Consider the following 144,179-nt stretch of genomic DNA (forward strand, 5'->3'; position numbering starts at 1 on the left):
ACCACACAGCCTCTCTGCCCCTCCTGCCAAGCATGGCTTAGCTCACTGTCCAGGTAACACACTTCAAAGGCTTGGGGGTGAGATGGAGTGGGCTGGACCAGCCTCCTAGGAAGCGAGTAGATTCCCCTCCCAGACCAAACACTTCTCGTCAATTTTCTTGAATGTCTTCCCTTCCTCTCATATCCCTGATACTTTGAATGACCCCTGAAAGTTAGAAGTGGAAAACCCGATTTTTCACCAGGGCTTTATTGTCATTCTCTTTTGCACTGCCAGCCTGTGTGGCTTTAGTGTTGTGGGGTTGACCAGATGTCAGCCAATGCCAAAGAACAGCCTGACAATAATAGAGTCTGTTCATCCCTGGAGTCGGTTATGATCTCCATGGCAATCAGAAACAAAAGGAGGTACTTAAGTGACCAGAGGGCTTCCCAGGTGGCACTAGTGGTGAAGAACCTGGCTGCCAGTGCAGGAGATGTGAGAAATGCAGGTTTGATCCCTGGGTCAGGAAGATCCCCTAGAGGAGGGCATAGCAACACATTCCAGTCTTCTTGCCTGGAGAATGCCACGGACAGAGGAGCCTGATGGGCAAGCTCCACAGGGTCGCAAAGAGTCAGATACAACTGAAGCAACTTAGCATACATGCACGCAAGTGACCAGAAGCCATAGGACATCAACTGAAGTAGGTGTATTATCGGGATACTCCCGAGTGTGGGTCTTATGGCCCCCAGGCTGCCTACGTCTCTTAAGGTATTTCCTTTAGACTACTGTGTACTAACTACATATGTCCAATTTCTTATAGAAAACTGTAAAGACCTAGGCACTCAAACACGCTCATCTTTGTGTCTCTGGTAACACAAAGTGAAAGACAGTGCCTGGGGTAAAGCACTCTCATTCAACATCTGCTAACTTCATTTGCTGGTATCTTCCCCTGACTTTTTTGAAACACTACAGAACTTGAGAAACCTAAAAATAACTTAATATTTCTTCCTCTCTTAAGTCTTTTCTCTGCTGACAGTTAGATCTATGCATGAGATTTAGTACTGTCCCAAGGACTCAAAGTCCTATTATTGTACCGCTGGGGAATCTGAGGACAAAAATGGCATTGACCTGTCAAACACTGGGGTAGGCAGTATTCCAAAATGACCCCCAATGACCCATATACTCTTCTCTAATCCCCTCCCCTTGAGTGTTGGTGGGACATGTAACTTGCTTCTGACCACTAGAATATGGCAATAGAATGTCAGCTCCTGTAATTATGTCACCTTATACGGCAAAGGTAAAGGGACTTTGTAGATTCAATTAATTTGCAGTTGACTTTGAGTGAATCAAAAGGTAGATTATCCTGGGTGGGCCTGCCCTAATCAGTTCAGTTCAGTCACTCAGTTGTGTCCAACTCTGCGACCCCATGGACTACAGCTTGCCAGGCCTTCCTGTCCATCACCAACTCCCAGAGTTTACTCAAACTCATTTCCATCAAATCAGTGGTGCCATCCACCCATCTTATCCTCTGTTGTCCCCTTCCCCTCCTGCCTTCAATCTTTCCCAGGATCAGGCTCTTTTCCAATAAGTCAGTTCTTTGCATCAGGTATTGGAGTTTCTGCTTCAGCAGAATGAATATTCAGGGTTGATTTCCTTTAAGATTGACTGATTTAATCTCCTTGCTGTCCAAGGGACTCTCAGAAGTCTTCTCCAGCACCACATTCAAAAGCATCACTTCCTCAGCACCCAGCCTTCTTTATGGTCCAACTCTCACATCCATATATGACTACTGGAAAAACCATAGCTTTGATTAGATGGACCTTTGTCAGCAAAGTGATGTCTCTGCTTTTTAATATGCTGTTTGGGTTGATCATAACTTTTCTTCCAAGGAGTAAATGTCTTTTAATTTCATGGCTGCAGTCACCATCTGCAGCGATTTTGGAGCCCAAGAAAATAAAGTCTGTCATTGTTTCCATTGTTTCCCCATCTACTTGCCATGAAGTGATGGAACCAGATGCCATGATCTTAGTTTTTTGAATGTTCAGTTTTAAGCCAGCTTTTCCACCCTCCTCTTTCGCTTTCATCAAGCAGCTCTTCAGTTCCTCTTCACTTTCTGTCACAAGGGTAGTGTCATCTGCATATCTGAGATTATAGATATACCCTAATGAGGTGAACTATTAAAAGGGGCTCTAAATGTTCCTTGAAGTTAGAAAGTCAAACCAGCATAGGTTATCCTTCTCCTCCTTCTTTTCTTCTCCTTCTCTCTCTCCTAGAACAGATAATTTTTGATGTGGGTACAGAGGTTTGCCATCTGTGGAGTCAGGGAATCACTTCTGCCTCTGAGCTGAGTTTCCTGGGACTCCTCTCTCCTGCCCAGTCCATCCCAGCTGTTTCAAAGGTTCATTTCTCTCCACATGCCCCAATTTCTTCCTACCTTGACATGATGACCAGATCTTGACTTCTTTCACCAAGTTCAAATCAAACAAGGGTCCTCCATCACTTCTTCCTCCCAGTTCCACCTTGCTGCCTTCCTGGGAAACTGAGCAATAACCAGGTTCCAGGCAATAACTTGGATTCTCCTCCTAAGCTCAGAACGGGGTGCTCTTCTCTGCATACCGCTCTCCGTCTGGGCATTCCTGCTCACACTGCTACGATTCTGTGACAGTCCTTAGATCTCTCCCAACATCCCTGCTGTCATCTCTATGCTCAGGGCAACTTCAGCGGATGTACCCTGTTTGCCACCTTCTCTCCATCTTTTTTCAGTGTTTCCTCTGTCTGGATCATCTGTCTCCCACTCCATCCTCTCAGATGTCCAGACTCGGAAACTTCAAAGTCACTTATCCTCCACTAACCCACTTTCCTCAAATATTCTTTTATTGATCGCCAATTTCCTCCTCCATAACACAGAAGGAAAGCATCTCCCTATTTATTAGGTAGAAATGTTTGGGTGGATTTTCAGCATGCAAGAAGAAAGAAGCTCCATAAATATAACCGTGTACCTGAAGCTGAAGCATTATGTTTTCATTTTGTTTTAAAAGTTCAGTCAAAGGGAATGGAAGAAGTGAAGAGAGCTGTGTATATGGGTCAGGACAGCCAAGGAATGGGCTTCCCTTAGTGGCTCAGCGATAAAGACTCCACCTGCAATGCAGGAGACGCATTCAACCCCTGGATCATGAAGATCCCCTAGAGAAGGAAATGGCAACCCACTCCAGTACAGGCTACATAATACAGGGTTGCAAAGAGCTAGACACAACTGAGCAACTAAGTGCAGTGGTGGAGCTATGCAATAATGGTTGTTTCCAGCTGAAGAATGGACTCGTGGGGATTTATTATACTATTCTCTCTACTTTTATGTATACTTGACAGTCTCCATGATAAAAATAAGATGTGTTTTGTAATAAAATTTTTAAAAAACCTCACCTTATCGCTCAGTCGTATCCGACTCTTTGCGACCCCATGGACTGTAGCCTATCAGGCTTCTCCGTCCATGGGATTCTCCAGGCAAGAATACTGGAGTGGGTTACCATTTCCTTCTCCAGGGGATCCTCCTGACCCAGGGATCAAACCCAGGTCTCCCACGTTGGAGGCAGATGCTTTAACCTCTGAGCCAACAGGGAAGCCCAATAAAATTAAATACCCAATTAAATCTTTTTTAAACACAAAAACATTTCGCGTTGGGGTAGAGCTGATTAACAATGTTGTGGTAGTTTCAGGTGGAGAGCTGAGGGTCTCAGCCATATGTATACATGTATCCATTCTCCCCCAGACCACCCTGCCACCCAGTAAATTTTTTAAAAAAAGAAAGTCAGAGTAGGGTGGGGCAATGCTGCTTTCATAATCTCAAAGGATAATGATAGTCTGAAAGTGCATTGTAACAGCACCTCTCGAACCCAAGTTTCTCCCCAGCCCCCAACCAGCCTGCATCCTGTGACTTGCCAGGGGCTATGAGCATTTGTGACATCTGTTCTACAGCTGTGAGAAAACAGCTACGTAGATGGATAGCTATATATACACATAGGTGGTGACAATCAGTAAATTATTAGTGTGTTTTCAGTTTTCAGTCACTTGTTTTTAGACCATGACAACTCACCTCTGGGTCTCTAAAATACAGAGCATTGTCTTCTCAAACTATCACAACTGACACGCCAGTTCCTGCATAAGTCCAAGATTTATATGGAATTCCTGGTTTTCAGACCAGGGCACCATAAGACACAGGTGGTCACATCTTCGGGAACTGAACTGGTGGTTTGTGGAGCAGTCATTGCACCAGACAAAGTGGGTATGCATCTTTCTGAAGACTAAATAAAAACCCTGTACCTTTCCAGCCTGTGGCTCCTGATGTGGCTTTTGAGTCTTCTTTGGAGAATTCCATAGACAGAGGAGCCTGGCGAGCTACAATCTGTGGGGTTGAAAAAAGTTGGACACAACTGAGCGACTAACCCACACAAACACACACATTTCCAGCCTGTGGCTCCTGATGTAGATTTTGACTCTCAACTGCTAGAGCCAATATTGACCTCGTGGGTTTCTTCCCAGACTCCCAGGGTAGAGTTGGGTGCCCTTCATTCCCAAGTCCTCGTCCTGGCCAACATCAAGTCCCAGGAAGTGCTCCAAGTAGGCTCCAGCTGGCTCTAACACAGCCCCCCCTCCCCCACCAACACCCCCACTGCCCATTGCCATCTGGCCAGGTTTCTAACTGGCTGCAGAGAGTAAGTGATTGAGGAGGATTTAATAACTATCAACAGAGGAAATTAAAATTTGTTTGATTTCATTTCTTTCCCCTTTAATACTTGGCAGTCAAGAAAAGATAACTAGAGAAAGAGGCTGGCTAACTGAGAAATCAATCCAAAGGGGGTGGGGGTGGGGGGGTTGGCAGGAATGGGAAGGAAGAAAGAGGAAAGAAACAGACTTTGTTCACTTATCCGCAAAACTTCAGAGTGTCTGCGGTGTGCCCATCGCTGTTCTAAGCATCTAACAACACGATGGTGAACACAGCTGTCCAATCGCCTGCTCTTGGGGCACTTTCTAGACATAAATAGGCCAGGAAAGACAATGAGAATAAAGAAGATCTGAAAATTCCAACTATAAAACTACCCCATGGGAACGGGACTGAAGAACGCATTGTGAATAACTACCACAGGGGTGTTAACTGCATGTTGTAGACGGAATTGTGTTCCCGCGAAATTCATATATTGAAATCCTCACTCCCAGAATGTGCCCTCATTTGGAAATAGGGTCTTGGCAGATGTAACTGGTTAAGATGCAGTCACACTGGAGTGGGACGGGCCACCAATCCACAATGGCCAGTGTCCTTATAAAAGGGGGAGTTTGGACACGGACACACTCAGGGAAACAGCGTGTGACGATTGGAGTTATGCTGCCATAAACCGAGGAGCTACCAGAAGCTAAGAGACAGGCCTGGAACAGATCCTTCCCTAGAGCTTTCCAAGATAGTGTGGCCTTGCCAGCACCTTGATCTCAGACTTCTGGACTGAGACATAAACCATGAGACATAAAATTTCTGTTGTTTAAGCCTCTCAAGTTGTGGTCCTTTGTTACAGCAGCCCTAGCAAATTAATCCACAATGCAATGGGTGCTGTGCTAAACAAGTTACACAATTATCTCATGTGACCCTCACAACAACCACTGACAAGGACCATAACCCATTTTACAGGATAAATTGAACCAGACGAAGGTTAAGTAATTTGTCCAAGGTTGAGCTGCTTTAACTTAAAATGACGGAAGTATTCAAAGCTTGGGGCTCAGGGAACGCTGCCCTCCACACTCAGTCGACTCTAATTCAATAAACCCCACCTTGCTCTCCACTTAGTCTTTGGAGCTTTGCTCCAAACACACAGTCTCTTCTGTTGGTTTATGGTTAAGATGCTCCTACTTCCTATTTGGTAGTCAGATTGGTGCCTCTACCTGTTCTAAGTCTGTACAAGCAGGATGGCCTAGTGAGTCATGAGGGCATGCTGAATGTGGCACTCACTCACCAACAAACAAGTGGCCAACCACCCTGGCTTCATGACCTCTCTGTGTGCAACCTCCAATATCCCCCCCAAACACACACACATACACACACACACACACACACACACACATACACACACCAGCCATAACAGTACAGGCTATTCATGTTATTTACTTGGAGCTTTTTCTCCAAAGCTCACCACCCAGTTGTGTGCAAGTTCCTTACCTCAGCCTTGTGTCCAGCTATAGAAGACATCTTTCATTTTTCAAAGGTGTAGAAGTCATTTAACTTCATTGTGATTCTCATGTGCTAATGGGCCAAAGAGTAGGTATGGATTTGATCCTGAGACAACCCATAGGAGCTGAGCAAAGGCTGGGTATGCTGAGACCGTTATAAAAGTAAAGGTTTTGCAGTATTGTTTTGTTTTTCAAATGATTTAAGGGGTTTTCCTGGGAAATTTTGCTTATACTCAGTTTTTGTATGTCAAGCTGACTTTAACCACTATCTAAGCCATGACTCCACTATGGCTTAAAAAAAAAAAAATAGTGGGAGACTTAAATTATCAGACAGGACATCAAACATGTGCATGCCAAGCTCAAAAACTCTGCACCATAACAGTTAAACCATAATCACAACATGAACAGTGATTTATTTCCAGCAAAACATCAACCAAACATCAACCAACACACTAAACTAATGTTGTCATTTTGGGTTTTGTTGGGTTTATAGTTTTGATTGAGTTTATTTACATATTTGTTGGAGTTTACAATGAGATAAGTGTATGGAGCCCATACCTTAATATGTTTCGACATGTTCAGGTTACACTACAATTAACATAGTTTAAGCCCAACAATAGGAGTATATTGGAATTTATTATAATTTTTAAAGAGTTCATAAATTACTCACATTTGAAACACAAAGGTTGACCAAATCAGTATATAAAGTTACAAAGTAGAAATACATCAACATGAATTTTAAAACAGCCAGAATGATAAAGAGATAAAGCTCATTTAGGAAGATGTTGGGATAATTAGGGGGTAGTAAATGTTTTTCATTCAAAAATAATTTATGAAGTGCTCCCTGCTCCAGGAACCGTACTAGGAACTCACAGCCAAGAGGCAGGGAAAGAAGAAGTGGAAATATGATATCAGGATGAGTAAGACCTTGGGTCCTTCAAAACATTTAGTCTAATGGGAAGATAAGGGTACAACAGGTAATCTTAAGTGCTAATGAGGTTCATATGCATGCTAAGTCACTACAGTCGTGTCCGACTCTTTGTAACCCTATGGACTATAGTCTGCCAGGCTCCTCTGTCCATGGGATTCTCCAGGCAAGAATAATGCAGTAGGTTTCCATGCCCTCCTCCAGGGGATCTTCCCAACTCACGGATCGAACTAGAGTCTCTTTTGTCTCATGCAATGGAAGGCAAGTTCTTTCCCACTAGCTCCACTTGGTTCATGTAGATAGCCTCATTCAAGGCCCACAACAACCCTAAGGGGTAGGCAATATTATTCCCCCATTTTATTGATGAGGACACAGAGGACCACATGGGATAAACACTGCTACTCAGCTAGGTGCTCTTGGAAAATCACACACGGGAGTCAGAGAAACCTTCCAACGTAGACATGGTTTCATATGAGTCTTTCATGATGATTAGTATTTCACCAGGCAGCACAGAGAGGGAAAGGCATTCTTGTCAGAAGGGACAGTTGTGCAAAGCCATGGGGGCACAGAAACACATGGTTTCTCTGAGAAATGGCACAAAGGTGTAGTGGCCCAGCTGAATCAGCTGCCTTGAAGGGGTTCTCGCCCACCCCTCAACCCTAGGAAGGGATCAAGCCAAGTCATGTCGCTGGACCCATCCTTCCCACACTAGTAGAAGAGCAGTGCTTCCTGATGGTTTGGAAACCAGGCTCAACTCTTCCAAATTGGACCATCACATACAGCTATACAGACTGTGCGCTGCACAATAAGAGCCCCACCTAAGGGGCATGTATCACACAGCAGACAGCGTAGATACATACATTCATCATGACACTTTACTGGAAGGGAAGGAGAGTTGATTTTCCCTAACAAAATGGGTATGTTATAACACTTTTCTGACAAATAGAAGTAAGGTACTAACATCTTGGGGAAGGGCATCTTTTCCTAATTCACACAAATGTGCCCTATGGGCTACTTGGTGGTAAACTAGCTCTTACCGATTCTCCTTCTTGCACTGTGATGAAACCTATTCCAATCACACACTGTTACTTTATTTGACCTTTTCACGATGCAAAAGCATTACATCAAACCTGCTTCAAGCAGGTAACACTTTCACTTGCCTCCTATCCCATGTCATTCCATCTTCCCTAATCAGTCCATCTGTATCCCTCTGAGACGTGGGTCTATCCACACTGTCTGCTGACTCAAAGGATCACGTTTCCTGTTCAGTCACTAAGTCCGGTCCAAGACCCCATGGACTACAGTACACCAGGCTACCCTGTACTTCACCATCTCCCAGAGCTTGCTCAAGCTAATGTCCATTGAGTCGATGTTGCCATCCAACCATCTCATCCTCTGTTGTCCCCTTCTCCTCCTGCCTTCAATCTTCCCCAGAATCAGGATCTTTCCCAATGAGTTGGCTGTTTGCATCAGGTGGCCAAAGTATTGGAGCTTCAGCTTCAGCATCAGTCCTTCCAATGAATATTCAGGTTTGATTTCCTTTAGGATTGACTGGTTTGATTTTCTTGCTGTCCAAGGAACTCTTAAGAGTCTTCTCCAGCACCACAGCTCGAAAGCATCAATTCTTCTGTGCTCAACCTTCTTTATGTTCCAACTCTCTCACTCTTCCTGGTTAATCTCCTTTTCCCAAAACTCACACACAGCCCTGGCCCTGCATGTTGTCAGGACATACCAGGTCCCATGAGCCAAGAAGACAAGAGCCCTCCAACCAGAAACATGAAACCCTCTCTATTCTGCGTATCTTTCTGGTTCCATATGCATTATTATCTGGGTGGGGGGGAGAGGGGGCTGCCCACTCAGCTTCCCGAGGGCCTGTGGCCCCTGCAGTGGAAGTGCAGAGCCCTAACCACTGGACCGCCAGGGAATTCCCAACATAAATTCTTCAAACGATTAACTTATATATTGCTTGCATAGAAATATAAATCATTCTGCGCTGAGGTTGGCTCCAACTTCTTCAAAAGACAGCCTGAAGTCTGTTTAGCCTCTAGCTCAATGGCCGCCACAGCAAGCCCGGATACAAAATGAGCTCAAAAGAAGTCCGTGGGTTTGCCCTCAAAATTGTTCTAAGAAACTTCATAAAACCTAGAAAAACACTGTGCAGAAAGGATATGGAACTATTTCAGGAGGAGGGCTATCTCTGCAGAGGGAAAAGTGGCATGGGCTGCTGCCCGGGGTGAGCTGTTCTCTGTAACATTGTATTTCTTTAAAAATAAAACAATAAATAAATAACCTTTAACAAGATGGCGGCAAAATCTTAAGGTGGTAAATGTGCGTAGTGACTAGGGGATATCTACTCTACTGTATTATCCCCTGCTTTTTGAAACCTGGAAATACACCATAATTAACATTTTAAAATGTGAAACAAAAGGACATTTCTCTGCACTTTGGCTGAAGACTATTTTCTAATTATTCACCAGAGAAGCTTTAGGGCATCCTTTGATGAACCCCAAGTAATCAAGTTCTGACCTGGCCCGTCCTCGGCTCAGAGGAAAAGTGATTGTGAATACAGCTGCCGGGGGAACTTGGAAGATCTCCTCGCTCCAGGTGGATTGGTGCTATCACAGCAAAGTGTGGTGCCAAGGCTGGGGTGGTGGACAGTGCACCCCAGGGTCGTTGATACGACTGTCCATCCGTGCTGTTGCTTCCCCTGCCCCCATTCCTATTGTCAGACTTCCACCAGGGTCAGCTTCTTTTCCTTCTCCTAAGGAGGCGTGTTTTAAATGATGTATCCATTCTGCCACCTAGCCTTCAGCCCCATCACTACAACAAAGCTGCCTTAACTAGCTCTTCTGCACAGATCTCAATCTTGCTGAATTTCCCTAATCTTGGGGAGTGGGAACGCACAGGACCTGGGTGACTGGGGAGACTTTATTTCTTAAGGGTCACTGTACCTTAGATTTGGACCAGGATGAAGCAGCAGCATTGAAACGCCCACTGTGAAAAGGCATTTTCCTTTGGGAAAGGGACCAGTCAATCCCATAGGACCTTTAAAAAGGAATAATAACTCACAGTTTAGGCAAATCTGTCGAGGACAGAGGGGAGAGCAATGACTAGGAGTGAATAAAGACAAAATCCTTAGCTAACATTTTTCTTCTCTAATCAGAGGAATCCATGATGTTTTATGTCCCATTAAAAGCCTTGCTTCCCCAAGTCATCAGACATCACCCTGGACTCAAAAATCACCTAGAAACTCATTAAAAATGACCACAGGAAAGGACTCAAACTTTATAGAACACAAATGCTATGTACCCTTGAAAAAGTTGTCCATACAGAAGCACAAATCTTTTACTGGGTTGCATTTCTTAAGATATTTGGTTAATCATTTAAAGGAATGGGAAAAGGTGATCTCTGGGGAACTGGACACAAGTGAATGATATTTAACTTCTTACTTTTCCAAGAAAGATGTAGTTGAAAGGCATCAATACTGCCTGGAAAGCAGGATTGGGAAGCTCTTGACAGAGAAGGAGGAAAGGGACCCCAGCTTTTTAATATTTGAATCTGGCAGGCATAAATGTGCCACCCCTCCTCCCCACCACAAAACTAAATTCATTGATGCAAACTTTTTTTTCCCCAAAAGCAATCCTCTAAAGGTGCTTGTGACAGGTCTAAGGCTTCAGAACTCAGGGGAGGGGAAAATGGAATCAAGAAAGGCTCCAAGGCATCTCCCATAATCCAGTATCCTGGAACAGACCTTCCAGTCCACTGTCAGATGTTAATCACCAGCTCTTAGGGGCAAAGCCATCCGGCCAGGAGCCCATCTTTGAGCCAAATTGCCATAGACTAGCCCAGGCTACCGAGAAAGTTCTCTCTTAAGCCCTCCCAGGGAGCCTGCCTACCTGAGGGTCCCTTGGATGGCAGATTCTGTCCCATCAGCAAACTGTCAACCTCTCACGACATAAGCCTGTTTCTCCATGGAGAGACAGTACCCCTCTCACTCTCCCTGGCCCCCTGCCGCCCTACCCCACAGACCAGCTCTGGCTTCCTTTCCCTCTACCCTTTTCATCTTCTCTGTGAATCATCCCCTCTCCCTTTTACCTGTCTTCACACATTTTATTTTCCAGCCACTGGAAGTCGGCTAGACAAAAAGACGTGTCACTGAGGCCGTCTCTCTCAGAATAGAGGGTGGCTGGAACTAGGCAACTCATGTTTCTCTGGAAGCAGCACCACAATCTCCCCATTCATCTGAAATGCTACCAGTGTGCCCAGAGCCGGCTTTGCCGCGGAGTCGGTGCAGAAATAGGAGCAGGGGCCGGGACACACACAACACCCTGTCCGAACCTGACACAAAGGGGAAAATAATACGTGATCTCCCTCACTCCTCAAATATTCCAACCAGAGTTGGGAATATTACTTTTCCTCCTACCTGACCGAGCCCCTAGACACAGAGGAGAAGCAATACTAACGAGCCTTGCTTGCTTTTGCTTTTTTTTTTAATCATTACACACAGCTCCTCCTCCCTCTCCCAGCCAACACTTAAAGCCCCTCTGGCAATACAAACAAAAGAAAACTTAAAATTTTTGCCTTGATTTTAAAATGTGCCTTTCAGCAAGTAGGTAAGTAGGAAGAGAGATCAGGATCTGGGGGTGTTAACAGCATAGAGTGAGATGCTTCTGAACCCAACCAGGAAGACAATTATTTTCTACCAGCAGAAGAATTCTTATCGTAGAGGAGGGTGCAGTCTAGTGGCAAACTTCATGAAATGCAACCCCTTCTCCAAAGGGAAGTTAGAGCCCTTCCAGAGCAACGAAGAGAAATGCAAAAGGGCTGACAGTGCTGACCCAAGTTCCCCCAAACAGGACAGCCACAGCTGCTCAGCCCTCAGATGGGGCTCCGAAGGCCACACCCCCATGCCAAGTGCAGGGAAACACTAAAACCCCCACCTTCCTTCTTTGAAGGCATTCACTTTCTTTCCTTTCACTAAGGAAAGAAGGGTTCCTAGGATCCCCAGAGATCCTCTGAGGTTTCTAAAGGGATCACGGTGTTTCCCGTCGGGATCTGCTGGTCTTGTGGTATGCCAGCAGCTCCAATTCCTGGGCTATGCCTGCTCCCAGGAGGGTCCCTCATAACCTGGGGTCCCTCTGGTTGGTTACCTATGCCCTCCAGGACTGTGGCCCCATAGAAACACTCCTTTCAAAGAACCTGGAGGGGGAGGATCACTCCACTCTGCCTTCCTTGCCTCTGACAACCCCACAGCAGGGCAGGACGCAGGGGGCCTCCGGGCACGATTTTCAGAACCAGCATTTCCTCCCAAGTGCCAGTCTCTGTAGCTCAGTGCTGCCTATGATGCTGCTGCTATGAATGCCCCTTGGTGCAAGTACACACAGTATGCACACACCACACACACACACACACACACACACACAGAGCTTCGCTGGGCCAACAGTGTAGCTAAAGAAAAACGGCCCCTTCCCCCTACAACCAAAGACAGTCACTTCACCAGCAACAGAAACACTAGATTAAATCCCCTTCCCCAGATTTTTAGGGGGGAATTTAGTTTCTCTTTTCTATTTCCCCTCACCACCCATCGCTGGCCATCTTACACTAACACCCATTCCAACACACACACACACACACACACACACACACCCTTACTTGGTCATTCAGACACCAGCAGACAGCCATTTCCCAAAGCTAAGGTAGCATTTCTTGGGCACTCTATATATCCAGTTGGCTAATAAGAAAATTCTTCTCCCTCCAGCCTGAGCCTTGGCTAGCTAAGGGGTGGGAGGGACAGGAGATGAGTTGCTCCTTATTGTATCCACCGCGCTGCAAGAATTCTCCCCCTCGACCCCCACCTCCTCTCCCTCTCTGGGCAGCTCCAGCCCTGTTCCCCGAGCCCCCCTCCCCCGTCCCCTCATCACTTTCTTCCATTCTAGGGAGAGGAGGGAGCTGTTCAGGCAGAGAAGGGGAGCCCCCGTGTGTCTAGAAGGCCTCTCCCCACCCCCACCCCGTGTGAGTTTGTACTCCTTGGCATCCTTGCCTGGGTTGGGTGTTGGGGAGCTCAAATTGCAGCTACAAACTGGCTGGCAGCCAGGGGCCGTCTATTTAAAAGCGCCGGCTCAACCGGAGCCCGTAGTCTCTTTGGAAACTTCTGCCGGGGAAAAAAGAGCTAGGAAAGAGCTGCAAAGCGGTGTGGGTTTTTTCCTTTTTTTTTCCTTTTTTCCCCCTCTTCTTTACTACCCTCTCCTCCGTTTGCACCTTTCTTCGGGCTTCAAGCAGAACCTGCGAATTTCGAAAAGGTGCTAGCAGAGTGGGAGAAAAGAGGTGTTAGGGGGTTTGGTGTGTTTTTTTTTTTTTTTTTTTTTAATTTCTTGATTTCCACATTTTTCCTCCGCCTTCGCGGCTGCAGCCGCCGCCTCTTACCTGTTCCGCAGCAGCCGCGCGCCGCTGGCAGCTGAGGGTTAGAAAGGAGCAGGGTGTACTTTGAGATTTTAAACAAAAATTTTGAAGAAGAAATCTATTTTTCTCCCGCCCCCCCCCAACTGCCTCTCTCACAGCCTCCGAGCTCTTTTTTTCCGGTGGTTGTTGGGGGGTGAACCATTTTTGGCTCCCCCGCCGCAATTCTGACCAGGTCAGACTCGTGGGGAAGGGGATTTGTTTCTCCAGCCTCCGATTCCTCTGCGTGCACCTGGCGCTGCTGCCTTTCCCCCTACCTGTTGCAAGTCTGTAATCTTTGCAATTGAGACTTGCTTGCAGGCACTCCAGCCCTCCATCGCTCCCTACATTTTGCAGTTGTCCGGGGGAGGGCACCTGCTCTACCTTCCAGAAATTTTTTCAAAAAAGAACATTGCTCCGCGCTCCCTCCTGGCCCCTCTCTCCCTGCACTCTCGCGCTCCTGCCCCGCCCCAGGTAAAGGGGGAGACTCGGAAAAGATGGTGCTCACCGCGCTCCTCCTGCTTCTGGCCGCCTGTGCGGGGCCGGCCCAGGGTCTGGGCTCCTTCGTGCACTGCGAGCCCTGCGACGAGAAAGCCCTCTCCATGTGCCCCCCCAGCCCCCTGGGCTGCGAGCTGGTCAAGGAGCCGGGCTGCGGCTGCTGCATGACCTGCGCCCTGGCCGAGGGGCAGTCGTGCGGCGTCTACACTGAGCGCTGCGCCCAGGGGCTGCGTTGCCTCCCCCGGCAGGACGAGGAGAAGCCGCTGCACGCCCTGCTGCACGGCCGCGGGGTTTGCCTGAACGAAAAGAGCTACCGCGAGCAAGCCAAGATCGGTGAGCGCGCTCCGTGTGCCAGGCAGCTACACGGCGCACGGGCGGGGGCGGGGGGGGGGTGGTTGTGGGGGGGCACGGGACAGGCTGGCCCCGCGCGCTCTGCCCAGCAAGTGGCTTAGAGCCGGGGTGCTGGCCGAGAGGAGGGCGGGGAGGGTCCCTGCACTTCGGAATCGGAGCCCCAGCCGATCCTGCTACCCCAGGAGTCGGTCTAGCCGAGCCTCTCCGGGTTTTCGCTCCTTCTCCTCGTCCCTACCCCCACCTTCTTCACCCCACCCCTCCCCCCTCGACTAAACGGTGACTCTGAGCTCCTATTTCTTCTCTAGATGCAAATCCTCAGGTACTCAATCTCCAGTCCGAAAGTGTGCATCTTACATGATCAACTCCCTCTCCACCACCCCCAATATGTTGTGGGTTTTGGTTTTTTTCTGAACTTGAAAAAAAAATGCCTTTTGTTAAAATATTGCTTCAACTGGGGACCTGGAGAGAGAGGCGTTACCGGTTTTCGGCGCTAATTCTACCTTTGTCCCTCCCAGCCCCCCACCCCCCTACCAGTCCCTCCTTGACGTTTCTATTCTCCTACCCGGCCCCCCCCCCGACACGGGCGCACACGCACACTCACGTGCACACATAACACACGCACGCACGCACCCTTGGTAGCTCTTGCCTCTGGGGCGGGGGCTTTGATGCCCCTCCCACGTGCACACTCATTGCTCTTGACTTGATACGATTGACTGGTCGTATGTAAAAGATACTGAAATGCAAAATATCTCTTTTTCCTCCCAGGAAAGGAAAGGTGACTTTGGGCAAGCTCAGAGGCGGCGGGGAGGTGGAGCAAGTCGGGGGCGGGGGGTGGGGTGGGGGGGTGGGGCGGGGTAGTGAGGGAAAGGAATGGGAAAGGTGGGCTTGATGTTCCAGGGCTGGCTGTTCCTGAATCGAACTCCTTTCCCCTGCTCCTATTCAGATTTTACCTAGGAAGAAAGGTAGATATAGGGCTGGGAAACAAGAAGAGATGTGAAATTCAGACACCGCGCTTCCCCGCCAGTGCTAATCCCCCACGCTGTCGCGTCGCCCCTCGAGCTCTCAAGCCAGATCACAAGTGGGTGTGGTGTAAATGGAAGAGGGGCCCTGGAAATGCAGAATGCAAAATCAAGGGGGCGGAGACGGAAAAGCCACGCACCAGGCGCCTCCCCTCCACCTCCAAGTAGCCCCGCCCCCAGGCTGCCCCGCCTCCAAATTCTCAGTTCTGGAGTTTAAAAGGTTGACAGAGCTGCTTGTTCAATTGAAACAGTTCTGCTTCCTCTTGGAAAGTTACTTGATTTTTTTTTTTAAGTTTAATGAACTATACACAAAAGTCTGGGTTCTGAGCATTGGTCCTCCCCCTAAGGGGTTAAGACTTGGCTAAATTGCATTTATTCTGTAAGGTATTTTCTTACTGGGACAATGCCTTTCCCTCCTATCTCCATCCATTACGAGCACCCCAACACAAGTTGTCTCAACTGTAAACTACAGACACTCTCATGTAGGAAAGGAGTGTGTCTGCGGTTGAGAAGAGAGGCACGAGAGCCTTCCTGGGCTCGACGTGGATTCCCGCAAACCCTGCAGGTTTTGTCTGTCCAGCTTTGCAAGAGGTAGCGTTTCTCCAGCTTACGGCCAGCAAAAAAGGGAGAGGGCAATGTGCAGGTCCCGGAGGCCCCTGAGGACGGTTGGTGAAGTTATTTTTATTAAGAGCCAATTTTCAAAGGCGGTCCCGCCCCACCTCCCTTCATCTTGTGAGATGTGTGGAAAAGCTTAGCACCGGCACCGAGGGGGGGAAAGGCATGAATCGATTTCCTGGCTTGGGAGAGAGAGCTCTGGGTAACAATCCGGTCACAGCGAAAGTATGCAAGGTATCGCTTGGCCGCATTCTGGCCCCACTTTTATTTGCCCAGCCGTGTGGTTGGTGTGATGTGGTTGGTGTAGGAGGGTGAGCGCGCGCAATTGCTGGGAGAGCAAACTGGCGCATCCAACTTTCCAGTTCAATCCCAACCCCTCCCCACCCCCAACACACACACAAGGGCTTTTGTTCCAAGCAAGATGAGATGCCCTTTAGACTTCTCTGCAGCCCCTTCCTCAGCCCCCACCTTCAAAGTGCCTTGAAGCACGGAGCGGCCTTCTCCTCCTCCCCCCACCCATCCCAACCCCTCTGAAAGACTCCACCTCGCCTAAAGCAGGTGCCTGATCCGCTCCGGTTGCTGGATGGGTGCCCTTGACCGGTAGCTGGAACTGACGCCTTCCTCCCGGACAGATGGGATGGGAGTGGGCCCTCCTGGCTGGAGTTTTTCAGCTTGGGTGGGTCTCCCAAAAGTCGGAGATGGTGCAGCGACTGTACTTAAAGAGAGGAAAACGAACAGAGAAGAGGGAGGAGAGTGTCGGCTCCTTTGGCCAAAATTGCTGACCCCCGACATCCAACCGCCACGCCTCTCTACCAATATCGAGCAGTGTGAACTGGGATTTGCCCCTTCCGATGTAAATTTAGAAACAGACATAGATGATGTATGTACATATACACATATAACCAAAAATATGTGTATAGAGAGATAGCTATAGGGTTTTTTCAACAACAACAACAAAAAAAAGTGCATTTCTAGAATCAGAAATGGGGAGCAAAGGAGAGAGAGATGGCTAGCCGCCAAAGCTTGTGGGAGGAAGAGAGCAGGGCCGGCGGGGACTGGTGTTTTGCTAGGCGCGTTGCTGGGCAACGGGAGAGGGAGTGCGCCTTCGAGCCGGGTCCTGGGAGCGCTCCGGGCCCTGCATTTTATTTTGGCCAGTTCAGGGGCAGAGATAGATATAGAAACAGAGGGCAGTGTGTATGAGGGCTGGAGCTATTTATTGGACCAAGCTCAATAAATATGGGTGAGCTGGGTCGAGTCTGGGGAAGGACCGAGCTTTGCTCTGGCATTCTTTGGAGAAAGAGCCTTGTGGCTTTACTGGCCCACATACTTTACCCGTGTCTGGAAGATCTCTCTTGTGCTTGTGAGACATTAAGTTTGGGATACAGGGAGATGTGGGTGCTGGGTTTCAGTTCTGTCACTGAGAAATAAGAGGGGAAGAGCAGAAAATATGCTTCTCGGAAAGAAAGAAAAATTACCTAAATAAAAATGCATTCAGCCTTTGCCTCTTTGAGGGATTTGGCCCTCCATCACCCTGGCTTCCATTCCCAGCCTAGTCCAAATGCCCTGTTGAAATCAAGTTCCAGGGTTAGGTTTATTGGCCAAATTTGTGTCTGGATTGAACAAGATGATGGAAAACTGAAGGAGCCAGATTCCTTTCCCACCCCATCCCCTCCCTTTGAAACAAGTCTTTGAGAGGCTGGTTGTGCCCTGAGCCAACCAAAATGGGAACTAGGAAGACAAGAAGAGGGCGCTTTTAACTTGACTTTTCTTGCCTCCCCACTCCTTTCCCTTCTTCCTCTTTCTGCTGTGTCAGCTCAGACTGGAAGAGCACGCACAGTTGGCCACAGTGAGAGTTCATTTTCTTTCCATTTCTCTTTTTCTCCCCCCTCCTTTCTTATCCCTCCCTCCCATCCCACCGCCTTTTCTATCCCACCCCCTTTTCCATCCCCCAACTCCAAGACATCCCCAGGGGGCTTGGCTTTTCAATCAGAGCAGCTGTGCTAGTCCTGGGGCTCAGGGTCGGATTTGAGCAGGCAGGTGGGCTTGCAGCTGCAGAGGGAGGACCGGGCTGACCTAGGAGCCAGGGGTCACCAGAAGGTTACAACAACGAGCATGGGAGCAGGAATCCCCACGGAATCCCCTCGGTCCCCTTAAGGCGGGGGAGGAGGGAGGAGCTAGCAGGAAAGGAAGGTGATTTTTGTCTAAAGCTTTTACTTTGTACTTGAGCGATGTATTTAAAACTCTGGGTTATTTAATGTTTGGAAAATAAAATTTTGGAGAAGGGACCACCACACTCCAGGCCCACTGCCTCCAGAAACCGGAAGAACATCGTAAACAGATCAGGTACCTATGAGATCCCACCGGAAGCGGAAGTGAAAAGCAGAGAATGACTGCCATGACGTGGATCCTATCTGGTGGGGTTTTGTTTGCATGTCTGTTTTGCATTTTTACTATGGTAGGTCGAGAAGTTACCATCCCCAGAGACCATCCTTCAATTGTAACCTGGCAATATGTTTTCCAAAACAGTAAGATTTATTACATATCTGCAAAAATAAGTAAGCAAATAAACAAACAAAAATAGTTCTAAGCTTCCACTCCCCTCTCCCTCTACCCACAGAATTCCCCATTCTAGTTTCCAGCTCCAATTCTTTCCATGATTTCTGTTATGATGTCTTTTTCTTGTTTAATATAAATCCAAAGAAGTGACTGGGAATCTGTATCAGAGGTGAAGTAGCCCTTCCTGCCTGGCCACTCAGCTTAGCTAGGTTTGAGTGTCTCTCCAGGAATTGTCTGGGTATTGGCCAAAGAATGCTACAGCTGGAAGGGACCTACCATGATCGCAGCACCTTGGCAGTCAGGCCCTCATTTTACAGATAAGGACACTGAAGCCCAAAGTACAAGTCGCAAGCCTAGAATTAGGTGCTGGGTTAGAGGCAGAGCCAGGGCTAGAGCTCAGTCTTAGAATCTGGTTGAGCCTAGTCCTGCTAGTCCTAGTTCTGCTCTTCCTGGCTTTCTACTTAAGTCCCTGGGGCTCTGGCCTGGACCAGGTCTAACCTGCAATGAGGCCTTTGGCAAATATTACCCAGTGCTGTCATCTCATTGCAGGAGGGGCAGAGGGGGCATGTTGTGAAGATGAAATAAGAGCTCAGAACTGGGAGCGCTCCGTTTGAGGAGAAGCAAAGTGGCCCCAAAGTGGAGAAAGCAGTACCCCTTTATTTTCTGTCTTGTTCTGTTCCATCCCCTTTTCTGCACGGTCTTGCAGGCAAGGCTGGCTTAGGCGAGTGATTTGGTGCGGGATGGGGGCTGCGGCGGGGCAAGGAGGGTGGAAAGGGGTGTGTTCAGCCCAGACTTCAGGCCCCATGTGCCAAACCTCATTTTCTGAATGATAGGGAGCTGTCCTGATGTGGGCAAGCAGGCAGGCCCTCGCTGCCCCTTGGCTGAGCAGCAATCCACAGTCTCTAAGGAGCCGGCTTCCTGTGGTAACCAGCCTCCTCCAGCACGAGCTTCCACAAAGCGGGGCAGCAGGATGTTGAGATCCGAGCTGGGGTAGGGTGAGGTGGGATGAGGGAGTGATTGGGGGATTTTCACATCGGAAACAGAGAGAGAAAACCACATGCCACAAAAGTTGATAAGAAAGAGAGAGAGAGAGGATCGCCAGGTTTTTTTTAACACAGTCAGAGCTCTTTTTGAAGAAGAGGCAAGGAAGGCCTCCAGATTATAGCTGGACGCCTCCAGTTGACCTGAGGAGTTGTTGAGCGCCATCCTCACACGCCTTGGAGGCTGTGGCAGCTGCTCCCTTGGGGGAGTCCCAAGAAGGAGGCAGATAAGATAAAACTCTCTTCCCAATGGGTTAGACCACCAAGGAAGTCCTGGAGGGGGTTCTAAAATAAATGTGCACGCTCAGCCGTGTCGGACCCTGTGACCCAATGGACAGAGTAGCCCCGCGGGCTACAGTCCATGGGATTTCCCAGGCAAGAATACTGGAGTGGTTTCACACTTCCTTCTCCAGGGGATCTTCCCCACCCAAGGATCGAACCTGAATCTCTTGCATCAGCAGGTGGATTTATTTACCACGGACTCACCTGAAGCCCCTTAAATAGGTAGTCTCATTTTTTTTTTCCTTTTTGGTGGGATTTTCCAGGACCAGGGATCAAACCTGTGTCTCCTGTATTAACAGGCAGGCTCTTTACCACTGAGGCACCAGGGAAGCCCCTAGGTTATCTCATTTTTGATCCCCATCCTAAACCATCAGAGACCAGCCCTTCTCTTGCCAAATCCTGAAGCAAGATCCAAATTGAATTGGCACTCAGAATCCAGCCCCGTGTGACCTATTCTGACTTGCAGTGATGTTCTATGTGGGTCCTCGTCATCCTGAACTGTGTAGATTGTACCAGTAAAGCTGTACTGAGCATGCTCCCCAGTCTCCCTGTCCCTCAGGGAAGATGCCTCTCATTCCAGACCCTTCAGAGCAGCACTGTCCAACTGAAGTACAATATAAGCCACATACAGATGTCATTTCAAGCTTTCTAACAGCCACATTTTTAAAACAGGTAAAAAGAAATAGGTGAAATGAAATTTAATTGTATATCTTTTCAGTATATCCACAATAATATTCATATAGATTCAAAATAAGCCATTCTAATGTGCTATTTTAATAAACCATTTAATAAGCCATTCTAATGAACCACCTGACGTGGGGAACGAACTCATTTGAAAAAACCCTGATGCTGGGTAAGATTGAAGGCAGGAGGAGAAGGGGACGACAGGATGAGATGGTTGGGTGGCATCACCGACTCAACAGACATGAGTCTGAGTAAACTCTGGGAGTTGGTGATGGACAGGGAGGCCTGGCGTGCTGCAGTCCATGGGGTCACAAAGAGTCAGACGCAACTGAGCGACTGAACTGAACTGAATGAGCTATTTTACATTCTGTCTTTCATATTAAGTCTTTGAAATCTGAGGTGTATTTTACATTTACAGCACATCACAGTTCAAACACTGAATTTTCATTGGGAAGAGTTGATCTGTATTTTTAGGTTTCATAAGATTTACAGTTGAAGAAGTTGATTCATATATCTGAGCTGTCCCAAACATATTCACAACTTTTCCGATAACCAAAGGTATTGGTTGTTTAAATTAACTTAAATAAAATAAATCTTAAATATCAGTCCCACTGGCCACACAAGTGAAGTGAAGTGAAGTGTTAGTCACTGAGTTGTGTCTCACTCTGTTTGATCCCATGGACTGTAGCCTGCCAGACTCCTCTGTCCGCGGAATTCTCCATGCAAGAATGCTGTAGTGGGTAGCCATTCCCTTCTCCAGGGAATCTCCCCAACCCAGGGATCAAACATGAGTCTCCCACACTGCAGGCAGATTCTTTACTGTCTGAGCTACCGGGGAAGCCCTAGCGTCAAAAACCGCACTGGCTAGTGGGCACCTAACCAGACAGGGCAGAGGCCGCCAGCAAGCCCCTCCCACACCTGTGAAGGGAACCTGTCTCCACTCTCTGCTCCTGCTCCAACAGAGTGAAACAGGAAAAGAGTCTGAGCTTTAATTGCCAAAAAGGACATTGTTTGACCCCTAGCAAGTCTCTCTTAGGAGGACCTGGCCTGGGGGCCGGGCGGGGCGGTGGGGTCGTCGACCAGAGTCCAAACAATCTGCTCCCTGCCGCCCCCTTCTGGTCATGCAGGGCTTTCCAGGGAATTTGGCAAAATTGTGCTGTTCTGAATGGGCTGTGATGAGTTGCCAGTGGGAGTGTGGCCGGGCCAGAGAAATGGCCCCTCACTTCCTCCTCCTCATTATCTCCCCTAACCCCATTGAAAGGCTGCTCCCCACTCACTGCTCCATTACCTTCTGGTTTGGGGGGGTGCATTGTTGCTGTTCAGTGGCTGTCCTCTCTGACTCTTTGCGACCCCATGGACTGCAGCATGCCAGGCTTCCCCGGGGGTGCCTATCGGGAACAGACACAGACATTTTTACTGAGCATGCTCCACCTTCCCCAAGTCTAGAGACCTGGTTGGAGATACTCATGCTGGGTGTTGTGCATAAGTATGTATTTCTCATGTGTAAATTTATCACCAGCTGCTGCCCAGGGGTGAAGAAATGTATACCAGAGTCACGGCCCCGCATCCTAGTTCGTCCTCAGGGAGAAAAAGTGAGGAGGATCCTTTCTTTTACCTAGAGGATGTGTGAGTGGGACCCCATTCTTTCATTCTAGGGAAGGGTCACCAACCTGACACTTGCCACATCTACACTGTGAAAGGTAGTAGGTCACCTTTTCTCTCTCCATTCTTAGGGAAGGAGGCCTAGTGCCTTAATGCAGCATGAAGGAATGAGGTTACACAAGGGACAAACTTCCAGGCAGTGTTCTCTAACTGGAAACTGCTTCTCAGAAGCACTTGGGTAAAGTTCCTCTCACTTGGGGCTGGCAACCTAGACTCCCCGGGGACGAGGGTAGAGCCATTGCTTCCCAGCAGACCTTTCTGCAGTCCAAGGCGCCTGAGACCTCGTGATCTACAAGCAGACACCTGTCAGCCACGTATCACAGCAACCAGATTTTTAGTTGATGATGGAAACAGGGGAAGTAGGAGGCAACAGAGTCCTTACAACGGCAGAGACCTGTACTGAGAGTTCACTAGCACGTAACAACTCATGGAATCCTCATAACCCTATGAAGAGAGGGCTGTTGTCATCCTCCCCATAAGTCAGATGAGAAAACTAAAGCAAGGAGAGGGGAGGAAGCAACTAAGAGAGGGCAAAATACACCTGTACCAGGATTTAGTGAAGCAGTGCTAGCAGCCCCATCTTCCACTCAAGAAGGGAGACTGACAGTCAAGGGCTGGTAGTCCAACTCCTGATTCTGTTTATCTGCTTTGCTGTAGGTGTCTTGATTTCCCTGCTCAGGATAGAGATGTTGGTTTTCCTGGCCTGAAATGGAGAGGGGGCTGTAAAGGAGCTAAGGGCTGGACAAGCCTATTGCTCTCAAGGTCCAGTCACTGGCTCTCTGAATCTGCTCCCCACCTTTGCCACGTACCCCAAATCAGCAAGACTCCCTCCGCATGTCTATCTGCAGCTCCTCCCTACCTGCAACTGTTCCTTTGGATGACAGTTGTGTGGATTTCTTTTCCTCTTGCAAAGTCCGTGCTCCTTCCCTTTTCAGCCCATAATTCAGGTGAAGAAAGAGCCCAGAATATGCATGTCTGTTACTGACCACAAAGAAAAAGAAAACAATTTTCCAGGAAAGACTGGGGCAAGGCAGGCCCTGGTCAGGGATGTCATGGGCAGGGCTGGGGATACTGCAGCTCCCCTAGGAGGCTTCACAGCCCTCCCTACGGTCCCTGTCCCTTTTTTTTATACAGAGACACACAATGTAATTCAGTCTCTTAGCATCTGCAGCTGGGAAACGGTCAGACTTCAGGAGGCTAAGACATGTTTCACATTTTTTTCAACAGTGAACAGTTGATCCATCATTTTCCCAGAAGCCTCAGGTTGTAGCAAAGAGCAGGAAGCTGCAGGTTGGCTAGGAAACAGGGCAAAGTGGGGAGGAAGCACGGAACATCCAGCCATCCCCAGGCATGGATCAGGGCCCTCCGACGAGCTGCCCAGTGGAATTTTCTGCAGGGAAGGAAGTGTTCTCAATCATTGCTGTCCAATGTGGGAGCCACCAGCCATGTGTGGCTATCGAGCAATTGAAATGTGCCTCAAACAACTGAGAAGCTGAATTTGTAATCTGATTTAATATTTATTCTTTTCAATAGACACATGTGGCTGCTGGCTATCGTACTCAATAGCACAGTCTTAGATCAAAGAAGCCCAGTAAATGTAGGGGACCCTACTTCTTCCCACTCCTGAGGCCCACCTCTCTGCCCCTTGTTCCCTCTGTAGTACATTCCTGTGTTTAAAGGCAGGTCTGTGTGTGACATGACCCCCCAGGGCATCCACTTAGCTCCAACATGCCGCAGCTAGCCTTGCAGAACTGCACTTTGTCCCATGAGCCGATTCACACATCTCTCCATTTCAAGATTCTTTACTGAAGACTATGTGCTGGAGAGGCTAAGATAAATGACAAAGTTCTGCCCTTAAGACGTTGACTGTCTGAATCCCACAGGGGGAGCTAGAATGAGAGCTGGTGGAAACCCAGCTCCCCTTTTCATTTCTGGCAGAGAAATTCTGGGCGAATCCCTCTTGCCTTCTGGCAAGAAAAAGAGACTCTTCCTCTCCCAGGTCCAGGTGGCCTGGCAAAGCCCTACATCCTTCCTGCACTGCGAGTTCCAAGTACGCTGCAGCTTCTTCAATTTCTGTAAGCAAAGTTGCAATATCTGATCCATCCGTTCTTCTCTAGTTTTGACTGTTAAGTCAAGATAGCATGGGAAACAACGACCAGACTGGGCCCAGGCTGTTAATGGTGCCAGGGTAGGACTAAGAGCCCCAGGGTAGAAAGTTCGATCGTAGTTTCAATCATAGCAGCAGGTCTCCGTGGCGGGCTTGGGGAGGCAAGATGCATTGGCACTTGTGCTGTGAGGAGTAGTGCCCCCCCCCCAACTGGGGATGCACCTGAGTCTGCAGCAGCTGGGCCTGCCCCCAGACACCCTCAACAGGTGGTCCAGTGGTTAGGACTCAGCGTTTTTACCGCCAGGGCCTGGGTTCAATCCCTGGTTGGGGAACCAAGATTCCACAAGCTGCACAGCAAAAAAAAAAAGTTCACTGGGACACGAGGATGACACAGTCCTTAAGCAGCTTTTCGGGTTGCCAATGGTGGTGCCTCAGTGGATGTTGTTGTATCAGTATGAATGGGCAGCATCTTAGGAATGAAGCAGAAACTGAGTTGGCTGCCCGAACACGGCAGGGCTGGTACCATCAGAGAGCCAGCTGGCAAGACTAGGGGCAGAACAGAGCAGAGAATCAGAACTCAGCCTAAAGACAACTATCAGGACGCTGCGAGAGCCCTTGCTTTCTTAAGACACTGAATTAAAGGGTCCTGCCTCCACAGCTTCCCAGAGAACGGGACAAGAGTGAACACTCACTCACTGCAGAATCCTTTCAAAAGGACAGCTAGAGATAGGAAGGCAGGTCCTAGACCTGCTTACCTTCTTTCCCTCATCATTATGCTTGCATTGTTGACTAAAGAAACAGCCAGGGTTTACACACTGATGGCCTTGTCCCCTCTCTGCCATCCTTCGCTTCACGTAAGTCCTTCCCAGTCTATGCACGTCCATCTTCCTGACTCTAAATGCATGCTAAGAGTGGAAGGCTGGGGTGGTGGTCAGAGAAGTAAGAGAAGGAAACCACAAAACGTTCCAGATTTTAAAACTGCTTACAATTCCTACAAGGAAGCCTGCAGCCATCGGTCTCCTCCGCCACCTACTGGCCATATGCAGGTACTGACCTGCCAGTTGACTAAGTTCCAGAACCTACTGCATTGTTAAGTACCTGAGAGACTGCTATTCACGTGCAGCGCAACTTCACCAGGAAGTCCTAAATCCTTTTGCAACCCTGACCCATTTTCATTTGATGAAACGGCTCGGGAACTGCCAGTCTCCTTTGCCTTCTTGAGTTATCTAAAATCTAAACCCTTCCAAAATTGCAAGCCTATTTATGACTCGGCCCCAAAGCAGCTGAGTAGGCCTAGCTGGCTCTGGCATCCCAGCTCCAGTCTTACTTTCCAGCCCTTTAATATTCCAGGCTCCTGCCCTGGCTCCAATCCAACTTTCCGCTGTCTCTCTGGAACCTACAGGTGACCGCAAGACCCTGATTAGTATCTGATACTTGACTCCCCCGCTGCCTAAGTAATAGGTCCCATGGGGTTAAGTGGCACCAAAACCTGGGAAGCACATCAAAACTTTAAGCCTGCCCTTCAGAAGCAGCCCAAGAGTCTGCACACTGGGGAGGGAACCCTGCCTTGGTGAAGCCAGGGGAAGGACAGAGGGTTTGCAAAAGTGTCTGGAGTTCCTTGGAGAATGGCAACCCACTCCAGTATTCTTGCCTGGAGAATCCCCATGGACAGAAAAGCCTGGTGAGCCACAGTCCACCGGATCAAAAAGAGTCAGACATGACTGAGCGACTAACACAGAGAAGGTACAAGAATCTACATTTTGTTCCCCGGTATTGTCCTTGCTTAGTCTCAAGGCTAACACCTTCACAGGAAAGACTGAGAGAGGTCTAAATAAATTGCCCTAAAGTTTCTTGAACCGTTGTAAACAGCCCATCCTCCTCCCAGGAAAGGTGACTCCAGGTTCAGGGCAGCCCACAGCACTTCTTGAAGATCCTAACATATGAAGGGTCTTGAGAAGAGCTGCCGATGGTGGGGTGGGGGGTGGGGGCCATTAGCCAATGCACTTGCACGACCCCCAAAGCCAGAGCCAGAAGCTCCATGAGAGAAGGTGCAGCAGCATCTGGAGGATGACACCCTCTGACCAAAGGGAGACAACAGGTGGCCGAGGGCAACGAGTGGCACCCTCCCCCCAGATGTCTCTAAGAACTAGAAAGAGCGCCACTGGGATGGAAGCATGTTCTTGTGGCCCCAGGGGAAAGCTCACCCTTCTTCCACTCACTGGTCAGCACCCAGCTGTCTGGCCCCACTCCCCCTCCCTTCAGCTGGCTACAATCTTAGCTGGGAAAGGGGGTGGCCATGCACCCCCACAATGCTCCCAACCTTTCAATGGCAACCACCTCTTGCCGTCTCCCCTACCGCACCACTCAGGTGACAGTCAGGATGCTTGGTGATGTCCAGGGAGGCTGAGTGACGTGTCAGGTCACTCAGTAAGAGGGGACCAGCCCATGGTCAGCTTTTCCTCTCCTCACCTACTTCTTCCAGATCGGAGCCTCAGGTGTGGGCCTGAGTTACTGGATAACAGAGCCCTAATCTTTCACTTTGTACCGAGTCCCCCAAATCAGCTTGTTCTACCCTGCCTCCTACTCCCATCGCAGCTCATCCCACAACCAAGAAAAGCTGGTTTAGGCCACAACCTCACTCTGTCAGCTAATCCCCCGAGGGCTCCACTCTACCGGCCCAGTGCATCACCATGTTGGCTCATCATCCCAGCGGGTTTTGATAAAATAGAGGCAGAGCCCAGGGCAGGACATGGTGGGAGAAGGGAGTGAAAGGCCAGAAGGGGACAGAAATCCTAGTGCTGGGCTCTCTCCAGGGAGAGCCTGCCCACTCTTTTGCTGTGTGTCTCCTCCCACCTTCTTCTCCAGAAACTACGTCCCTTCTTCTCCTGTGGATAAATACCCAGATCAGCTAACCACCCAGAACACGCACACCTCTGGAGGCTTCTTAAGGGCGGGGAGCTTCCCTAAAGGGGCTTAAATCTGCTGGACATCCATTCAATTAAATCTGACAAACCCTGAGCCTAGAGACAAACGGGTGCTCGGGTGCTTTCTGCCACCTGCCATCCTGACCAGACGAGGCCCGGTCTCCAAATGCCTCCCTCAACACACACCTGGAACTTCCCCTGGGCTGAGAACTCCTGCCCTGGGGATATGCAACTCCTCTCACCAAACTGCTCCCTCTGCACACCTCTTCTCGCCTCCTGGGGAGCCCAGTGAGAAGAGGATTTCCCTTCATCCCTGGTGGCTCAAATGGTAAAGAACCTGCCTCCAATGCAGGAGACTGGGGTTCCATCCCTGGGTCAGGAAGATCCCCTGGAGAAGGGAATGGCTGCCGACTCCAGTATCCTTGCCTGGAGAATCCCATGGACAGAGGCGCCTGGCGGGCTACAGTCCATGGGGTCACAAAGAGTAACTAACATTTCCACTTTCTGGGGCCACCCCAAAGCCCTATTTTCTTTTTCCAGAATTGAAAACGAACAGAAAGCAGGGAAGACAGGGCTCCCTGCCCCTGCCCATCCTGCCCTGCACCTGCTCTGGCCCTGGGCATCCTGGCCATGCCCTGCCCACCTGGGAAGAGCAATCTGGGTCTGGTGGGGTCAGGGAGCTGAGAGGAGGGACCCAGGGGAGGGTGCCTGTGAGAGGAGAATTCCATGGAAATCTGTGGACCAAGAACAGGCCAAAGGCTGGGGGGTGGGGGGTGGAATTAAAAGATCGACAAATAAATGAACAAAGTCCTGGTTCTTTAAAGGTCATAAGTCAGCTAAGTATAGACTGTCACCAAGTCACTGCTATATATAGCCACTCCAGCCTCAGCCAGCTGTCTGCCGCTCTTGGCTGGGAGCTGTTATGTCCCAGGTCACAGAGCTCAGGGCCAGCTCTGAGCAGGGAGCAAGGCCTCAGGCCCCGTGCCCCCTACCCCCACCGCCTGCACTAATCCCCTCCAGATCCCATATTCTGGCTCTCCGGAGTCCCTTCCTCCTATTCTCCCTATGATTTCCTCCCCCACCCTGCTAGCCCAGACACCCCAGGGCCCTCCTGCCCTCAGCTCCCCAAATGCAGATGTATTTCAACTCCAGCAGTTCCAAAAGCAGGAAGATCTCGCTAGAGGATGGATTTGGCCTCTTGTCCATGCCCTGGCAATCCCTTTTCCTCTGAGAGCTTCGACCTCCGGTGTTCTTACACCTCAGCCCCCCCTCCAGCCACTTCCCCATCTATTTAGCCAGCTCCACCCCCACCACCACCAGACAGGGCCTTCCCCGGTGGCTCAGGTGGTAAAGAACCTGCCCACAAGGCAAGACACTTGGGTTCAATCCCTAGGTTGGAAAGATCCCCTGGACAAGGGAATGGCTAACACGCTCCAGTATTCTTGTCTGGAGAATTCCATGAACAGAGGAACCCGGCAGGTTACAATCCCTAGGGTCATGAAGACAGGACAGGACTGAACACTTCCATTTCCACTTCCCAGCAAACGAGTCCCTTCCCTGCCCCCAGACTGCCCTCTTCCTCCTGTGTCACTCCCCTGCTTGTATCAGCTTGACTTTCCCAGCACTCTCCTACTCCACGAAGTCACCCTTGCTTTGCTCTACTGGACTTTCTGCCACTCACAGGCGTGTGGGCTCGTGTCCTGATTCTCATTCCCCTTTCCGCAGTTTGGGCAGCCCCATGAGGGTGCAAAGAGCCTGTCTCCTCTCTCCAAAGCTTGGAGCTCTGGGCTCCACAGGGTTGGCTCTCAGCCGGCAGACGTTAATCCTCCACCCGCTTCTCCCAGCAGAGAGAGACTCCCGTGAGCATGAGGAGCCCACCACCTCCGAGATGGCAGAGGAGACCTACTCGCCCAAGATCTTCCGGCCCAAGCACACCCGCATCTCCGAGCTGAAGGCCGAGGCTGTGAAGAAGGATCGCAGAAAGAAGCTGACCCAGTCCAAGTTCGTGGGGGGAGCTGAGAACACCGCCCACCCCCGGGTCATCTCAGCGCCCGAGCTGAGACAGGAATCCGAGCAGGTGAGGCCCAAGGACCCTCTCTCCATCTCCCTCTATATCCGCACCCTCAGTCTCTGCCACCTACAGCTTTTAACCTGGCCCCCAGCTGTCTAAATGAGCATATGTGGAAGCACTTTATACACCCGGGGTCATGGCAGGGGAGGCAGAGGAAGACCTTGGGTAGCACCTAATCCCGACAAAAGGTGGTGACTTGCCGTGCAGACCCTTGACCCACACACCTCGGCCACTGCATTCTGCACGTCTAGGTGACTCCCTGGGGTCTGGCCACGCCTCTCACGCCTCCGATCCGCACACAGGGGCCCTGCCGCAGGCACATGGAGGCATCCCTGCAGGAGCTCAAAGCCAGCCCGCGCATGGTGCCCCGCGCTGTGTACCTGCCCAACTGTGACCGCAAAGGGTTCTACAAGAGAAAGCAGGTACGTATGTGAAGCTCCTTCTCTACAAGGGAAAGCAGGCCCATCCAGTGCCCCCAGCTCCACTTACTGAAGAGACTGGACACCTGAAACTAACACAGCTCTGTAGATCAACTCGACTCCAGTAAAACCTGGGGAAAAAAAGAAAGCCGGCATGCCCCGTCCCATATCCCATGTTCAGGGCATGCATGCTAAGTCGCTTCAGTCGTGTCCCACTCTGTGCAACCCTGTGGACCCCATGCCCGCCAGGGTCCTCAGTCCATGGGATTCTCCAGGCAAGAACACCGGAGTGGGTTGCCGTGCCCTCCTCCACGATGGAACCTGAGTCTCATGTCTCCTGCATCGGCCGGTGTGTCCTTTACCACTGACGCCACCAAATCTCCACCTCTAAATGCCTGGATTTCTGTATTAACAACACTATGTCCCCAAACACCAGTCTCCTTTCTCCCACCACAATCATGACTGACCCCATTCCCGCCTACACTGTCATCTGCTCATGTTTTAATGATTCACCATAGGTACCTGAGTTCATCTAAAAGGAAACTTTCTGTCACTGTGTCACAGCCCATGTTGTCTGTGTTATTTTCTGATACACTTACATAAACATATGGGGCTTCCCAGGTCGCGCTAGTGGCAAAGAACCCACCTGCCAATACAGGAGACCCAAGAGACGTGGGTTGGATCCCCGGGTCAGGAAGACCCCCTGGAGGAGAGTACGGCAACCCATTACAGTATTCTCGCTTGGGAAATCCCATGAACAGCATAGCCTTATGGGGTACAGTCCATGGGGCCACAAAGAGTCGGACATGACTTAGTGACTAAACCACAACATCTAAGTTAGAGCTCAAGAGCCAGACAGCTTTGGGTGAATCCTTGGGTGTCCTGCCTACTAGCTGTATCTTCTTACTCCAGGCCCTTTGGCTCTAGTTTATTGTGTAAAATGGAGAATAACTGTACCTATTGTTCTCACGTGATTATGAGGAATAATGGAGTCATCTTTGTAAAGCACTTAGAACAGTATCTACAGCATAGTTAAGTGTTAAGTGGTGTCTTGTATATGGTACAGCTATACAAGTGGTGCCTTTTATTATTATTACTGTCATTTAATGGGTTCCCCTCATAACTCAGTCAGTAAAGAATCTGCCTGCAATGCAGGAGACCTGGGTTCGATTCCTAGGTTGGGAAGATTCCTTGGAGAAGGAAATGGCAACCCACTCCAGTATTCTAGCCTGGAGAATCCAATGGATAGAGGAGCAAGAGTTGGACACGACTTAGTGACTCAACCACCACCACATTATCTAATAATTTAATTTACCATCATTGTCGCCGTCATGATCATGATCAAGTTATGTCGCTCTCTGGAGAATACCAAGTTGGAGGTAAAAACCAACTTGTTTTGGGTGACATAAGACAAAGTTGTAAGAGCTAGCCAAGGACAGGCTGCCTAAATGAGCACCTTTCACTGGGTTGTCCCATGCAATGTGGACACCAGAACCCCAAGGGTTGGGTGTTGATGTTGTTCAGTTGCCAAGTCGTGTCCGACTCTTTGTGACCCCATGGACTGCAGCACACCAGGCTCCCTGTCCTTCACCATCTCCCAGAGTCTGCTCAAGTTCACGTCCAATTGAGTCGGTGATACAGTGCCCTTAGCTTTTTGGGGAAGAGAGTCTGTCTTGGGGCAGGGAAGGCAAAGGGTCAGGGAGGAGCAGAGCCTCAGGATACAGCCATGCTCACGGCCTGTCCATCTCCCCACCCCAGTGCAAACCTTCCCGTGGCCGCAAGCGTGGCATCTGCTGGTGCGTGGACAAGTATGGGATGAAGCTGCCAGGCATGGAGTACGTGGACGGGGACTTTCAGTGCCACACCTTTGACAGCAGCAATGTTGAGTGATGCGTCCCCTCCCCATCTTTCCCTCACCCCATCCCACCCCCGGCCCCGACTCCAGCCAGCGCCTCCCTCCACCCCAGGACGCCACTCATTTCATCTCATGTAAGGGAAAAAAAAAATACATATATCTATCTATTTGAGGAAACTGAGGACCTCGGAATCTCTGGCAAGGTCGCAACTTTGAAAACGGCAACAACAGAGATGTGAAAAGCTAAGGAGACCCCCACCCCTTTTAAAAAAAGGTTTTCTTTTTGAGGCAGTTTGAATGAACAAGGAGGGCAAGAGAGGAAGAACAAGAGAAAGAGAAGGGAGGAAAGCAGACCTGTGTAAGAGAGGGGAGGATGAGAGTCACGAGGAGGAGAAACAGAGCTTGGGCCAGAAGCATCCATCTTTACGTCCGGCCCTGGCCCGAGTGGGGAAGCCATCTGGGCGGGAGCAAGTGCGGCCCTAGGTATGGCCTTTGATGCCACGCTTGGAATTTGCCCAGCTTCGATGGGTCGCAGGGGAAGAGAGAAGCAAACAGGTGCTAGTGCCTCTCCTGGGTCAGTCTCCTGCAGCCAGCAGCTCGCACGGCTCAAGCCCTGTCCTTCCTCTCCTCCCACCTCGGCACTGTTCTCTCTCCCTCCAATTTACAAAGGAAAAATGCATTCCATCCTTCTCAACACAAGGCCGATTCATAACTGAGTGATACTAGATGGTAGGTGTTCCTAAAGCGGATCCATGAATATGAAGAATATGTGCGGATTTCACTCCCCATGCAGACCCTGAGAAATCAATCCACACTCCGATAGTGGGAAGACATGTGCTTCCAGGGTGGCTGAAACTCAGCGCCGAATGAAGCCTGTGGTTTCAGCCCTTCATTGCATCCAATTCACAGCTAGTACAGCCTTCGTGGGGGAGGATAGGCTGAAACAAAAGTGGGCTTGTATTTATCTACAAGGCTCCATATAGTCATATATAGGCATATAAGTCTATTTTCTTTCTTTTTTTTTTTTACCCCTTCCTTCCTTTCTGTCAAAGGTTTGCATTAACTTTTCCAAGTAGTTCCTCTGGGGGCTGAAGAGCATCCTTATTCTGGGGAAACCAAGAAAACCCATGTTTTTCTAACACAATCCATAAAACCAGTTTTGCCTGCCTCCCATGAGCAGCAGCAAACTCAGCCCTCTGTGGGACACTGTGTTGATTTTTTTTTTTCCATGATTTCCCATGTGCACGTGTGCTCATGTGCCACCAAGCTAGGTCGCTGAGCACACCCAACAGTGCGCCCACCAAGCTCCCCAGGATGTCACATTCACCTTTAGGCCCTTGGGAAGCTACTGTCTCTGGACCCTACACCCAGAGAACCCAATCAGTCCAAGCTCAACCCCCTGGTCCTGCCCAGCGTTTTCATTTCATCTGGACAGAGCCTGCATTTGGAAAGCCTCCCTCAGCCTTCATGCTGGCAGAGCAGGAGAGAGACTGAAATGAGAGATGGCCAAGAGGGAGACGGAGGTGAAAAGTGTGAATATGGGGAAACAATAAAAGTGATTGTTCAGGCCAGAGTAGATGGAGAGAAGAGCAGACAGCTGGAGAGACAGAGGGCTAACTGCCCTGTCCTAGCTTTGGAGCAAAGCAAAAAGAAGAGGGGACAAAGCCAAGAGACACTTCCCTGGGTCCCCAGCTGATAAGCCCTCTGGGATTTAAGAAGAAGGAGAGAGGTTTAAGAAGAAGAAAAGGAAACAGGTTGTAAGAGAGGAATGAGTTTAACCCAGCCCTGTGAGCCAGAGAAGGTGAGAAACTTTCGGTGGGTTCTAGACTGTAGGAGCTGGACAGGAACAAAGATAAGCAGATACCAGCCATGGTTTGGAAGGGACGAGTCTACGAGCTCACCTGCCCACCTTCACCCTGCAGTAAGGGACGGAGGCTGGAGAGGCTTTCAAGCTCTTGGTCCACCCTGGCCCCTTCCAGCTTCCTTCCTGGGGTGGGAGATGGCAGAAAAGCACAGAACAAGGAGTGAATGGATACTTTGGGGGAGCCAAGATTCTGAACCAAGAAAACTCCCATCCTCTGCTGACTCCCCCCACCCCTGCAACAAATGGGCAGCCCTGATGGAGAACTCTGGCCAGGAGACGGGGCTTGGACGCAGCAAAGGAGACCCTCTCTCGCTGTGAACACAGCTCACTCCACTCTTCTCCAACGCCATGACACCGTGGAGACTACTCCAGCATCGAACTCGGGGACAGTGAAGAGGGACAGCTAAGGAGCAGAAACGCTTTAGCTGGTGGCAAGCCTGCAGCTCTGGGATTCGGTAGGGGAGTGTCCCCTGCTCCCCCGGAGTGGACAGTCGGCTGGGATGGCAGAGGCATCGATCTTCACTGGACAAAGGGCCTGATGGGATGGCAGCTGTGAGGACTTCCTTGACCTGCTGTGTGTCCACGTGGCCCCTTCCTGCGCCACTGTCCCCAAACCCCCGACCCACACTTCAATGTCTTAGGCCAGTATTGTCAGCCTCTCTTCTCTCCACCCATTCTTTCTCTGGATCTTCAGCAGTCATCTAAACTGGGACTGCCACGTGGATACTGGGGTGCCATTCCCCCTAAGACTGAGCCAGGAATTTGCAGACCCCACCCCACCACCTCCCATCAAGGCCTGGACCCAGTTCCTGGTTCCTGAGAGGGGGCCGTCTTTTCCTCCCACTGTTTACTGGACTTTGAAGGGGCCTCGGCTCCTTCCATGGGCTCTTTGCAGTCAGCCACAAGGTGGGGGGTTAGGGCCTGCTTTAACGCCACCCTTGTCTTCAGATGTCCAGAGCTCATGCTGACAACCCCAAATCTATGAGTCTCTGCTTACAGAGGGGGTGGGGAGACTCTGGTCCTCTGGCCACTCCCTAGAGGATGCTGGACCTTCAGACAGAGCCCAGGGTGGGAGTCCAGGGGGAGGGAATCATTGAGGAAAGTGAGGCCTCTCTGGGCAGGGTGGTGAGCAGGCAGGTGTGGTGAGCTGCCAGCTCTGAAGTTCCAAGCAGGGACCTTCTTGACCCCAGGCTGCCTGTTGGCCACTGTCTGCTCATCCAGAGGCCTCAGGCTCCAGGTTTTCCGTGGCCTCAAATCTAAACATTGGCCCACAGAGCCAAGAGGAGGTCTCTTCCCATCTCCCATTGACTCAGGCCTCACTCCAGCAGAGGAGACCTGTCTCCACCACTGCCGCCAGGTGACTGAGGGGGTCCCAGCCAGGACTGACCCCCCGCCCCGCCTCAACCCGGGGAAAGCAGGCGGTCTAGGACAGAAGCGACTTGGAAATTTCTCAGACAGCCAGGCCTAGAGAGACAGGCCTGGAGACATTCAGCCCCAACTCGGAGAATGACGGGAGGCCCTGCGCAGTCCCTCCTCCTGTCTCCTCACCATTTTCCCATCACCACCTCTGTGGTCTCCATGGTAACCCAGTGGGGCCAACCTCCCCTGGGGAAGCGGGCCTGAACCACCACTCTCCCACTGCCCAGTTCGTCAGCAGCCACAGGGCTACCATGCGGCCACCAAGCCCCCCCTCCACGTGGGGCAGTGCCCCACCTCCACCCCACAGGGCTCCAGCTCAGATGGGATTGCAGAGAGGAGTGGGCCGAGGAGAAGCAACGCCCCGGTCTTGGAGAAGACACAGTTGGCCTCCAAGATTGAGGAGGCTGTGTTTCGAGAGATGGTTGTACTGGGCGTTGTACTGTCTTTGTTTTTAAAACCACTAAAGTGCAAGCCTTGTTTTGCACTTTTCTCTACTTTTTTTTTCTTGTAGGTTTTTGGTGTCTTTTTTTAAGCATCCTTTCTTGGTTCCCTAATGGAGTATATAGTTTAGCTATTTCCACAGACTCTGGCCTCCTCTCTTTAACTTGTTTTGGATGGAGGAAAGGGGAGGTGGGGGGTGGGCAGCCACTCTGCACCCATTCACCCCACCTCTCTGGTCCCCGGCCACCAGCCCGAGTCCCGGACCGTCCACCACCATCATCACACAGTAGCCCACATGGATAGACAGTTGTCAGACAAGATTCCTTCAGATTCCGAGTTGCCTACTGGTTTGTTTCTTTGTTTTAGACAGCAATAATCACAGCACGTATTACTGTAGTTCTTTATAGTTTGACATACATACCATAGTGCTCTTCTCTCTTTTTTTTGTTTTTGACTTTCCTGTTTTTAAATAAATGCTCATAATCTTTACTGGTGAAAAGGATGAAAAAAAAAAATTAACCAGCAAACAAAACCTGTTTGTGGAAAAAAAAAAAAAAAAACGAAAAAGCGGGGGAAAAAAAAAATCACCTGAATGTGGAAGAGCTCGCCTCCTGTTTAGTGTTTTGTACCTAAGGAAATAAAACAAAACAAAAAACCCCTGAGGATCTCACGTTTTATTAAAAGAAGTGAAGATTGCTGTATACTATTTATTCAACTTATAATTTATGTTACTCCTTGATCTTTGTCTTTTATCGTGACAAAGCATTTATTTAATAAAGTTATGCATTCAGTTAGCCTGCCTCAGCTTCCTCCTCTGGCCCAGGGAAGGTAGGCGAAGGGAGAGAGGACAAGGGGAAGAAGAAGGGACCAGTGGAGGTAGGACTAGGGCCTGCGCCCTCCAGAGGGGCCCCCCCGGACCCGCCTTCCCACCTGGCACTCTGGTGCCCCCTTCTCTAGCTCTTCAAAACCTTTTCAGTGAGTACACGTAGCACTTAAGAGGGCCAGTGGTCCTGCGGAGTCAGCTGCTATTACCACTAGGACTATTACCATTATTACCATTTAAGCTTAGCTCCTGCTGCCAAAGAAAGTCATCTTATTATTTATTTATTGGCTTTGCTGGGTGTTTGTTACAGCGCAAAGGCTTTCTCAAGGTTTCTCTAGAGGCGGCACATGGGTTTAGTTGCCTCTGGCATATGGGATCTTAGTTTCCGGACCAAGGATCAAACCCCAGACCCTTGCATCGAAAGACAGATTTTTAACCAGTGGACCACCAGGGAAGTCCCTAAAGAAAAGTGATCTTAATTGACTCTTCAGCAAGTGATGGGTCTCTTCTCCTCAGGTAGGACTTTAAGGAAGGCATTGCTAGAATGTACCTCACAAGATCTTAACTCCTGGGGACCTCTGGTCGAGGTGAATCCTACCTCCTGCTTCTGCCCAGCTCTCCGCTGCCATTTCCACCCGGCGAAGAGGAACATTATGAAATGGCTAACCCTCCATCGACGTAAAGGGCCGGCTCCTACCGTCCACCCTTCCTTCCTCTGGCCCCTTCTCTCAGGCTCTTCTCCCCATCTGCATGTCCCCTCTTCATCCTCGAGTCCACAGTAGGCACCGCCCCCAACAAGGGTCTCCATCTGTGGGCACAGTGGAGGAATGAAGCCGGGGGCATCTCCACTCAGCCCAGCCTGGACCTGGTGCCCTGCCCCGTCCGAGTCACGTGGCAAGCAGAGTCACTGGTAGTGTCCCTGCCTGGCGAGGGGCTGGCCTGTGGCTGGGCACACGGGCTCCTGAAGCTCTCTCCCCTGAGACCGCTCAAGCCCGTGCACAACCTTGCAGACGTACCGCCGTTCAGCCAGTACCCAGCAGGGACGGGAGAGTTGGAGGGTGGGACAGCAGTGCTGGGAGGGGTGCTGCAGGGGTGCTGATGGGGGTGGGGGTGCAGAAAGCAGCGCGCAGGAAGGCCATGCTGGCCCAAGTGCGGCCACAGGGCACCACCAGCCCCGGCACTGTCTCCTGGCCCCTCCACTGGCAGCTGCTCACCCACATACTGCCTTGGGGTGGGGGGCAGTGACCTAGGATTTTTGGCCCCTTTGTTCCTCCTTCAAGGCTTGTCCCACCCCCCAGACCCACTCTTCCATGCCCCCTACCCCTACAACCCTCACCAACCAACACCCTGTTCACCTCCCCACGTCATTAGGAGATCTGACTCCAGGCTGCTCTGCCCTTCAACCTGCTCCTCCTGGCACAGCTCATCATCGAGACCCACAGCGCCTTGCTGACCATTCATTCCTCTGGAGGCCTTGTGACCTGGACCCGGCAGGGGCCTGGGGTCTGCTCTATCCCATATTCACCCTTAGGTGTGGGGGCTGATCGGAGACCGCACTCTGTTAGCCAAAGTGAAAGTGGTCGTCCCTCCGTTGTGTCCAGCTCTTTAAAACCCCATGGACTGTAGCCCGCCAGGCTCCTCTGTCCACGAAATTTTCCAGGCAAGACTACTGGAGTTGGGTTTCCATTCCCTTCTTCAGGGGATCTTCCCGACCCAAGGATCAAACCTGGGTCTCTTGCATTGCAGGCGGTTTCTTTACCGTCTGAGGCATCAGAGAAGCCACACTCTATCCACACTCTATTAGAAATGTTCTCAACTCCAAGGTCCTCCATCCACTGCAGCCACTCTCTGAGCCTGGGTTCTCTCAGGGGTTCCACACAGAAAATCTGAAGATGCTACTTTCCCATTCCAAGCCCAGCTAGCTCTTTCAGTGAGAGGAATGCAATGAGAGGGCTGCGGTGTCAACGTTTTACTCAGTGGAGAACGAGAGCCTGTGGCCTCCCACATTCTGTTTCTCGATTATCAACACTTCCCTGGCTCGGCTTCCTTCCCCCAGGAGCCTGGAGCCCACGGCGCATCTACTCGTCTGGTGTCGCCTGCCCTGCAGCCCCTCGGCCCAGGGAAACCTCCCCTTGTCACTCCTGCACAGCCCCACTGAGCCCTGCTGGAGAAAGTCCCAGAGTCACGGGAGCTGACACCACCAAGGGGTCACCAAGCTCCAAAGCCTGCCTGGGGAGTCCCCCACCTCCCCCTCCCATCTACTACACAACTTCGGGCTCTGCCTCACATTGTCATCTGGCTACCAGGGAAAACCAAGACCCACCTTTGAGTACCTCCTGCCTCCCCTTCCCAACCCAAATGGAGTCAGCCACTAAACCAACGTCATGTGCCACCCTTGACATCACTCTGCCTCTGTTTCCAAGGGATGGTCCCCTTCCTTTTCTCTCCCTACCCATCCCCTCCATCAGCCATCCCCTCTCCTGCTGTACTGGTGACAGAGGAGATGCAGAGAAGGGGACGGACAGGCTGATGGGACTTGCTCATGAACCAGATATTACGATGAGAATGACGGGAGGGTCAAGGATATTTTCTCCACCCAAAGTCCCCCAGACAATTCAAGTTCAAAGCGCCCTAAACTGAACTCGTATCATAAGCTCATGTACTTTGCCCGTCTGATTTTATACCTTAGAAGCACAAAGTTCAAAACCACAAACAAAATTTGGACTCGCCATCCCCACTCTTGAACTGTTCTCTCTTCATCTCCTTTCTTCTCCTCCTCCCCGTCTCTCTTTGCTCTCAGAGAATGGAATCACCATCCACCCAGCTGCCTCGGCCTGACTCTCCTTAACCTCTGACACCTGATAAGGTCCCAAACCCCAGGAATAAGCCACCTCGTTGACAGCTCTCCGTTGACAGTCTGACTGTTCTCGTCACCTCCCCCGCCCGCTTCAGACCATGCTCTCTTCTCACCTGGGTCATTGCAGTTCCTTCCTGCTGGGACCTTCCATCCCCACTCGCGTCCTCCACGCTGGACACTGCAGTCAGAACTCACTTTCTAATGCACAGATCATGACAAACCTACACAGGATATTAAAAAGGACATCTGCCCTTTTAAGATCTGTCTAGTCAAAGCTATGGTTATTCCAGCAGTCATGTACGGATGTGAGAGTTGGACCATAAAGAAAGCTAAGCACCAAAGAATTGATGCTTTTGAACTGTGGTGTTGGAGAAAACTGTCAAGAGTCCCTTTGACTGCAAGGAGATCAAACCAGTCAATCCTAATGGAAATCAACCTTGAGTGTTCACTAAAAAAACTGATGTTGAAGCTGAAGCTCCAATACTTTGGCCACCTGATGCAGAGAGCACTCACTGGAAAAGACCCTGATGCTGGAAAAGATTGAGGGCAGGAGGAGAAGGGGATAACAGAGGATGAGATGGCTGGATGGCATCATTGACTACATGGACATGAGTTTGAGCAAATTCCAGGAGATAGTGAAGAACAGGGAAGCCTGGTGTGCTACAATCAATGGGGTCACAGAGTCGGACACAATTCAGCAGCTGAACAACAACTAGTCACATTATCCTCTGCCTAAATTCCTTGACTCTTGAGAGCTTTCAGTCCAAAGCCCTTTAGGAAGAGACCCAGGTCCTTCGTGGTGGGCCCTCCTCACCTTAAACCTCCCATTCCACAGGCAGCCTCAACTCCAGGCAGGTCTCCACAATCACTGTGCAGCTCATGCTGGTCCCTCTGTGTGAACCCCACCATACACACATGCACACTCACATACACACACTACTCCTTTCTCCAAATGCCCACTTCCTCCTTACGCCTCTGCTTTTGCGTCTCCCAAGACACAGATGTCCCTCTTAATTTCACCGGGCACGCTTCTGTCAGTGGCTGGTTCCCTCCACTAGAATGTCAGCCCCTTCAGGTCAGGGACCATAATCTTTTCCTTCTTTATATTGTAAAACCCTAACACTGAACCCAGGATGCAGTACAACGGCATGTGTGTGTGTCAGTCGCTCAGTTGTGTCCAACTCTTTGCAACCCCGTGGTCTGTCCGTGGGATTCTCCAGGCAAGAATACTGGAGTGAATTACCATTGCCTCCTCTAGGGGGTTTTCCTGATCCAGGGACTGAACCTGAGTCTCCTACATTGCAGGCAGATTCTTTAACATCTGAGCTACCAGGGACGCCTACAACTGCATGTAGCTAGCACTTATTATATGACAGAAATGATTTTATATTCTCAAAGCAATTCTTTGAGAGAAATTATCTCAATATTTAAAGATGAAACAAATGAGGTTCAGAAGTTAGAAATGTGTCCAAAGTCACCTAAGTCAAGGAATTCCCTGGCAGTCCAGTGGTCAGGACTGCACTTTTATTGCCAAAGGCCGAGGTTCAATCCCTGCTCAGGAAACTAGATCCCACAAGTTACATGGCACAGCAAAAAAAAAAAGTTCACATACACTTAAGTAGGTACAGCCCAAATTCCAAGACTGCCTTATCTCCAAACTCATGCTCTCAACTACCCCATCACACAGAGCTAGTATTCCAGACACACCTGACAGATAGATGAGGTCACTACAGCAGTGATTCTCCAAATTCAGAGGGCACGGGAACAGGCAGTCCAGGATAGATTCCACGGATCGCAAGTTTAACAAGCATCCCCAGCTGACTCAGCCTGGACTCCTGGGACCAACCCTTATGCAAATAACTCTTTGCTGCTGCTGCTGCTGCTGCTGCTGCTGCTGCTGCTGCTGCTGCTGCTGCTGCTGCTGCTAAGTCGCTTCAGTCGTGTCTGACTCTCTGCGACCCCATAGACGGCAGCCCACCAGGCTCCCCCGTCCCTGGGATTCTCCAGGCAAGAGTACAGGAGTGGGGTGCCACTGTCTTCTCCCAAATGACTTTGAGACCATGCAAACTCAGATGCAGTTCCCTATATTGCCACACGGTGGCAGTATAGCCACAGTGTTCATCAACTTCCCGTCTTAAAACTAAAATTGGAAGAGGCAGTTAATCCCAGGTGAGCCATGAGCTTGACATCTCTGATCAGCAGAGATCGCTGCCCAGCCAACCATCTTCCCGCGTGGGTGCAATTAAGCTTTCCCTCTGAAAAGGTTCTAGGTCACACTGTACATCAGTCAGTGTGTTTCCTGTAGCAAGAGTCACAGCAGAAGGGTGCTTACGCACCTGTAAAAATCCACCTCTTCAGAGGGTTTAGGGTACAAGGAAGCTGTGGGCAAGTGACATGAAAATGGGCAAAGGGACTGGCATCCTCAGGAGAACTCTGCAAAAAACATTGCAGAAAGGATCCAAGCAAGTTAGCAACCTTGGGGCACGTGAGCTATTGTGGGGGCTGGTGGGGGCTGGCGTGAGCACTGACCCCAGCAATGGCCCCATCCTAACCCCTGTCATTTGGTACTCATATAGCTTTCGGAGCACAACCACATCTGTTGTCTCACATTGATACCACGCTGTTGTCAACTGGGTGACATTAGGTATCAACCCTGTTGAGGCTGAAATCATCCCCATTAGACATCCCCATTAGGTGAGGAAAACTGAGGCTCATCCCCATTAGGTGAGAAAACTGAGGCTCAGAGAAGGTGAGTAATGTTCAGTTCAGCTCAGTTCAGTCACTCAGTCATGTCCGACTCTTTGCAACCCCATGAATTGCAGCACACCAGGCCTCCCTGTCCATCACCAATTCCTGGAGTTAACCCAAACTCTTGTTCATCGAGTCAGTGATGCCATCCAACCATCTCATCCTCTGTCGTCCCCTTCTCTTCTTGCCCCCAATCCCTCCCAGCATCAGAGTCTTTTCCAATGAGTCAACTCTTCGCATGAGGTGGCCAAAGTATTGGAGTTTCAGCTTTAGCATCAGTCCTTCCAAAGAACACCCAGGACTGATCTCCTTTAGAATGGATTGTTTGGATCTTCCTGCAGTCCAAGGGACTCTCAAGAGTCTTCTCCAACACCACAGTTCAAAAGCATCAATTCTTCAGCAGAGGAACCAGAGATCAAATTGCCAACATCTGCTGGATCATTGAAAAAGCAAGAGAGTTCCAGAAAAACATCTATTTCTGCTTTATTGACTATGTCAAAGCCTTTGACTGTGTGGATCACAATAAACTGTGGAAAATTCTGAGAGATGGGAATACCAGACCACCTGACCTGCCTCTTGAGAAACCTATATGCAGGTCAGGAAGCAACAGTTAGAACTGGACATGGAACAACAGACTGGTTCCAAATAGGAAAAGGAGTATGTCAAGGCTGTATATTGTCACCCTGCTTATTTAACTTACATGCAGAGTACATCATGAGAAATGCTGGGCTGGAAGAAACACACACTGGAATCAAGATTGCCGGGAGAAATATCAATAACCTCAGATATGCAGATGACACCACCCTTATGGCAGAAAGTGAAGAGGAACTGAAAAGCCTCTTGATCAAAGTGAAAGACGAGAGTGAAAAAGTTGGCTTAAAGCTCAACATTCAGAAAACGAAGATCATGGCATCCGGTCCCATCACTTCATGGGAAACAGATGGGGAAACAGTGGAAACAGTGTCAGACTTTCTTTTTGCGGGCTCCAAAATCACTGCAGATGGTGACTGCAGCCATGAAATTAAAAGACGCTTACTCCTTGGAGGGAAAGTTATGACCAACCTAGATAGCATATTGAAAAGCAGAGACATTACTTTGCCAACAAAAGTCCGTCTAGTCAAGGCCATGGTTTTTCCAGTGGTGATGTATGGATGTGAAAGTTGGACTGTGAAGAAAGCTGAGCGCCAAAGAATTGATGCTTTTGAACTGTGGTTGAGTAATGTAGCTCTGGGCAAACGAATAGTAAGTGGTGGGACAGAATTCAAACCCAGGTGTCTCAATTTCGGCTGGAATTAAGGCTAGAACCTTAATTACATTAATTAATTAAAACACCTTGCCTGTTTTTTGATGGCAGGGCACAGCCCCAGGATGAGAAATTTTTTAGTGCCTCAGTTGATTCAAATATTAGTCAAGCTGAAAACTGCCAGGGTAGCAGCCACCGGCTGCCGACGACAGCTGAGGGGATCAGAGGATGGGGGCGCACCCCTTGGGGAGGGGCTGGTGACCCACAGGGCACAGATCCAACCAGTGCCCAAAGCCCTCTAGACTCTCCAGGAGAACCTCCCTGCGTCCGCCCACAGAGGGCAGTATAACTCAGGGCTGAGCAGCAAACCCACCTAGGAGTCAGGGGACCCGGTCCCAGGCAGTGCAGGTTAGGCATCATCTGTGAAGTGAAGCTAACAATAGCACCTTATTTGTGGATTCCTGAGGACTAACTGAGCTTTAATGTACTTCCGGGGCAGTCAGCCATTCGCTGGTACAGCCCAGAGGCTCTGGCTGGGGATCTGCCTGCTTTGGGGGACCTGCTTTTTTTCTTCTCCAAGTGAAGCTCGTCTCACCCCCAGGCCTGGCCCCAGGTGTCCTTCTGCCTCTCCTTCCTGAGTTGCCAGGTGGCTGATCGGGAGGGTGGTGGCCCAGGCATGGCTGCCGCTGGTCCCCTCCTCCACATGGGAAGGGGTACGATGTCACAGAAGGGCGCTGCGGAAAGTAAGGCCGTGTGAACAGTGGGCCTGAAAGCACCGAGCACCACTTCCCCGCGGCCTCCTGCAAAGTGAAGTTGTTGTTTAGCCACTAAGTTGTGCCCAACTCTTTGAGATCCCATGGACTGCAGCCCGCCAGCCTCTTTGAGATCCCATGGACTGCAGCCCGCCAGGCTCCTCTGTCCATGGGATTCTCCAAGGCAAGAGCACTGGAGTGGGTTGCCGCTTCCTTTTCCAAGGGTTCTTCCCAACCCAGGGATCGAACCTGCATCACCTGCATTGGCAGGCAGTCTTTACCACTGAGCCACCAGGGAAGCCAGCCAAGTGGGGAGCCCCCTGGAATTGGCCGGGGCTGGAGACACCAACAGAACCAAGCGGGCAGAATTCTTCTTCAGAAACAGGGTCTGTGTCTGTGCCCTTTCCCTGGTCCCTCGGCTTCCGCCAAGAGATGCTTGCTATTCTGGAGCCAGACAGCTCCTTGGGCCCCTCAGCAAGCAGGTCTGAGACTCCAAGTCACAACAGACCCACTAACTTCCCTTCAGGGTGATTACATGTCTCTCGTGGGGTAACAGAGCTCTCCTTAATTTGGGGGGCCAGAGGACCCCAATTCCAATTTCTGGGATCCCTTTCTTCCTCTGCAGTGTCATCTCAATGTGAGATGGAAGAAGAGACACTGGGGTCCACCCCTCCTCCCCCAGAGCCCACCCAGGGGCAGGGGAGGTTGGCTAGACTCCTAGGGCTGTGCTGGGGGGCTCCACCTGGATTCATGACTTCCTCCGCCCCATCCATCTCCTTTCTGTTATGAACCTAAGGCTGGCCTGCCCAGCTTGCCCACGCAGTCAGGGCAAAGCTGGAGGGAAGGAAGCTGGCAAGCCTCAGAACCTCGTTTGGACCGGGGGCGGGGGAGCAAAGACTCAGGCAAAAGACACACAAGCTTTATTTTTCCTTCCTTTAATCTTAAGCAAAAGAGACACAGGGGTTCAAAAATAAAATTTCTTTTTTTCCCTCTCCCAAACATTTACCCCAGCTCCGCCACTGCAACCATCCCCTTCCTGCCCAGCAGGGCCTCGAGCAGGGAGGGTGCAGGCATCTCCAGCTGGGGAGGGGGAAGGTGGGGGTGGGGTGGGGTGTGCCGAGCTCGGTGCCGGTCTCTTTCCAAATATAAATACACATGTCAGAACTCCTGGAAGCTCCGCCCCGCCAGCCATCACGCATGCGCTCTGCATGCTGGGCCCGCTCCGGAGAGGGGTGGAGGTGGGGGGTGCCGGGCACCGGCTGGCTGTGGCTTACTGCATCCGCTGGGTGTGCACCCCTCGAGCCCCCTGCTGCTCGTTGTAGAAGAGATGACACTCGGGGTCCCCCCGGATGGTGGGGGCTCCCTGGATCAGCTTCCCGGTGTTGGGGTTCACACACCAGCACTCCCCACGCTGCCCGTTCAGAGACATCTTGCACTGAGGAGAGAGGAGGACATAAAGGACACCCCGATAAAAACGAGGGGGTCTCACTGACATGCAGACTCCTGTTCCAAGGTCTGGGTGTGCCTGCCAATTCCACACGGTCATTCAAGCTCCAGTGTGGCGCGTGATGCTGGCCCAGGAACTGCGCTCTGGTTATTAGCAAGGCTGCTGGGGGGGGGGCTTCAATAGAATGGCTTGGCCCCCACACGTGCGGAGGTCCCATCCAGCAGACGACCCAGTGTACGGGATGGATGGATGTACACTTGTAACGGGAGGTCAGGAATGCACTTAAGGGTAAAAGGTCCCGCTCTATGCTGGGCGTGGTGTAAGCAATCTCTATGCTGCTTGCTTACAGTTCCTATCTAACATACATTCATTTAATCCCCACAATCACCTTGCAGATTAGGTACCAATGTTTTACCACTTTATAGATGGCCAGAAGGCCAGTGTCACAGAGCTAGTGAGAGCCACAGCTGAACACCAACCCAGGCATTTCCCTTCCAGGGTGCCTGCTCTTACCCATCAGCCAATTCGTCTCGAAAATCCCATTTATCCATAAGATTCGGAAGAAAAGGTTGCTATTGCTTCTTTGGTGCTCCAAAGTAGCTGGCTTACATTTAGAGGGCAGGTGTGCGAACTAATAGCTTTTAACGGCAGACTGATATTTCAAGGGACAAGATGCCTCGGCTAAGAGGATGGGGAAGTGAGATCCCCTAGGGGGTCAGCAGAGCCCCATACCCCATCTTCTGGCTCCACACACCCACCTTTCCCTTCAGTGTTTTTATTTGGTTGTGCCAGGTCTCAGGTGCAGCCTGTGGGATCTAGTTCGCTGATCAGGGATTGAACCGGGACCCCCTGCACTGGGAGCACAGTATTAGCCACTGAACCACCAGGCGAGTTCCCACATAGCCGGCTTTTAAGTCAGCTCCAATACCCACTAGGATCCCCAGGGGAGCCTCTGAAAAGCCAGTGCCCAGAAAGCACCCCAAACTCACAGAATATGGATGTCTGGGGGTGGGGCCCAGGCATTCATACTGTTTAAAGCTCCCTAGAGAAGCCCGTTGTGCACTTGGGCTCAGATCCTCCACTGGAAAACAGAATGGCTGGTGGAGCCCCACACTCTCTCAATCCTGCCTTACGTGAAATGCACACGGCCCTTTTCTCCCTACACAAGGGATGAGCTTGAGGAAGTGGGCAGTGGGGTAGGTTAAAAGGACAACCCACCAAGATTAAACAACTGGTAACAATCACCACTATAAACTCTATGTGGTTAGGCCAATACACATAGATCATTAAAAGGCATATGAACAGAGTGGAAGCGGGGAGGAAAAAGAGTTCTTTTCTTTTAAAAACTTAAACTTTCTTAATTTTCTCTACTGTACTCATGTTGTTGTTAACTGTTTAGTCGCTAAGTCATGTCTGACCCTTTTGACCCCATAGGGCTCTACACCATCAGGCTTCTCTGTCCATGGGATTTCCCAGGCAAGAATACCGGAGTGGGTTGCCATTTCCTTCTCCCGGGGACTTTCCCAACCCAGGAATCGAACCCGAGTGTCCTGCGCTAGCAGGCAGATTCTTCACTGCTGAGCCTCTGATGGAAACCCTCTCCTATTACCTGTTTTAGTACTATTTCAAGTGGTGTTTCTCCATTCCTTGAGATACTGGAAAACCAGAGAGGCTACCTGGTTTTGAATGGTTCAAGTCAGTGATTCTGGAAGTGAGGTCCAGGGACCATCAGCATCCCTGAGAGCTGGTTAGACATGCAAACTCTCGGACCCCACTTAACCTTCTGAATGGCAATCTCTTACAGCCGGGTCCCCAGAATCACCAGCACGTGATTCTAATGCTCAGTAAAAGTCAAGAGGCACGGTTATGAGGCCCTATCTCTTCTCTAAGAGGCTCCCTCTCATGCTAACCGCTGCTAGCAGGTAGCGGGGGAATCGAAGTCAGCCTTGGAAGGGACTGAAGCCAACAAGCCCCGCCCCACCCTCCCTGGCCTGGCAGCTGGCATCCCCATCCCCCTCGGCTGGCATCCCTGCCCTCCTCCTCGCAGAAGACTGGTCTTGGACTCAGCGCTGAGACCTCAGGGGCTTACTGGCGGCTGCGGGGCAGCAAGGCACACGCAGGCCAGGGACACCCTCACTCACCTGTTTGAGGTTGTACAGGCCATGCTTGTCACAGTTGGGGATGTGTAGGGAATAGAGGTGCTCCAGGGGACCCCGCTCATCCGGAAGGCGCATGGTGGAGATCCGTTCCAGGACCTGGTCCAGTTCCTGCTGGCAGGGGGTCTGCAGGCATAGGCACACGGAGAGGACACTTAGAGAACGGGTTCATGCAACACCAGCCCCGGCACAGCTTCAGAAAGAAGCGCGTGTGCAAAATGCCACTTTCCCACGGCCACACAGCAAGCTGGTGGAACCAGGAACTTCCGACACCCAGCCCAGCAAGCTCATTGCCTTACCACCAGGCCCCGCCCCACTCCAAGAGAAAGTCACCCTGCAGGTGAGTCTTCCCTCCTCTCCTCCATTCCTTTCAGGGATCAAAATGGGATCTACTTGCAAACACTGAATTCAAGTATCTCTACCCCATCCAGTGGCCCCAACCATCATTCCCTTTCATAAACCCATCCAAGGGCCAAGACAGCAGAGCTGAGCTGGAAAGAGGAAGAGGGGTGGCTCAGTGAGGGTAGTGTATTGCAACAAGAGTGGGCAAGTTCAAGCGGTAGTGGTGGTGATGTAGTTGCTAAGTTGTGTCTGACTCTTTCGATTCCATGGACTGTAGCCTTTTCGGGGGGGGGGGGCGCTTATATCTCAAAGCCAGGCAGTGCTTCCGCAGTAGCTCAGCAGTAAAGAATCTGCCTGCCAATGCAGGAGATGCAGGTCACTTCCTGGTCAGGGACGATCCCCTGGAGGAGGAAATGGCAACCCACTCCAGTGTTCTTGCCTGGAGAACCCCATGGACAGAGCAGCGTGGCGGGCTACAGTCCACGGGGTCACAAAAGAGTCAGACACATCTTAGCAACTAAACAACAGCAATGAAGCCGAGCAGAAATGCGGAGGCTTTAGAAGGGAGGGACCTCAAGAGTCCATATGTCCAGCCCATTTCACAACCAAGATGCTGAGGCCCTCGAAAAAATACTGATGTGCTTGAAAAAACACTGAATGTTAGCGACGGAATCAGAAAGTACTTTGCCTGCAGGCACACAGGACATGGATCTCACAGCAGTGCTCCTGACCCCTCCTGCTGGGACACTCCCTTTGACCGTCCTCCCACCCCTCCAGCCAGACCCGACCCTCTCTGACCCTGGCAGGTGGCGGCCGCAGCTTCTTGGGTTCCTCCAGGCCAAGGTGATGTTTGCCACCCTTGCCCATCTGCCGGTGCTGCTCCGTGACCTTCTCCCGGAACACGGCCAGCTCCTTCATGCCGGACTTGAGGGGCTTCCGACCGGCACCACCTCCACCTCCCATCAAGTTCACGTTCCCGTCCACGTGGTTCTCGACCAGGCCTCCCTCAGAGTGCTCCTCGCCATTGTCTGCAGAGAGAGAGGACGAGACTGAGGGCTGCAGGTCTGGTTTCCCCAGATGCGGGCCCTCCAGGGACTGGCTGAACCCCTGACAGTGACAAGAAAGGGGATGACCAACGTCTAAGTAACAGCGCTAAGCAAGATGCGTGGATGATCAATTTCAGTTTCACAGCCACTAGGAGTACCAACATCCCCCAGCTTCTACAGACGGAGAAGCTGAGGCTCATGGAGGTCAGCTTCTTGATCAAGATCACAATCCAGGATGTGAACGCAGCCTCTGACTCCAGAAAGGAGCCTGGGCCACCTACTCTGCTCTGTCCATATCCCAGGAGGCCAGGCAGGGTTGGAGAATTGAGTGGGCAAGGCCCTCACAGGGAACGGGATTAAAGCCATCAACTCTTCCCTAGAAACACCTCTCAGATTCACCCACCACTAACCTCCCCTGTTTAAAGTCTTCATCATTTATGGTCTGAAAAGGCGTGGATTGGATGAGTTTTTGAAATTCAAGCCACAGAGAGCACCGGGCTGTGCAGTGTCTGGTGGTTAGTGCAATGGAGAGTCAGGTCACCAGCAGAACTCAGCGTCCAACGCCGCCTCCGCCGTCATTCTTCATCAGCCCGCCTGCCCCCCTCTGTGCTGCCCGCACAGACACTCCGCTCCTTCAGAGCGACCCAGAGTCCCTGACTTGTCTCCCGGTCTGTCTATGCCTGCTGGCCCGCTCCCCCCAACAGGGCTTCCCTGGTGGCTCAGATGGTAAAGAATCTGGCTGCAATGCAGGGGACCCGGGGTTCAATCCCTGGGTGGGGAAGATCCCCTGGAAAAGGAAATGGCAGTATTCTTGCCTGGAGAAGCCCATGGACAGAGGAGCTTGACAGGCTATAGTCCATGGGGTCACAAAGGGTCGGACACAACTGAGCGACTACCACTTTAACCCATGACATCGAGAACTCCCAGACAGGAACAAGGACCACGCTGTAGTTTCATCTTATTGCAGGGCGTGTAGCCTCATATCCAAATGACTCTCCAAGGTCTACCCATTAAGTTTTTGAACTTTCTTAGACCCCCAGCCAGTCAGCCACAGGGAACAGCTCCTACCACGTGCACAGCTCACGTGGCATGCCCCAAACCCCCGCCGTCTCACGTAGGCTTAGGTGTGTCCAGCCAGGGAACAGTGAATGGTCTGGAAGGGTCCTGACCAGGAGACCATTTCCGGAGAGCTCTAGGCAGGCCAGGTTGCACACAGCCCCTAACAGACAGAGCAGGAGCCTCAGGGCCTCCGACAGCACTGCAGCCCCCTGCAGGCCCAGGGAGCACTCAGGGCTATCTCCAAACAAACCGTGCACACTCTCTCTTCCCCTTTAGTGCACCTCCAAAAACCTACAGTCTGGATAACAAACCCAAATGTCTTTTACGATAAATACTTCTACGCAAGAATTTCAAGCAAGGCGCTTAGTACGCAGTTAACTCAGGCACAGCGTAGTGGGCCAAGGGTCGCTGTCCCAGGTAGTGCTGTATGGAGGAAGAAGCTGACCCTTACCTGTAAAAGGAGGGCTGCGATAACCTCTCTGGGTTGTTGTGAGCTTTGGTGTTCACTCCCTCGTCAGCTAAGGGGTGGGACCCTCCTCCGTGCCTTGGGGAGCCAGTACCTACATCCTCAGAGCATCTCCTTCCAGCAGACTCCAGGGGACCAGACACCAGCAGGGTCCCCACAAACAGAGGAGTTCAACAAAGGTTGGGTTCCATCCTTTCCCTTCACACTGGACCTGTTGCCTGTGTGTCAGGTCTCACTAGCCAGAGGAGAGGATTCCTTTAGAACCTGATACATTATTTCCAGACTGGTGAGCACTGGTTAGGAGAGCAGACTCGGGCTAAATCCCAGCTCTACCATTTTTTATACCAGCCTGTATTTCTTCTGCATATATACTCACTCTGTGCCTCTGTTTCCTTAACTGCAAATTGTTGGAAAATAATAGTTCCTACTTCACAGAACAGTTGAGTGTATGTTAAAGGGAAAGCTGTTGAGATACAGGCGGGCGCAGAAACTACGTCCTGTTGGTGATGATTACTTTGATGATGACGAAAATGGTAATAGTGATGATGGGATGCTGATGACATCTGCCTCAGTGATCCGCTACGCTGGCCATGCAGAACTTGACCCAGAAAGAGGAAGCAGAGGAATATAAGTTTCACAAGCCTCAGAACAGCGGTCACCACGTCCGAGCATTGTAAAGCTGTGATGCTTTCCCAACAAGACAGGGAAAGTCAATACATGAAGAACCCTGATGGTTCACAGGAGCACTGCTCGAGTCAGCCTGGTTTCTGCATGTTTGGTTTCCAAGGCCAGCACAGAATAAAATCAACAAAATTAAAAGGAACAAGAAGGCAGGCATGTTGTCGGTACAAGAAGTACCAAATGGCAGAGAGGATAGAAGACAGTTAAAAAAAACAGACAGAAGAACTCTGGGGATGTTCAGTGCCCCACAAACAACTCCACAGCCATTGATGACCCCTGAAAACGTCCACATTGTGTGGCCCAAAATAAGACTCATGTTGATAATATGACCTTGAGTGTGTTTTAGTTGCTCAGTCGAGTCTGCCTCTCTGTGACCCCATGGACTGTAGCCTGCCAGACTCCTCTGTCCGTGGAGTTCTCCAGGCAAGAATACTGGAGCAGGTTGCCATGCCCTCGGGGCATGCAAAAAGGGAAGGCGTAAACATGTCAAGTGTTCAGTATTTTTTTTTTTTAAAGTTCTATTCAAAATTGTTAAATTTAGGAAAATAAAAATTGAAGTCTTTAAATAAGGAAGCCTTCTGAAACCCAGAAAATGTTTCTCCAGAATGGCTATTTCCCCAGAGGCTCCGGGTAGCCCAAATTTTATCATAAATAGCCAAATGCAGGTGACTTCCTATTCCAGAAACCCCAGCACCACCCGCAAAGGAACTCGGGCCTGAAGCATCTGACACCAAGTCAGGTGGGAGTCCAGATCCACCATGGTCTACATCAACCTGCCCCAGATGCTCCTCACCCTGCGCCCCTCCCCTTTCTGTCCTTGAAGCCCAAACAGCAGAAACCCAGAGGCCCTAAGAGAAGGCGCTCCTGGTTCCCCAGCTCAGCTACTGGCCACGTCCCCCTGAATGGGGGGCTGGCTACAGCTTTCCTCTGGGAGTGTTCAGGCAGCTGAGGCCAACCACAAAGAAGATAAGATTCCCCCCCTCCCTCCTCAGATATCAGAGGTGGAGGGCAGCAGGTTACAGGGAAAGCTTGGGAGAGTCTGAGATAAACCCAGCAAAAAAACAGGATGGTCTGACTCAGGTAACCCTCCATCTCCTTCACGTTAACCTCGACGCATGCAGCAGATGTTGGCACAATTGGAGGAGAAGACTCAACCCCAGCCTCACCGCCAGTTCTGCCATTTCCGTTTCTACAGGCTTCTTTGCCCCTGGACCTGTGGGGCAATTTCAGGCTCTCTGCCTCCATCCCTGCTGGCACAGCCCAGGGAACACAGGAGGAAAACAGCAAGATGATTACAAAAGTCCTGCTTCCATGCAGGAACCACGCAGGACCCCATGGGAAAGACAATACAGGAACCTGCGGATTGCCCTCGCCTAGCCCCGTTCACCCTGGGCACAACCCTGACCTCACCATGCCCTGCCCAGCCAGCTTCCTGCCCCAGCGTGGCAGAATTTCTGGAGACCTCAACACCACTTCCAGCATTCCAGACCATGCATTCCGCTGACCAGGGAACTGGACAAGGGCTCTGGGAATCTCCCACCATTTCTGGACCCATCCGCTCTGCTGTCTGAAGCTGTGACTCTCAGAAGCTCACTTGGCTCCTCTCTTTTCATGGGAAGCCACCCCAAGGCTTAGACGAACACAGCCTGTCTCCCCTGTGGCCGTAACCACACCGCCTTGGGTTGGAAGAGGGCAGGTCAGCTTGCGTGTGTAGTCCTCTCGAGGAGCTTCTGGAAAGGGCCTACTCACAGGAAACCATGTCTGGAACATTCTTGAGGTCGGGGTCTCCTGACCCCAGCACTACTGGCCTTGGCACCAGAAGATTCTTTGTTGGGAGCTGTCCTGTGTGAAGCGCCCAGCACCATCCCAGACTTCCACTCACCAAATGCCAGCAGCACCCGCCCCAAGTTGTAATAATCAAAAATGCCTTTGAACATTACCCAATGGCCCCTGGGAGGCGAAAATGCCCCCAGGTGAATGCCACTGTTCGGGAGTTAGGCTTTATCCAGAGGCCTGATGCTCTCCGTGGCTCAGTGCTCAAGACCCACAGGCCCTCACAAAGCAGATCTGAGCTACACTGTACCCCCTCCCCGCCTCAGCTACGACCCCCTCCACCAGGGCTCCATCCCCAGGCACGCCTCTGGTCTCCGAGCCCACCTTCTTGGCAATGGTGGTGGGGACCTCACACAACTGGCAGCCTGCTGACCCCTCTTCCCCAGCTCTCCCGGGCACTCGTACCACTGTGCCTAGAGGTGAGCCCACAGTTGACGCTCAGAACCAGGCCCTCGGAAAGCTCTGGAAACGCTGGGCGGAGGCGAAGGGTACAGAGAATGCTGGGTCAGGGCCTCCAGCTCCTGGCAGGGCTGGCCTGCTCATCACGCACCGCAGTGGGCACGGTACCCAGAGCCCTGGGAAATGTTTTCATTTCTTTTTAAAATGAGAAGAAAAAAACAATAAACTTTTAGGTCACAGCAGACATCGTCATATAACACTGATCCGTGTGCAGTTATAAAAATAATGACTTTAAGACATTTTTGTGGGGGAAGTGCCCCATGGAGGCAAACATGTCTAGGGGCCCCAAGTCATATACAATAGCCCTACACTGGGTTCTGGAGGACAGGGCTCCAGGGAGCAGTCTTATCCCAGGGGGACAGAGGCGGTTTCCTGTCCTGAGATGTCCCTGACCGGTCTGAGCTGAAGGTCAGTTTGTCTACCCTCACGGAGGCCGCCTGGGTTCCAGGGTATGTTCCTGGAACCCACTCCTTTATTGATTTTATCATTGCCGATGAAAGCGCTAATAAGATGAGGAAATCCACGGGCCTGGTTCGCTGACGCAGGTGCTGACCGCCCCCCACCGCCCCCCACCCCCACCTTGAAGTGGAAGCCCAGAGCCAGGGAAATGCAATCGTTTCCCGGGATGGAGATGAGAAAGGCCGGTAGGCTGAGAAGAGCCTTGATTCCTTGACTGCTCCTATTACCAGCCAAAGAGGTTCAAGCACTCAGCCTGCAGAGCCTAATCGCTTGGCTGAATCCCAGCTTCACCACCAAGCTGTGCAGCCCTGGACAAGTTACCTAAACCTGCTGTGCCTTCACTGCTCATCTGTAAAATGGGCACAAACAGGATCCACCTCCCATGGGCGGCAGGCAGGATCCCAAGGGCTGCGTGTGTACACAGTGCCGAGCACACGGGGCTGGCCCTCCCTCGGGGACGAACCCGCATGGCACCTCCACCTCTGCAGGACAAGGACACCATCACATGTCACCAAGCTTTGCCCATCTGTTCTCTTATAGGTGACAGGGCAGTCCGCAGGAAAACATTCCACAGGAAGAACTCCAGCTAGAGATGGAATTTGCCCTCAGGAACAAAAATACCAAGTTGGAATTTTTTTTTTTTCCTGCCTAGGAGTTTGGTTCAGAATAATATTTATTAAGCAACCACTTATGTATGCAGCTCCATGGGCTGCAGCGCAAAGGTCACTCTAAGAAACGGTTCTTAGCAACCCGAATCACTGAACTGGAAAAGCCTGAAGGCTTGGAGATGACTGACAGGGAACTCCAAGACCCCTGATGAGATACTGCCTAAGGATTAGCAAGCAGCAACTGTTCTCCTCTGCCTAGTGACCCAGGAAATGGGTCAATGCTGTAGCAGGCAGTTTCCTAATGATATATAGAAGGTCAAGCTTTTCCAAGTGGGGAAGTGGGGAAGATGATCGGAGTAGAGTGCACCTATGGGAGACTTGTAGGGCAGGGAGAAGGCTGGTCACGCAGTAGGGACACGGTCCCAACTTCACCCCTTACATACCTGGAGGAAAGCTGAGTGAGAAAGGCAGAAGAGAGGAAATGGATGAGGTGTCCCATTTTACAGACAGCAAACTAGAGGCCCCAAAGAACCAGTACCTGGGTCTCCAGGAGCACACACAACCTCTCTGCTATTGTCAGAAGTGTTCCATAACTGGCCTCCACACTGCTCTGGGCCCCAGCCTTCCTAACCTACCCAAGGAGGGTGACATTCCAGCTGCCTACTTCTATGCATAAATACTAAAACTTAATTTTGGGCACAGCCCTTTCCCCTCAGTGTCTTCTTATCTGATTGCAGCACTAACAACCTTATTTAACAAAGACCTTTGTGTCCAACAGACCTTTCCTCTCATGAAATGTTACTTTCTCATACTGGGATGCTCTGACTTCTGCTCCATTTGACAGTTGGCAGATTTGATTTTCTTGGGCTCCAGAATCACTGTGGACAGTGACTGCAGCCATGCAATTAAAAGACGCTTGCTCCTTTTTGGAAGAAACGCTATGACAAACCTAGACAGCGTATTAAAAAGCAGAGACATCATGTCTGTATAGTCAAAGCTATGGTTTTTCCAGTAGTCACGTATAGATGTGAGAGTCCGACCCAAAAAGCGGCTGGGTGCTGAAGAATTGATGCTTTTGAACTGTGATGTTGGAGAAGACTCCTGAGAGTCCCTTGGACAGCAAGGAGATTAAATCAATCAATCTTAAAGGAAATCAACCCTGAATATTCATTGGAAGGACTGATGTTGAAACTAAAGCTCCAATACTTTGGCCACCTGATGTGAAGAACCAGCTCATTGGAAAAGACCTTGATGCCGGGAAAGATTGAGAGCAGAAGGGGAAGGGGGCAATAGAGGACAAGATGGTTGGATGTCATCATCAACTCAATGGACATGAGTTTGAGCAAACTGCAGGAAATAGTGAAGGACAGGCAAGCCTAACATGCTGCAGTCCATGAGCTCACAAAGAGTTGGACATGACTTCGAGACTGAACAACAATTTCTGATTTAGAAAAAAATCTTAGTACACTCTGAGGAAAACAAGCCTTAAGACTCTAACAGCAACCCCTTACCCCTTCCTGCTTATGCAGGACAGATGAGAAAAGAAGACCTTTTCCAGAAACCATCACACATCTTCATCATAGGTCAATACATCTCCTTTTTGATTCTAAAGAAATCCTAGCCATTTTCCAACCTTCTGTCACACAGTTATTTGGAAATCTGAGGGCTGAGGGCACCATAGAGATGATCTAACCCAACCCTAAATCCATCACTCACTCTCTCGGTGAACTCACTTCCTTCAACAGGTACTAGCATCCCCAGGCCCTTTAAGACTACACTGCAAGTAACAGGCCAGGGGAATGTTGGCTCCTTCCCGGGTTCCATTCCGCTGGGTACAGAAGTCACATGGCTCTTTGTTGATTTTCCCCAAAATGCACTTAACCTTGACATATATGTTGGGCAAAAAACTAAATACTAACTACAATCTTTCTCCTCCCTCCCAGATAACTTCTCCACTAATATCCATGGCTGCACACAATTCATTCACAAACTCGAATGGGCAGGAGTCAAGAGCCCTGAATTCCAGTTCTGGCTTTGCCACTGACAGGTCACCTGTGATTTGGGCCAAACCCTTTAACCTTTCTGAGCTCTAATTTCTCAAGGCTGGAAAAAAAAAAAAAAAGAATAATCATTATACTCAAGTGAAGGCTGACGCTGAAGCTCCAATACTTTGGCCACTTGATGTGAAGAGTCGACTCACTGGAAAAGACTCTAATGTTGGGAAAGACTGAAGGCAAAAGAACAGGGTGGCAGAGTATGAGATGGTTAGATGGCATCACCGGCTCAATGGATGTGAATTTGAGCAGACTCTGGGAGACGGTGGAGGACAGAGGAGCCTGGTGTGCTGCAGTCCATGGGGTCACAGAGTCAGATATAATTTAGCAACTTAACAACAACAAAAGTGAAGGCTGCTACTTAAAACAGTCTACAGCATTAGTAGACTCCCAGCGTGGGCAACCAGGCCTTGGAAGAAATATGCGCATCATCTGGTTCCGGAATGAGTCAATGAAAGGTGCATTTGTCAGGCAGAGGGGAATGGTGGGTGATATCTGGTCTGCAGAATGGCCAAATGCATGGAATTGGGGGTGGGGGTGGGGTGGGGACTAGCGAAAAGAGTCTTGTGCAAATCCATCTATTCAAATATTTCTTCTGAAGCGATTCTGTTGATAATGTATATATTACGTTGCAAACATCAAGGCTCTCTGCCATCTGATGAAATCCTTGGGCAAGGGTGGATTTGCCGAAATTACTTTAACTCTGCTTACAGAAACTAAGGGAAGGAAGGATGGGAGGATGAGGGGAAGAAAGAAGGCAGAAAGGGAGAGAGGAAACACAAGAGTCTCATGCCTGCCGTGGATGCTCCCAGGTAAACTTGCCAACAAGCTTTCCGCGTTTGTTGGTGAGAATCTGAAGCCAGTCCCTCCCTTTGTATGGCTGACTGTGCTCACCAGACACGTCTAGCCTGTGGCCACTGTGTTCAGCAACACATGCCGCCCAGAGGCTGGGGTGGGTAATTCAAGCCACGCTGGGAGGTGGGGGAGCTGGGGGCAGAAGTTAGAAATGAGTGGGGTAGAAAGGGGCTTCCCTGGTGGCTCAGATGGTAAAGAATCTATCGTCAATGCAGAAGACCTGGGTTCAATCCCTGAGTGGGGAAGATCCCCTCGAGAAGGACATGGCAACCCACTCTAGTATTCTTGCCTGGAGAATCCCATGGACAGAGGAGCCTGGCGGGCTACATACAGTTCATGGGGTCACATAAGAGTCAGACACAACTGAGCAACTAACACACACACAGGGTACAAAGGGGGCCTATTTGTTAGTCTTCGGCTCAAGTTAAACCTGAGGTCCACAGTCTCTCTGGGTGAGAGACATCACATGTCATCCTCTACTTTTTTTTAGATGGTCACGGGCGGCTGGCAACAGTGACCTCTCACATGGGAATCCTGAGTAGTGCACGCATGCATGGATGTCAGCAGTGGCGACATTCCAGCTCAGTTAATGACTCCTGATCAGGCCATCTACCCCCTGCTCATACCCAGATTCAATGCAAACACCCTTCCCGTTCTTTCTCCCACTCTGAGCCCCTGCTCCCCACAAGGGCGACCGCTAAGCAATCTGACATCTGTCAGCTGCCACCAGACCAGTAGCTCCTCTGCATGGTTTGCAAACAAAGCAAGTTGCAAACAAAAGAGGTTTCTGACCACCCTCTACGTAAGGAAATGGCTGCAAATAAGCAGCCTTTTCTGATGTTCTAGACTCACAGAAGGGAGGGAAAGCTAGCAGGGCTGTTGACCATTTGATATCAATTTCTCTGGCTCTTCGAGGACAGCCTGGCTCACAGAGCCCCAGAGAACCGTGCTGAACTCGACCCAGGTGGTCACATCATACTGGTGCAGGTACTGCCCTTTCTCACCTGAGGACTGTGGCCCTGCACCCCCACAGCTACCAGGACCCGCCACCCAGCTAAGGGCTATGGAGCTGGGTGAAGTCTGTGGAGGGGGATGGCCAGGGAGCACCCAGTCCCATCCTCAGGCTGGGAAGGAACCACTACCGGAGACAGCGACCGTGGACAACAGGAGGACAGAGGGCAACCACCTGCCAAGCCTTTCTGAGCCCTTTTAGGATTTCCTTTGGAACAAGGGCTCTTGGGCTCAAAGCCTTGGCTAACCGGTTCCAGTGTGGTGGGAAGGGCAGTGCTGGCTGGGAAGTTAAAGTCCCCAGGTTCTAATCCTGACATGACCTCCAGGCCTGGGATTCTGGCTGATGCCAGCTGGGTGTCTCAGATGTGCAGGCCCCTGTGTGCTCAGCTGTAAATTCAGGGAGTGAGACCAGGCGAATGGTTCCTAATCATAGCTGTTCATCAGATAGCATCTGAAGAGCTTGTGGAAAACCGGAGCCCTACACTCCAGCCTCAGGGGTCCCCCGGGGGCTCAGTGGTGAAGAACCTGCCTGCCAACACAGGACACACAGGTCCAATCCCTGGGTCAGGAAGACTCCCTAGGGAAAGAGATGGCAGCCCACTCCAGCATTATTGTCTGGAAAATCCCATGGACAGAGGAGCTTGGCGGGCGACAGCCCATGGAGTCACAAAAGAGTCAGACATGGCAACTAAACAGCAACACTCCAGCCCCAGAGCTTCAGCTCAGCTCAGCTCAGGCGTTCAGTCATGTCCGACTCTGCGACCCCATGAATCGCAGCACGCCAGGCCTCCCTGTCCATCACCAACTCCTGGAGTTCACTCAGACTCACGTCCATCGAGTCCGTGATGCCATCCAGCCATCTCATCCTCTGTCGTCCCCTTCTCCTCCTGCCCCCAATCCCTCCCAGCATCAGAGTCTTTTCCAATGAGTCAACTCTTCGCATGAGGTGGCCAAAGTACTGGAGTTTCAGCTTTAGCATCAGTCCTTCCAAAGAAATCCCCAGGGTTGATCTCCTTCAGAATGGACTGGTTGGATCTCCTTGCAGTCCAAGGGACTCTCAAGAGTCTTCTCCAACACCACAGTTCAAAAACATCAATTCTTTGGCGCTCAGCCTTCTTCACAGTCCAACTCTCACATCCACATGACCACAGGAAAAACTACAGCCTTGACTAGACGGACCTTAGTCGGCAAAGTAATATCTCTGCTTTTGAATATACTATCTAGGTTGGTCATAACTTTTCCTCCAAGGAGTAAGCGTCTTTTAATTTCATGGCTGCAGTCGGGAGACAGCAAGACCTGGGTGGGCGTCAGAGACTCTATACTTTTAATAACCCCGTTCTAGTCCAGGGCCCCATTCCTGCCTCGGTCTCCTGAAGAACTTCTTGGTGGTGGGAGAAAAGACTTCTGCTCAAGAGATACGGCTTCACGTGTACACCTTGCAAAGACAAAGACTCATAAGTTCTTTGCACCTGCTGGCAGGCGGGTTCGTAAACAGACACGTGTCTACACTTGGATGCACACAGAGGGGCCGTCCTTGGCCAGGCACCATGGAGGTTTCTAGAGCAGCTCTCATCTCACCCCCTCCCCGCCAACCTGAGTGAGCAGAAACACAGCACAGGGCCTCTCTGCCTCTGCGATCTCCAAAGGGCTGCTTCATAAACACCAGGGTCATTCCTGGAATCGCCAAGGCCTGGGGAGGGTCAGGGCGGAGGCAGACAGTTTGAGAAAACAAAAACACGCTGAAATTCAACACGGTCCTCTGGGGCTCTGCAAGCCAGGCTGTCCTTGAAGAGCCAGAGAAATTGATATCAAGAGTGTCAACAGCCCTACCAGCTTTCCCTCTTTTCCGGGGGTCCCAAGCGTTTCTCATCTGGTTCAACGCAAGTCATCTGAGAACCTGGCCAGGGGACCCACCTGCTGAAGGCCCAGGTGAGCAGAGAATGTGCTTTGGAGCAAACCTGGACCAGAGGCTAATAGGAAAGAGAAGAATGTGCCTGACCCAGTAATTCTGCTTCTCTCTGATTTGTGCACAAAAACTTTCATTACAGCATCAATGTACTTGTGAAAAACTATTTAGCAACTGGATCCAAAAGCCTTTCAACAGATGAATGGATAGATAAATCAATAAAGTAATACAATGAAATAATCAGAGCAGTTAAAAAGAATAGCTCTGACCTGTGTCTATCAACATGGGTAGATCTCAAAAACCTAACGTGGATGGGAGGAAAAGTTGCCGAAAGAAACCTTTTATGTACGTTTTCCCGTTTATTCTCAGAGAACAACTCTGAAACGTTGGTCATCCAACTAGCAAATCTGTTTAGTTAAGGAAGAGACGCAGTGAATAACGCTAAGTGGTTGTCTAGAGAGCAGGGACAGAGAACGGGGGTGGCTGGTAGAGAGGGGAAGCTTTTTAAAAAAAAGAAAAGACTTGAAGTAAATATCCCAACAAATATCAACCATTCCCAGCTATGGGTGGTAGACTGGCATTATTATGTCGTTTTTAGTACTTCTCTGAATTTTTAAAGTTTTCTTTTAAAAGAAACTCACTCCATCCACTCCTCACCCTCCTTGTCAGGCAGGGGCATCAGTAATTACAAGGTGCTCCGTGAACTCCAATGGCTGAAAGAGGACAGCACCAGTGGCGTGGCCAACTTCACCTACACTCTCAGAGGGCAGTGTCACCAGAGCTACCTGGTGCCAGCAGGGGCGAGACTGACGCCGGGCTCCTGGCGAGGTCTCTGCAGCATGAAGAACTGGGAAATGAATCAGGAAAGGCTTGAAGAGAGCAGAAGAGGGCCACAGGGTCAAGGAGGGGAAGATGCAGGAATCGCCACTCAAGGGCCACTCACGCCCAGTGAAGGGAGATGACTGTTCTGGCTTCTTAAGAAGCAGAGAGGTAGCAGCCTTAACCTGAAACGGGAGAGATCCAGCTTAGAAGCCACCCAACAGTTTCACGGGAAGAATGAAAACCAGCAACAAACTGCAGGCGGAAAAAAATTACACATCTTCTGTCATGAAGTTACACATCATCATTCAGGAGGAAGGACAATGCCCTCCAAGTATCCAACAGAAACTTGACTCAGTGGATGACGCGCATTCCTGGGCCAAGCACCCTTGTAATTGGACTCAGCTTCCTGCACAGCCCCGGAGCCTGAGCGTACTGGCACAAAGCCATGGGTCCATGCTTTTCCTTCCTCCCCCAAAGGAGGGAGCTTCTTGAAGACAAAAACTTGGACCTGGCTTCCATAGAGCCTTTTTTGTCTAAAAAAAAAAAAAAAAAAAGTACTTATCGTGAAAAGGGAGCAGGAAGGAAGACATATTGTGCGCTCAATTTTTTGGAAGAAAAAGGTTGTCCTTTCTTTCGTAAGACTGGAGATACCCTTCCTTCTGAGACTTCATCCACCAGAAAAGAGCCCCATTATTTCACGAAAGATTTTCTCAAGAGCCTTGGTCAAAAGGCTAAAAGAGCCACTTGTATGACATTTAAATACATCTCTACTGACTTGATTTCCTCTTGGATAATAATCAACTTTTTCAAATGCCTGTCTTGCTCCCCTTTAGGAATCAAAAAGCAAGTGTTGTTGGGGAGGGATAGATTGGGAGTTTGGGACTGACATGTACACACTGCTATATTTAAAAATAGATAATCAACAAGCACCTACTGTATAGCACAGGGAACTCTTCTCAATACTCTGGTGGGGGTGGTGGTTTAGTCGCTAAGTCGTGTCCGACTCTTGTGACCCCATGGACTATAGCCCACAATACTCTATAGTAACCTAAATGGGAAAAGAACTTGAAAAAGAACAGATACATATATATGTATAAGCAGGGCTTCCCTGGTGGTTTGGCGGTAAAGAATCTGCCTGCAATGCAGGAGACATGGGCTCAGTCCCTGGGTTGGGAAGATCGCCTGGAGGGAATGGCAACCCACTCCAGTAATCTTGCCTGGAGAATCCCATGGACACAGGAGCCTGGCGGGATCCAGTCCATAGGGTAGCAAAGAGTCACACATGACTGAAGCGACTGAGCATGCACACACATATGTATAACTGAATCACTTGGCGGTCCACCTGAAACTAACACAACATTGTTAACCAGCTATACTCCACCATAAACAATTTCAGAAAGCATGTGCTATATAGGTGGTATGACTGTATCTGCAGAGTCAGTCTCATAGCTTGTACACGTGTTTAATCAGTGTTTAAACGTTAGGAAAACGGACTGTCTGAAACACATCCCACCACTCTGGCCTAGAGCATCCTATTATATTACTTCTTCTTCTCACCTTTCTGGTCTCTCCCTCACCATCTAAGCCCCAGAGTAGCGAGAGTGGTTAGAAGAGAAAGGCAGTGAGCAAAGTAAAGCATGAGCTGGAGAGAGAAGTCACTTCCCTCAACTGAGACCCACATTCAAACAGCTGTCCCTACACTCAGCTCTGATGCCACCACACAGATCACCTCCCAGGGAGCCACAAACACTGGCTTCCACCCACTTCTCTCCTCCCACCCTCCCCTTCTGACACCTCTTCTCCATCCCCAGGCCACTCCCAGATACCCCAGGCCTGACAAACTGAACCCACGGGATGCAAAAAGAAACTCAAAACCTGCAGAGATGTCCAGGATTGCCGGCCACACTCTCAAACCAGCACAAGAAGCGTCTTGAATATAAATAAGTGTCTTTAAATAGGTCACCATGCTTTCTCTTCCTTCAACTAAAAGTTCACTAATTTTGTCTGATATAATCCTGTAGCACATCAGTTGTCTTTCTAGGTTACGCTCTCTTGGTTTAGAGGCAACAAAGGAACCAGAGATAACCAGCAGGGCCTCAGGTAAGAACCCTCCCTTCTGGGGAATGAAGGTGCCCTGGTAGAAACACACACCATAACAATGGCACCAGAGGCTGCGACTGCCCTCTGGAACATCGCCCACAACTGACTCCATTCTGGACTTTCCAAAGCAAAGGGCGGCGGTCCGGGTGAGCCACACCCTGTGGAAGTTAACTGTGCAACTCAGACTGAGACCTGAACCCACAGGCCGGGACTTGAACCCACGGACTTTCAACTTGAGATCACACACCTGGTCTCAGGACTTGATGAAGCTCAGGTTCTTGATGTCTCATCACAGAAAGAATTCAGTGAGAGACAAAGTGATAGGTAAGAAGCAGGTTTATTTAGAGAGAAACATACTCCACAGAGTGTGGTCCATCTCAGAAGGCAAGAGTGGCCTTGAAATACGGCATGCTTAGTTTTTATGGCCTGGTAATTTCAGGGGCTGGGCTTCCCTGGTGGCTCAGACGGTAAAGAATCCCCCTGCAATGGGGGAGACCTGGGTTCAATCCCTGGGTTGGGAAGATCCCCTGGAGAAGGGAATGGCTACTTCAGCATTCTTGCCTGGAGAATTCCATGGACAGAGGAGCCTGGGAGGCTACAGCCCGTGGGGGTCACAAAAAGTCAGACTGAGCAACTTTCACTTTCTTTCAATGAGTGGGAGGATTATTCCAACTATTTTGGGGAAAGGATGGGGATTTTCCAGGAATTGGACCACTGCCCACTTTTTGGCCTTTGATGATCGGCCTCAGAACTATCATGGCACTGTTGGGTGTGTCATTTAGCATGCTGATGTATTAAGATATGCTGAGGCTCAAGGTCTAATAGAAGCCAACTCATCCACCATCTTGGACTTATTTGATTATAATCAGTTTATGTCATGTCCTCGGGTTATGTCATTCTTTTAAAGTTTGTGCCCTTCCCTCCTTTCAGAAGCAGAAACACTTCCCTGAGATTCTCAAGTGCTTCTTCTGAGTTTCCAACCTGTGCTCAGTAGTTTGTGCATAGAACTTTGTTTTATCATCAAGCAATCACATGAGATTGATAATTTGTCTTCTCTCACAGGATGTGGGGCCAATGGCACAAAATCAGATAGCAACGGCAGAGCCAAAACCAGAGCCCAGGAGGTTTACCTCCACAGCTCTTAACCAACCAGAATGGCCCTCGCTCATTGGCAAGGGACCATGTAACCTCAGGGCTTGACAGAGACCATGTAACCTCAGGGCTTCCTTTCTGTTCCCTATCACTTTGTCCCTTCCCACCTCCAAAGGATCCTCTCTTGTCTTCCCAGAGAAGGAAGCCATCAGTCATAAGTGGCCCCCTACCCAACCTCAAAAACATTTAGGATCCAGTAAACCAGTCCCTCCTAAAGAACACTTGGCTCAGATGGTAACAAATGTGCCTGCAAGCAATGCAGGAGAGCCAGGTTCCATCCCTTGGTGGAGAAGATCCCCTGGAGAAGGGAATGGCAACCAACTAACAGACATGCACACATCCCTCCCCACCTTCCTTTATCTTGCCTGACACACCTCTTGCCATTGTTGCCATAGAAACCACCCAGTGCTATCAGGCAAACGCAAGGGCAGGGCCCAGGGGAATTGCCATTTTCGGTTTATCATGGCCTCAGGCGCTTTAGAAAGTAAGTTCTCCATCCACAGGCATCTTGGCACCTCTATCCAGAAGCCAAGACAATAGACCTAAAAGAAACTCCCTGGGGAGGTGCATAAAGAACATTTTTGAGAAGTTATGCCTTAATTACTACCTCCCAGGGAAAAGGAGCTTTTCCGAGCAGCAGTATATAATTCACTGCTTCTCTGCATGTGTGAGTCTGATGGGATGGAGCTCTGGAATGAGAAGCTGGAGCCCCAGACTCCATCCTGGTCTGTACTTTCCTTGGCTTTGAACCTGAATGCAGCCTTGATTTCTTCACCCGTCAAGTGGGGAGAATCCTGAGGCTAAAACAGTTGGGGGGGGGCGGTGGGGGGAACCCTACTGGCATTTAGGTGGCAGTGAACAAAGTCTAGAAAAAAAAGCAATTATGATTATTTTGCCATTTACCCTGTGAGGTAGACCCTTCGCTCTCTGCAGTCCTACAACTTGGATTACTCCCACTAGAAAGCACCGATCTCCCCAACCCCTATCAGGAGGGAACCCCTGAGCCTTCCCCCGCTCCCCGCCCCCCTCTCTTCCTGGGCTCAGTGCCCCTCCTCGAAGGGCTTCCTCGCTCCCAGAGCTCAATTCCTTGAATGAACACAGGCTGACACACCTATACCCCATTCACTAATTAGAAGCCTCCCCAGGCTCCGCTCGGGGCCAACTTAAGCAGAGCCTGTGGGCCAATTCCCCAGCCTGGCAGCTGGAGGTCTGCCAGCCCCTGCCCCCCTTTCTCCCCAACCTTCACTCCTGCCCTGCCTCCCTACAGCCAGGAAGAGACATGGGGCTGGCAGCCAGAAGGGGCCCCAAGGGCTGCCAAATGCCCCCCTCCTCCCTGCAAAAAAAAAGGGGGGACGGGGGGAAGGAAACAATTCTTGACTACAGTCGACTCTGTATTTCTTTCCGGGGGAGCCGGCTTTCTGAGCAAGGTCTCCCTCTGCGTCCTGACTGACACTCAGGAGCTGAGCCAGCCCAGATCTTCCCTGGCTTTGTTAAGGAACAGGAGTGGCCCAGGAGGGGGAGGGGAGGGGAGGGCTCAGGAGCCAAGTGGGGGAGGGGCAGACAGAGATGGTCCATTTTCCAGTAGGCGAAAAAAAAATTTCCTATGGCCCATCCACTCTATTCACAGTGGGGGTGAGGGTGAGGGAGGGGGCAGTTACTCTGGAATCTGAAAGCCAACACATTTCACTTCCCTAGACCTACCACCCCATCTGTAAGGAGAGCTTATCCTCTCCTCCCCTCCCCCACCACCAACACCAAGATGTCTAAGAAGAGCCTCCACCCCAGATTCCCTGAGAGAAATGCTGTGCTTTGTTCCTACTGGCGTGGGTTTCACCACAAGTACCTGTTGAGCCCTGAAGACTCAAGCACCCAGCTTTCTTGGCTTCCTGGGGTCTCAGCTCCATCCGAGGCTTGACACTGAATCGCTGTGTCGTGTCACTAGCCACTCAGGCCATTCAGAGGGTTTTCCGGGACCACAGTGGAATCGGACATTAGGAAGAACCCCAGCGCCCAGAAAACACGCCCCCACATTTACTGAGAACCCTTCAGTCCCCACTCCACTCAGGAGTGAGGTCAATGCTGGAGACAGCGGAGTAAGGAAACATCACTTTTTTGGACAGAACATCCGGTTTCTTTGCCAGGATCATGTTCAATGTTCTGGCACCCGAGGCTCAGACATGGGCTCTGAAAACCCATGTTCCTGGAGCGGGGAAATGGCGCCATGGAGTCTTCAATGGCTGCGTGGACAACACAACGGCTCATCCTGCACACACCCTATGTACCAAGCATGTTAGCACACGCCGCTTCTGATCCTCGTCTGCTGAAGCTGGGTCCTGGCAGGTGTCCTGTGGAGGCCATTCGTGGAGAACAGTGCTGCCCAGCCCCGAAACGTAGCCTCAAGGACTCCCCAGTCCTCTGAACGCCAGCAACTGGAGGGCTGGGTCCTAGAGTTCGGCTGGCAGATGAAGGCAGGACTCTGCTTCTGGGAACTGGGCTAAGTTCTTAATAATGTCCGACTATACCCATCCCTTTTCTGAGCAGCACCAAGTGTCCAGGGTCAAACTCTGGGGCCCCCTATGCCTCCACAGCCCCTCTACCCACATTCTGAGCACTACAGTCTCATTAGAAAAGACCCTGATGCTGGCCAAGAATGAAGGCAGGAGGAGAAGGGAACAACGGAGAATGAGATGGTGGGATGGCATCACCCACTCAAGAGACATGAGTTTGAGCAAACTCCAGGAGATGGTGAAGGACAGGGAAGCCTGGCGTGCTATAGTCCATGGAGTCTCAGAGAGTTGGACACAACTGAGCAACTGAACAACCACAAGAGTGAAGCTGCCAGAGGATGAAGGGTCAGCCCCAGACTGTAGTGCACAAGCCCTAAAGAGCACGCTTAATTCATCCATGGGCCTCCCTGATAGCTCAGTTGGTAAAGAATCCGCGTGCAATGCAGGAGACCTGGGTTCAATCCCTGGCTTGGGAAGATCCCCTGGAGAAGGGAAAGGCTACCCACCCTAGTATTCTGGCCTGGAGAATTCCATGGACTGTATAGTCCCTGGGGTTGGAAACAGCTGGACACGACTGAGCGATTTTCACTAACTCATCCATGAAACATGTAAGTCTTGGACCTCAGTCATCTGTTTACTGTCAACTGGGTTTATGCCACATGGAAAGCACAGTTTCATTACCTTTTCTCCAAACAGCCCCACTACAGTCTGCAAAAGTGTATCCGATGTGGATGCTTCCAGTGTATAGACAGAAAGGTGGAAATCAAGTGAATCATTCCAAAAAGAAACTACACCCAAGTGCTTAGGCTTTATATGTATTTTATCTTTACACACTTATATACACACATGCAGACCTAATCCTACGCAGTTGATGCTATCAATTCCTCTACGCGGTTGATGCTGTCAATTCCTCCTTTACAGATAAGGAAACGGAGGCTCAGAGAAAATATATCTCTTGCCTTGGGTGGCAAGTATGTGGTAGAAAACTGGGGTTTGAACCAAAGCCATTTCATACCAGGATGAGGCCCCGCAACGCCGGGTACAACCTGCAGAGACAAGTGGCCTGTCTGACACAGCCAGTTTGGCCTCTGTTTTAAAGGCTGGCTGACTAAGCATCAGAGAGGAGACGTTGCTTGCCAAGATTAAGGCAGCCAGGAGAACCTACTATGTGCCAGGCATTCTGCATTATCACAGCTGACCTCACACACACCCCATTTGAGAAATACAATCATCCTCATTTCATCAAAGGACAAGACTCGCATCACTCAGGTTCTCAGAGACAGGCTTGCATCGGAATGCAGGTCAATCCTCTAGCCAAGGCCAGGCTGCTTCCACCATCATCCCCTGCCCACCAGCTCCTCTCCAGAGGCCTTTGCTGGGATCCTTCTGTGACTCCTGGCTGCTGCACGCAGGCCACTTCCATTTCTGAAATCCCCAAGCTCAAGTTGTGCCCCTCAAAAGAGCTGAGGGAATGCAAATTACTGACAGTGGCCCAAGCATCACCTGCATGTGGCAGGTGTCTAGGAACAAACCTGGTTGATGGGGTCACAGGCCTTTGCTGCCAAAGGCCCCCACTCCCCTGCTTGGCCATGGAGGCAGAGGGGTTCAGAAGAAAGGAAGCCAGCTTAGTTTCTCACCTCACTACTTACCTGCTAAGGTGGCCCCTCCACTGAGCCTCCGAGTCCACACCTGTGAAATGGAGGTAAAAGGCCTCCCTCACAGGGTTGCTGTTAAGACAGGAGATGAAGCAGGCAAAGAAGTTGGTTGCAACCAGGACGGAGACAGATGGGAGGCTGCCTGCCATCTCAGTGAACTAGCCAGAGATTGCAAGGAGAAGCAGAGGGGCTCTGAACATCTGCCAACCACACCACCAGCGTCCTGGGGCATTAGAAGTATAACCTCACTGTGTCTTGGCGGTGGCAGAAGCAGCCCGAGCAGGAACCCCCTGGGAGGATAAGGCTTCCCCCCTCTACCCCCAGCCAAGCCCAGTTCCTGCACCGCCAGCTAACCGCCCTTCTCATTTAAGAATCAGGTTTGGTTCAAACATGCCAATCCCCAATTATCTATGTGGTCTCCATCTACTTCTGGATCTCTGAGGATGGCTGAGCCAATCTATTTCCCACGTCATTTTTTTTCAAGCTATGTTCTCCTGCTCAGCATCCAGCAAGGTGTTCTAGAGCCACAGGAGGAGAAGCACGGGAGAAGAGAACAGTTCACAGGCTGGAGAAAGCAGAGGTGGACAGAGAGGAGAAAGACCAAAACTAAATGCAGTCCCTGGATATGCAGTCTCCTTAAAAACAATAATAATGATGACCAAACTTTTTTTTTTTTCCGGTAGTTTTGTAGTATGTGAGGAGGACCAACAACAAAACCAAACGTGGGCCCAAGCCTGTTCATTTTCTGCTTCTCCCTCATTCCCTTTAGCACTTCCTGCCCTGCCTTGCCCTCCCCTCCTGCCCACTACCACCACCACTCCCCCTCCACCCCCCCAGCCCCCCACAATCCTGCATTTCATTAAACCAAGAATTTTTGGAACTTGCTCGTATCAAAACTAGCAATTGTGTGTCCCATATTCTATGGCAGTGAATAGCTAATCTGAGAAGCTAACCTCATCAATGGGCTAGAGAACAGAGATGCTCTCAAAGTCACCCTCAGTGTCTAACAGCTGATGACTCTAGCTGAGTAACAGCTACCCTGCAGGCATTTCTATAGGAATAATTTCCCCCAAAGAAACTATGTGCATGAAAACTTATTTTAAAGCTGAGTGCTAAGGTAAGCTAACACTGAGAAAATCTACACCTCCCTTTTCCCTGTGCCTGCCAGGAAACTCAATGATCCAATCAGTGGTTGGAAAGATCCAACTGTAAGTCTTCCACTGCATAGGAAGACACTAATGTCCACAACAGACAAGTTCTTTCCCCCTAGACTTCACCACCTATCCTAATTCAGAGGCTCCTTACCTCTGGTTTTGTTTCTCTAAGTTCTCTGACACTGTTATATAGGACTTTTTTTTTCCCTCAAAGCTCACTCGAATACCCCATCAAAGGAATAGATGGGGTCATTGTTTTTGTTTAGTCACTCAGTCATACCCAATTCTTTACAACCCCATGGACCGCAGCACGCCAGGCTTCCCTGTCCTTCGCCATCTCCCAGAATTTGCTCAAACTCACGTCCACTGAGTCAGTGATGCTATCCAATCATAGGTCATTATTTCTGCACAAAGGAAACAAGCTCAGTGAACTCTAGGCAGGAGTGGAAGGTGAGCAGGGAGCCTGCAGGCAAAGACTCCCAACACAGCCTGCCTCTGCCAGGCTGGTTCAGAACCTGGGGAATCACACCCTCCAGAGGAGCCCTGCCTCCAAGGCCATAGCGCCCAGAGCCACACCCAGCTTGATCCTGTAGTCCAGGAACTATAAGTCTCCGGTCTCCCCAGAAGAACCCAGGAGCAGCAGCCTTCTAGTCCCCCATCTTTCCTTCCAACATACTCAGGCAGAGCAGCTTAGCAGAGCTAGTTCTGGGTGTTCTGTCCAGAAGGGGGTGGGGGTGGGGGGGGCCGGAAGGTAGTGATGCTAGCAATCAGTGACAGTGGGTCCCACTCATTCCCCGAGACTATTTTACAAGTTTGAACTCAGTATGCAAATTTATGCAAGACAAGATGCAAAGCAGTGCTCTGAGCCAGAAGTCCCGTTGCTTTTCTCCCCCTTCTTTGAAGCTGCACTGAACCACTGTAAATCAGCCCTCGCCTCTGCCCCCCTTTATGCTGCCCCAGCAACTGCAGATGCAAAGCCTCCCCTGGCCCGCCCGCCGGCCCGCCGGCCCGCCTGCCCTGGGACTTTGAATGACTGCACATTTCTATAGCACCTTTATAAGTGCAGCGGGCCAGACGGCCACTTGGGCGGCTCCGCCCTTCGGCATAATCCCCGGCATTGTACGCGGCGGGGAAGGAGGCTGGGGAGATGCTGGAGGGAGCCAGTCCGGCCCGGCCGAGGACCTGAATTCTGAAAGGGCCCGGACCGGCCCAGGCCTGCTTCCTTTTCTTTCCTTAACATTTCTAGGCACTTCTGCACACTCCGCTACCGAACACACCCACACATTTCTCAGGTCCAGACTTCAGGCAGGTCTCAGGGTCCCCCTGATATTTTTCTTCCAGGCCCACCTACTCCACCCCCCCCCAACCTCCGCACCAGCCCCCCGCCTCGCCTCCGTGTGACTTCTGGGTTTCTTTGAAACCAATTGGTCCCAGCCCATCACCCCCATGGGATGCAAGCTCAGCACCCGCTGATGTGCCCAGCCCCACCCCCAGCATCCCAGCCATCCCCAGGAAGCCAGCAGCACAGCCCCTGAGTCCTGGGAACAAAGACAAAAGAGCTAACAGCAAAGCCGGAACTGCTGGGGTTTGCTGCCTCGAAATAAGGGTGTGTTTAAAATTCTCAAAAAGCAACCTGCTCACAGAGGAAGGCAGGCTGGGATGGTGGGGGGCGTTATTCTTCAGAGTGGGGGAGAAGAGATGGGTGATGGAGTGGAGGCAGTGGCGTTCAGTGCTAAGGTCTCATCTGGGCCACCCCACCCAACTCGGACCTCCGCATTCTTCACTCAGCATCCCAATTCCTGCCCCAGCCCAGGACCCTCTCCTCACAGGAGCCTCCAAACTCCCCCTCTCTCTTCCCTGCACCCCCAGCCCACCCAGCCTCCCCCCTACCCCTGCAAGCCCAGGCTTCTCCCAGCAGTGTCCCCTTCCCCCCAGCCCTCCTCACACTGCAGACACCCTGCTTTTGGCACTTCTTTCCAGGGCACCCACTCAGCTTCCACCCCACATTCCCCGCCCCCCCAACCCTTGTGTCCCCTCTTCCCAATGTGCAGCACAAGAGAAAAATGCGGAAGGCGGCTGTCTGGCCACTGGGAGCAGGCAGAGGAGGCAGCTGGGGCTAGCTGGCGGAAAGGAGTCCCACAACCAGGCAGAAAATCCTGTGACATTCTTCCCGTGAACTCAATCCATTGTCCCCGAGTTCCCCTGACGACTGCAGGGAGGAGTGCATGGGAGAATTCCCCGCATCTGGTCCCTTCCGAAGAACCCTAACCTGCCTCGGGGGTTGGGAGGCAGGAGAGTTGGTTTTTCAGGCAGAAAGTAAGAAGAAGAACGGAAAAAAAATACTAAAACGTTTAGGGAGGACGTGTACAACGGCACTTGGTTACAACAGTCAAAATCCAAAGGATTCTATGAACTTGGAGGCCTTTTGAACAAAAGTTCACCCTGCTGGGGGAGATGTTTAGTTTGTCAGAGTTCAGTTCAGAAAACCACAGTACCTCCCGGTGGACCACGGGGTGCTAGCGGGCGATGGAGGAGGGCCGCGGACGCAAGGCTGGGGGATGGGCGCCCGCGGTGAAAGGACTTCGCAGAGTCTTTTCCCTGGCATCAGCGCTTTCTAAGAGAAGCTGCAGGCAAGGGTTAACCTCCAGGCAGGCTGGGGAGGGAGGCAAGCCCCAGCCAGAAGAAAGGGACCGAGGGGTTCCTCTGGAGGAAGCCCTAACTTGCTGTGCACTCAAGGTCAAAATGCGACCGAAAAAAGATTTCAACTCTGACCCCTACTTGTCTTCTCAAGGAGAACAGGCAAAAAATAACAGCAGGCTGAAGGAACGGGGTGGGGGGTGCGCAGGGGGGAGGGGGTCAAGACCACAGAAGCTAAGAAGGGAGCAAGAATTTTTCCCTTTTTCTTTCCTTCCTTTTCTTTTTGTAAATGTCTCTTAAGTTTGAGAAACTTGGTCAGACTCGCTTGCTTTTTAAACAAGGGCAGCAGGCAGTGAACACATTTCACCACTGTCTCCAAGAGGAAAGAAAATAATTACAGCTTCCTCCAGACCACTGAAGCAGGAGGCTTTTGTAATTAAAAAAAATATATATATATATATATATCACGCAACAACAATAACAAAAAAACATGTGAGATATAGTCTGGTTGTGTCCAAAAAAAAAAAAAAAAACACAAAAACTTGTGGGCGGGGGGCGGGGGCCTAGAGCTCCTTACAAAGGATCTCGGAGTCCCCATTCTATGGGACAGGAAGAGCTCCGTCAATTAGGATGGGACGGCGGGGGGCGACACCTCGCTCCGGTAAGGGTAGTTGCGTCCCGGCTGGGGCATCCTCCCGCCCGGACGCCCGGGGGCCCAGATGCTAAAATGAGCGGCAAGACTGCTCGCGCCCCAGACTGCATGCAGCCGGCGACCTGGCTTGAGTTTCAGTGACTCAACGATTGGGGTCTCCTTTTCGCCTCCCAAATGCTCCTCTTTTATCATTCCACCCAACACAAAAGCGAGCGCCTTCTTCGTCCTCTGTAAAATAGCAGCGTTCCGTTTTTTTATTAAACTCCTAAGCAGCCCACCCTACAAAAAGTATGCACAAGTCTTTTCTTCTCACCTCACAATCCCAGAAGGAAGGGACCTCAATGCGCCCCCTTCTCACTAGAGGTCCCTGGTGTCACCGGTACCCGCCAGCCTCCGCCCCCGCATCCCCCACCCCCACCCTGGGCAGCGTCCTCCACCAGGACCTCTCCGGGAACCTTCGGCCGGCGACCACCAGCTCAAGTGGTGCCCCATATAAGCCTCAAGCTCCTACCCCCACCGATCTGACCAGCACCCTCCTCCCGGGCAAATCCCCCCTCCAAAACATAAGTCGAGTACCTTCCATCAGGAAAGCCTCTGGTAATAGGGATGCCTTCTCTCTCCGTATTATTCCCCACTGAATTAGCAGCCGGGGATCTCCAACTCCAGTCCCTCTCCCCGGACCTGACTTTCGGGTCTGCCGCCCTCCCAACAACCCCCCAACCCCCACCCAGAGCCGGCCCAGGACCCTGCTCTTCATCCGTTAAAACGGTCTCTGAGGTCCCGCCGCACACTCCTTCCCTCCAGAAGGGCCGCTAGCCGGGCTCCCCCCTGCCCACTAAGTTTCTCCCAACTAGTTGTCCCAGCCCCGCGTTACCTGCAACCTGCTCGGGGCTGGCGCTGTACTCGGCATCGCCGTGCTTCTCGCAAGTGCCCTCGCCGTGGACCAGCGCCCTCAGGGGCAGCTCGGAGCCCGGGTTGGGATAGCAGCGCAGCCCCTGGCCGCAGCGCGGGGTGTACACGCCGCACCGCTCGCCCTCCAGCCGGGCGCACACGGAGCAGCAGCCGCAGCCCGGCTCGCGGACCAGCTCGCAGGGCACGCGGGCGTCGCCGGCCGGCCCGGCCGCGGCGCCGGGCGGGGGCTTGCAGGCGGCCAGGCTCTCGGGCGTGCAGGGCGGGCAGCGGAACAGCACCTCGGCGCGCGCCCCGCAGTCGCCGCCGCCCGCGCCCAGCAGCAGCAGCAGCAGCAGCGGCGGCAGCAGCAGCAGCGCGGGGCCGCCCAGTCTCGGCTGCATGTTGGCGGCGGTGAGCGCGACGGCGGCGAGCGAGCGGGCAGGTGGCACGGCCCTGCGAGCGCGGGAGCCGCCTCCTCCGCTTCTTTCTCCACCCCCGCCGCCGCAGCCGGGTCCTAAAGGGCCCTGCTTCTCCCCGCCCCCTTGCCTTCTCCCCTCCTCCTTTTGGAGACCACCCCCTTCCCCCCGACACTCCCGCGCGCGGGCCTCTGCGTGCGCGCACGCCCACTCGCCCATCCCCACCTCCTCACAGGCAACGTGGGTCCTCTATACCCTCTGGCCTCCGTCCCTTCACGCACTTCCACCCCGGGCTCCCTGACTCCAGGAAAAAGAATAACTTGGGGGTTTGGGTTAAGATCGATGCGGGAGTGGGCAGGAGTGGGTGCTTTTGTCTCCTGTTTTCAGTTTAATTCGGAAGGACTTTGTGCGCTTCCCATGTGGCCGGCGCTGGGCTCACTGCTGGAGGGAATGCAGAGGACGTCAGGCATGACCTTCAAGTAGATTTCGGTCTACTCCCAGCAGTTCCCTCCATCCTCGAGGTTTCCCCCACTGCTGACGTGCTGCTTGGGACAGTGACTTAGGAGTCAGGAGTCTGTTCACGTCCTCTAGATCAGCCTACCCCCCCGAACTGCCCCTCTTAGGGACCATTGCAATTTCCCAACCCTGCAGGCATCTGGTAACGTGTAAGTACCTGAAATGCAATTTCTGGACACTAAGGAATCTCCCCTCTTCCGGGCTTACTCGGCTCCACACCCCCTCCCTCCGCAAAGAATCCCTTGGGTACCTGCCCCACCGCACCCACTCCAGGTCTGGAGGCATTTGCCGCAGGACAGAACACCTTGCTTCAGGGGTCTTAGGTCAGATCAGTTTTCTAGGTGTGGGAGAATGCCCTGCGGTAAGGTCATTTAGAGCTCACTCGAATAAATGCAGGTGAACAATGGCCTCCCTTCATCTTTCAGCTTGATTTACTGATTCATCCATCCAAGCTGTCCCCAACTCAGAAATTCCAGACTGGACCCCACTTTAATTATCACACATCTCTTGTGACCCTAACAAAGATTCTTGTCAGATTCTCTTGGTAGGGATAGGACCATTGAACTGCCTCCAGCCTGGGTCTAATTTCTCAATACCTCCATGCCACCCACCTGGCCTTGAAAGTTAGCACCATGCCCCAGGAAGGCAAGTGCTTGATCTTAAGGAACCAACAATGTTATGGGGGTGAGTTTGGTGAGATGAACAAATAACTGGTTGTCAGAGGCTTTGAGGAGGAGAAATGTTTAAATGGCAAGGTGATGGGGATTGCAGGGGTGGATCAGAATTTAAATTGAAGCTTGGAATTCTACCAGGGGACATACAGGCATAGCAAGGGCATCTTGAGCAGTGGGACCAGCTAAAGCAAGGACCTGGAAATAGGAAAGCAAGGATGGAGAAAGGAAGGCTTGGAGGCAGGGGGAGGACTGGCAGGAAATCCAGTTGGCTTGGGTGGAGGTTTGGCTTCATATAATGGGCAGGGAGGTGCAGCATCCGTGTTTGGGCAGAGGAGTGAAAGAGACAGAGCTGGACTTCTGGAAATCACAGTGCAGATCTGATGGAACTCAGAAGAGACAGGCATGGGAAGCTGCTGGTCACTCTTTGGTGTGCCCTGGCGTCCTGTGCCAACCTTGTAGCATTTGTTTCTATTGGTCTCAACCATTAGAGTCTGAGCATCTTCAGAGTAGACACACTCTGGCATGATGCTGTCCAATAAAAATCTATTGTAAACCACAAACGTGAACCACATGTGCAATTTTCAATTTTCTAGTAGTCATGTTAAAATATAGTAAAAAGAAATAGATGAAACCCATTTTAGTATATACTTTATTAGTTTCTTCAAAATATCATTTCAAGGTGTAGTCTATATTAAAAATTATTAGAGATTTAACACTTCTTTTTTCATACTAAATCCTCAAACCCTGAGGTGTATCTTATGCTTATGTGTCTGTGTGTGCTCAATTGTGTCCGACTCTTGGCAACCCAAGACTGTATACTTGGGCTACAGCTACGAGGACTGCAGCCTGCCAGGCTCCCCTGTCCGTGGGATTTCCCAGGCAAGAATACTTGAATGGATTGCCATTCCCTTCTCTAGGGGATCTTCTCGGGTTGAGGGATCGAATCCACATCTCTTGCATTGCAGGCAGATTCATTACCACTAAGCCACCTGGGAAGTGCCAGTTTTATGCTTATAGCACATTTCAATTTGAACTAGCCAAAATTCAATACTTTCTAGCCATATGTGGCAAGTAGCTGCCAGATTGGACAGGAAACAGGTCTAAAATATCGTGCCTGGCACTTTGTAGGCACTCAGTAAATGTACTGACTGAATGAAAAGTGTGGTTTCTGGAAATACTCCTCTCAGGGCCTTGATAATCAGTTGCCATTGCAGTGACCAGTAGCTAGAGATGAAAGGTAAGGCTCAGTCATGATGCTGTTGAGAGGATAGGAGAGACATTAATTCATTCATTCAGCTCCTCACTTATCTTTTGAGACGCATTCTTCTTCCATCTCCTTTAAAGTTCTTGCTCTCTTAGCCGAGAACCGTGGAGATGAGCGGGCAATGTAAGGCTAATTTGACACATGCCAAGTGCTCAGCAAAAGTTTTCTTTCTGATGAGTCTGAAGATCCTCCACCGGTTCCCTTTGTTCCCTGATTAAGGGTAATCCTCCTCTCTGTGTATGCACATTCACTCGCTACCAGCAGCCCCATCTTTTTGAAGTCCTTTCCTAACCACCCTGAAGTCCACAGTCCTACTCCAGAAAGACCAGCTTCTGCTGAGGCTTCAATCACAGAACATCCTCAGTGGACTGAAGTCTCAGGAAGAGGAGCAAGGGCTTGACCAAGACCCCACGCAGGTTACTAGCTGGCCTGGGACTCCCCCGTTTTGTTCACCACTGCAGTCCCAGGGCCTGGAACGGCGCCTGCTACGCACAGAGTGAATAAATCCTGAGTGAACCCAGGTACTCAGCTCCTAGCCCCCTAGAGCATATCTACCTTTCCATTTCTCATGAGTTCCTCTGTGATGTCCTTAGGCCTGTCCTGAGAGCCTGTCTGTGCTAAGGATGAGGCAGTAAGGACTCCCTGAGAGATGGGGACAGGCTGCAACTGGTTTACTCCCCTCCCCCTAATCCCTGCCTTTTTTCCATTTGAAAAGTGCTTCACAAACCCCACCCTCACAAGGTTTACCGTAACTAAGTACCACCTGTACTATTATTTACATAATATTTTCTTAATGAAAGTCAATCCCCCTTTTTTTTTCCTTTTTACTTAAAGCTGTTTTTAATGCAACTTTGTATCACTACCATAAATGGAAAAGCAGTATTGATGGATGGCCATATATAGATAGCAACCATAAAAATAGACACAATGCCAACAAAACAATGTTACTCAGTTCAAGTTGCATACCTCTTGCTTACTGCAGCCTCTGGTTAACAAAAGATGAGCCGAGTCTAAAGAGCAGCAGTAAAGGCAAGCCTGACCCAAGCTGAAATTTTTCTCCATTAAGTCATCGGAAGGAGAGGAATATTTTTAAAAACATTTTATTAAAATGTAACATACATGCAAAAAAGTACAGGTATCATAAACTTGAGGAAGGTTTGAGGAATCCCATATAACCAGATGAAGGGCATTGACAGCACGCAGAAGACCCCTGCCTGCTGCCTTCTAGTGGTTACGGCCCCACCAAGGGAAACCCATTATCCTGACCTCTACTAGCGTGGATGAGTTTTGCCCATTTTTACAGTTCATATAAATGAAAACATACAACATATAGTCCTTTTGTCTCTGACTTCCCCTGCTCAGCCCTACACTCATGTGATTTGTCCATAATCTTACATGTACTTGTTCATCCCTTCTCCTGTTAGGCACACATCTTTGTGGCCTCCCTACCTGGATGTGCAATTTCTGGATCATGAAGTGTACCAATGCTCAGCTCTAGGAGATCTAGCCAGAAAGTCCTGCCAAATAAATGTATGACTCTAACTTCCTATCAACAGTTTCATGAGGGTTCCACTTTCTCCCCACCCTTACCAACACTTGACATTTTCCATCATTTCTCAATGTATCCGTTCAGATAATTGTATCTGATTATGGTTTTATTTTGGAGTTCCCTGATGACTGAAGAAGCTGACCACCTTTCTAATGATAGAAAAGGAGGAATTTTCAAAGGGAATTGTGTCATATAATGTGATGTAATGTCATGTCCATGTATCATGATTATACATCTTGAGTAGCACCTAAAATCATCTTGCATGTAGGAGTTGCCACCTTTTTTATTATGGAGGTTTCAATTGTAGTTGTTTCAAGAGGAAGGGAAAAGAGAAAGGTTAAGACTATTGCTTGAGCAGAGGAAGTGTCCTCTACTCTCTATCCATCCAGTGAACCAGTGAAGTTGCTCAGCCATGTCTGACTCTTTGCAATCCCATGGACTGTAGCCCACCAGGCTCCTCCATCCACAGAATTTTCCAGGCAAGAATACTGGAGTGGGTTGCCATTTTCTTCTCCAGGGGATCTTCCCGACCCAGGGATCAAACCAGGTCTCCTGCATTGCAGGCAGATGCTTTACCCTCTGAGCCTCCAGGGAAGCCCTTACTCCGGACCAGCACTATCCACCTCCTCTTTGATGCATCCTGAAACAAAATAAACAGGCAAGAGGACCTTCTGATCCAGTGGTTGGAAACCCCAATAACCAATATGAAAACTGAAGAATGTGCTCTCAGAGGCAAGGCTGCATGCTTTGTGAGGGTTTCCCAAATGAGCATCGGGTACCAGGGCAACAATGTGATCAGATCACCATCATCATCTTTCTCTTCAGAACGTCTTTGCCACATACCTCTCCCCAGGTGCTGGCTTGGGCTTTTGTGCAACCCTTTCTCTTAGAAGTTACTGAATCGAGTTGGATGGCTCTAAAGTGACCAAAAGGAGAGGACACAAAGGGAAAGAATCGGATGACAATGTGAGCACCGGAGGCTGGCGGAAGAGTTCAGAGAAGGCGCTGCAGCCGGACTGTCTGGATTCATGTCCAACTCCTCCCCTCCCTGGCTCCGTCATTTGGGACAAGTTTACTTCCCTTCTCTGAGCCTCAGTTTCCTCATCTGTCATAAGGAGGTGATAATAACAGTACCCATTTGAGAGAGTTGCTGCAAGGAGTGAATGAAATGATCAAAGTGAGTCCTTCACACTCTACCTGGCACACAGCCCTCAACAACAGACAGCTGTGCTGCTATTATTACCTGATGCTTGGGAGCCTGAGAGTTCCTCAGTGTGGGGTCAGGAAAGTCTCACATCCCTTCCTCTAACACAGCTGGTAAGATGTCTGCAGAGGGAGGAATCGAGCTTGACGGGAAGGGGGAGTGGCTCCCTAGGCTCTAGTGAGGTAGGGCGGGGATAACTGCATGCCCTGAAGAGTGACAAGGAAGAGAAGACCTCAGAGCATAGATGCCGCAGAGGCCTGGCAGAGGCGCAGATTCAGAGCCTTCTCCCTCCCGTAAGCAGAAGGTCCAGCGGACCCACACAGCCAACGCGACAGGCAGGGAAGTGCCCTGATGACAGGGAGAAAAGAGCTAGGAGCAGTAATTCCACGCAAATACCTCCACAAGTATTGCTTCATTTCTCATAAATGTCAGCAGAGGCCCGGAGAGGTTAAGTGACCTATCTGTGGTCACCCAAATAGTATTACCTTTCTACAGTCCCAGAGAGGCAAGGAAACCAGCACTCAGTTCAAAGTCAGCTGCTGACTTCAAGGTGTATGACCCTAGTCATCCCGCCTGCACCTCACGGCCCCCATTGCCTTTGTCCTGGTCTGGTTATTTCTCACTGTGGACCCATCATCCCAAAGCTTAAGTCTTAAAACAAACATGTGTATCATCAGTCATGGTTCTATGGACTGGTCAGGCTCTGCTGGGTCATCGTCACATGGGTTCCTCCATGTGGCTATAGTAGATGGAGTCTGGGACCTGGGTCAGCCTAACTAAGCTTAGCATTCAAGAGCACTGTCCTGGCCAGTAGTTGAGCCAGGTGATTAAATGAATCAATGCTTTTCCTTGCACTGGGTTCTCTACCTCCCAGCCTCCAGGGCTCACAGTCTTACACCTAGCACAGCAAAGTTCCACATGGTAGAAAAGAGGTGCTACCCATTAAACAAGTCACATATTTTCCCTCCTTTTTTGGGAGGTTGTTGAGGTCAACGTGTCGTGGAAATTCCTGATGGGTTTGGGACCTTGATTCAGTTCAGTTCAGTCGCTCGGTCGTGTCTGACTCATTGCAGCCCCAAAGTCTGCAGCATACCAGGCCTCCCTGTCCATCACCAACTCCCGGAGTACCCATTGCCTGTGAAAGAGAGGCGTTGAGCAGAGCATCCCCCAGCCTGCATATCAGGGTCCAGAGGACATTTTTAGTTTTAAAAAATCAACCAAACAAAAAATAACCCTTCGGTAAGTATTTTAGTATTAAGTGTTTCATTTATTAGAACAGATGATGGCTAGAATTCACCCAGGGACAACAGGATGCTGACCTCTACACTAGGGCCTCCTTGATGCTAGCCAGCAGGTTTCAAAGATGCTCAAACCCAGGAGATAATATAGACCCTGGAGTGCTACTCCTCAGTCTGCATCCAACTGACCGCCCATTAGAAAGTACCTACATGCAACCACAAGGGAGCAACAGGATGCCTGTTGAAAAGACCAGCTTTGTCCCCTCTCCAGGGATCCTCGTTCCTTCCCAGAATCCCACAGTGAGCTGTCTAGATCCCCAGTGTCACCAGAAAACGATCTCAATCCGGCATCTGGCCAGGCCCAGGGAGACCCCCACTCTTACCCCCACCAGCCGACCCCAGTCATATAAGACAAGATTCAGAGTTCAATAGGATGCTCCCTGAGACTTCCCGGAGGAGGAAGGCAGGACAAGCAGCACCAGGAGGCAAGGCAGATGCCATGGACCCAAGCAAGAGAGCACTGGCTTCCCTGAAAAGGTTTTGAGCAGGGTGCAGCATCTGTGAAAAATTCAAGCAGGGCCACTGCTCCCATTAGATGGGCCTGCCCCCCTCCTCCAGGCTGCAGCTTTTCTTTCGAGGAACAAGACTACATCTGTTTGGCGATACTCTATCTGGAATCGTTAAATAAACCTTTCAGGCCCTGGCAAACAACAGCCCATCTTATTCCGATGGGGGAGCTCCTGAAACGCACCAGACTTACTAATCCTAAATCTGTCTGCACGCACCCCCCTCAACTCCCCTCCGGGCAGGTCCGCACCGCCCCCACTCCCAGCCCTCCACTGGGGGAAAGGCTGCTCACCCTCGCCACCTTTGGCCCCTCTCGATGGGAACAGATTCTTGGCTTTGAGTTTACTTTTAGTATTGTCTACTTGGGTTTTTTTTTACTCCCTCCCCCACTCTTCCCAGGGGGTCTCTCTCCCTCACTGACTTGTTCAGTGGATCACAGTCACACAATACTGTCTGAGCAAACTTGCTCAGGGCCCCACAATTATCTCTTCTTCCCATTACCCCCACCCTCACCCCCTTGGGGCCACTGAGAAGCAGGCAAAGCTAAACAAATAAAGGATGGGAGGAGGGATGCAGCCAGCTTTTCCAAGGCCCTGGCCATGTGGAATTGCAGACTCACAGGCTCAGTTCAGCTTGCCTTCTGCTCCCCAAGGGCACCAGCAGTACACACACACACACACACATACACACCCTGAGCCCCTCCTACAGCTGAAACCCAAGTCCACCACAAAAGCCTGTTGCAATGCAGGCTGAGGGATCTGTGTGTCCAGCTGTGCACACAGACCTCTGCACACACACCCCCTTCCCCCTACCTCCAGTTGTCTCTGGCTTCCTACACGGTGGCACACACTTCATCACCCTGACTCCCCTTTCCAGGAAATCTGTTGCCTCCTCTGAGAGTCAGGGAAGGCGTGAAGTTGCCGTGGGCACGTTTGGGCTCTTACATAGTTGCTGCCGGATGCTGGTGACACATGGGTTTGAATGTGCCCTTCTGCCCCCTCCCCCCTTCCCCTTTCCCACCCGGGAAAGGACTGCATGGGGACACGCTAGGATCCCACACGCACTCCTCTGCTCTGCAATTAAAGCCCAGCTTCGCCCCTCCAATCAGAAGCCCGCTGGTGAGAGGGCCACTGCTCAGCGGAGGTTGAGGGGGAAGGGAGGGAGATTTGAGCAGGGGAGGAAATGATGAAATCAGCCAGCCGGTCTGGAAGCTCAGTCACTGAGGGGGTTGGAGGTAGCAAAGAGTCATCCCCTTGGGGAAGAAGAGGACCCCCCCAATTTAGAGACTCTAAACAGGCCGGTGTGAGGATGAGGGAAGTTTCCTGGGAGGCAGGAGGTGGGGCGGGGGGAGCAGTGAAGACTCTCTTCTAATAGCATTCTTGCTTCACTCCTTGTAGAGCACCCTGGGTGGGGCGGTGAGGCCAACCCCCCGCCCATGGTGCCGAGCACCTGAACCCTGGCGTTCAGGAGTGGAGCTCTGTGGCAGCTAGTCTAAGATCCGAGTTTATGTTACTTCGTGTTTTTGCGTTTCCCACCCATCTCCCCATGCACTGTGAGTGTACACACCTCTTCTGCCTGGCTTTGCCCGCAGTAGATGGAGATTATCCCCCCCTGCCTAGGTGCTGACACGTGGGCAGGCTCAGAGAGTCCTCTTTGCACACATGGAAGAGCTGCGGCTTGAGGAAACCGAGCTCCTCCTGGTTCAAGGTCAGGGGGCCAATCTGCAGTTTCACTCCCAATGGCCGCTCCATCTGGCACTCCTGTCTCCTTATCTTGGCTGTGGGCAGGCCATCAACTGCAATGACCAGGCCGTTGCGGACAGAGCAAATGCCTAGCAATGTTTCCCAAATATCAGTCCTGTGGAGACCTAGCTTTGAGTGACTTCAATTATTTCTTTAATATTTACCTTTAAATCAACTCACATATTTTATAATAAAACACTGCAGTAGTAATATTTCTGAAAACAAGTTTCATATATTATGTTTCCTTTGCACATGAAAAAAAAAAAGCATAACTTAAAAGATGTTCTTCGAAATACACCTAAAATTACCTTGTGTACCATACTCTGGTACACAGTATAGAAGGTATTTTAACCTTTGGGCCAGGTGAAGTATTTCAAGCAAGTCTCTGAGGTCAGTCCTCTCATCCATAAAATGGGAATGAAAATAATTTACTCTGCCTTCCTGAGGGTGTCAATACCCCACAAAGGACAGTGGGGGCTATCAAGTAGAAAGTTATCAAGTAGAAAGGGGATTTTTAACAGAAACCGTAGCCAGGAGACTGTCCCAAAATTTAATAAGCATGGGAATTGTGAAAAGTATAAGTTGCTAAAAGGGGAAGGAGTAGAGAATGCTGTACATACTCAAAAGAACAGGAGCCCTGCACAGATCCTGCGAAGGAGCTCTAACAGAAATAGTAGAGAAATGTACAGGCTATTAAAAGAAACAATACACTCCCACATGAAAAACACAAATAAAAGAGCCTATAGAGATTTCTGACCCCAGTTAGAGTCTCTTGAGCCACGAATGTGAAGCGAGGGGATGATGAGGCATTGGGTGACTCAGGGGGAGCACCACAGCCTAAACAGTGGCCTGGGAAGCCTTCCTGGAGGTGGTGTCACCCTTCCCCACATCTCAACTCCAAAACCCCCTTGGGCTTGTGTCGTGGACAGCAGGTGCGTGTTGGAATCGACTTTTCTGGAGGCTGGTAGCGGTTGGCAGGACATCGGGGCTGCTAAAGGCAGCAATGCTGTGTTTCTGGGGTGTCACCCGGCGCTCAGCACCCTCTGCTGCTTCTCCACAGCCCCCCACGCACCCCCTCACCCACAGCCTCCTGAGTGCATGTTCTTCCCACTGGAAATCTTTCTGATTGCTGCCTCCAGGGAAACTTGTCTTCCTCATTTTCCGTAGTGTTTCTCTCTCTTCTGTGCAACTGTCAGAGTGCAACTATTTCTATCTCCTCTGCTGTTGCTTCTCTCTGCTACTCTGTAGCTTATCTTGGTCTTTTTCTCTGTGTTCTCTGCCTCCTTTCTCCATCCTGGTTATCTTCTTTAATGATATCCTTTTCATATCCTTTTCATCCCACGCTGACCCCCAACTCGAGGCCTCTTTCTATATCCCATCCTTTCATTCTGTAGAGAAGAGTCCCAGGGACTCTGCTCTATTGTAATGATTATCAGTGGCTATGGGACTCTAAGGTATTGTCCTCTGGGATCTGGGCAGAAAGGAAGGTTTAGAGTCACAGTGAATACTCTAACACCATTACACACAACACACAAAACACACACACAGTGCGGCATTGGGCATTTTGCCAATACTTTCCAAATTGTGCCTCCTGCCCACGGTCAGAATGAAGAATCGATAGTTATTTCCATCCACATCTTTACGAAATAGCTACAACCCAGAAGCTCAGCCAAATGACCTCAGTTTCTGCTTTTGGTCCAGAATCCTGATCTCTGGACCCTCAGTGTGTAAAGGGGCATTTGAGTTGTAACACTAAGGACTTCATAGCTTGAAACAACCAGGACAAACCCACATACTTTAGAGGCGGCTCTGTGGGGTCCCAGTGCCAATTCTGCCCAGGATGACTTTATACGTCACCAAACAGCTTGGAGCCTCAGTTTAACCATCTGCCAAACAGGCGAAAGAACATGTAGCTCAAGGGCTTCTGTAAGGATTGAGTGGAATCATCCATGACAGCCTCTGGCAGGATGTCTATTTCAAAAATCATGTTCAACCTACTGTCTGCTCAACCCAAGGGGGTTCTTACTGTGAGGATCTTGCTTCTTAGAACAGTCGTTCCCTGTCTGTGAAAACTTTGGTCCAGGACATGAGGTGCCTGGTATCGTTCGAGGCCACCTGTCGGCACCTGAGCCTCATCCCAGCTTCCCTCCAGGCTGGAGTGATGCTGAAGGCTCCACCCCCTGGCACTACCCTCTCTGGAGACCTTCACCTTGTAAGTGTGCCACCTGCTGCTGCCTGTCCGCTCTGCTTGGTCCTAGCCATCTGGAACAGGTCCTTCTCTCTGGGGAAAATATTATTGTTTTTTTGGCCACTTGTTTGATCCTCCAAAGTCAATATTTGTGGAGATAAGCACCGTGTCCTGTAGCAGTGCAGTTGTTTATGATTCTGTCCACATCCCATTTGATTCCAGTTCCTTCTGGGCCGCAGTGGGAGGTAAGGGCACATTTCAACCACAGTGGGTCCCATTACTCACCCAAACTGTCTCATCCAATGAGGAGAAAGGGCTGGGTTCAGTCTTGTCCAGATCCTGGACGTGTGCTCCTAGCCTGCCCTGACAGAAGCTGGACAGGAATTTAATGTGACCTTCCAGGAATCGAACCGGAGTCTCTTGTGTCTCCTGCATTGCAGGAGGCTTCTTTACCTGCTGAGCCATGGAGGAAGTTCTCCAGGAAGCTGGCAGTCTGGACTCCTATGCGTCCAGGCCTTCCCTGTTAACACATCCCAGGCCTACCCCAACCTCCTCCACTAGATGATGAGGTCCCAGACTGGTCCTTTCTATAAAAATGAGATTTTCTGTTTCCACTTCACATAAAAATGCCTGGTGAGATTTTTCCACCCAGACTGGAGAGCTTATTTCAAAGGATTTGACTTAAAATATAGGTTGTGAGGGATATGCAAAATTCCCTTTGAAGTGGCCTGCAGGGAAGGGCATTCCCCAGAGAGTGGGGTGGGCAGCCATTCTCTTCTGCAGCTACACAAGAGATGCCATGGCAGGCAGGGATGACATCCGATTTAGGACAGACGCACTACGTATATTAAGCCGTTGAGAGCAGAGAAAGCAAGTGTGGTTTCAAGTGAAGCCCCAGAGTAATAGGCATGAGGACATGCAAGGTTGCAACCGAGCTGTTTCTTAGGTGGGCAACTCTGTATAATTCTAAGGGAATAGAAGCAGGAATTATGAATTAACCATGATCAGTGGCTTTCTGGGGGGCTTCCCAGGTGGTACTAGTGGTAAAGAACTTGCCTGCCAGTGCAGAAGATATAAGAGATGCCAGTTCAATCCCTGGGTCAGGAAGACCCCCTGGAGGAGGACCTGCAAGCCACTCCAGTATTCTCACCTGGAGAATCCCATGAACAGGGGAGCCTGGTGGGCTACAGTCCATGGGGTCGCAGAGTCAGACACGACTAAAGCAACTCAGCACACATGCACACAATGGCTTTCTGGAGAGACACCAGGGAGGCTAGCTAGTGAATAATAGTAGTAACAACAGCAACAGGAGAGAAGGAAGAATAGGAAAGGGAAAGGAGAAAGAAGGAGGGAGAAAGGAGGTGGAGAGGAGGCGGAGAAGGGGGAGGGGGAGGGGGAGAGGGGTAGAGGGGTGGGGGAGGGGGAGGGGGAGGGGGAAGGAAAGAGGGCAGTGGAATAGCTGAGTGGTCTGCTCTGTACCAGTCTCTTAGCAAAAAGACTTGCAAAAATAACCTCACTGAGTTACTTAATTCTCAGAACAAACCCACAAAGCAGTTCTTATCATCCCCATTTTTCAGATAAGGAAAGTGATACCCTGAGAGGTTAAAGTGACCTGTCCAAGGCATACAGCTCGCAGAAAGCAGGCGCCAAATGAGATTTGGCTAGATCAAGCAAACTCCCAAAGATTCGTTTTTGCAGAACTCATCATTCTGTACTGAAGACAGGCCCTTATTATCTTGTGTTAGTCATTTCCTTGATTATTCTTCTTTCTCCCTTTGAGACAATGGGATCCTTTGAATCCTTGGCCTGAGCCCATGCTAGGCTCCAGGACAAATTATTCAAATGAGTCAAGATGACCCATGCCTGTCTTAGCCACCCATGGATCTGAGATTGCCATAACCCTCCCTGAAGCACCTGGAAAGTTTGGAGACCTTCAGGAATTTGGGGCAACTGCTATGCACCAGGAACGGTTTTCTTTGTTTGGGATAAATCGGTGACCAAAGCGGACAATGCTCCCTTTCCTGGTGGAACTTATGTGGGAGGAGGGCAGGGGACACAGAGGCGGTAGGGAGAACAGGAATGACTGGCAGACATGGAAGGGGGTTTCTCCTCATGGGCTTCCTTTTAAGAAAGCTCGACCCAGCTCCAGTCTGCTCTCCATGCTGCAGCCAGAGAGGATTCTGTTCCAAACTCAGCTATGAGCAACTCAAATTCCTGTTCAAAAAGCAGTCTTCCTTTGCTCTTAGGATGAAGACCCAAAGCCTCAGATCTGCCATCAATGGCCTAGGTGGGGTCCCCATCCATCTTGAGTCTCACTGCACACCGAACACCTCCCTTTTCTAACTGGTGCTTCCAGTCCCTTCCCTTTGTACCAGCCAGCATCTCCTTCAACCATCTCCTCCGTCATCTCAACCTTCTGGAAGGCCTTCTCCCACATTGGTCAAACCGTCCTTACAGACTCCCCAAGCACCCTAGACCTCTCTGTGACACTTCACAGCCTTATGGCTTCACTCTGAGTTAGGCACGTAGCTGATGACTGTGTCCCACATCAGACTATAAGCTCCTTACAGTCTGACCACGTGGTGGTAAGCTCCACACTGGACTGACCGTTGCACTCACCACCGTGTGCCTAGAACTTAGCCAGGACCTGGTCCAACACAGTCTGCTGAATGAATGACCTTTCCCTGCACCCTGTACCTCTAATGACCTTCTCATCTGAGGGGTGCAAACCTCCCTTTCCTAAAAAGTGAACAGGCATGGGGGTTAAGAGCTGAGGGCAGGGTGCCATGACACTTCAACCTCCAACCAGGATGTGTGGTCTCAGAGTATAGGTGCATATATAAGGACAAAGACAGAATGTGTGACCGCCCACAGTCCAGGTCATATGGTCACAGCACCTGTGATGGAAAACATTCCACTGCAATGCAAAATCCTGGAGAAATAACAGTGTGAAATGAGTCACTAGCCAAATCCATCTCTATAAAAATGCTGAGCAGAAACCCTCCAGCCTCACGAAGATTAGAGTTGCAAACCCAAGAACTCTGTTGCATAGCACCTACTCCCCCTTTCATTGGAAAAGCACAGGCCTAGGCTGCAAAAGTGAAAGTGAAGTCACTCAGTCATGTCCGACTCTTCGCAACCCCGTGGACTGTAGCCCACCAGGTTCCTCCGTCCATGGGATTCTCCAGGCAAGAATACTGGAGTGGATTGCCATTTCCTTCTCCAGGGAATCTTCTCGACCCAGGGACTGAACCCAGGTCTCCCACGTTGCAGGCAGACGCTTAAACCTCTGAGCCACCAGGGAAGCTCCCAAGGCTGCAAAAGCTACCTTTTAATTGGAGAAATAAGAGGCATCCCTTCACATTAAGCCCCTACTGTGCTTTTGCTGTTGTTCAGAAACAAAGTCATGTCTGACTCTTTTGAGACCCCATGGTCTGTAGACCGCCAGGTTCCTCTATTCATGGGATTTCCCAGGCAAGAATACTGGAGTGGGTTGCCATTTCCTTCTCCAGGGGTTCTTCCTGACCCAGGGATCGAACTCACATCTCCTGCACTGGCAGGTGGATTCTTTACCACTGAGCCACCAGAGAAGCCCTCCTGTGCTTTAGGGATATAAAAATAAACTAGACCATGAACTCAGAGTCTTGCCAAATGCACAGAGCACGTAGGCTGGGCGGAACAAGGGGTAGGGGCAATGAGACAGATACCTACCTCAGCACAGGAAGGGCCTCTTGGAGATGATAAGACCCAGGAAGAGTCTAGAGACAGATAAGAGTTGGGTTGGGTTGCAAAAGGCTATCCAAGCCATTGGAATGGCACAGACAAAGGTATGGCAGTAGACAGAGCCTGGGTTGTGGTGGGAACTGCTGGAGGTTTGACATTGCTGGGAAGTTAAGGGTAAGACAGAATGGAGCGAAGGGAGCTGGAGCAGGAGGGAGGAGACAGGCCTTAGAGCAACTTTTAAGTCCTGTGAAGAATTGTGAAAACGTTTATGTCCAAACAAAGGAGGAGCATTGAGCACTTTAAGCAGGAGAATAGCAGGGATAAAATTGCATTTTAGGTGGCTCCTAATATGGGGATAAAAGATTTGTAGGAGACCAAGAACGGCCATGCCAAAGAATGTTCAAACTAACGCACAGTTACACTCATCTCACATGCTAGCAAAGTAATGCTCAAAATTCTCCAAGCAAGGCTTCAACAGTACTTGAACCGAGAACTTCCAGATGTTCAAGCTGGATTTAGAAAAGGCAGAGGAACCAGAAATTAAATTGCTAACATCCATTGGATCATAGGAAATGCAAGAGAATTCCAGAAAAACATCTACTTCTGCTTCATTGACTAGACCAAAGGCTTTGACTATGTGGATCACAACAAACTGTGGAAAATTCTTCAAGAGACAGGAATACCAGACCACCTTAGAAATCTGTATGCAGGTCAAGAAGCAACAGTTAGAACCAGACATTGAACAAAGGACTGGTTCCAAATTGAGAAACGAATACATCAAGGCTGTATATTGTCACCCTGTTTATTTAACTTATATGCAGAGTACATCATGTGAAATGTTGGGCTGGATGAAGCACAAGCTGGAATCAAGATTGCTGGGAGAAATATCAAAGACCTCAGATTTGCAGATGACATCATCCTCATGGGAGAAAGCAAAGAGGTACTAAAGAGCCTCTTGATGAAGGTGAAAGAGGAGAGGGAAAAAGCTGGCTTAAAACTCAACATTCAAAAAACTAAGATCATGGCATCTGGTCCCATCACATCATAGCAAATAGATGGGGAAACAATGGAAACAGTGACAGACTTAATTTTGGGGGGCTCCAAAATCACTGCAGATGGTGACTGCAGCCATGAAATTAAAAGACGCTTGCTCCTTGGAAGAAAAGCTATGACAAACCTGGACAGTATATTAAAAAGCAGAGACATAACTTTGCCAACAAAGGTCCATATAGTCAAAGCTATGGTTTTTCCAGTAGTCATGTATGGATGTGAGAATTGGACCATAAAGAAAGTTAAGTGCCAAAGAACTGATGCTTTTGAACAGTAGCGTTGAAGACTCTTGGGAGTCCCTTGGACTGTACGGAGATCAAACCAGTCCATCCTAAAGGAAATCCACCCTGAATATTCATTGGAAGGACTGATGCTGAAGCTGAAGCTCCAATACTTTGGCCACCTGATGCGAAAAACTGACTCATTTGAAAAGACCCTGATGCTGGGAAAGATTGAAGGCAGGAGGAGAAGGGGATGACAGAGGATCAGATGGTTGGATGGCATCACTGACTCAGTGGACATGAGTCTGAGCAAATTCTGAGAAATAGTGAAAGACAGGGAAACCTGGCATGCTGTAGTCCATGGCGTTGAAAAGAGTCAGACTCAACTGAATGACTGCACTGAACTGAAGGGGACCAAGGAGAGGAGAGAAGCCAGTTAGAAAGCTGTGGCCATGTCCCCAGATAAGAGACAAGAGCATAGTATTGAGTTATAGGAGAGGCATAGGGGGAGGGGTTCAAGAAGGGTTTAGAAATCTATACTCAGAACAACTAGAGTATAATAAAAGCAATAACCCACACTTTACAATTCTGAGTTCTTTCTATGCTGGCCACTTGGGAAAACTTTATGTACATCATTATAAGTTTTAACATTTATCCAAGTAGGTGGGGGATCCAGGATGAGAAAGGCCTGGAGGCTCTGGGACCCTCTATGTGGGGTCTAAATATCTTTAAAGTGCTCTACAGATGCTAATGTCAACTGAGCTTAGATTAGGGGAGAGGAATGAAGTAGGTGATGGAGTGTAGAGTAGAAATGAAAAAGAGCAGGTCCCCATGAATCATGAAAAGAAGATTTTCATTAGGGACTTTGGGAGAAAGTAAGTTTGGACAAAAGTTTGCAAAGTCAAATGTTTCTGTGTGTCAGAAAGTGAACGCAAGTTCCACAGGCAAAAGGCCAGGCCGTTAGGAGTGGTGGGGACCGCGGCAAACAGAGAGTCCACATGCCATCAAAAGGGTAAGCCACTGCCCAGTTCTAGTGACAGTAGCCTTTTGAGAAAGAGGGTTCGAGGTAATCAAACTAGCTGATGTTCAAAGCAAAATCAGTTCTCCAGACTTTTGCCTGAATTCTCCCAAGCTGAAAATATTTGAAAATTTGGAAAAGAAAAGAAAAACCTTGTACAAAGCACCCCAACCTGCCTCCAAGTTGGACACCAGTCTAGGATTGGCAATGTGAGTGCTCTGCTGTCGCCTGTCCATCCAGCAACTGAGTACCTCAAGGAGAGGGAGACTCTGGACGGGGCACACACGTGCAACCAGGATGAAAGGAGTGGCTCAGGGTCCTGGAGACTTGCCAGCTTCCTGCCCAAATGCCATTTGAAGAAGGAGAGATCAGGCGTGGTAATGTCTCGTCCCCACCAAGTGACAGGATCTGCAGAGACATGCCTTCCTAGGATGAGTGAGATCTGTCACGCTGTCAACAAGGGTTTTCAGACACCAAGAATATCTTCAAGATCTAGAAGCTCAAGCAGCAAGTTACATGCTCAGCATCTGAAAGGCAGCTGCGAGCGGGCTAGACTGCCTATTGGAATTCTGCCACCATCTCCCATCCCTGTCTCCTGGGGCCATCCTCCGCTGTCCTTGCAGAGTCCCTATTTCACTTCCTATCCTGTGACTCAGGTCCAGTGACCCTCACCCCCATCCCTCCCTCTAGATGTCTTCTCTTCAGACCCCAGTGACTGGCTCCCCTCTCCTGGTCTACCCCTGACCTCCCTGACTGTCCCAGTCGTGAACCCACTGCTCTGGGCTGACCTCGTGACCCAGGTGTCATTGTGTGGTCTTGTGATTTAAGGCAGCAAGTGGGGAGTCTAGGGAGAGAACCTGAATCACTACTTACTGAAACAGCAAAGAGTGAGAATAGAGCTATGTCCTCAGAAAGCTCCAGAAAGAGGGTCAGTGGAGAATGATCCTGGAGGTTCAATCAACTCAAATCAAGGAGACTCGGCTAGCACCCGTGCCCCTCACTCTGTGCCCGCAGTCCTGGCGCTCCTCTGCTGGACGTGGAGAATCTGAATGCTCCCAACAATCCCACTTTATTATCCCATGTTGCAGAGGAGAAACTGAAGTCCCGGTGGAGAGGTTAAGCAGTCACACACCAGAGGACCTGTAGCCTCTTTCCCAGCCCAGATGCTTCAGTGTCTGCTCTTAACAGCGCTTCTCCAGTTACCTCTGATGGAAGCCCAGTTTCCCCCCAGTCCCTCAGGGACTTGACTCTTGTAAAATACAGTAATAGATGAATTAACAGAAAAAGGGTCATGCGCTTGAATGGCGTGTGCAACTGGCAAATTGCTCTGAATGCTTTTGGACGGTTCAGTTTCTACACCTATCACATAGGGGGCTGGAGCCACAGGGACTGAGAAACGCTAATCCACCTAACTGTATCCTCGCTCAGCTACTGAGGATGGGAAGGCATGAGCTGGGCGCTGGGGCGGGGCGGGGGGCCAGGGGTGGACAAACACTTGTATTTATTCCCAAGGCTGAACTGTTCACCTCACTCCAGTGGTGCGCACTCCAGTACTCACGATGCGCCAGAGCTTCCCGCCCCGCGTTCCCAGTTCCGGTGACTTAGGGCAGGGGTGCCCCGTTATTGTCCAGGGGTGAGATTCGCTAGCTCCAAAGGGCCCTTCCAAAACCAAAACGCTGGAATTCGGCCTCCTTTTGCAACCCTCCAGCTCAGCAGAAATGTTTGCAAGGGCCAGCTGTTTTTGCTCCCGCATTCATTAATAAAAGTAGTGAATGCAGCCAGGGCCACCCTTTTCTTTCCTTTGTCCTGTCCTGAAAAGGGGCAGGGAGGGAACAGGAGAGCCTGCAGACGCAGGGGACGTGCCAGACGTGCAACAGGAAGGGCTCGGAGATGAGGACTGAGAGGAAGGAAGGCAGGTGGGCGGATGGGGAGGCGGGGGAGCGGGCGCGGGGCAGGGGGAGGGGCCGTGTGACAAAGGCGGAGAGACACGTGGAACGAATTCCCCGGGGCACCTGGGGATTGAAAAACACCTGGCAGTTTCTGGAAACTGGAGGATTAAGAGCTGCTGAGAAAAATGGGGCTGATGGCAGAGCAGGGCTGGCTGGGGTGGGGGCACCCTCTGGGAACTGCACATGGAACTCTGAGACCTTCTTTTTGATCCCTTAGTGATTGGGGAGAGGTTAACAGTGCATCCGTCGGCGAGTAGCGGCGGGTGGGACACTCTAGGTCTTTTATTCAGTCTTTAAAGCAGGGAATTGGTTACAGAAGTGATAGAAAGTCTCCTTGGGCCAGAGGGAGCACAGAGGAGTTGAAGGAGCAAGGATTTCTCCAGCAGGAGTTCCCACATAGAACACCAGACGCTGGTTAAATTTCAGAGAAAGTATTCTTACTAAAAGCACTTTTGTTAAAAAAAAAAATTTAGTATATAATGTATTAAATACCACAAATGCCAGAGAATTGTACATTTTAAAATGATTTAAAATGGTGAACTCTATGCTATGCACATTTTACCACCATAAAAATAGAATGTAACATTTTATTTTGTTTATCTGAAATTCAAATTTAACCAGTGCCCTGTGTCTTATTTGTTAAATCTGGCCACCCTACACACAGCAAGAGCTAAGATGATGCCAGGGGGCTTCCCACATGGAGCTGGAGCCACAGAGACCCAGCTGCTGCTGCAGGGGATGGAGAGAGACAGGAAGTCCAGGGAAAGGAGGGAAAATGGTCCTGCTTCTCCTCTCCAGTGACCTCCAGTTCCTCCCTGCCGTCAACCAAAGTTCCTAGAAGCCCAAGGGCAAAGGAGTCTTAGAAATGCGAGTGCAGGGAAAGATATAAGAGCGAACTTGCTATTGCTTTACATGACCCAGGAAGGCCACCAGTGACCACAATTTTATTTTATCTGTGTCAACCAAAATAATAATGACATGATGAGGATGCAAGAGGCCACAAATAAGAAAAGAACTTATTTATGGTTTTAAGATCGCAGTCTGGAAAACACAAATCTGGGGTAACTGCACAAGAGTGTTCCAGAGAAAAGAAAGAGTCAGGGGCTTATAAGGACAAAAAGCCATGAGGTCCCTGGGTCCAGAATATCCTCTGGAGAAGGAAATGGCAACCCACTCCAGGATTCTTGCCTGAAAAATCCCATAGACAAAGGAAACAGGCAGACCACAGTCTAACAGGTCACAAAGAGTTGGACATGACTAAGTGACTAAGTACGCACCTTAAGAGTTGCCTGGCAAGAACTGTGATTGATTCTGACTTGACTCAGAAAATATTTGTCCTTAGGGATTCATGAGTTGTTTTAGGGTAAGGGTCCGATAACTATAGACAGGCTGTCATGAGTTTCTGGCAGATGTTTGGGCAAAAGGTCAGATTCCATCCAGGCTGAGACATGCGTAAGTCACACTTTCTTAATGGCTCTAAAATGAGAGCTCTCAGCAATACCAATTTTGCTTTGATTTTCTTTTCACATTTCTCCCTTTTGATTGATTTCCTCCTTTAAAAAGCATCAGTGGTCAACCACTTGGGTTTTGGGCATCAGTAGGAACTCCATCAGGACTGGGAAGGCTGATTCCTTTGTGTCTCACAGAGAGGGGAGTGGGGTGATTTGTGGGAGAGGTCTGCTTTTAGAGAGTGTATCCCATATTTGAGCAACAAGGAGCCATCAAGGAAGAGAGTCTTAGGCAGTGTTCCAAATGGGCATGGATCTTTATCAGGAGAAATCTTATAGGAGTGAGCAATCACCTCCAGATGCCAATCTGTCATTATTTCTGAACTGATGCTTTCCAACTCTGAAGGTGGAGAAAACTCTTGAGTCCCTTGGACAGCAAGGAAATCAAACCCATCAATCCTAAAGAAAATCCACTCTGAATATTCATTGGAATGACTGTTGCTGAAGCTGAAGCTCCAATACTTTGGCCACCTGATTCAAAGAGCTGACTCATCAGAAAAGACCCTGAAGCTGGGGAAGATTGAGGGCAGGAAGAGAAGGGGATGACAGAGGATGAGATGGTTGGATGACATCACTGACTCAATGGACATGAGTTTGAGCAAATTCCAGGAAACAGTGAAAGACAGAGAAGCCTGGCAAGCTGCAGTCCATGGGGTTGCAAAGAATCAGACGCGAATGAGCAACTGAAAAACAACAGCGTCGAGAAACACAAAATCCAAACAGTTTAAACACAACAAAGAGAGAGCTGTTAGAACAATGATTAGTAAAACTGGTTTCAGTTCAGATTGCACTAAGCCACCAAGACCAGAGGGGAGTCAGCTGAAGACTACTAGATGTCAAGGTTGAAGCATCTTTTGGAGTTTGAGATGTCTCTGATGATTAGGGAAAGGCAGTTTTAGTTGTCGAGGATTCCAAGGATGGAAGGAAAAAAACTGAAAATGTTTGGAGAGCCATAGATACTGGAGGAGTGAGAATTCAGGATCTAATCTAGTGCTAAGTCACCCCAGTCATGTCCAACTCTGTGTGACCCTATGGAACATAGCCTGCCAGGTTCCCCTGCCCATGAGATTCTCCAGGCAAGAATACTGCAGTGAGTTGCCATTTCCTTCTTAAAGGGGATCTTCCCAAGCCAGGGATTGAACTGGAGTCTCAAATCTCCTGCACTGGCAGAAGGGTTCTTTATCACTAGCACCAGCTAGGAAGCCCCAGGATCTAATCCAGTTTACAGGTAAATACTGAAACCCCAAAGAAAATTAATAGTGCTAGAACCTAATATCCGTGAAGGTGTGATATTGAAACATACTTTTTCTCTCTAAAATCACCATTATTCCCATCAAATATAATCAAAATGAGACTAATTTGTTTGCAAAATCAGTACGGTTTCAATAATGTGGCCTGATTACATAAATATAAATAACAATAATACTGTTGATCTGGACTTCCCTGGTTGGTGGTCAAGTGGTAAAGATTCTGCCTGCCAATGCAGGGACACAGGTTTGATCCCTGGTCCAGGATGATCTCATATGCTGCAGAGCAACAAATCCCCTGTGCTCTAACTACTGAGCCCTGAGACTGGAGTCGAAACGCTGCAACTACTGAAGTCCGAGTGACGTAGAGCCTGGGCTCTGCAGTAAAAGAAGCCACGGCAACTAGAAGCTCACACACTGCAAATAGAGAGTAACCCCTACTCGCAACAACTAGAGAGGAGTCCACGTGCAGCAACTAAGACACAGTGAAGCCAAAAATAAATAAATAAAAGCATTTTTTTCTTAAAAAAACAACAGCAATTGATCTTACAGGTTCTTTTCTTTCTTATTTTAAATTAATTAAATATTTATCTGACTGTGCCAGAGCCAGTAGGATCTACTTCCCTGACCAAGAATTGAACTCAGGCTCCCTGTGCTTTGGAAGTGTGGCGTCTTAGCCACTGAACCACCAGGGAAGTTCATTAAAGGCTCTTTTAAATTTCTTTGCTGGAACTTTTCATAAGAATCTAAGATTGAACACTTAAAGGCCTCTTGGGGCTAGGAAAGCAATACCTATGTGAATTCGTCTCTTCTTAAGGTCCCCCAAATATCTTGAGGTTCCTACACTGGGAAGGAAGGGCCCTTCCTTACTCCCTGGTAAGGCTTCTGGGTACCTTGTAAGTAAGGTATCAGGCTGTTTGTCCAGGGGTCTTTATTGGCTGCATAAAATCAGTCTTAGCTTTTTAAAGCTGTCTGGTCATATCTGAGTCTATGCATGTTTCTCTCAAATATAACATTTTAGTCAAAATCTTGGTAACATAACCAAAGTTCCCAATTGTATTCTGTTGTAAGGAGAACAGATTCTTATTGAACTTATACAAATAACTATGTTACCATCAAAATAAGAATACTCACTAGGAGTTTCCAAATTCTGGAGGGAACAGGAAAAGAGGAATCAGAAAAACGATAAATGTTTTTTCTTTGTTGACAAGGATGTGCTTTATCAAACTGCTGCAAGTCAAAGATAGCTTGGGAGAAAAGGTTTCCTTAAATCTGAAAAAGCAAAACATAAAAGAATCAACAATGTTTAAAACAAAATGTCATACAAATTATAATTATCCCCATCCCTTCATTCAGTCCCATGGAATTAATTCTTGATTTGATCTTTTGTTAGCAGTTTTATGAAGCCATCAGTTTCTTTGCTAGTGTTCTGTAAATTTTTACCCAGTTCAAGGGCATGATCTGAAAGCCTTTCAGAAACCTCTACTCTAGAGTGTTGATGTCCTTCCTATGAATCTCTCTGAAGATGAAACATATTTGCAAAAGAGTGAAGAGTAAAACAATGTTGTTGTTAGTCACTCAGCTGTGTCCAACTCTTTGGTGACCGCTTGGACTGCTGTCTGCCAGGCTCCTCTGTCCATGGGATTTCCCAGGCAAGAATAAGTTGCCATTTCCTTCTCCAGGAGGTCATCGCGATCCAGGGATGGAACCTGCGTCTTCTGCGTTGTCAGACCAGTTCTTTATACTGAGCCACCAAGGAAGCCCAGGAAAACAGTAACAGTCTGTAAATGACAGACGACTTAAAAAACCCCACTTTTGAAGATCCGAGAGTTCATTATAATGGAATTGAAAAGGAAATTTTGTTATTTTTGTGACACAGAACAATTTAAGATAATAACTAGAATTATGCCTGATAACATTATACTAGGACATATCAGATATCCAGAAATTTCACATAGTTACTGGAACACTTACATACTTACACAGACACAATGTAAGGAAGGTTTTGTGTTACTTATTCAGCAATCCTTCCCATGTAATTTAACATCTAAGCCTAATTAGTTTAACAACTCTCCTTTTATAAAGAGAGAAAATAAATCTTTGGATTTTCCAGGCAAGAATACTGGAGTGGGTTGCCATTTCCTTCTCTAGGAGATCTTCCTGACCCAGGGATCAAACCCGGGTCTCTCGAATTTTAGGCAGACGCTTTACCGTTTGAGCCACCAGGGAACTCCTGAGATAGTTCAGGGGCCCTGGGGTCGCACAGAGTCGGACACAACTGAAATGACTTAGCAGCAGCAGCAGCAGCAGAAGCATCTCATACCTCAAATTAGTTCTAAATTTAAAAAAACAACAACAAACTTCACTTAGAATTTGATTTGGAGAAATTTGTCAAAAGAATCAAAAGCTATAAAAAAAAATTTGGTCAAATAGAATCATAGGTCACTGTGAAACAATGCTTAATTACCTATTTAACCAAAATAACAATTAAAGACTTCATGGGCAGATTTCCCTGGTGGCTCAGAGGTAAAGAATCCTTCTGCCAATGCGGGAGACACAGGTTTGATCCCTGATCCTGGAAAGTCCCACATGCCACAGGGCGACTAAGCTGGTGTACAACAACTATGAGCCTGTGCTCAAGAACCTGAGGGCCGCAGCTGCAGAGGCCCACGTGCCCCAGAGCCGGTGCTCCACCACAAGAAGCCCGAGCAATAAGAAGCCCACACACCACACGGCAGAGCAGACCCCGCTCCTTGCAGCTAGAGAAGAGCAGCAAAGATCCAGCCCAGCCAAAAATTAATAGAAACACAAGATTATTTTAAAAATGTATTAAAGGCTTCATGGATAAATATAAAAGGGTGTATACTTATCAAAAGCCTTGTGCTGTGCTTAGTTGCTCAGTCCTGTCCGACTCAGTCCTGTGACCCCATGGACTGTAGCCCGCCAGGCTCCTCTGTCCCTGGGGATTTTCCAGGCAAGAATACTGGAGTGGGTTGCCATGCCCTCCTCCAGGGAATCTTCCCAACCCAGGGATCGAACCCAGGTCTCCCTCATTGCAAGTGGATTCTTTACTAGCTGAGCTACCAGTAAGTTCAGTCGCTCAGTTGTGTCCGACTCTTTGAAGCCCATAAAAAGCCCTTGCTATAAAACATGGAATCTTTGCTTGTCTAGTCAGATTACATTAAAGATAAAGAAAGCATCATTTCTCATTAAGATTAGATCAATTAAAAAAGATTAGATCAACAATCCAAGAAAACTTTGTGGTTTTAATATAGAGAAAAAGCAAAGTTTGATTTTGTACCAGTTTACTTTTAATATTAAAACTCATTTACTTAATTAAATTCATTTCAATCTTAGCCAGTTCTGACCACACATAAAATCCTTTCCAAAGACTTCTTTTTTATTTTTACCTCCGCAAACCTTCTACAACTTTCTATATCCATTTTAGTTTGTCCTTTTTTTATTCCCATTTAGAAATAACTAGCTTCAGAAGAAAATCACTCCCTCTTCCCTTAAAAAATGCATTTTCACTTCTTACATCTTTTCTTAAAGATTTATTTATAACAAAGATGCTTTTCTTATTAATTTTAGTAGTTTTAATTACATATATTAATTAGAATTTTTAACCCTTAGAGACCTTAATTTCTTTTGAAAAGAAGTAGCAATTATGAACTGCTTTTTATATTAGCATTCTATAGATTGGCAAACTTATAAATATCTTTTATAATCTCTAAAAGCCTGTGCACTTTTTATAGAAAATCTCTCAGCATGGCACTACATGCATTTACTAATAGTCCCAAATATCTTTTGTTTTCCTGTGAAAGGAACCCTATGTTTGGTCATTAATGTTTCAGTGTCTTATTTTATTGGGGAATGATCTAGATATTTAATAACTTTCCATCATTTAACTTAACCTAGCAAAAAGTCTAAAGTTTCAAGTTACCAAAAAGATTTGAGGAAACTGTTTTAAGTAGACATATCATAAAACATAATTATTCTTAAACAGTTCACCTAAGAACTCTTATCCTATTTACATGTACTTAATTGATTGATACTTATGAAAATATCATATCAGTTTATTTTTCTTGATGACAAATTCTATAACAAAGATAACACATGAACTTATTTGACTTTTAGTAAACCAAGGCAATGGCACCCCACTCCAGTACTCTTGCCTGGAAAATCCCATGGACGGAGGAGGCTGGTAGGCTGCAGTCCAAGGGGTCGCTAAGTGTCAGACATGACTGAGCGACTTCACTTTACTTTTCACTTTCATGTATTGGAGAAGGAAATGGCAACCCACTCCAGTGTTCTTGCCTGGAGAATCCCAAGGACGGTGGAGCCTGGTGGGCTGCCGTCTATGGGGTCGCACAGAGTCGGACACGACTGAAGCGACTTAGCAGCAGTAGCAGGTACAATAAAAATATTATGCTTAATGCTGATGACTCTAAAGATATGTCTGTATTGATTAAACCAAAAATCTTAAACTAGCTTTAATAGTGAATATTAGCTTAATACCAAATATTTCCCAGATTCTGTGAACCTATAATTCATTTGGATTAGTTTCTATTATATTTCTAAAAATTTACATAAGTGCTTGTTTTCTTTAATCCAATTAAATAGAACTCCTTTACAAATTAATTTTGGCAATACCATCTACTATCTGTAGAAATAGATACTATAGATATAGATAGATGCTATATCTGTATACACAGACACACATACATACAGATAGACACAGAGGTCTTATAGTTTTCATTTTAAAACTTTAATCATGAATCAAATATAACACAAAATTTACTAGTTTATAAATAATAGCTAGAATAAATTAAGTCTACTCACTCAAATGGCCTGCTAAGTTGCTTCAGTCGTGTCCAACTCTGTGCGACCCCATAGACGGCAGCCCACCAGGCTCCCCCGTCCCTGGGATTCTCCAGGCAAGAACACTGGAGTGGGTTGCCATTTCCTTGTCCAATGCATGAAAGTGGAAAGTGAAAATTGAAAGTGAAGTCACTCAGTCATGTCTGATTCTTCATGACCCCATGGATTGCAGCCTTTCAGGCTCCTCCGTCCGTGGGATTTTCCAGGCAAGAGTACTGGAGTGGGTTGCCATTGCCTTCTCCATCAAATGGCCTAAGTCTTTCACTGTTTTTGCAGAGAAGAATTTTAAAATCTGTATTTGCCCTTGACAAGCAATGTTAAGGAGACTGGGCAAGAGAGTCCTTTTTACTGTTTGAATTTTAAAAGGCCTCTTTTCTTTTTCTTTTTCTTCTTCTTTTTTTTTTCTGTTGTTCAGTCATAAATTAGAGATGGTCTAAATAGTTAGACCATCTTTTGTTGGTCTAAGGTCAAAACTTAAAAAAAAAAATGCTTTTTCCAAATTGCCATAATAATGATAGACATTTTTCTTAGGCCATTGGATTCATAATTGCCTTCTGCAGGTGCTCAAGCTCACCATCATAAAACAGAAGTTCAGAGAGAAATGGATAGCAAGGAGGAGAGCATGGTGGTAGACATTCTGAGGTCCACGAAGGAGCAGAGGGATCCAGAGGGAGAGAGAGTGAGCTTTCAGAAGCCCCAGAGGATTTTTCCAATTTGGAAATCCTGTGAGATAATTGTCAGTTTCTCTAAGGGAAGCAACAGTGTATACCTTATTATGTTTTTGGAGGCCTCAACATACCAATTGAAATATGCTTCCATTCTTGTCTTACATTCCTTTTCTAATTGACCATACAGACAAACTAATTTCAGAATTTCGAAGGAGTCCAGGTTGGTCAATTTAATTGCAAATCATCCTGGGTAATCATAGTCCAGCAAGGCAAATACTTGCAGGACGAGGGCCCATAACTCTTATACACAAAAACAGCAGAAGTTCCAGAAGGAGGCTGCTCTGAAGTCTTGCCCTTAGAAAGTGAACTCCCTGTACTACAAGAGAAATTACGCAGCAGAACAAAAACAGGGAATGAAATCCTGAGAACAGAAGCAGGCAACCCAAACAATATGGGAAGCAAAATCCTGAAGGCCGTTCAAACAAAACAAACAAAATAGGAAGTGAAATCTCAAGGTCACTTAAACAAAACAAGAGTAAAACACCAGAGTTCACTTAAACAAAACAAACACAAGATGGGGAGTGAAATCCTAAAGGTCACTCAAACAAAACAGGAAGCAAAATCCTGGAGGCCCTATATGTAAAACAAACAAAAGTGAAAAAGTGAAAGTGTTAGTCACTCAATCGTGTCTGACTCTTTGAAACCCCATGGACTGTAGCCTACCAGGCTCCTCTGTCCATGGAATTCTCCAGGCAAGAATACTATAGTGGGTAGTCATTCCCTTCTCCAGGGGATCTTCCCAACCCAGGGATCGAACCCAGGTCTGCATTGCAGGAAGATTCTTTACCATCTGAGCCATCAGGGAAGCCAAAACAAGCAAAATGGGAAGCAAAATCCCAAAGGACAGAGCTGGTCCCAGAGGGCAGCCAAATAAGCTAGAACCTCTACCAAGGTGGAAGGAAGCCTGTACCACCACAATCTGGGAACACTGAGAAAATGATAGCATCCAGTTGCCTCTTGTGTGGGTGTGTGCATGCTAGGTCACTTTAGTCATGTCTGACTCTGTGCAGTCCTACAAACTGCAGCCTACCAGGCTTCTCTCTCCATGGGATTCTCCAGGCAAGGATACCTAAGTATGTTGCTGTGCCATCTTCTGGGGGATCTTCCTAATCTAGGGTTTGAACCTGTGTCTCTTACATCTACCTGCATTGGCAGGTGTGGTCTTTACCTGGGAAGCCCCAGTTTTTTGTCTCTTACCTTACACAAATCCAAGACAGTACTGGAGAGTGGGTAGGCTGGTCTGTATCCCACTTCTGACACCATATAACGTCAACCAAAAAATAATGCAGGAGGTTGCAATTAAGAAAAGTGTTTATTTGGAACTTTAAGCATTGCAATTCAAGAAACACAAATTCAGGTAGCCCCAAGAGAGTGTTTTGGGAAACAGAATGAATCAAAAACGAGAAAGGAGCCATGAATTGCCTGGCCTGGCAAGAATTGTTGAAAATTTTAAAGAGTTGCCTGGTGAGAATTGTGACTGACTCTGACATGGATTAGAAAATATTTGCCCTTAAAGAATCACAGTTGTTTTAGAATAAAGGCCTGATAAGTAGACAGGCTGTCATGAGTTTCTGGTAGATGTTCTGGATGACTTTATAAGATCAAAAGGTCAGATTTCATCCAGGCTGAGATGTGCGAAAGTCACACTTCCTTAATAGCATTCCAGCTCCATTTTTAGAGAGCTCTCCTAGCAATATCAACTCCATTTTTATTTTCCTTTCACATCTGCAGGCTGAAATGAAGTCCCGAGTCTCAATCAGGTCATTCTCTGAAGTCCTTGACCTAGCTCACTCTCACGATCAATCCACAAGCAAGTAGTTACTGCTTGCTGCTAAGACAACAGATAAGAGCACATTTGTGAGCATCCTCAAACTAAGAATCAAAGAGAAGTGCTTTGTTTAGAAAGTGGAGGATATGTTTCCTTTCTTGATGCTGGGACCCCCAATGTCTATTCATTCTTTTATTCAGTGTCTACTTATGAGATAGGCACTGTCCTTGGCAATTCAGTGTATGTCAGTAAATTAAACAGATGCATTCCACATTCTTAAGGTGCTTACAATTCTAGTTGGTTGAGGGAGTATAAAATGCATGAAAGTTTGCTAAAATATAAGATGTAAATGACAAATGCAAGAGAAGACAGAGAAACTTACAATGAATAGGAAATAGATGACTCGGGTGATATCTATAATAGGTAGTGCGCCCAGCTTGATGCTAGGTCCTGGGGGCAGCAGAACAGAAATGGACACATGACCCTTCTCCAGGAACTCAAGATGTTGTTTACAAGAATCAGCAACAGATATTCGTCCACTTGTCCTGACTCCTTAAAACCTCATAGAAAGCCATTAAACAAAGAAAGCAGATTTACAGATTTAGTCGCTCAGAGGTCTTGGGTTTCCCCCACGCTTCGCCTCTAGCTCTGTGAATCCTGGGGCCTCTATTCCCCATGGTGGGGAAACTCTCGCCTTGTTGATCTCTGCCACCTCCTGTTCTTTTGTATTGGTTACTTCTCCATTTCAAGGCCCTGGTTACCTCTGGCAGCCCCCTGAGAAGGGACAGGAGCTGAGTCACATCACTGGTAACCCTGCAGCAACAGCCTCAAAGCTGTGAACAAATGACTTGCATATTTACGGCCATCCTGTGCAGGAGTAGCAGAAAGTAGGAGCAGGGCTCTGGTGTCAGGCTGCTGGGGTTGAATCCTGGCTCTGCAAATGACCAGCCTGAACAAAGTTATGTAAACTCTCAGTGTGTCAGATTCCTCATTTGTAAATAGGAATAATAATAGTGCTCCATCCATTTGTAAGGCTGAATAAGATAGTGCCTGTGAAAGTGTGTAGAACACTGCTTGTTAATTGTCATTATTTATTATCGCCCTTCGTAGATTTTATACGTTCACTTCTTCACTTTCAACTGCCTACCTCCAGGTCATGGCTTTGGCTTGCAGAATCCTAGTTCTCAATTGTTGATCAAACCCAGGCCGTCATTAGTGGAAGTGTGGAATCCTAAACTCTGGACTGCCAGGGAACTCCCCAGGTCATTTCTTTTCAATCTATGGGCTATAAACCACTGAAATTGAACGTTGCTCAGTCATGTCCGACTCTTTGCAACCCCATGGACTGTAGCCTGCCAGGTTTCTCTGTCCATGGAATTCTCCAAGCAGGAATACTGGAGTGGGTAGCCATCATCTTCTCCAGGGGAATCCTCCCAACCCAGGAATCAAACCCAGGTCTCCTACATTGCAAGCGGATTCTTTACCATCTGAGTGAAATCACTTTAATAGGTATTAAATTATGTATTAAAATAAATATTATAGCTATATACCAAAACACAGGTACGTAACAAAAAAGGAGAAAGATAATAGAATGTCATCTATTATTAATATTATTTTATTATTAATAAAACAAAATATTAGTGTATAACATGCAGTAAGGGTAAGTGTTCTGTTGAACTAGGGGTTCAATTGTGTGTGTGTGTGTGTGTATCTGTGTATACTATGTTGCAATGTAAAATTTTTCCCTCATTGTGGGTCAAGAAAATTTGAAACCATTGTTTTAGGTTAAATCACTACTGCTCACAATTCTACCTTTTCCACTTTTCAACACCTTTGCTGTTTCTGACCCCAAGGCAAATACCACTTACCCTCTTCCTCACACACATATTCATCCCATCCTTTCCCTTCCCTTCCTCCTTGAGATCCCAGAGACCTGGTCTTTCTCTCCATCCCTGCTCCCCGCGAGTGGTCTCCTTCCTCCACTGTCGGACACCAGAAAAGTGCTCTGGGTACCGAACAGGGACATGTGGGAGGCCACAGAGCTGTCCCCAGATGTCAGCAGTCTTGGGAGGGGCAGAGGCAGTCAGGTTTGGCTTAGGGGAGGACACCCTGGGAAGCAGGCTTTGTGTTCAGTTGATGGAGGGGAGTAAACGTCTGGGTCTGGGTCACTTCTGAGGGAAAGACATTCCTGAGGGGGGAGTGGGCTTAACCTGAAGGGAGGCTGAAGAGGAAAGAAAAGTACTGGAAAGAATACCTGGAAGGGGAATCACTGAGACAGGAGTCAACGAGGTGCTGGAAAAGGGAAGTAATGTGTGCAGCAGAGAAAGACTGTCTCTGGGTGGGCAGAGGCTCAGTGTACAAGACCCACCAGCAGGAAGGGGTTTCCAGGGAGGCCTGGAGACCACTTCTGGCCTTGTGGGGGGTGGGGGGATCCTTTTCCCCTGCTTTCCACTCCTCCTCCCCCTCCTCCCTCTTCTTCTCCCCTCCCTCTTCTGTCAAGTGAAGTAATAAATAACCCAGGTTGTTCAGGGTTAAGTCAACTTAGCTGCAGCCATTGTGACTTTAGCCTCCCACCCCATGGCTTTGTTCATTCCAGCTCTGGGTCTTCTAGGCTGTGGGATGCCCCGCTTGCATGATAAAGCCTGCTGTCCAGGCTGGGCCCCTGCAGACGTCCAAGACTCTCTTTAGCACAGCCCCCTCTCCCATCCCTCTTTTCCACTGAGGGTATCTGTAAGGTTGAGAGCAGAGAAAATTAACAAACCCACTCTCCCAGCTTGTCCAAATGTCAAGGCCAAGGGAAATGGCCTTGATCATCCAGAATCTCATCCTTGAAAGCGTTCCAATGGATCAACGTTGGGGTCCCAGACTGAACGGGCAGGACCAGGGGCTCTGGGAGGCGCTAGTACCGACAGCTGATCCCTTCGCCTCGGTTTCCTCGAGAGGGCAGATCCGAGAGTTCTCTCACTTTGCACTCGCTTTGAACTAAGTCCTGATGGCCACCCATGCCACATCCCCTCTGTGGGCTCTGCTTCATCATCTGTGTGAGGTGGGGCTCCCATCGAATGACCTGTAACACCCTTTATAGAAAAACACTTCTGTTACAGGTGTTACCCAGGGTCGAGAGAGGTAAGGGGAGTGAGTGAAGCTTGGCACCCAAAAACAGGGAGCAATGGGATGAGTCAAATAGGAGAACCCTTAACTGTTTCCAGGGGCAGCTGCTCTTCCACTCTGCCGCTGACAGAGAAGCTGGAAATCTGAGATTTAAAATACTGACACTTAATTTTAAACACTGACACCTAATTCCAGATTTTTCAGCCATCATTACAGGCCAAGCTTAATCATCTGCAAGCCTGACTCAGCCTGTGGGTACCAGCTATCTGCCACATCCAAATGGTTCTGAAACTTAAGCCTGCATCAGAATTGCCCCAGGGGCTTGTTAAAACATGGGTTACCAGGGCCCACCCCCAGAGTTTCCAATCCCGTTAAGTGTGGACTGGGGCCTGAGGAACTGCCTTTCTAACAGGCTCCCAGGTGATGTTGCTGCAGCTGACCCAGGGAACATACCTTGAGAGCCACTGCTTTACTCTGTGGGCTTCCCTCGCGGCTCAGATGGTAAAGAATCTGCCTACAACACAGGAGACCTGGGTTCAACCCCTGGGTTGGGAAGATTCCCTGAAGAAGAGAATGGCCATCCACTCCAGAATTCTTGCCTGAAAAATCCCATGGACAGAGGAGCCTGGCGGGCTACAGTCCCTGGGTTCACAAAGAGCCAGACGTGACTGAGTGAGCCCTACTCTATAGGAAGATGGCCACTAGCCCATGTAATTCTTTATGTGATGCCAAAGCAGCTTCCCAGGAGGCACTGTCAATATCTGAGTTCCCTGATTTGACAAGTAGGGTGAGGATGACAATGATGATCTCAGGGGAGGTACAGATAGCAGCTAGCTTACTGAAATGCATACAACAAACAGCAAGCATTTTACATGCATTAGGGCTGTTAGTCTTCACAGGCCTCAGAGGTTGGCATTATAGACAGTCCCTAATTGCAGGTGAAAATAGCTAATACGTAGTGGATCTGAAGCCAGACTGAGACATCAGAGGTCACCTTCCCCCCACAAGGACTCACAGTTTTCTTACCCGCCGCGTCACATAGGCGAATCTTCTAGATCAGTGGCCCCCAACCTTTTTGGCACCAGGGACTGATTTTGCGGAAGACAATTTCTTCATGGATGTTGGGGGGTTAATTTCGGAATGATTCAAGTACATTACATTTACTGTGTGCTTTATTTACATTGTGATATATGCTGAAATGATTATACAACTCACCATAATGCAGATCAGCGGGGGCCCTGAGCTTGTTTTCTTGCAGCTAGAGCAGCTGTAAATACAGATGAAGCTTGGCTCACTTGCCCACCACTCACCTCTTGCTGTGATGCCCAGTTCCTAACAGGCCATGGCCTGGTACTGGTCTGCGGCCTTGGGGTTGGGGACCCCTGCTCGAGATCGTCCTCTTCATGAGTAGGTCTCCGTAAGTCAAACCAAATTGTGTATTGGTTAATCACTCATTCACTCAATGAATGTTTGAGTTTAAAATATAACTGCAAGTCAAGCTGTATGAAGTGAACACAGCAAACAAGATAAAAGCCCAGATAGTGATGGGGGGAGGCGGGCAGGGCTATTTTGAGACACAGCAGTCAGGGAAGGTCTCTCCAAGGAGGTGACATTTGCACAGAGACCAAGTGAAAGGAGGAAGAGGAAAACAGGGCAGCAAGCACAAAGGTCCTGGGGTGGAAACAGTGTGGCACATCCCAGGGCCAGCAAGAAGACCCATGCGGCTAAGAGTGAGCACAGAAGAGGCTGGAGAACGAAGCAGGCATCCTAATGTCCACACCAAGGAATCTGCCTTTTATTCCAAGTGTGATGGGGGAGCCGTGGGGAGGGGTTTGAGTCAGCGAGTGATCAGCTCTGATTAGGTTTGGGCCAGAATCCCTCTGCTCACAGGGTGAAGACTTCGGGGAGGCTAGAGTGGAAAACACGGAGCTGATGTCTAGATGACAAGATCCCCAGAGATGCCTGAGCTGTGAGCTGTTGCAGCCTGTCTCAGCCTCGGTGGGCAGGGGAGAGAAGCAGAGGGAAGGAAACGGATGCCAGACGCAAAATTAAAGCTATCTGATTGCGGCGTTCTCTAGTGTCCAGTGATTAAGACTTGGTGTTTTCACTGCAGTGGCCCAGCTTTAATCCCGGGTCAGGAACTAAGATCCCACAAGCCACACAATGTGAACAAAAGGGGAGAAAAAGCTATTTGGTAAATGAGGGCATGGGTCCCCGTCAGGGGGGCAGAAAAATGGTAGGGCCACTTCTAAGGACATGAGCAACTCAGGTTTCCTGCCTCCTGGTCTCAGTACCTGGTGCTTGACCTTGTCGGGGACAAAGAGGCGTCTGTGTGAAGTTCAGATCTGCAGAAAGACAGCTCCAGTCCTTGGACTTGTCTCCCCTTAAGCCTGTCTTAAGTGCTCAAAATTTCCCATTATGGGAGATGGAAATATTTGAAAACTGGATTGTGGTGATGGCTGCATTAACTGTATAGATTTACCAAAAGTCATGGAATTTACTAGGGAGTGAACATAATGGTATGCAAATCCTACTTCAATAAGATTGCTTAAAAAAGAAAAAATCTTAGCTCACAAGGGAATCATCCTTTGACCTTGAACAGTTTGTCTATCACTAAAAGAGCCCACAGCACTTTAAAAATATACACGGTGACATCCACTGAATGGAGCAACAACCATGGCAATCGATACTTTTGAAGAACCCTTGAAAATTTAGATATAAAACTATGTATGTAATTTCAGTCATATCACATGCATTTGTGTGTGTGTATTTATGAGAGAGAAAACCCATTAATTAATTCTTGGTACTGGGATTGTTTTATTCCTCTTTTTTTTTGTTCCCAGCTTTTGATTTTCCAAGTTTTCTACAATGAATGTTAATAGTCAAGATGCCCTATTAATCAGGAGAATGCAAATAAAATCCGTATAAAATTGAGTTAGAAAAAAAGGCCAGAAAATAGGTCACATGCACTTATTGCCATGCACACTGTCTGTATGTAAGATCAGCAGAGGCAGAGGCCAAGTAGGAAGGAAATGAGTTCTGTTAACAGAATCACAGGTGATTTCAACATTCTTCTCTTTGCCTATCTCTGCTGTCTCATTTTCCCACAATGAACATGTATTGTTTGCTTAGTGAAAAGGAGGGATACAATCTTCTAAACCATTGGCACTCTGGTTTAAAGATTACTTTCTGCTTTTTCATGGACTATTTCATTCTTCTTTTTCCACTGTGAAGATTTAATTTAGTTCAAAAATTTCACAACTATTTATGGAACGCTTATTCTGTGCCAAGCACTGAACTAGGCACGGCAGGAAATGGAAAGATTATTAAAGGAAGATCGGGTCTCTTTTCCCAAGTAGGTCATCGGACCAGTCAGGGAGGCAGATACGGACACAAAGAATGATACTGCTGCTCCACACAGTCACAGGGCACAGAGATAGAAATATAAGGTGCAAGGAGAGTTCAGCTTATTAGTCAGCAAAAATGCTTCTTTTTCCTTAAAGGAAATTCTTTTATTATTGCAAACACTTAGAAGTAATCTCTCTTGCCTTACTAGCTTGCCAAGTAACAAATCTCTGATGGCCTGAGCTATGCGAGTAGGTGGGATATTTTTGTTAGGAGTTAATTGGACATCAGCTGTGTGGGGTGAGGTGGGGTTTCATGTTTCATCCTCCCCACTCAGTGATGCACTTCATGAGGTGCACTTTATAGCTGCTAGAAGACCAGGCTCTACAGTCAGGCTGTCTGGATTCTACTTTAGCTTCTTTTGCTCCAGTTACAGAACCTCCAGCAAGTTTCTTAACCTCTCTGTACCTCAGTCTTTTCCTCTGCAAAATGCGCATAATAACGGTACTCACCTCATGGGGGTCTGTGGCAAACACCAAACACCTCATCATCGCACACTCAGAATTAGAACCGGACACACAGAACACACTCTAGGACTTCCCTGGAGGTCCAGTGGTTGATTAAGGATCCATCTGCCAGTGCAGGGGACATGGGTTCAATCCCTGGTCCGGTGAGATTCCACATGCCGGGCAGCAGCTAAGCCCATGAGCCATGAGCTGCAGCTTCTGAAGCCTGAGCACCTGTGGCCTGTGCTCCATAACACAAGAAATGACCGCAGTGAGAAGCCCATGCACTGCAACTAGAGAGAAGTCCCCGTTCTCTGCAGCTAGAGAAGCCCGTCTGTGACAGTGAAGACCCAGCACAGACAAAAGTAAGCAAATAAAATAGAAAACACACTCTAGGATTGTATTATTTTATATTTATCCACCATGTAAATATTCATCTTACTTGGTATTACCTTTTTCATGCACTGCTTTAAATGTTTTCTCCTTAAGACTGAATTTATGACAATGATTCAGCCAACATTTTTGATCCTCTACTGTGTACCAAATTCTGTCCCCCGTGCAGGGAAAGCAAAGAGGAACAGACAGGACCCCACCCTGGGGCTGCTCACAGATTAGTGCAGGAGAGAGATACAAACACAAATAACAGGACTGGGCGCATAATTAGTAACAGTAGTTGCCTAAAATGTCCTGAAGTCCCAGAAAACATTTTTGCCTCTCTCCCTCTAATAGTTAAAATGTGGTTCCCATTATCATGTTTATAGTGTTTGCTTGTGAAGGGAAGAAGGAAAAGAACTGTCCTCGGACGTCTGGCATGCCGGACATGGTGGGATTGCCTGTAACAGGAGGAGGCTCACCGTGTACCTGTCCCACGCTGAGATCCACGTAAGTTTATTCTCATTTAATCCTATGAAAAGAGTATGGTGATTATCCTCATTTTCACGTGGGGAAGTCAAGGTCTTTAGTTCAGAGGTCAAGAAACTCCCCTAGGTTATATTGCCAAGAAATGGCAGAGTCACAACTCAAAATCAAGTCTGTGCTCTCTCCACACTGCTGTATCTCCTCCCAATATGATATGCCAGATGGCAACCCACTCCAGGATCCTTGTCTGGAGAATCTGCATGGACAGAGGAGCCTGGCAGGCTACAGTCTATAGGATTGCAAAGGGTCGGATACGACTAAAGTGACTTAGCATGCACATGTCATCTCATCTAATTCTTGAAGTAGCTCTTTGAGGGAGATGCTGTTATGCCTGTTTTTATACAGGAAGAAACTGATGCTCCAAAAAAGTAAATGTTTTGCCCAAGGTCAAAGAGTTAGTAAGCAACAGACCCAAGTGTCTCCGAAGCCGTGGTCTTTTCCTGGTTACTATGAAGTCTCCCATCTCCTCCCATGTGGATTGAAGTTGAATTTCCACCCAGGCCTGCAAGAGCACACCTAGCTCTCTGGGGTGGGGGGTGGTGTTGGGGGTCATTGGGAACTTGACTTCTCATCCCGACTCTGTCCACTACAAGCACCGTGGTCCAAGACAGATTGCCTTCCCTCTTGAGGCCTGCATGCCAAGCATGACAAACAGATTACCTGGAGCCATGTAGGACATACAGATTAAAGTCCAGAAAAGATGAGCAGTCGAGAAAAATATGATAAGAACAAGCAAAGATCAATGGATTTGGACAATAAGGCACCGTGGGTGACCCTGCCATAGTGCTCCCAGAGTGACCTAGGCGGAAGCCAGGTCACAAAGGAGGGAGAAGGGGGTAGCTAGTGCTAAATGAAGATGAGGAGTATTACAGTTCTAGTGAGGATGTCCTGAGTAAGGCCTAGGTCAATAGGTTATGGGACAGATTCAAGGAAACCTGTGTTTTTGTGTTTTCCCGAACAGGTTAAAGGCAGAAACGAAGAAGTTAGCAGAGAGAAGGAAGAAAGGTGCTAGAAGGGGCAGAGTGATGGCAGGACTACTACGAGGTAGAAAGGACTCCCAAGGAAAGGTAGACGCGGGACTTCCCTAGTGGCCAAATGGCTAAGACTCCACTCTCCCAACGCAGACAGCCTGGGTCCAATTGCTGGTCAGGGAAGTAGATGCCACATGCTGCAACGAAGACCCAGTGCAACCAAATAAATATTAAAAATAAAAAGTGGTAGACAGGAGTTGCCAACTTTTCCCTCACCTTTCCCTCCCAAATTAAGCTATATGGATATATTTGTCAGTTTAAAGGTTTGGATACAGAGGTGAGTAAATGAGGTTACAGAGCTCTTCACAGAAACTCATTTCAGTTCAGTTCAGTCACTCAGTCGTGTCCGACTCTGCGATCCCATGGGCTGCAGCACACTAGGCTTCCCTGTCCCTCACCAACTCCTGGAGCTTATTCAAACTCACGTCCATGGAGTCGGTGATACCATCCAACCATCTCATCCTCTGTTGTCCCCTTCTCCTCCTGCCTTCAATCTTTCCCAGCATCAGGGTCTTTTCAAATGAGTCAGCTCGTCACATCAGGTGGCCAAAGGATTGGAGTTTCAGCTTCAACATCAGTCCTCAGAAACTCAGCTGGCCTCAAACTTTCTATATAGGAGATAAGGTTATCAGCTGTGAGGGAGAGAAATGAAGAGAGTGTGGTTTTTTTGCAGGTGGGGGTTGTGCTGGGTCTTCACTGCTGCACTCAGACTTTCTCTAGTTGTGGCAAGCAGGGGCTGCTCTTCTTTGCAGTGTGAGGGCCTCCCGCTGCGGTGTCTTCTCTGGTTGCGGAGCATGGGCTGCTGGTGCACCGGCTTCAGTAGTTGTGGCACATGAGGTCAGTAGCTGCGGGGCAGGGGCTCAGTTGCTCCATGGCGTGTGGAAGCCTCCTGCCCAGTGATGGAACCCACGTCCCTCACATTGGCAGGTGGATTCCTATCTACTGGACCACCAAGGAAGTCCCGAGAGATGGTGTTTTGGTTTGGGTGTCCCCAGAAGCAAACTCTGAGACAAGGATTTGAGACAAATAGTCCATTTAGTAGTTGATTCCAGGAAGCAGCAGAAAGGGAGCAGGTAAGTGACACAGGGAAGGGAAAGTAGCCAGGAGTGGGTGTGCACGCGCAGGCTGCTGACCACGGTGGGCACTTCATCCAGTGAAGACTGGAAATCAGCAGAGAACAGAGTTATCCTGCAAGAGAGGTGAGGGAGCCAGGGAATTTCTCTCCCAGCTCCCATCAGTCACTGCTTTGGGGCTGGCACACGAGCGGACAGTGGCTTGCACACTGGCAGAGAGGGCACTGCAGGCCTTGGCAGCCAGGTGCAGGCAGCTGGAAGAATGTCTGCAAAGGATAGCAGCGGAGAAGATGTGAAGCCAAGAACAGCTGCTAGAGCCAGGAGCAAGGGGTAAGGAAAAATGTTCGGAACAGACAATAGATGAGGCGCGTGGTAATGGTTCTTCGGAGATACATAAAGGGAGTTCTTAACAGCAGTAAAAGTCATTTCAGATTAAAAGATGTGACTCTGTTAATGATCTAATGAAAGACAACTTGAGACCCACTCAGACTCCAGAAACACTTCACTGTCTGAGAGATGAGAATAGGGAATGCAGATGGTCAGGATGCGCTATGGCAAGCACAGGCAGAAAAGGGCATGGGGAAAAACAAGGGGGATGAAAACAGTCCTAGGGCTGGAGCCCCAGAGAGGGGCTGATGGTTGCAACCTCTAGATGTGATGGAGGGATGCGGGAGGAAAAGCCACCATGGACCTGAAAACCGGAAATGGGAAAGGATTGGTTGGCACTGCCCTCTTTCAACTGATGGAGGAGCTGAGAGGAACAGAGAGGGGAAGTGACTTGGACAACGTGGCACAGCTGGTGAATTTCAGTGCCAGTATGACAACCCACATGCCCCACCACTGCCTTGGGCTGCTTTGTCTTGGGACAGATTCCAGGGATTATTAAAGGTTGAATCAGCAGATGGAGGGAAGCAGGAAGGTAAAGAGCATGCAAGCAGAGTGTGGCTGGAGCTGGAGCAGCTGCCTGGTCAGTGACAGTGGGGCAAAGTTATGGGTTTACAGAGATGGAGGTGGAGTGGCTCTGCCATCCAGGTAGCCCAGGCTCCAGAATGGTGGTACAGGAGGGTGGGGGCAGTCTGACGGGAAATGGATTTTGTGGATGTATCTTGTAGGTGCGTTTCCAAAGAAAGGCATGTTTTCTCAGAGGTGGGGCAAGTATTGGTGAAGATTACAGAGAATGAGCTAAAAGCCCACTCCCCGCTTCCAACAAACCACTCTATGGCACTGTCGTGCGCGTGTGTATGGGTGCATGCTCAGTACCTCAGTTGTGTCCAAATCTTTGCGACCCCATGGACTGTAGCCCTCCAGGCTCTTCTATCCAAGGAATATTCCAGGCAAGAATACTGGAGTGGCTTGCCGTTTCCTACTCCAGAGGATCTTCCCAACCCAGGGATCAAACCCACGTCACCATCTCCATCATTGGCAGGAGGATTCTTTACCACTGTGCCACCTGGGGTGCCGTCATAGATCAAAATAACGGATGGATCATCAATATGGATGTCATGGAGATGTTGGGTGGAGAAAAATGTTTGTTTTGGGCAATTTAGCCCTAAGGAACGAGCAATTTGTTTGGTTTTGCTTTTGAGAACAAGCCTAAAGGGATATATTTATATATTAAGAAATGCTCACCACAGTAAGTCTGGTTAACATCTGTCACCATCATAATTACAAAAATTGGTTTTTTTTTTCCCTGTGATAAAAGCTGACCTGCTCAGGCCCCCAGAAGCCCGCATGCCTTTTCTACAGCTTCTTGTGCTGTAAAGACGTGACAAGGAGATGCCAGTCTTGCTCTCTAATATGTTTGTCCCTTGCTCGGGGTTGTGGGGAGGATTCAGGGATGGGGCAAACTGAGAAACTACCCACAAGGGGTCACACGACAGTCATGCTTAGAAAGGGTACCTCCGTTTGGTCTGTGGGCTGCGGGCAGAGAGTTCCAGTTCCAGTCCCATGCTGCTGGTCTCCTGCTTAAGGCCTCTGTGAATTTAGGTGTGTGAGCAAGCTGCTAACCCAAGCTTAAAGGCTGCTGAAACTTATTGTCTGAGATCTTCAGGGGCCACATTTCATATTGGAAGGCATGGCTGGAGGTGATCGGCAGTGGTCTGCATCAGCAATGGCCTCTGAAGTGAACAGCTGCAAAACAGGAAGAGTCTTCTAACAGAAGTGGGGGGCGTGCGCTGGATTGATGCTGTCATGTGACGAGGGTGCCAAGGTGGGAAAGGTGCATGAGACTAGACTTCAAGAGAAGAAGTATTTAATATGGGCAGCTGGCTTTCAACAAGTGTTCTAAGACCATTCAAGGAGGAAAGAGCAATCTTTTCAACAAATGCTGCTGGGGAAACTGGACATCCACATGTAAAAGAATAAGTGGGATCCTGACTTTGTACCATATACAAAAATTAACTCAAAATGAATAAAAGATCTAAGAGTAATAGAAGAAAATATAGGGGGAAATCTACATAACACTGGGTTTGGTGGTGATTTCTTGGATATGACCCTAAAAACACAGAAAACAAAAGAATAACTAGATAAATTGGATTTCATCAAAATTAAAACCTTTTGTGCATCCAGAGAGTGAAAGGGCAACCCACAGAATGGGAGAAAATATTTGCAAATCACCATATCTGGTAAGGGATTGTTCTCTACTTTATATAAAGAACCTCAGCAACTCAACAAAAACAACTCAATTAAAAATAGGCAGAGATTTTGGAATCTCTCTTTCATCACAGGAAAAACAAACAATTTTTGTAACTATGATGGTGACAGATGTTAACCAGACTTACTGTTGTGAGCATTTCTTAATATATAAAAATATCGAATCATTGATATACACCTGAAAATAATGTAATATTATAAGTCAATTACTCCTCCATTAATAAAGGAAAGAAGTAGGCAAAAAGGTTAATTCTTTTTTATTTAAAAATCTTTATTTTTATTTTCGACTGCGCTGGTCTTTGCTGCGTGGGCTTTTCTCTAGTCGTGGCGAGCTAGAGCTCCTCTCCAGCTGCAGGGCACAGACTTCTCACTGCGGTGGCCTCTCGTTGCAGAGCACGGGCTCTAGAGCATGGGTTCAAGTAGCGTGGCACAGGGACTTAGTTTCTCTGTGGCACATGGGATCTTCCCGGGCCTGGGATCGAACCCATGTCTCCTGCCTTGGCAGGCGGATTTTTAACCACTGGGCCACCAGGGAAGCCCCGCAAATGGTGAGTTTCGTGTTATATGTATTTTACCACAACAAACAACAACTCAGAAAAAGCGTTTCATTGGTGGCAGCTGAATAATAATACAGAATTGAGAACACAGAGGAGCCATAAGCTAGCTGGCAGTCTTTCCCTCTTAGGAGAGAGAGAAAGTTTGGTCTTCAGGAGAAGCGCCTCTTAGACGTTTGTTTGGGGTTAGCTGTAGTGGAGATGAACCTGGGCATGCTTGGGAAAGGGTATCTGGTGCAGGAGAGTTTTTACTTAGACAAGAAGAAAAACCAAAACCTCAAGGTGGTGTAATGCAAGGGAATCGAGAGGTGAAAGGACCACCTTAGGGAGCAGTGAAGAGCTAAGAGGCATAAGGTTGACATGGGGAGGAGATGGCATGGAGGATGTTACCCAGAGATGCTTCTTTTTAAGCAAATAGTTCCCAGGCTGCACAATTAAGTGTAGTCTCCACTGTGCTGTGCAGAGTGTGGCTGGAAGAAGCCCATGGTACCTCCCACGGGATGGCACCGTGTCTTACATGGACCGATGCTGGCCAACCTTGCAGGACTTCCCGTCCCTCCCCATCTACCTGTGATCCACCTCCAAAGGGCACAAACAGGGTTCTAACTTGGCTCCTCATGTTCCCAGTGTTGGCTTTGGAAGTCACCCAGAGGAAGGGGTGGGATTAAGGAGAGAGTTTGCTGTCCTCTGTTCCCCCAGAGTCACGATAAACTCCTACGACCAGGGCTTCAACATATTTTGAACCGTGGGATTTAGAGTAAAAGTTAAGTTAGGAGAAAGAAGCTTTTGTCCTTAAGGACTTTGCAGCTCAAGGAGAGAGTGTCATATTTTTCAGCCATGACAAATTGGGGGAAAAAGCAGGGGGCTTTTCAAAGATGGGGTTAATTTACACACTAAGCCGAAAACTGAGATGCGTCTCAGGAAAATGAAAAAAAAAAAGAAAATGAGGAAAGCCAGCTGTGGCCGAGACAGAAGTCAAGTTAATCCCTGGAACTTACTTTGGCTTGACAAAAATTGAACTGCGATGGGCTCCACCTCAGTGGAAGTAAAAGGAGATGGGGAAAGTTCCTTCTCTTTCCATTGTGGGGACATAAGAGTCCTGCTAATCAATGAGCTTCCCCCAGACAGAAGCATCGTCCCATCCTCTGGGGATCTCCGAGATGTCAGCAGGGTCTCACCCACTGTGAGTAGAATGAATGATGGAGTCAATAAAAGAATAAGCTCAAAGAATGACTGAAAAAGCCACATTCCAGCCCACGCTTCACCGATAATGGTCGTAAAAGGAGGGACAGAGTGGACTGGATTGTTATAGTATTTTGACTTTGTTTAACTTTGTGCAAGCGCTTTCTGTTTAGCTGGGATAATGGGAGGACTTGGATTGGTAATAAACAAATAAATGAGCAGAGAATGCTGTCTTACATTTGAAGTGATTTACAGTGTACAAGGCTATTATGCACACATTTTTTCCATAGAGCCTGTTAACCACCTTGGGCACAGGCATGACAAAGAATACTTTCTCCTTTGATGAAACTGCAATTTAAACCCCTTCAATAACAGCAATCACAGAGCTGAGATGGCAGAGGACAGATGTGAACCCAGAGCTGACTCAAGGCTCCTTCTGACCTGGGATCCTTGCTTCCAGGGGACCTACCCTGTGGAAAAATCATTCCACCACGTGTTCAGCCTGGTGGACTCCTCAGAGAGTCTTCTTTTGCAGTCCAGGTGTTGTTGGGTAACATTTGGTCTTGTTTTGTGCGGGTTGTTAATTTGTTACAAATTGTGCAATTAAATGATGAAATGTGTAACTCTGGCACTCCCGTCTTCTCCCACACGGAAAACCATCCGTTTATCACATCTCTCCTGAGCATCAGAAATGCCTGTTTTCATTTTTGCCCTTTCTGTGGCTGCCCTCTTCCCCACTGTATGCGTCACTTCTCTGCATGTCTCCCCTGATGCTGGTCTTCCTTTCAAACTGAAGCATTTTGCCATGATGCCCTTTGCTGCCTCACTTCAAATGTCTGCCCCCCTCCTCCGACTTTACTTTTCCCCAAGGCCCTGGACTTGCTTTCTTTGGAGGCAGTGCCTACGCACTCTTTCTTTCCGCAGCTTTGGCCAGCTGGCCCCAGAAATCAATCAGTGGCCCATCAGAGACCAGGCTAGCAGCTGTCACCCCACCATGGAATTTAGGTAAATTCCCCAGAGACCCATTAGTGCACACAGTTCATGAGTCAGCTGTGCTGCGCGGAATGCTCCCATTTCCTGCCGTCTCCTGAAGCCTGGTCCCTGTCTTTATCTGCTAAGCCATCAATCTCTACTCCACTAGTATGAACGTTCTTTGTTTTCTTTCCTTTTTTTTTTTTTAAATTTAAAGAACTCACTGCATGGTTTCCCATGAAGCATTTATGGCCTCCACACACTTTGCCATCTTCTCCACTCTGCCCTTTAACAGACCTCTCTTGCCCTTTTTTAAAGTTTTCCTTCTCAGTCTCATTTGGAACTCTAACATTTCAGCCAGCTGCCCACACCCTTGTATGTGCTAAGTCACTTCATTCGTGTCCGACTCTGTGCGACCCTATGGACTGTAGCCCACCAGGCTCCACTGTGCATCGGATTTTCCAGGCGAGAATACTGGAGTGGATTGCCATGCCCTCCTCCTAGGGATCCTCCCAAAACAAGGATCAAACCTGCGTCTCATGGCTGCTGCATTGGCAAGCAGGTTCTTTATCACTTGTGCCGCCACCTGGGAAGCCTTAAGATCTTAGGTGATGCGTTCCTTACTGCCTAGTCTGGAGGCTGGAGGAAGCCTCAGAGAATTTTCAGTTCAGAAATTCCTAACCCAGAGCCCTGTGGGCCATCCACGGAGTCCTTGGAAAGCTGTGATGCTCTGAAGTTTCATGCGAAATGTAAGAATTGAATCGCCAGTCTATGTCTGATGCAGGATACAGCATGCTTGGAGCTGGTGCATGGGGATGACCCAGAGAAGATATTATGGGGAGGGAGGTGGGAGGGGGGTTCATGTTTGGGAACGCATGTAAGAATTAAAGATTTTAAAATTAAAAAAAAATAAAATTAAAAAAAAAAAAAAAAGAAATGTCCAGGGTCTGGACACTTCTCTGGGGAGAGAGTCCATAGATTTCCACGCTATCCTCAGAGATGGGATGATGGCTCAGGCCCTGCTCCCAGTCCAGCCTCCTCATTTTACAGATGCATACACAGAGCCCCCTCATGAGTTAACACCTACGAGAGAGGAGTTGGGTTTTGGGCCCCTTTCACCTGTGCTCTGCCGTATCTGTGTGGACCTACCTGCCCCTTGCCATGCCGTGCTTAGTCACTCAGTTCAGTTCAGTTCAATCCCTCAGTCGTGTCCGACTCTTCTCAACCCCATGGACCACAGCACACCAGGCCTCCCTGTCCATCACCAACTCCTGGAGTTCACCCAAACCCATGTCCATTGAGTTGGTGATGCCATCCAACCATCTCATCCTCTGTCATCCCCTTCTCCTCCTGCCCTCAATCTTTCCCAGCATCAGGATCTTTTCAAATGAGTCAGCTCTTCATCAGGTGGCCAAAGTACTGAAGTTTCAGCTTCAACATCAGTCCTTCCAACGAACACGCAGGACTGATCTCCTTTAGGGTTGCCTGGTTGGATCTCTTTGCAGTCCAAGGGACTCTCAAGAGTCTTCTCCAGCACCACGTTCAAAAGCATCAATTCTTCAGCACTCAGCTTTCTTTATAGTCCAGCTCTCACACCTATACATGACTACTGGAAAAACTATAGCCTTGACTAGATGGACCTTTGTTGACAAAGTAACATCTCTGATTTTTAATATGCTGTCTAGGTTGGTCATAACTTTCCTTCCAAGGAGCAAGCATCTTTTAATTTCATGGCTGCAGTCACCATCTGCAGTGATTTTGGAGCCCCAAAAATAAAGTCTGACACTGTTTCCACTGTTTCCCCATCTACTTGCCAGTCACTCAGTCATGTCCAACTCTTTGCGACCCTGTGGACTGTAGCCTGCCAGACTCCTCTGTCCATGGGGATTCTGCAGGCAAGAATACTGGTTGCCATGCCCTCCTCACCTGCCCCTTGAGGCCTCCCTAAACACTATTTCTCCCTCCTAGATTTTTTTCTTGGGTTTTGCTTTTCTGCACCCTTGTACTTACTCAGTACTCAAGGCTGGCTATTTAATTTGTGGGACCCAGAGGAAAATGAAGAGTGGGACCTGGCAGGGAGTGGGGATGTCTATCTCCCCTTCCTTTGGGCCAGCTGTCCCAGAGAATTTGACCTTGGCATCAGGGTACCCTGGGTCCTGAAGGCAGGGTGGCCAAGACGCCCATGCTCAGGTGTGCACTGAACAAATTGAGGGAGGGCCACCACACCTCCCCACATGTGAGACACCATGGGCACAGGCCTGCTAGACCCTGACTGTCCCTGCGCCGGTACCCAGGCCAGGGCGGATCAACAGTGGAGTTTGGCCATCCAACATGCTGGGGTGGGGAGGCTAGAAGGGCTCTGGAGCCAGGGCTTGGAGAAAGGGAGACAGTCCCACTCACCCAAGGGAGGCAGGGAGGCTAACCCCACGTGAGCAGAGGCTCCAGGCCTCCTGGGCCTGCTGCACTGTCCCAGTGGCCTTCAATTCCAAGATAAAAGTGTTAGGAATCTCAGGAAGACAGCAGCAAAGCCTTAAACCAAGTGTGGGTCCTTCCGCACCAGCCACAAGTCCAAGAAACACCTGGACAGCATTTCAAAGGTTTCAAAACACATTCACATCCTTGCCTGTATTCCAACCTTTCAATAGCCCTTTGAATTCATCAGATTCGGTGTCTTTAAGCCCCATTTTAGCAAAGATAAGACTCTAAGGTAGTAGACAGAGCTTAACATGAGTGTTGGTATCAGTTCAACTTCATCCCTCTGGGTCTTAGTTTCCTAATTTGCAAAGGGAGCTTATCACCCCTTCTTCAGGATGGTTGTAGGACTGCAACAGTTACTGTAGAAAATACATTCCATCGTGCCAGATATGGCCCTTGCTCCTAAAGTGGAAATATCAGTGTGCCTGTGGACCTACCTGACTTTTCCCCAAACCCTGTTCATGAACAATCTTCACTAATTTTCAGCATATACAAGCCATCCGTACTGTTTTGGCATAACAATTTTATTTAAATCTGTCTGCATCTTATCACTTTATTTTATGGGCTAGCTTTATTCTGGTGTCATAAGTGAAAGACCAAATAACACTCACCTTAAATAGAAGGCAATCATAAAAATAAATTTATGGAAAATGATGATGGTTTGAGAATTTCACCTGATATTTTGCCTGCTGAAAATTTAAACCTGTACTTTTTCTTTGTTCAAAAGGGAAATTAGCAAGTCTTAAAGCTTTAGCCCCACCCCACGACTTCTCTTTGACTTTATCTACAAGGCATAATTTTGTCACTGTTCCATTCAGTGGTATTAGGTGCCCTGCACATGATAGAAAGAGGCGGAGCCAAGGTTCACCAGACATGTAGCATGATTGCAAAACATGAAAAACCCACACAAACCAATTCCAAATGTTTTTTATGGACACATGGGTTGAAAGAATTCACATCACATTAATAGTGATTGCCTCTGAGGAGGGAGAGGAGAGGAAAAAGTTGCGGTCAAAAGATCTTTAACTATATTTGTAATGTTTTCATTATTTTATCAAAAACCCTTGAAATAAACAGGAAAATACTTTTACGGTTGCTAATTCTGCATAATGAGAGCGTGCTTATTTAGTAATCTTCAGGCTATTATGTATTTTTAAAATTTTTCTAAAATTTAAGAGGAAAAATAGAGAGAAAAAGAAATGTTTGGTCAGGCAAAATGCTCCCAGATAGTTGCTGGGAAGGATTGAAAATTCTTTGTTAAGTAAGGGACTGCCATAATAAAATGGCCACATACCAGGTGACTTACACAGCAGTAATTAGGTTTCTCACAGTCCTGAAGGCTGGAGGTCTAAAATCAAGGTGCTGGCAGGTTTGGTTTCCTCTGAGGTCTTTCTCCTTGAGAGATGGCTTGCAGGTGGCTGCCGTCTCGTGTGTCTCCATATGGTCTTGCCTTGATGCATACCTGAGTCCTCTTCTTATAATGACACCAGGCGGTTAGGATTAGGGTTCACTCTAATGACCTCATTTTACCTTGCGTGTTAGTTGCTCAGTCGTGTCTGACTCTTTGCAACTCCATGGATTGTAGTCCATCAGGCTCTTCTGTCCACGGGATTTCTCAAGCAAGACTACTGGAGTGGGTTGCTGTTTCCTTCTCCAGGGGATTTTCCCGACCCAGGGATCAAACTCTGGACTCCTGCATTGCAGGCAGATTCCCTACTGTCTGAACCATCGAGGAAGCCCTCATTTGACCTTAACTACTTCTTTAAAGACTCTCTCCAAATAGAGTCACATTCTGGGTACTGGGGGTTCTGACTTCAACACTTGAATTTGAGGATATAGTTCAGCCCATATCAGGGACCTTGACTGATGACCTGTACTAACCTACTGTATCATCCAAGAGTCTCTTGTCCCTCTCTTCATGGACTGCTGCCCTTCCTGCCTCTTTTCAACGTCCTGGACATCCAGCCTGGGTTTCCTGACAGCCTCACTGCTTGTACCTTCTTTTTCTTTTTTAATGGAAGTATTGCTGATGTACAATATTATGTCAGTTTCAGGTGTACAACAAAGTGATTCACAATTTTTTTAAGTTATGTTCCATTTATAGTTATTGTAAAATACTGGCTATGCCTGAACCTCCTTGAGCCTTCCTGGCATTGACTCCTGCTTTCTGCAGGCAGAACCAACTGTCCTCCTCACCTTAGCTCAACCCCTGTGAGTCCACACCCATCTTTGGATTTTCTACTCAGGAACCCACAGCGTCCCAGATTGAAACTCTGCTGCTTCACCCAGCTCAAATTAACTATTCATGGACAATACGTGCAAGACGTTTTCTCCATCTCAGCTCTAGTCACTGAATGCCCACAGCCCTCTGTCCTGTCTGCCTTCTAGAAATGTGTCTGCAGTTAGTATGTTTGTGGCATTCTCTTGCCCATCCCCCTCTCTGTAGTTATCATTTTCAAGTCACAGATGGTATCCAATCAAGAAAACCGAAACCTCTCTAAACACTTAGCTGCTGTTGCTGCTAAGTCGCTTCAGTCGTGTCCAACTCTGTGCAACCCCATAGACAGCAGCCCACCAGGCTCCCCCGTCCCTGGGATCCTCCAGGCAAGAATACTGGAGTGGGTTGCTATTTCCTTCTCCAATGCATGAAAGTGAAAAGTTAAAGTGAAGTCACTCAGTCGTGTCCGACTCCTAGCGACCCCATGGACTGCAGCCTACCAGGCTCCTCCATCCATTGGATTTGCCAGGCAAGAGTACTGGAGTGGGTTGCCATTGCCTTCTCCGAACACTTAGCTAGAGGGAATTTAACATAAGGAATTGTTTACACAGGGTTTGAGAGAGAGCTGAGGAGCCAGGCAGGGCATGATGAGGGATGTGAACGCGGTGGCCCATGTAAGTAAGGGTGACACCCTAGTGTTGGTAGAACAGCAAGATAGAAAGCATTGTGTACCCTGCTCCATGGAGCACACTAGCTCTGAACTATGTGAGCCCAGGCTGTTAAATGGAAGAAACGTCTATTATGTTGAAGCCACTGCTGCTTAGAGTTTCTGTTAGGGTAGCCAAGTTCAAGTCCAGCAAATGCATCTCTTTTTGTATTGCCTCTTTGGGGGCAGTTTGCAGAGCCCTATTCCTTCCCCAAGTAGACAGAGCTGTAGCCTTGGGGTGAATGGTTACAGCCATCTGAAATACATTTAGATGCATTCCTTATACTTAAATGACTGCTGGAACTTGGGTGACCAGCTGTCTCTGTTTGCCCAGGAATGAGGGATATTGTAGAGATTGAACTCTCAAATGGGGAGAGTCCCAGACAAAGTGGGGTGAGTCAGTCATCTTATCTTCTCCTTTGTGCTTGTAGCTCCTGCCAGAGCCCCAACCCCATTCTCCCCTCCCAGGCCCAGGTTCAAACCACAGTGCAGGCCGCCACCCTCACAGAGTCTGGTTGCCTTCCAGTGTCTCTTTGAACAAGGCCCAGCAAGTCCTTCCATGTCCACTGCTTCATTCCCGAAGAGAATAAACACCTCTCCAACCTCAGCCTGCCGAGCGGAGTCATCAGAGTTCTTCCAGCAGCCTTGGCCTTTTGTATCTGAGGCATTTTCCAAGATAAATTCAGTTTCTCTGGATCTGAAGCTCATGTTGCATTCCTTGCTTCTAGGAATTTTCCTGACCGTAAGGAGAATCTCTGGTCTCACTCCAAGTAGATGATAGTGGGGTTCTCCTACCACACAGGCCTGGTTGACCGGTTCTGCATGGTCTGTCTGAAGGGGGACCTCCTGGTGAGGGTGTCCTCCTTGGCAGGGCTCTTCTCTCATCCTGCTTTCATCTGAGGCACAGCTCACTGGACTGGAAAGAGCAGTGGATTGAGTTCAGACCCCTGTGTTTGGAACCCTGCCTCTGCCCCTGTTTTCTCTAGAATACTGGGCAAGTTGCCTTACCTTGCAGGGCCTCAGTTTTCCCATCTGCACAATGGAGTGAAATTGTAGGCTGAAAAATTACCCCCCAAATGATATTCATATCCATATCCACCCTGGAACTTGCAAATATTACTTCATTTGGAAAAAGGTCTTTGCAGATGTGATTAAGGACCTGAAAATGAGGAAGTTATCCTGGATCTTCCAGGTGGGCCCTAAATCCCATCATAAAGGTCCTTAGGAGAGGGATGTAGAGGGAAATTCCACAGACACAGAGGAGGGCAGTGTGGCCACGGAGGCAAAGGTGCCAGTGATACAGCCGCAAGTCAAGGGATGCTGGCAGCCACCTGCACGTGAAAAAGTCGAGGAGTAGATTCTCTCTCAGGGTTCCCCACGGAGCACATCCTGCTGTTATGGGTGGACTGTATCCCCTCAGAATTCATGTGTTCAAGTCTCAACCCCAGAAAGTCAGAATATAACCATATTTGGAAGTTAGGTTTTTAAAGAGGTGGCTGAGTCAAAAAAAGGCTGTTAGAATGGGGTCCTAATTCAGTAGGCCTGCATGCTCAGTCACTTGAGTCATGTCTGCTGACTCTTTGAGACCCCATGGACAGTAGCCCACCAGGCTCCTTTGTCCACAGGATTCTCCAGGCAAGAATACTGGAGTGGACTGCCGTACCCTCCTCCAGAGGATCTCCCAGACCCAGGGATCGAACCCACATCTCCTATAGCTCCTGCGCTGCAGGCGGGTTCTTTACCACTGAGCCCCCGGGGAAGCCCAATCCAGTAGGACCTGTGTCCTTTTATTTAAAAGGACACTTTATAATCAACAGACACCAAAGACTCACACATGCACAGAGGGAGGACCATGTCAGGACCCAGAAAGAGGGCCACCATCTCCAAGTCAAAGAGAGAGGCCTTGGGAGAGACTCCCCCTTCCAGCATCTTGATCTGGACTTCCAACCTCCAGCCTGTGAGAAAGTAAGCCACCCGCTGTGTGGTCCTTTCCATGGCAGCCCCAGGAAGTTAATTCAGCTGGTGATGCCTAACTTGTAGACTTGTTCTGAGATCAGGGCGATCATGAGGCATCGCGCTGGGCTCTGGGTAAGCACTCATTGCAATGTAGTGGTGTCGGAGATCTCCTCTTACGGAGACTTGTTTGCATATTTGTTCCTCTGCCCAGACAGAAGTTAAAAGAGAAACAACAACAATAGCCATAGTCATTTTTTTCTTCTTTTCTCCTCTGTTTCCCACCTTACCACTCCATCTTCCTTCTGTGACCCCCATCACCTACCAGAACTCCATGAACAGATGATAAGTGCATGTATACATTTATGTCCCCTGCATGTGTGCATGCTAAGTTGCTCCAGTCATATCTGACTCTCTGTGACCCCATGGACTGTAGCCTGCCAGGCTCCTCGGTCCATGGGATTCTCCAGGCAAGAAGACTGGAGTGGGTTGCCATGCCCTCCTCCAGGGGATCTTTCCAACCCAGGGATTGAACCCATGTTTCCTGCAGCTCCTGCATTGCAGGCGGATTCTTTACCACTGAGCCAGTGGGGAAGCCCACATATCTGCCTCATCGCCACTTAATAGCAATGACAATAGCTAACATTTATAGAATTCTGTTTATAGTCAGGCATCCTTCTAAGTGCTTTTTTAAAATTATATCGTTTAATGCTCTGAGTGTCCCTTTAACATGGGTACTATTAGTATTCCAACTTGATAGATAGGGAAACCAAGATAGAATAGTAAAGAGCTTGCGCAAGGAAATGGCAGAGCCAGGAGGCTCAAGCCTGCGTCCTCATCCCCTGTTAAACCGCAGGAGGTCAGGGATCCACTGTGTTGCTGCTAACGTTAATTCTCCACCAAGTGCTTGGCACAGAGTGTGGACTCAGCAAAGGCTGCCTGGCAGGCCAACTGGCTGATTGAATGAATGAATGACTCTTTCCCTGTGCCAAGAAGGTGTTCTCCAAAACTCTGCTCTGTCCAATTTCTTTTCAGCTTGACTCTGCTGCTATCACTGCTACAGCCCTGACCATCAGCAGTCCCACATAGCCTGTGCCCACATCACCCTCTCTCTGCCTCTTTCACCCAGGAGCTGAGAGAACCTAGTTGAAGCATCAGCCACTGCTGCCTCTCCCCCTCTATCCCTCAGGAGTGTCCTTGTCTCCTCCTCCCAGTGACTGACTCTCACCTATATGAACAGACAGACTAGAATTCCCAAAAGCATAGTGAGAGAAGTCTCAGTTCAGCGGGATTATGGAAGTTGCAAGGGCCCTTTATACTTGCCCAAAGCCACAGAAAACTGGGTGTTATTTTTGACTTCAAATCTGCTCTTCCTTCCAACATACCAAGTCAGTAAGAAAACAAAAGAGAGAAGATGGGGTGTCAGAGCCTGGTTTCAATTCTTACCAGCTGTGTAATGCTAGGTAAATTATATGAATTCCCTAAACCTGAGTTGGCCAACAAAATGGGAGATGAGGCTGTTTTCTCTCTGCCTTTGCAGTTCCTACAGTCTGCAGGACTCACTTAGCCAGGTTCTCCTGGGCCCAGGTCACTGTCCTGGGAGAAAGGACTTGACTCCAGAAGTGCATACCTCAGTAATGGTCAGTCTAGACCTTGATCAGTCTCATTCCAACTGCTGATCCAGGCCCTTCAGGCTGCCTGTGTGTGTGGTTGCTAAGTCACTTCAGTCACGTCCCCATGGACTGCAGCCCGCCAGGCTCCTCCGTCCATGGGATTCTCCAGGCTAGAATGCTGGAATGGGTTGCCATTCCCTTCTGCAGGGGATCTTCCTGACCCAGGGATCAAACCCAAGTCTCCTGCTTTGCAGGTGGGTTCTTTACCATCTGAGCCACCAGGGAAACCCTCAGGGGAACAGGCTGGTTCCTTATTAGTAATGGGGAAGGGCCCTCAAAAACCTTGATTCTGCATCAGCGGCTGCTGCCTCTGGCTGAGAATCACAAAAAAGGAAAGGAAAGTAGCAACTCACCTGAATAATTCCATCCCTGAGTAAAACCCCAGAGCATCTATCTCTTTGGAGTCAGGAAAATATTTACCTGGCAATTTTGTTCGAACTCATTCAGTCATCTCTCCTTTGTGATGAGTGCCTGATCACTATGGAAAATAATCTCTTCTCTAAACTATGTAATTCATGACTAAACCCCTTCCAGAAGTATACTCCCAGGTCTCATCTCTTCTAAATATTTAAAAACACATTTGAGTGAAAGAAAACAGTGCTTGCAACAGAGATCTGCAATAAAGTTTTCATTGAACACAAGACAGGCCAGCCTTGATGTCATCATTATAAATCCCTAGAGCAGAGTTTCTCAACAGCAGCACTATTGACATTTTGGACCAGATAAGTCTTTCCCTGGGGGGAGTGGGGGGCTGTCCTGTGCATCATAGCATCCCTGGCCTCTCTACCCAGGAGATGCTAGTGACACTCGCTTCCATCATGACTATAAAAAAAGACTGCAGATGTTGACAAATGTGCCCTCAGGAACAAGATCATCCCCAGTTCAGAACCTCTGTTCTGGAGAAAGAGACCAGGCCTGGGAACCCTCTTATCCCTGCCCCACCTGAAATCAAGTACTTTTGGGAATACTTTTGGACAATGCTGATGAATTAAATGAAGGAATAAAAGTTGAGTGAGCACGCAGTAGATCTAAAGAGACATTTCTCCGAAGAAGACATACAGGTGGCCAACAGACACAGAAAACATGCTCAGCCTCGTGTGAGAGAAAGGCAAATCAAAGCTACAATGAGGTATCACCTCACACCAGTCAGAATGCCCACCATCAAAAAAAAATCTACAAACAATAAATGCTGGAGAGGATGTGGTGAAAAGGGAACACTCTTGCACTGTTGGTGGGAATGTAAGTTGATACAGCCATTATGGAGAACCGTATGCAGGGTCCTTAAAAAAACTAAAAATAGGGCTACCACATGACCCAGCAATCCCAATCCTGGGCATACACCCTGAGAAAACCATAATTCCTAAAGACACACATTCCCCAATGTTCATTGCAGTACTATTTACAATAGCCAGGACAAGGAAGCAACCTAAGTGTCCATCAGTGGATGAATGGATAAAGAAGATATGGTACATATATACAAAGCACTATTACTCGGCCATAAAGAGGAATGGAATTGGGTCATTTCTAGTTGTTTGAACGGACCCAGAGTCTGTCATACAGAGTGAAGTAAGTCAGAAAGAGAAAAACAAATATCTTATAGCTTCCCTGGGGGCTCAGATGGTAAAGAATCTGTCTTCAATGCTGGAGCCCTGGGTTCGATCCCTGGGTTGGGAAGATTCCCTGGAGGAGGGCATGGCATCCCACTCCAGTATACCTGCTTGGAGAATCCCCATGGACAGAGGGGCCTGGTGAGCTACAGTCCATGGGGTCACAAAGAGTCAGACACGACTGAGTGACGAAGCAGACACGGTGACTGTGTACGGAATCTAGAAAGGTGGTGCAGATGAGCCTGTTTGCAGGGCAGGACTAGAGACGCAGAAGTAAACATCAGGCACGTGGACACGGGGAGGGAGAAAGGGGAGGGTGAGACAAACTGGGGGGGTAGGGTTGACGTAGACACACTCCCATGTGTAAAATAGGTAGCTAGTGGGAAGCAGCTGCATAGCATGGGGAGCTCAGCTCAGTGCTCTCTGATGACCTAGAGGGGTGGAGGGAGGGAGGTTCAAGAGGGAAGGGATGTATGTACACATACAGCTGATTCACTTTGTTGTACGGCAGAAACAAACACAACATTGTAATGTTATTATAGTCTAATTTTAAAAAGGAACAAAATAAGTCAATAAAATCAGAAAGAAAAAAAAAAGACCACAGTGGTGCCACACAAGCCTTCTTTTGCCCAGTGTAATCTACTGGCCCTGCAAGTGTTAGCTGCAACAGCGTTTCTAGCTAATCGAAAGCTAATGTGTGATGAGTACTTGGTTCCCATCCCCTGACACCATGCACACACACTCACACACATCCAGCCTTCTCCAGATTCAGTTTGGAACATGTTTAGATATCTGTTACTCAACTGAGGGGGGAATGCAGAGTAGGAAGGGGGATACACAGGATAGGAGTTCTGGAGAGAAGACTGGGTTAGAGACAAAAATCAAGGGATGTAACAAGAATGTGTGCTAAGTCTCTTCAGTCGTGTCCGACTCTTCGCAACCTATGGACTGTAGCCCCCCAGGCTCCTCTATCCATGGGATTCTCCAGCCAAGAATACTAGAGTGGGTTGCCATTCCCTTCATCAGGGGATCTTCCCAACCCAGGGATCGAACCCTCATCTCTCACGTCTCCTGCATTGGCAGGCGGGTTCTTTACCACTATCGCCACCTGGGAAGCCCATAGTGAGAATATTCTAGTAAAAATGAATGCATTAGCCTTACCATACCTCACAGGTTTTGCTATGTCACTAAACACGCTGCCTTGCTTCAGTTAACATTTTTTTTCTCATTACCAGACTTTCTTGATGAAGAAATTAGTGTGTTACAGGGAACTATATTCAATATCCTGTAAGAAACCAGAATAGAAAAGAATATAAAAAAGTAATATATATATAAAATGTATAACTGAATCACCTTGCTCTGCAGTCCATGGGGTCTCAAAGAGTTGAACACAACTGAGCTACTGAACAACAACAATACGGCAGAAATTTACCACATTGTAAATCAACTAGACTTCTAGGAAATAAATCTTATAAAAAATCAAGGGATGGGTCGTCAGCAGACTGAGTGACTCCTGAGACCAGATCCAGAGCTGGCTCACTCTAACTGATGGCCGTGAACAGGACCCTTTCCCTGTCTGAGCCTCATCTCCCCATCTGTAGAATAAAGGGGTGAGATGACATGATTTTTAAGGTTGCTTCTAGCAAAATATGCTTGTGATTTGAAAGAGTCTCTCTTTTTTTTTTTAAATATTTATTTGGCTGTGCCAGGCCTTAGGGCTTCCCAGGTGACACTGAAAGTGATGTTGCTCAGTCGTGTCCACCTCTCTGCGACCCCGTGGACTGTAGCCCCCCAGGCTCCTCTGTCCATGGGATTCTCCAGGCAAGAGTGCTGGAGTGGGTGCCAGGGCTCCCCAGGTGACACTAGCTGTAAAGAATCCACCTACCAGTGCAGGAGACACAAGATCCCTGGGTCAGGAAGATCCCCCGGAGGAGGAAATGGCACCCCACTCCAGTATTCTGGTCTGGAGAATCTCATGGACAGAGGAGCCTGGTGGGCTACAGTCCACAGGGTTGCAAAGAGTTGGACATGATTGACTGAGTGACTGAGCATGGACACCAAGTCTTGATCACAGCACATGGGATCTCTGATCTGTGCTGCGGCTTGAGGGGTTTTTAGTTGCGGCAGGCCAACTCTTAGCTGCAGCATGTGGGATCTAGTTCCCCATCCAGGGATCGAGCCCGGGCCTTCTGTCTTGGGAGCTAGAAGTCTTAGCCCCTGGACCACCAGGGAAGTCCCTGTAAGTTTAGAATTCTAATTACTAAAGTGTTTCCTACCCTCTAAGAGCTTACTCCCTGGCCAAGATGAGCAAAGTGACAAGGCAGTCAGTCATGGGATCACAAGGACAACAGAGCAGGAGGCTTCTGCTCTAAAGTCAGCCTGGCAGTGGGAATGAATAACGCGCTATGGGAATTGTTGGGAAGACTTCTTGGAGGATGGGATGGGAGTTCAGGAAGGTCTGAATTGGAGGAAAGGAAGAAGGTTCTGTTGCATATTTTGGAAATAGAATAGATGAAGCACAGAGAAGGGCATGTCATTTAAAAGTGTTTAACTGAAGAGAATTGAATAAGCTATTTACAAGAGATATGGACAAAGTCCTGGGAACCATGAAGGAACAGGTGCAGCACCCAGGGCTCAGCAACAGTGAGGAAGCAAGGGCACACTGTGAGGTCAGGGGAGAGAATGCTCTTACCAGAACTGGGGCAGGGCTGGAAAAGTGCAAGAGGGCTGCCTGACGAGAGGTACAGCCAAGCAGGACTAGAAGGCAGTAAGGGAGCAAGGTATTAAATGCTCCATCTTCTCTCTCTCCTCCTGCTTTGGGATCTCCAACCAGTGCCTCCCATTGGACAAACCAGACAGAAGGCCAGGGCAATGGAGTCTTGGTGATGCAGTTCACAGAGGTCATATCACAGGTCATGGAGAAAAACAGAGAGGGTAAATGACGAATCTGGTGGGCAATGGGGCAAACGAAGAATAACCAGCACATCAGGCATCTAGAGAAGAGTTTAGTATGAATTCTTTGCAAGAAGATTTGCTTTCCCTCTGTCCAAACGTGAAAGTTGCTCTGAGTCTCAGGATTCCTGAGGCTGTGTCTTAGGGTGCTAATGAAGAGTGCCACATGGCACATGGATGGGCCAACCACAGGGCCTGGTCCATGTTGGAGGCTCCATGTATGTTACTCACTTTCTTCTCTCATGCACGTGCCTCAGTGGCCCTTTGAGCACATTACCCTCCAGGTCTGATTCTCCAAGTGATCTAATAAGCTGCATATCTGTCTCCTTCCATTGTTCTATTCATTCATTCATTCATAAGTGTGTATTTACTGAGCATCAGGTGTGATTGCGATGGACGCCGCAGTAGACGGTCAAGACGTGTTCCCTGCCATCTTTCTTCCCTTCTTTACAGAACTGTCTCCATCTCTCTGATTTGGCTCCTCAGTTCCTCTCTCCTGATTCACACTGATTTTATATCTTCAACATCTCTCTATCATCCACTGTGACAGAACTGTGAGAATGGCCCTGGAAGGAAAGCTGCTACTTACTTTTCTGAGGGCCACTGAGCCCAATGCGCACAAGAAAAGAAAGGAGTCGCTGGCTTCATTCTGACCATGCGTTGTGCGGGAACCAGCTACACGGCCATGCATGCAAGAGAGAAGGCTCCGTCAGAAGAGGCAGAGATGTAAAGACACTAAGAACCCAGAGCCTTTCTAAGCTGTCATCAGAACACCGTGAACATGGGCATGGTCAGACGTCACCAGATCCAAAAGAAAGAAAGAAAGAAAGTGAAGTCACTCTGTCATGTCTGACTCTTTGAGAGCCTAGGGAGTGTAGCCCACCAGGCTCCTCTGTCTGTGGGATTTTACAGGCAAGAGTACTGGAGTGGGTTCCTTCTCCAGAGGATCTTCCTAGCCCATGGATCAAACCTGGGTTTCCTGCATTGCAGCCAGATGCTTTACCACCCGAGCCACCATGGAACCAGATCCAAAGAACCTCTTGACTCAGTTTCCTTCCAGCCTTTTGTGAAGCTGCTCCTTGCCTTGCCATTCTATTCAAAGTTCCACCCTGCTCCAGGACTCAGTATTTTAATCTGTAACATGAAGAAGTTGGACAAGATGACTTTTAAGTTCTCGTAAAAGAGTCTGGCTCAGAAAATTTGAATCTATAGATGTGGAAGACTAATGAGAACTTTAGAGCTGATTTTATGGGTTTGTGTATTCTGGCAACTTCAACCCTTTTCAAGAAGGTTGAAGATTGTGCAGTCTGGGTAATTTTTTTTCTGAGTTTCCACCCAATCTATCCTGGAAAAGAGCCAACACAATTATTTTTCTACCAGGGGGCTTCCAGTAGGCCTCCAAATTCGTAAACACCGCAAAAAGAGTGTGAATCAAAGAGCAACGGCTAGCTGGCACATTAGCATCTGAGCCCAAGGACCAGAGTGATCCCTAAAGTATTTAAGCAGCATGTGTGCGTGTAGCTAAGGCACTTCAATTGTGTCCAACTCTTTGTGACCCTATGGACTATAGCCCACTAGGCTCTTCTGTCATTGGGATTCTCCAGGAAAGAATACCCGAGTGGGTTGCCATGCCCTCCTCCAGGAGATCTTCTGGACCCCGGGGTCAAACCTGCATCTCCTGTGACTCCAGCCACATTGGAGGCAGATTCTTTACTACTGAGCCACTGGGCAAGGCCCCAGTCCCTAAAGGGTCTGGCTAAACTGAAGGTTTAGTCATACTGGCTATGAAAAGAATCAAACTGAACTTGGTGAGAAGCTGAACCTGGAGAATATTAATAAATACTTGCAATAATAATAGCTCTTCTTTGAATGCTTACAACATGCCAGACACTGTATTAAGCAGTCAACAAGAACCTCATTTAATCTTTACAAGCCTCTGGGGTAGGTATTATTATTATTATTCTCAAGATACAGATGACAAGCTGAAATTTAAAGGCTTAAGTAACTCGCCCCAAGTCCCTCAGCTATTAAGTGAAGGATCTGGATGGGGGATGGAAACCCAGGTCTGTCTGACTCTGAGATCCCTGAGTAAGCACCAGCTATGCTCTCTAAGCCCCAGTGGACTTGGGAAAGTTTCAGTTCATCATGTCTGCCTCTGAGGGATGGCTCAGTAGGATCACAGTGTTCCCGATTTAAAGACCTCTGGGATAAACTCTGCAGAATTTCTGTGTTCATTACCCCATCTCAGCTGCACTAATGCCTCAGCCCCCCTCCTTCCCCTGTTTCCAGAGGTCTCTGGGCCATGTTAATATGTCTATTTACTAACTCGCTGGCTCCACACTCTCTAGCTGTTTCATTTGGTGTCGTGTCTAAATTCTTTAGGAGTCTGCAGGAGGGGATGACAGCCAGAAGGGCAAAGGCCAGGCAAAGGATATCCAAAAATGTGATACACAAACTCTTTTTGCAACCCACAGGATTCTTCAAAATGCATCTTGATATGGAGACGATCAACATGGGCTTTGGAGTCAGTTAAACCTGGATTCTAAAGGTGGTTCTGAAGCCTCATCCAAGTTACGTCTCTCTCTCTGCGTATTAGCGCCTTCATATGTATGAGGGAGGAAAACACCCGTCCAAGGTTAGTTTTAGCACTCCTGTAGATTGAATCTGCCTGCAATGCAGGAGACCCGGGTTTGATCCCTGGGTCAGGAAGATTCCCCTGGAGAAGGAAACAGCTACCCAATCTAGTATTCTTGCCCAGAGAATCCCATGGACAGAGGAGCCTGGTGGCCTATAGTCTATGGGGTCACAAAGAGTCGGATACAACTGAGCAACTAGCACTTTCACTTTTTTTTCACTACCACACACAGTAAATGCTCCAAAGTGGTAGCTGCTATTCGGAGAAGGCACTCACTGGCTGCTAGCTCAGTTCCTTCTCACTTGCAGTGTGCTGGATGAATGGTGCCTCGTTCTTTCTGATAGGTTCAAAAGTGTGCCTGCTACCAGAACTCTCTTCAGACATTGCTCCCTTTCCCACCTCGTGAGCAGAAATAGTCTAATGTCCTTAAGAAGTTTGATTAACCAAGCAAATGATGAATTAAGCACAGCGATGCTCTGGTATTTCACAGCACTAAACTAATCATGGAGAAACGCTCTTATTGTGGAGAAGAGCATCTAGTTGAAGAGATAAGACCAATACCCCTAGAGCGCAGGAAGTCAGAAAGGGAAAAGCAAATATCATGCATTAACATATGAGTGTGGAATCTAGAAAAATGATATTGATGAACCTATTTGCAGGGCAGGAATCGAGATGCAGACAGAATGGATTTGTGGACACAGTGGGGGAAGGGAAGGGTGGGAAGCTCTGAGAGAGTAGCGTGGAATACATACGCTACCAAGTGTCAGCGCAGGGAGCTCAGATCGGTGCTCTGTGATGACCTGGGGCGGGGGGGCGGGGGACGAGGGGTTGGGAGGGAGGCTTTAGAGGGAAGCGATACATGCATACATATAGCTGATTCATGTAGTGGTATAGCAGAAACTAACACAACATTGCAAAGCAATTATCCTCCAATTAAAAACCAACAAAAAAAGACCAATATACCCATGAAAGAACTAGGCTATGAGAATACAAGACTGCATAACTCACGGCTCTGCTGGTACAGGGAACAAATGCTGAAGTTAAGACTCAACTTAATGGCTCGTCCAAATCCCTGGCAGATCTTTATTGGGGGTTTTAGAGAACTCAAGAATCTCATACTTGGTTAAAACACAAATAACCTGTCAGGATCATATTGCTGGCACTCTGTGTGGGTGTCCTCGAATGGGCCGTGGCAGTGATTTGTGTGTGGGCTGTTGTTTCCATTTCCAGAGGGCAGAGCTCATGTTTGGGCTAGTAGGGTGTTTCCCACTCAATAAACAAAAGGTGGCCACAACAGGATGGGGGCAAAATGGTGAAGGGAAAGATCACTGAACTAGAGGTCAGAGGACCTGGCTCCTAACTCCATCATGATCACTAACTCCTTGTATGACCTTGAACAAGTCTCTTGCCCTTCTGTTTATAAAAATAAGAGAGATAGCCAGAGAGGGATATTTGAACTGTGTTCCCTGTTACCCTAGGATTTCTAGAAGTTCCGGAACTTCGAGGGCACCAACCAGTGTGTCAAGACGATGAGTGAGTGGTGGTTGGGATTCTTTGTTGTCCCCATCTTATTTTTCTTCAATCAGAACAGCCCCCACTTACATCTTTTTACACACTGAAGTTCTACAGCAGCTTTCTTGGAAAATCATCTAACTTGTCTCTCTCTGTCATGTTCCTTTTCCATAGAGGTCAGCTGAGTCCCAGAGAAATAAAGCAACTTGACCAAGGTCATCCCATAAGTGGCAGAGATGGTACTAAGGTCTCTTTTCTGATGACACTGATAATTATTTGGTTGTCCAGGGATAAATGTCACTTCCCATATCCTGATGATTTGAAACATATATGGCTCCTAAATTCTGGAAGGGGCAAATTGAAGGTAGGGCAGTGAGTATGGGCTCTGAATCCATCAGCAAAGACAGCTGAGTGCCAGCTCCGCAAAGTCCACCTGAAGTCCAGGCAGCACCCAGTGGAGAAACTGACACAGGTTTGGGTCCTTGATGACTCCACTCCCCACTGACAAAGAAGGGGACCCAACCCAAAGCAGAGACCCATTGGTCAATCGCTGGGAGCCTTCTAGAATACTTGTCAATTTCTCTACCCTGTACCTCTTTAGCCTCATCCCCAAAGTCAGTATGACAGCAAAGTTCCTTTACCTTTATTTTTAAAATTAATAGACATTAATTTTTAAAGAAAAAATGAGCAGAACCAATATTGACATATTATTATTAACTAAAGTCCAAAGTTTTCATTAGAGATCCCTCTTTGGGCTGCACGCTCTCTTTTTGACAAATGCTTAATAACATGCATCCCTCATTACAGTATCATACAGAACAGTTTCACTGCCCCCAAAATCCCCCTCTCTTCTCTCCATGCCCCAGACTCTCGGCAACCACTGGTCTTTTTACTAACTCCATAGTTTTGCCTTTTCCAGAAGTCATATTGTTGGAATTATACAATATATAGCCTTTTCAGACTGGTTTCTTTCACTAAGCAATATGCATTTAAGTTTCCTCTGTCAATCAAAATAATAATAATAACGTAAGAGGCTGCAAATAAGAAAATAGCTTATTTGGAGGTTTTAAGATTTGCAGTTTGGGAGACAGAGATTAACTCCAAAGGAGTGTTCCAGGGAAGAGTGAGAGTCAGGGGCTTATAAAGACAAAAAGCCATGAGGTTGTTAAAAGTTGCCTGATGAGAACTGTGACTGACTCTGATGAGTCAGAAAATATTTGTCCTTAAGGACTCAAGAGCTGTTTTAGGGTGGGGGTCTCATAAATAGACAGACTGTCACACGCTATTTTAGAGTAAGTGTCCGATAAGTATCTTGAGTTTCTGGCAGAGGTTCTGCATGACTTCATTAGGTCAAAACGTCAGATTCCATTCAGACTGAGACGTGCATAAATCACACTTTTTACTGGCCTGCCAACTCCATTTAGAGAGCTCTCCTAGCAACACCAACTCCATTTTGATTTTCCTTTCACACCTCCATGTCTTATAGTGGTTTGATAGCTCTTTAAAAAAAAATACTGTCATATCTCATTGTATGGATGTACAGGATAACACAGTTTATTTATCTATTTATCTACTGAAGGACATCTTGTTCACTTTAAATTTTGACCATATGAATACAGCTGTTATAAACATTCATGTGCTTTTGCGTGGACATAACTTTTCTACTCATTTGGATAAATACCCAGGAGTGTGACTGCTGGATCACATGCTAAGAGACTGTTTATTTTTATAAGAAACTACCAAAGTGACTTCCAAAGCGGCTGTCCCATTTTGCATTCCCACTGTCATAGTATTTTAATTGGCTATTAAATGTTGTTCCAAGTCAAGAAAAAATTTAAACTCTAAATTATTAACATGAGTTTTACTGTTCATTTTTATATTGAGCAATGCCAGTCTTAAACACAACTATAAAAACATTCACTCATGTGCAGAACACCGCAATTACACAATTTGTATTTTGTAGCTTGTACATGTATATGTTGGAGAAGGGAATGGCAACCCACTCCAGCACTCTTGCTTGGAGAATTCAGTGAACAGAGGAGCCTGGTGGACTACAGTCCGTGGGATCGCAGAGTCAGACACGACTGAGTGACTAACACACACATATACACACACATGCATACCTATTTCATTCTCACCCAAAGAGTGGAAGCACTGCACAAAACTAACTCGAGTGGTTTTGATATGTGCACATTCTGCCAAAACTGTCTTCCTTCAATTTAATAAGCAAGAAAAGACCCAAAGACACAAAACCTGTCCATTGCCCTCATACAGCATAAATGGTTGACTAATATGGAGATGTAATAGGAGTTAAGAAGGATCTGTCGTTCTGTTCCTGAGAATGCCATTGCTTTCTTTCTGCCTTTAAGGCAAGTTGATTTGAATGGAAAGCAGTTTTTCAACTTAGTCAGTGGTAGTCCTATTAATATGAAACAGGAGTAGGGAATTCTGGTGTTCAAAGAGATTCAAAGCCCCCGGCTTTCATGACACTCTTCTCTTGCACTCATTTTGAGTCTCACTGAACTTCTTGGTGCACACTGGAATTCAGAGCTCCTGGGGCATTCCAAACACTCCGTGTGAATGGGACAGTGAGGAATGGGGGACACGCACGCTGCACGGACCTGCTCTGTTCATGAACAGGCTCCAAGACCTAAGTTCACAGACAAAATTATTGTACATTTCAAGATGGCCAGCAGAGCATTGGATCAAGCCCAGAGCTCTTCTGCGTGTGGGGCTTGATGAGACTGCACAGGTTGGACATCCATGAAGCTGGCCCTGAGTTTCCTTGAGGACATTCTACTCCATTCAGGTCATAGCTCTGTCCTGCCTCTCTGTTGTGTCACCCCCTTCCCTCTTTCACGTCCAGGAGGTCACAGGAACAGAGCTCTTCCTCCTGTCATCTATCTGCCTGATGGTCAAACCAGAAACCTGAATATTGCCTTGCATCCTCGCTCTCCCTCTAAGTCCATATTCGCCCACCAGCCCCTATCAGTGCTGCTCTGGAAGCATCACTTGACTCCTCTCTCCTCCCGTCTCCACTGCCATCACCTGGTTCTGCCTACAAACCTTGCAAATAGCTGCCTGACGGATTTCCCTGTTCCCACTTCCTCCTTTGGGTGGAACCCCAGACAGCAGCCAGGGCTGTCTAGGTAAGAATAAAATTGAATCAGGTTGCTTTCCTGCATAAGATCCTTTGATGGCCCCCAGAGTTCTCAAGAGCAAGGCTTACTCTGACCGTGACTTCTAGACTCTTTCTGGTCTGGCTCCTACCTTTTCAGCAACACTTTCTCACTGTATACCTCTTGTTTCTGGTGAAACACGTTGAACAATGAACATTTCTCTGAACTTATCTCGTCTTCCCTTCCTTCAGCTATTTTTACTCATTCCTCTCAAGCCTCAGTTATATGTCCCCCTACCATGTCTATATCACCCCATTATATAACACCTTCAGTGCTACATCACCAGGAGTTATCTGCGTCTCTCACTAGACTCTAAGCTCCTGAGAGCACAAGGATCTTGTCTGAACCACTATAGAGTCTCCAGCACATCGAGTGCAGTGACTTTCACAGAGTCATCACTCCATAAAAAAATGTGTCAAAAGAATAAGCTCTTTCTGGGCCAGCTGTGGCTGCATGTCACAAGTGAGATAAAAGCTCCTTAGCAGGTGATGGGGTGAGTTGAGTGGTACTCAGCCCATCTCCTCATGTCCCTGGGGCCAGCCTTGGCTAATTCATTCACATTCCTTGGCAGGCTATGCATGATTCTTTATGAGGGTTTTCTGGGCAAATGCTTAGCAACTTTCCATTTGTCAACAACAAGCCAAGAGGCAAAAGGCCAGAGAGAATTACCAACCTGTTTGTGAAATCAAGATTTTCAAGGATATCCCTTTGTTTGACCCAATCCAGAGCTTTTCCAAGTGGGGTCCACCTAATCTGACAGAGCAATAGAGAGGGAAATGAAGGAGGGTAATTTATGCCACTTCCATGAGAAAAATGTCAACACTGCACCCAGAATGGTTAATCCAGAATGAAAGAGCAAGCAGTTACTGAGAATCAGTTTAACACTTTGCTCAAAGCACCTCAGATTGTTGCAAAACCTCTCTGTGCTATTTTTTAAAAAAAGGGGGGAGAAAAAAAAAAAAAAAAACCAGCAGTTTGGAATTGGGAACAAAGAGTCCCAGAATAATTGCATTTCCACACCATAGTCACAGCAAAACAATCCTTTGAAAATGCTGTTTAGTTAACAAGTCCATTTACTTACTTGTCTCTTTGGGTCCTTGTGATAAGGCAAGAGTTCCTTGCAGCCTTTGATACCAAGTCCAAATCCTCTGCCTGCTTTCGAGGTCATCCTTGATCTCAGAGTTTGTCTCTGCCCTGTCTGTCTCACATTCCCAAGTTAGGCAGGCTCCACTACTTGGATACATGTTCTATAAACACGTGCGCACATGGTCTATGGCTTCTCACGGGCACTCTCTACTACAGTAGCTCTTGCTCGGTCTTTGCTGTTTGTTTGTTTGTTTGTTTTTAAAATATGTATATATAAAATTTGCCTTTGGTATTCTGCAGTTTTGCTATCATGTGTCTTAAGAATAGTTGGTTTTCTTTCTCAGGTTTGGGGTTTGTTGTGATTCCTAAATCTAAACATTTTCGTGTGCTGCATACTCAGTTGTGTCCAACTCTTTGAGGCTCTATGAACTGTAGCCTACCAGGCTCCCCTGTCCATGGGGTTTTTCCAGGCAAGAGTACTAAAGTGGGTTGCCACTTCCTCCTTCAAGGGATCTTTCCCATCCAGGGATTCAACCCATGTCTCTGTGTTTTCCTGCATTGGCAGGGAGGTTCTTTACCATTGAGACAGCTGCTGCTGCTGCTGCTGCTGCTAAGTCGCTTCAGTCGTGTCCGACTCTGTGCGACCCCATAGAGGGCAGCCCACCAGGCTCCCCTGTCCCTAGGATTCTCCAGGCAAGAATACTGGAGTTGGTTGCCATTTCCTTCTCCAATGCATGAAAGAGAAAAGTGAAAGTGAAGTCGCTCAGTCGTGTCTGACTCTTAGTGACCCCATGGACTACAGCCTACCAGGCTCCTCTGTCCATGGGATTTTCCAGGCAAGAGTACTGGAGTGGGGTGCCATTGCCTTCTCGAAGATGCCTGAGAATTGATGAAAGCTAAGAACGTTTAGAGGGCTGCCCCCTAAACATTCTTTACCTTTCATCAATTCTCAGGCATTTTCCCTTCACACATGGCCTTACCCCATTCTCTCATTTAATCTTCTGGAATTTGTATTAGATATATGGGAGACTCTCATTTTCTTCTCTGTATCTCCTAATACCCATTTCATAGTTTCCATCTCTGGGCTCCCTCTGGACAATTTCCTAGGTTTACCTCTAAGTTAGTCCCTCTTTCTCCAGCTGTGTCTAATCCACTACTCAGTTTGTGCATTGTTTTTAATTTTAATGAGCATTTTTGTAATTTTTAAGAAAAGTACTATTTGTTTTTTTAGTTAATGGTTTAATGCTTTTATTTTTACCTGAACAAGAAGTATATAATTTTTTCTTGCTGTAAATAATTTAAAAGCTACAGAAATCTAGTCTTTTCTCACATCCTGTTACTGACCCACCTGTCTTTAACAGTCATTCTTTCTAGATATTTACTCTTTGCAATTTTATACCTATCCTAATATATATATATATATATGATATCTTAATATAAATGTATGTATATTTGCTTTATTTTTTAGGTCTGCCTTATTTTGTTTACTAGATATGTATTATGATTTTGAAACCTTACTTTATGCTATTACTCATTTTAATAGCATGTTAGCTTGTGATCTTCTAGGATGATTCTATAATCTAAGGTTCTGGGAAGTCAAGCCCTATTGTTTGTTGGATCTGTGGATTCTGGTTCATGGTTTTTCCTTGTGTGTCGTGTAATTTCAGATTGTGAGCTCATCTTCAGTAGGGATTTAATCTAGAGAAACTGGTATCATCAAAGTGTTTACTTCTAACATACTGTCATTGGCCCAAACCAAATTTTATGTTATTTCCTAGCCCAGGGGTTTCTAGGTTGTACAGGAACTATTTATTCAAACCCCAAACCCACTAAAGACTCATGCCAGTGGTTTTGAATTCTTAAGGGAGACATTTTCCCTTCCTGACCTAGAGCTCAGCTCAACATAAACAAGCTTTCTTCCAATTTTTTTAAATGCGAGAGATTGACTATTTCTGGTCTACAACTGTTTAAAGGATGGTGTCCTTCTATGATCTTGGCTTTATGTGGAAGTCTTGCCGACACTCCACTTCCCAGAGGCTCAAGGTCTTGTTTCTTGTCCCTGAACAGTATGAAAACCCAAACCCTTGTGTAAATAAAACTGGCTGTCACACCAGCATCACTCCTTCACCCCCATGGGACTGCAAAGGACGGCCCACGCGCTTACTTTCTAACTTTCAGTTCCCTTTTGGTTTCTGGCTCCTGGAGGCTTTTCATACACTCAGCCTTGTTAATTAACAGGTAGTATTTCTTGTATGTAAGCACCACACACCATGCTAAGTGCTTATACACATTAACTTATTTAACTGCAGTACTACCTCTTGAGGTAGGCACTGTTTTATCAGCTTCACTTGTAAGAAAATTGAGGCTCAGAGAAGATGAGTAACATGCCCAAGGTCTCATGGCTAGTAAGTGAGGAAGCTCAGACTGGAACTTAGGCAACCTGCTTCAGAGCCTGTGTTCTTCATCAGTAACTCTACACCACTTTCTGATTTAGGACGTGTTGGTGTTTCTGTAATGGGAAAATGGACTCCATATTTTATTTTCACACTTTCTCCCCAAACTAAGTGGAGAATGACTGCATGAATTGACCTGCTTTCTGTCAAGCAGACAGGCAGCTTGGCGATTTTTACCAGCTAGTCTCATAAAGTTGAAGCCTATATCTTGAAGGAGAAGCTAAAATCCAAGCTCTATCATGGGCACTTCTGCTCGCACAAAGTAAATGACTCAGATTTGGGGAAATTTTAGTCCGTCAGAGTCATCACAGACTTTAGAGACAAGACTTGGACCATAGATGATCTGCATCAGAATAAATCCTAGATACTTCTTAAAAATGCAGACTTTGAGGTCCTACCGCAGACCTACTGAGTCAGAACTCCTAGGGTTGGGCCTAAGAATCTGCCTTTTAAAAATAATCTCTCTCTCTCTCAAAAAAATTAATCTCTCCATCAGGCTCTCATTCTAATGATCACTGGAGTTTGAGATACTGCTCAGAATTTGCACTGGGTCTACATGCCTTCTTAAGATGAGACCATGGCAGGCCCATCAAAGCCCCCTTCCCTTCCCTTTATGATGTAGGATCACACATTGAACACACAGATGACAAAGCAAGCTCACAGAAGGGCTCTGCTGGGCCCCATGGCATCTGGCCTCCCCCGCCCCGTAAGCACCACCTTGCGATATAATTAATTGTCATGATGATTGCTCTATCTTCCCATATAGTCTGTCCAGGTAGAAAATATTCCATAGTCAGCTTTATGTCCCCAGGTGCAAACCATGGAACTTGATACAGGGCCATCACTCAATGTTGAATGGATGGATACATCGATTTGAATTGCTCAAGAGCCACCTGCTAATCAGTGATAATGTGAGGGCTAGAGTGCAAGAGTTAATTTTCCCTGGAAGACTTTAAATCTTCCCACCCTGATATCCCAGCAGCCATTTCTCTCCCGTTCTTTTAGAAGGAAATGAAATTTCCCTTTTTTTTTTTGCCCAAAGTAGGTCTGAGGTGTGCGACAGCCACTCATTCCTGCTCACCCCTCATATCCTACTGTGATACAAAGATTGCTGTCCAGGCCTCTCACTGGGAGGGGAGTAAGGGCAGACCATTTAAAGGCTGTGACGCAGGAATCATTCACAAGTGTGATGGTGAAATGGGCT

General features: G+C 48.5%; 2 protein-coding genes across 5 annotated transcripts; one reads left to right on the forward strand and one right to left on the reverse strand.

Annotated features, from left to right (window-relative positions):
* IGFBP5 (insulin like growth factor binding protein 5) lies at window positions 13,236-36,150 on the forward strand. 4 transcript variants are annotated; one of them, XM_018054247.1, is made up of 4 exons: window positions 13,236-14,380; window positions 29,132-29,364; window positions 29,610-29,780; window positions 31,536-36,150. In XM_018054247.1, exons 1-4 carry the CDS (start codon window positions 14,047-14,049, stop codon window positions 31,665-31,667), a joined length of 870 nt encoding a protein of 289 aa, XP_017909736.1. In that variant the 5' UTR covers window positions 13,236-14,046; the 3' UTR covers window positions 31,668-36,150.
* IGFBP2 (insulin like growth factor binding protein 2) lies at window positions 44,934-74,137 on the reverse strand. The gene is given in 4 exon segments (NM_001314299.1): window positions 44,934-45,214; window positions 47,368-47,508; window positions 48,523-48,752; window positions 73,715-74,137. Coding segments are annotated over 4 exon segments (954 nt in total). The 5' UTR covers window positions 74,133-74,137; the 3' UTR covers window positions 44,934-45,049.

The sequence above is a fragment of the Capra hircus genome, chromosome 2, assembly GCF_001704415.2.
Source record: "Capra hircus breed San Clemente chromosome 2, ASM170441v1, whole genome shotgun sequence".
Lineage (NCBI taxonomy): Eukaryota > Metazoa > Chordata > Mammalia > Artiodactyla > Bovidae > Capra > Capra hircus.

Bases quoted from the DNA above. Each gene is read 5' to 3' on its own strand.
- IGFBP5 (XM_018054247.1), top strand. From the start codon at position 14,047: ATGGTGCTCACCGCGCTCCTCCTGCTTCTGGCCGCCTGTGCGGGGCCG. The intron at 14,381-29,131 runs GTGAGCGCGCTC...CGCTTCTCCCAG, and splicing joins CCGCGAGCAAGCCAAGATCG to CAGAGAGAGACTCCCGTGAG. The intron at 29,365-29,609 runs GTGAGGCCCAAG...CTGCACGTCTAG, and splicing joins TGAGACAGGAATCCGAGCAG to GTGACTCCCTGGGGTCTGGC.